This window comes from Mytilus californianus, unplaced genomic scaffold, assembly GCF_021869535.1.
Source record: "Mytilus californianus isolate M0D057914Y unplaced genomic scaffold, xbMytCali1.0.p SCAF_2, whole genome shotgun sequence".
NCBI lineage: Eukaryota > Metazoa > Mollusca > Bivalvia > Mytilida > Mytilidae > Mytilus > Mytilus californianus.
Genome location: NW_026262668.1, coordinates 132,767,173 through 132,911,351, shown reverse-complemented (window position 1 = coordinate 132,911,351; position 144,179 = coordinate 132,767,173). Strand labels below are relative to the sequence as shown.

At 32.5% G+C, this 144,179-nt stretch overlaps 5 protein-coding genes and 2 long non-coding RNA genes across 8 annotated transcripts; 5 read left to right on the top strand and 2 right to left on the bottom strand.

Moving 5' to 3' along the window:
- The first annotated feature begins 29,034 nt into the window (after window positions 1–29,034).
- Window positions 29,035–36,891, top strand: LOC127727818 (monocarboxylate transporter 14-like). Its single transcript, XM_052234933.1, has 4 exons — window positions 29,035–29,250; window positions 32,758–32,901; window positions 33,264–34,190; window positions 36,322–36,891. Exons 1-4 carry the CDS (start codon window positions 29,070–29,072, stop codon window positions 36,489–36,491), a joined length of 1,422 nt encoding a protein of 473 aa, XP_052090893.1. The 5' UTR covers window positions 29,035–29,069; the 3' UTR covers window positions 36,492–36,891.
- Window positions 36,892–56,441: 19,550 nt separating this feature from the next.
- Window positions 56,442–108,190, bottom strand: LOC127731074 (4-trimethylaminobutyraldehyde dehydrogenase-like). 2 transcript variants are annotated; one of them, XM_052239938.1, is made up of 10 exons: window positions 108,129–108,190; window positions 73,685–73,853; window positions 71,923–72,068; window positions 71,541–71,670; window positions 70,895–71,139; window positions 70,394–70,501; window positions 69,632–69,751; window positions 68,860–69,048; window positions 67,619–67,845; window positions 56,442–56,670 (listed from the first exon to the last, which is right to left on the bottom strand). In XM_052239938.1, exons 2-10 carry the CDS (start codon window positions 73,845–73,847, stop codon window positions 56,463–56,465), a joined length of 1,536 nt encoding a protein of 511 aa, XP_052095898.1. In that variant the 5' UTR covers window positions 73,848–73,853; window positions 108,129–108,190; the 3' UTR covers window positions 56,442–56,462. The 2 variants fall into 2 exon arrangements, with proteins under 2 accessions (XP_052095898.1, XP_052095897.1); XM_052239937.1 differs by having other exon boundaries at window positions 108,062–108,171.
- On the top strand, window positions 78,611–81,633 carry LOC127731075 (uncharacterized). The gene is made up of 2 exons (XM_052239939.1): window positions 78,611–78,870; window positions 79,540–81,633. Exons 1-2 carry the CDS (start codon window positions 78,782–78,784, stop codon window positions 80,795–80,797), a joined length of 1,347 nt encoding a protein of 448 aa, XP_052095899.1. The 5' UTR covers window positions 78,611–78,781; the 3' UTR covers window positions 80,798–81,633.
- LOC127731078 (uncharacterized) lies at window positions 84,719–96,225 on the top strand. Its single transcript, XR_007995486.1, has 2 exons — window positions 84,719–85,128; window positions 95,873–96,225. It is a non-coding gene; the product is annotated as an uncharacterized LOC127731078 (long non-coding RNA).
- Window positions 96,460–102,247, bottom strand: LOC127731076 (uncharacterized). Its single transcript, XM_052239940.1, has 3 exons — window positions 100,084–102,247; window positions 98,611–98,893; window positions 96,460–97,941 (listed from the first exon to the last, which is right to left on the bottom strand). Exons 2-3 carry the CDS (start codon window positions 98,697–98,699, stop codon window positions 96,684–96,686), a joined length of 1,347 nt encoding a protein of 448 aa, XP_052095900.1. The 5' UTR covers window positions 98,700–98,893; window positions 100,084–102,247; the 3' UTR covers window positions 96,460–96,683.
- A 225-nt stretch (window positions 108,191–108,415) lies between the features above and the next one.
- Window positions 108,416–142,065, top strand: LOC127731073 (ATP-binding cassette sub-family F member 2-like). Its single transcript, XM_052239936.1, has 14 exons — window positions 108,416–108,519; window positions 110,366–110,535; window positions 111,184–111,390; window positions 113,123–113,311; window positions 116,233–116,500; window positions 119,314–119,416; window positions 120,175–120,270; window positions 120,600–120,719; window positions 124,747–124,836; window positions 125,569–125,679; window positions 136,635–136,697; window positions 136,958–137,086; window positions 137,326–137,529; window positions 140,970–142,065. Exons 2-14 carry the CDS (start codon window positions 110,379–110,381, stop codon window positions 141,096–141,098), a joined length of 1,866 nt encoding a protein of 621 aa, XP_052095896.1. The 5' UTR covers window positions 108,416–108,519; window positions 110,366–110,378; the 3' UTR covers window positions 141,099–142,065.
- LOC127731077 (uncharacterized) lies at window positions 130,623–132,598 on the top strand. The gene is made up of 2 exons (XR_007995484.1): window positions 130,623–131,332; window positions 131,494–132,598. It is a non-coding gene; the product is annotated as an uncharacterized LOC127731077 (long non-coding RNA).
- Window positions 142,066–144,179: the final 2,114 nt, after the last annotated feature.

Here is a 144,179-nt window from a genome sequence, read left to right as displayed (position 1 = left end):
GTATTATGGTATACAAATGGTGTCTGTCCGTCTGTCCGTCTGTCTGTCTGGCGTAAACATGTCGCACCGTAACTTGAGAACGACTTATCCAAATTTCATGAAACTTAACATAGTTGTTTCTAATGATGGTCAAACGATCTGTATACTTTTTGGTGAAAATAAGATTAAAACTTTTTGAGTTACGGGACTTAGTAACTAAAACAGGTGTGTGTATTTTTTTCACATGTCGCGCGGTATCTCAAAAACAATTTATGATTATTGCTTTAAACTTTACACACTTCTCAGTTATATTAATCTTAAGATCTGTATATATTTTGGTGATGATTCAAAATTTTATTTTTGAGATATTGAGTATTTTGTAAAAAAAGGGGGAGGGGTTTTTCACATGTCGCGCCGTATCTCAAAAACGATTTATGATTATTGCTTAAAATTTTATACACTTCTTAGTTATATTAATCTAAAGTTCTGTATACTTTTTGGTTTTGATTCAAAATTTTATTTTAGAGATATGGATTTTTTGGGTTTTTTTTAAAGGGGAGTTTTCACATGTCGCGCCGTATCTCAAAAACGATTTATGATTATTGCTTAAAATTTTACACACTTCTTAGTTATATTAATCTTAAGATCTGTATACTTTTTGGTTTTGATTCAAAATTTTATTTTAGAGATATTGAGTTTTTTTTTTTTTAAAGGGGGGGGGGGGGGGGGGGGCTTTCGCATGTCGCACCGTATGTCAGAAACTTTTTATGATTATTGCATAAAAATTAACACACAAGACGACGGGCGTATCATGCGCTCATGGGGCAGCTGTAGCCGACTATGCGCTGTGTTGAAGGCTGTACGGTTGCCTATGATTGCTTGCATCCACTGCATTTAAACTATGCTGGATAATTTTCTCATTGGTAATCACACCACATCTAACTTTATTTCAATTTCTATGTTGTGTTTTGTATGCTGTAAAATTGTTTATCTTTTGTACGCATACCTACCCCTGAACCCTCTTTTCGGAAGCTCGAGCAAAAGCCCTTGATCCACGATAGAAAAAAGTAGAACTCATATAAGTTAACTCGAATTTCAACTCTTAATCTTCATCTAAATGAGACTCAAAAAAGGGTTTACCTCTAACTTTACGCTAAAAGGTGACTCAAATCTAAAGTTGAAGTCCAATTGTAATTCGGAACTCTATCTTTAAATGTGACTCAAACTCGAAGTTCAACTCGAAATTTGGTATGTGGTTGAGAGTTGTCTCATTGGCAATCATACCACATTTCTTTATTTCTATATAAGTTTTTTTTTAATGCATTTAATATTACCGAATTAAACTGTTTTGACATGATAAATTTGTAAACCTCCATGAATTGTTATAAAACTTGTATAGGAGTTATTCTTCAAGATCAAGATAAAAACATCTACAGAAAAACATGTTTGCCTCCGTTAAGTGTACCGGTTATTGTACAGCCAGTCAATATTTAATTTACGCTTTTACACTGACAGCAGAATTATCCGGCGAGACACAGGTTTAATAAGAATCTTTACCTAATTTATGAATTTACAGCTTCCATTTGAGAACTAAGGAAAAAACGGCAGGACAAAATGGTTTGGGATATGTCCAAATTACTGTTTTTTTAGTACTTGTTTTCTTATTTTTGTCTGTCGTTCCTTTTTTTTCATACCAAATAACTCTGAACAACAACTTGAACTTTAATTTGAACTTTAACTTAATGGATAGCGGTACTCATCCAAAGCGCATTACACAAACGACATATGGAAATCGGTCTAAATATAGAACATATTTTTTCCAAAATGGTCACGTGGTTTTACCTCGTAGTAGTAATGGGATAACCACATCAAAGAATGACATGACCACAACAAATACTTAAACAAACACATCATGTAGTGTAAACATCATTACGTAATGTTAAAGCCATATAAAGAATTGGCAAATCATCATTACGAAATAACAAAACCACATCATGTAATGAAACAACTACATTACGTCAATATGGTTTTGACATAACGTAATGATGTTTTGATATAACTCAATATGGAATAGTCATTACTTAATGATATTTCGACATTACACGATATGGTTTCGTATTGACTTGATATAGTTTTGTCATTACTCAATATGATTTTGTCATTACTCGATGTGGTTTCACCATTATTTAATGTGGTTGTGTCATTAGTCAATGTGGTTTTAACATTACTTGATGTGAATGTGACTTAACGTTATGTAGTTGTTGCATTACATGATGTGGTTTTGTTATTTCGTAATGATGATTTGCCTATTCTTTATATGTTTTAACATTACGTAATGATATTTCAATATGACAGTATTTGGTTTTAACATTACGTAATGATATTTCAAAATTTGACGATTTTAAACTACATGATGTGTTTGTTTCATTATTTGATGGGTCTTGTCATTCTTTGATGTGGTTATCCTATTACTTGATGAGGTAAAACCACGTGACCAATTCGGAAAAAATATGTTCTATTTTTAAACAGATTTCAATATATCATTTGTTTAATGTGCTTTGGATGGGTATCGCTATCCATTGAGTTAAAGTTCAAATTAAAGCTCAAGTGGTTGTTCAGAGTTATTTAGCATGAAAAAGGTAACCGGCAGACAATAATAAGAAAAAAAGTATTAAAAAGTTTACAGTATTTCTTACATAATTGGGATATCCCCAAACCACTTTGTCTTGTTGTTTTTATCCTAATTTCTCAAACGGAAGCAGTATTTTTGTAATAAATTTGTAAAATATTCCACGGAACCCTATGTCTCGCCTGATATTGCTGAAGTGTAAAAGCGTCATGTTGATCGGCTGTACATTTATCTATATATTTATCGGTAAAAACAAAATTAAAAAAAATGTTTTTCTGTAGATGCTTTTTCTTGAAATTGAAAAATAACTCCTATACTCCTATGCAAGTTTTAAAACACTTCATGGAGGTTTACAAATTTATCATGTCAAAACAGTTCAATTCGGTTTTATTTAACTAAAACAAAACTGTATGGTTTTCAACAATAAGCAAAACCCATACCCTATAGTAAGCTATAAAAGGTCCCGAAATGAAAAATGTAAAAAACTAGAAACCTAACGATCTATAGATAGATAGATAGATGGATAGATACTTTATTCTCTAAAAACTAATTACAAGTTTACAGAGAAACATACAATATAAATACAGATTCAAAAGTTGAGGTAAACAAATATAGTATGATATTCTAAAAGTACAAAATTATAATGGCATACGTGTTTAGTAACATGTATAATGAAAGGTTAAACTCAATATAAATAAAAAAAAGAATTGAGATAGAGACGCCGACGCCACTATCGACGACGAAATATAGGTTTGTTGGGTCTCACTGCCGCCACATTGATGTCGCAGGCTCGACACGAATCAAACGACTTGAACTTTAATGTTAACAAATGAAGCGCTTCAAATCAACTCACACTAAAGTTACAGGGAAACGTGGGGAGGGGGCTCGGACTTAGCGACAAAGCATCAATACTATAAAATAAGAATTCTCCGATTTTTTTTTAGCGTAAATGATCATTTGAACTTATACAATTATCAATCTTTTATTTGTAATCAATTGAATTCCCTGATCTACCTCGCACTAATTGAAAAATAAACTTTTTGGAATATCTGTTTCACATGTGACGACGGACATGTTCCAGTGGTCGTAACCATAATACCGTCATCTTTTTCTTGAATGTGAACTACCAAATAAAACCAAATCACTGGGTTTGTACTTTCTCGAATAACACGGCGGGTGCCTTCCTGGAGCATCCGAGATCACCCCGATGGATTTATATTACCCAGTCATACCGATCTATTGAGTCAGCCAAATGAAACTGTTTTGTATGCCACCGCAACTGAAAGTTGGGGGGGGGGGGGGGGGATATTGTTTTACCCCTGTCCGTCCGTCCGTCTGTCCGTCCCATTATGAGTATATAGTTATTCCGCATAACTCCTCCCCTCCTACAGTTTGAATGCTAGGAAGTTTTCGCTCTGCTGGCTGTTTGTACATATATTGAAGGTGTGCATGTGGTCAGGGTTTTTATTTTGATTATCTTTTGCTCTTTTGGGAGATAATTGAACTTTTTTTTGGTCATTTTTGGGGTATAAGCGGTTAAATGAGTTGAGTGCGGGGCATCACTTTGTCCAGTTTACATTTTTTTCTCGTGTTGTGCTGTTACACAAGTGTAACAGTCCGATGTAAGGTTTGGATTTAGCGCTCACATACATGTTAAACTCCGCCACTTGCACTTTCTTTATGTACCTGCCCCAAGTCAGGAGCACGAAGTTCAATTGTTGTCGTTGTATCAATGTGTCATTTTTTTTTGTAGATTGTTTAAATATAAATAAGACCGTTTGTTTTTTCGTTTGAATTTTTTCACATGGTGCATGGTGGCCTTTTATAGCTGACTATATGGTGTGTTGAAGGCTGTACGGTTGCCTATATATGATTTCTTACATCCACTGCATTTAAACTCTGGTGGATAGTTGTCTCATTGTCAATCACATCACATCTAACTTTATTTCAACTTCTATGTTGCGTTTAGTATACTGTAACATTGTTTATCTTTTGTACGCATACCCCGGAGCCCTCTTTTCGGAATCCCGAGCAAAAGTCCTTGTTCCGCGATAGAAAATTTAATTACGAACTCATAAAAGATAGCACGAATTTCAACTCAAAATCTTAAATAATCTAAATGAGACTTAAATTCGAATCTTACTCAAACTCAAAAAGTGACTCAAATTTAATGGTGTAACTAGAACTCTACCTTTAAATGTGACTCAAACTTGAAGTCCAACTCGAAACTCAATGCTAACTAAAACTTTAATTCTAATAATGACTTGAATTCGGAATCGGAGACTAACTCAAAGTTCTACTCAAACAGTAACCTTAACATTAATTTGAACTCTAATTCGATGGATGGCCGCACTCATCCAAGGCACATACAACATGGAAATCTATCTAAAAATTGAACAGGTTTTTTCCGAATTGGTCACGTGATTTTACCTCATCAAGTAATGGGATAACCACATCAAAGAATGACAGGACCACATCAAATAATGAAACAAACACATCATGTAGTGTAAAATCGTCAAATTTTGAAACATCATTACGTAATGTTAAAACCATATAAAGAATAGGCAAATCATCATTACAAAAGAACAAAACCACATCATGTAATGAAACAACTACATAACGTTAAGTCACATTCACATCAAGTAATGTTAAAACCACATTGACTAATGACACAACCACATTAAATAATTGTGAAACCACATCGAGTAATGACAAAATCATATTGAGTAATGACAAAACTATATCAAGTCAATACGAAACCATATCGTGTAATATCGAAATATCATTAAGTAATGACTATTCCATATTGAGTTATATCAAAACATCATTACGTAATGTCAAAACCATATTAAGTAAAGACAAAATATCATCAAGTAATAATAAAACAACATAAAGTAATATCAGAGTTCCACATAAGACAGCTGAGGCGTTTCATAGATATCTAATTCTGAATTATTCAACTATCATGCGTTAATTACTATACCGTCAAACTATCCAAATATAATTACACTGTGTTTTGAAAGACACAAAACTTACACGAGGTTCAATAGCGAAACAATTGTCACACCAGGTGAAAGGTAATTAATATATAGGTTGTTAAATTATGTGTAACAACTATGTACTAACTAAAATAATGAATATGTATCTCAATTGTGTATCAATTAAGGTTTACAGAGACATAATTGTATTGAATGTCGCTAAGTGTTATAAAATTTGAACTTTGTGTTGTGTGTTGAAACTTAAATATAATTATAATTTATATATTATTAACTATGACATTTACAAATACAATTAATCTCTGTAGTCTCAATGTTAACGGAAATAGTTCAAGGGAAAAAAGAAATAGAGTTATGGAATGGGTTACGGCTCAAAAAAGCGTTATAAGTTTTTTACAAGAAACACATTTTGATGAAATTATTGAAAGGGAAATAAATAGTAAAACGGAATATGATACTTATTGTAGTCATGGTACTACGGCTAGTAGGGGTGTAGCTATTTTTATTAAAACATCACTAAGCTACGAACTAATAAATAAATTTATTGATAGTGACGGAAGATTAGAATTTATCAATGTGCAGATAAATAACTCAATTTTTACATTTACTAGTGCATATGCACCTAATTGTAAAGCATCTAGAAATTCTTTTTTTCAAAAAGGTCAGTGATAATTTGAAGGAACATGGTCTAGGAATACCAATACTTTGGGGCGATTTTAATGAGACAATTAAACCAATTGATAGAAAATCTATACGTCCATGTAAATTTACTCAACCCGTACACGGTTTAAAAAACTTGATAAAATCTAACAAACTGATTTTTGTGGGGTCAGATGTTTTACCCCTTGTAGAATTTTGTAAAAATCAAACCGGATGTTATTCGATCTAAAGACCACCAAAGTGTATTTTTAAAATTTAAGCCAGGGGTAGCTGAAAGGGGCAATGGGTATTGGAAAATAAATAATTCAGATTTGCAAGATAAAGATTACCAAGAACTGATTAATAATTTGATAGATAAATATGTTTTCGAAAAGGAAACACTAGATTGTAGATTATTATGGGATGGTTTTAAAATCGCGGTAAGGGAAGTAACCACAAATTATTGTAAAAATAAAGCAAAGTTAACCTAGGGGCGAAGATATTCTTTGGAAAAAGACTTGGAAGAAAAAATTAAATTAATGGACGAGATGACTATAGATGACAATTAAATAGAAAAAGAAATAAATGATATTGAAGGAGAGCTAAATAAGATATATGAAGAAAAAGCGAAAGGAGCTCAAGTGAAATCTAGAGAAAAATGGGTAGAGTTTGGTGAAAAAAAAAAAAATTCTTATTTCCTTGGGTTAGAAAAAAAAGACAAGTAAAAAAATAGATAAGTAAGCTATTGGGAGATAAGGGGGAAATAATTTCGAATCAAGAGAAACTTTTAAACAAAATAAAAGATTATTATGAAAACTTGTATAATAAAAAAATAGATTTAACAGAAAAATATATCAGCGATATAAAATTAGAAAATAAAGTTGATGAAAATGATAAACTAATATGCGATGGGAAAATTACAGTGGAGGAATGCACACATGGTATCTTTAAAATGAAATTAAAAAAATCTCCAGGTCTTGATGGACTTACGGTAGAATTGTATAGATTTTTTTGGAATAAACTTAAATCACTACTGGTAAATGTCTTAAATACAGGATACGATAGAAACAGTCTTTCATATTCACAAAATACCAGTATATTAACTTTGATATTCAAAAAGTGGGACCCTTTACTTTTGGAAAACTATCGTCTAATATCTCTTCTTAATATAGATTTAAAAATTTTGTCATATATGTTCTTGCTCAACGCTTAAAAAAGGTACTTCCAAAAATTATAAATGAGGATCAAACCGGTTATGTTAAAAATAGATTTATTGGGTTTAATCTGAGACAAATCTAAGATGTTATAGACTACTCAGAAAGATACAAAATTGAGGGAGCAAAAAGTTAAATCACAAAAATACTGAACTCCGAGGAAAATTCAAAACGGAAAGTCCCTAATCAAATGGCAAAATCAAAAGCACAAACACATCAAACGAATTGTTTTGTGGATTTTACGAAAGAATTTGATTCGTTAGAATGGGATTTTATGCATGGAACTTTGAAACATTTTAGATTTAATGAATCATTTATTAAGTCGGTTAAAACTATGTAAACAGACGTTCAAACATGTGTCATGAACAATGGGTGGGTATCAGAAAATTTCAAAAATTCACGGGGAATCCGACAAGGCTGTACTTTATCAGCATTATTGTTTGTTTTGGCTGTTGAAATAATGGCCCTAAAGTTGAGAAATAGCAACGAAGTAAAAGAAATCACTATTAAGTTAGATGGGAAAAGTCACAGCATTAAAATTTCACAATTAGCAGACGATACAACATTATTTTGTAAAGATAAAAACGATGTAATATCTGCAATGAATATAATAGAAATTTTTGGCTCGTTTTCAGGTTTATTGGTAAATAGAAATAAAACAGAAGGGTTATGGATCGGGAAATTGAAATCATGTAAAAATAAAATTGCGGGGATTAATTGGGGAGATAAACCTATTAAAGCTTTAGGGGTGTTTTTGGACATGATAATGAGGAATGCAAAAAATCAAATTGGGATTGTAAAATAGAAAAAAATGATAAAAATGTTCAAGACATGGGAAAAAAGGAATCTTTCAATTTTAGGGAAAATACTTATTATTAAAGCATTTATTTACATTCTTGGAAAGTGTTTGCTTAACTCCCTAAAATTATCTTAAAGAACTAGAAACACGAAGCGTTAAATATATTTGGGATGGGAAGCTAGACAAAGTAAAAGAAACCTGATAATACGTCCATATGAAAAAGGGGGCTTACAATGGCGTTCAATACCTATTGATAGGTTTTATGACATTCACAGTTCTGAATGTTCTGTATACCAAATTCATATTTTATTTTCAGACCGAATGAGGATATGTATATTTTCAAGGAACAAAAGTCACGTCATTTCTTAGTTGGATATCGACACGTTTTAGATTTACTTTTGAATTAAGGGAAAACTTATCAACTGATTTTTATAGTTTGTTGAACGAAAGACTTCATCTTTATCACAAAATATCAAAAGGGCTACAATCTTATTCTTAAATTGATCTATTTTAAAAGCCTTAATGCTAGGTAAAACAGATCTCTTCATAATAGTACATTATAGGCTTTTTAGTCAGCACATTTTCGGACCTACAAACTTTAGGAAAACCTTGGCCACAAACTACGATCCGAAATGGTCTGTAACCAAAATGTGACATAGTTAATATTTAATCCATAAACACAGAAATGTCCTGGATCAGGGATGGCAGTAAAAGTAAATTATGTTAAAAAGTGGTATAAATTATGGAAATATTTCACCAAAACTGACGTTACCACATAAACAATGCATAATTAATGAATCATAACTTTGTAATTTATAATGTGAGGTGACAAAAAGTAGTACTTTGTATTAACAGTAATATCTACACTAATTCTATGTGAAATTTGATACTTTTTGACCGATTTAAAAAAAAAAGTTAAAATCTTACGGCCAATTTTAAACCTTCGTAAACCTTCTCCTTTCTAAAATAATCGAATATAGATTTCTACTACAAAATAAATTTTTATCCTTATATTTTTTCATTCCTCGAAATCAAACTCTTTCCACTGAAGAATTTAAAATACTTACCTTCAAACTCGAAATTCACAAAAAGCAAAGAATATGCAATTTTCCCGTTAATTTCGGAGTAAATATAAAAATAAGAAGATATGGTATGATTGCCAATGAGACAACTCTCCACAAGAGACCAAATGACACAGAAATTAACAACTATAGATCACAGTACGGCCTTCAACAATGAGCAAAGCCCATACCGCATAGTCAGCTATAAAAGGCCCTGAAATGACAAATGTAAAACAATTCAAACAAGAAAACTAACGACCTAATTTATGTACAAAATAATGAACGAAAAACAAATATGTTACACATCAACAAACGACAACCACTGAATTACAGGCTCCTGACTTGGGACAGGCACAAACAGAATATGGCAGGGTTAAACTCGGTTGAAGGCGCCTACCCTCCCCTAACCTGAGACAGTAGTATAACAGTACAACATAAGAACAAACTATAAAAATCAGTTGATAAGTTTTCCCTTAATTCAAAAGTAAATCTAAAACGTGTCGATATCCAACTAAGAAATGACGTGACTTTTGTTCCTTGAAAATATACATATCCTCATTCGGTCTGAAAATAAAATATGAATTTGGTATACAGAACATTCAGAACTGTGAATGTCATAAAACCTATCAATAGGTATTGAACGCCATTATAAACATGAACCTGTATACGTAAGACCTCATGGGACGACACCTTACCATATACAGGTAATATACATCATAGATTTTAACGAACGTAATCAATGCATCACTGGTAAATTATTAAGTCAGGGATTTCGTTACCATAAATTACTTAAAACATTTACTAAATTCTTTCATAGATACAAAGATTTGATTAGTAAATTTGGCTGTACCTATAGAAAACTTATTAAAAACGGTATTTCACATCCTAAATTTTACGGTAATATAGTACTAAAAGCGTGTAAACTTATCGAACCTTTAAACAAGCTTATTAGTAAAGGTTATCTTATTAATTTTGTAATAAGATCTTTGAATACTGTTTTCATTGTCACTAACATCGATTTTGTCATCAACAAATTAAAACATAACTAAATTTGTGTTCTTTTCGAATGTTTTTTTTTATGTATATATACATTCACGTTTATTTTCTATTTAGAAATTGTATTATCTACATATAACATCATACATATTTATTATAAGGTTAAATCCTAACTATCCTACTGCCTGTCGTTACTTTTATTTTGGCATTGCACAAGTCATATCTTCTTTGACTGTCCATGGCGTTAAAACACTAAATCCCTGCCTGGGATGTGTTTTAATTGATCTTAGTCTCTGATGCATGATTTTTTATTATTAATTGTTTTTGGCTTTTAACTATCTTTCAGTAACTGCTAGTACTCTCAAATCGTACTTTCGTGTTAATTTGTTCTGTTGACACAATTTGTAATGCATTTCTGTTATTCAATGTTTACTTATTTTAAATTATATCTCGTCTTACCATTTTTAATATGTACCACCTTTGATAAGTATTTAGTATGACGATAAATTTTCACTTCTGTACTCGTACTATGAACAAGAAATTTATTTTGTAAAAATTGTTTCGGTACTCCTAACAACAAAATTATTATATGGAAATTTACCTGTTTGTACGTTATTTTATTTAACGCCATTTAATCCTAGGTTAAAGTTGTCTTTTGACATTGATACATCTTTTTTATTTATATTGTGTCATAGATCAAACTTATTCGTTCAGATTATCTTTACTTGTTTTTGTAAATCTGTCTTTTTGATCGAGTTAAGCCATTTCAATTGATATTTTATTGTGTGTCTTTTTATGTTGTAATGTTACACCCCTTTTTCAGGCTAGGGTGAAGGTTGGCGCCTGTTAAAACGTTTAAACCTGCCGCATTTTTATGCACCTGTCCTAAGTCAGGGGCCTGTTGTTCAGTGGTAGTCGTTTGTTGGTGTGGTTCATAAGTGTTTCTCGTTTCTCGTATTTTATATAAATTAGACCGTTGGTTTTTCCTGTTTGAATTGTTTTACACTAGTCATTTTGGGGCCCTTTATAGCTTGTTTTTCGGTGTGATCCAAGGCTCCGTGTTGAAGGCCGTATTTTGACTTATAATTGTTTACTTTTTAAACATTGTGACTTGGATGGATAATTATCTCATTGGCAAGCATACCACATCTTCTTATTTATATGTAGCTCTGTAATACCCGGAAATGTCAAGGTAAATCACTACCTATACAGAATGTTTCATATCAAAGAAATTCTCAAGACTGTAAAGCATGACCATTCATGATTTAAGAGGGGTCCTGGGTGGGGGAATGGTTTAAATACTGACTAGAATTTTTTTTCTCAACTTAAATCACTAAACTAAAAAAAAATATGTTTAATTACACCCAGGAACAAAATTCGTTATGTAAATTCATAGATACAACTTTTTTCTTCTGTAACTTTCGTTAGAAGTGATATATTTTTTAAATTCCCTTTTGGACCAATGCTTTATTAGTAAAGTTAGAATAAAAAAATGACTCTACAATCAAACAATTTATACCCCCAACCCCACCCCAACCCCACCCCCAAAAAAATAAGAAAGACAAAAAAATAGATGAACGGTAAGTCACATTGAATTCAAATATTTAAATAGTTGATTGTGGTTAACCAGAGATGTATACATGTATATATGGATATAAAAATGACAGGAAAATATTAACTTGTAATAGATTTATGGTGTATACTATGCAACTGCTCGACATTCACATTTTCTCGGGAGTTGAATAACCCCTTCTTATCACAGCGTACATGCATGTATTTAAATGACTCCGTCCATCATTTCAATTAAGAATGACAATTATATATGACATGCTATAGTTGGTAAGACTTTATTTTCTGCCAGATGTGTTTTAATATAATACCAAACATTTGTATTTTTCCCCTATACAATTTTTAAAATTTTCCGTTTACCCGTTCTTTTATGTACAGAAATATGCTAAATGTATGCACTTTAGAATAATGTTTTTCACTTATTACACTCATTTTTGCATATCGGGAATGGTTTATTTCCCCACAAACTAACTAAATAAATTAACAAATTAACTGGGAAACTATAACTGAAAAAAAAAACATCCATCACCCCTGTAGCTGATCAGACGTTAATACACTTACTATCAGGCAATCCGAACCGATATTTCTTTATTTCATCAAATGGATGTTTGGTAATCATGGCAACGTTCATAGTACATTGATATAACCCCGAGTTCAGAATCGTATGTAACAGCAGGTGTGCGATGATTGACCTACATTTACTACACAAATCCTTGATTACAATGAAAAGACAAGATTATATATTAAAAACCCCGTCAAATACCTGTCACCGCAGAGGAACATATTCAGGTGACATCTGTTGTAACTATCATGTCTGCGAGTCAAACCGATACTGATTGATGACCAACTACATGTCATGCTGGTTTTGGGACTTTGTGGTATTAAGATATCACGTGATTATTAGCAACCGAGATGCCGTCAAATTAGCGAACGGTCTGGTATCGGTAGTCAGATAAGAAATCAATTATGCTCATTTATTTACAGAAAGAAACGGTAATATTATTGAATTTACGTTTATTTATACAAAAGGAACACAAGATCAATTGTGAACTTTCCCTTTAATATTAACCTGAAGTTTATTATGGTATATTTTTATTGCTTAGTAATATTTCAATCTTTTGGGTCTATACATGATAACTAGTAATTGGCATTCAATTTAATCCTGTTGCATTCTTTATGTGTCTGTTCTAGGTTTAAATTGGTAATTCAGTATTGTCGGTTAGCTGTAAATCATATATATGTTTTTGTTATCTTATATAAGGTTGTTGCTTTTCTCTGTTGAATTGTTTCTCATAAACATCATATCTGTAAAGTAGTTATATGCTCTTTGTGGAAGGCCATATCAAGATAAATAATTTACTAACATCAAATTGAATGTCATTTTGTCTATGACGGATAATGTCTCCGCAATCATATCACATCTCATTTTTTGCATATGCATATGCAAATGGCCTTCAGCTTTGACTGAGCAACACGCCTATTAATGCTAGGGAAAATCATAAAACCGAGTATTAACCTCACCATAACAATGGATTTTTTACTCAAATAATCTCTCAACAGAAACCAGTTGTCATTATATCAAGTAAAAGAGTATTTCTAACCTGTAATACAATCTAAAGTTGTGACCTTCAACTTTTTCAAACAAAAGATTCTTATGTAAATCACATATTAGCTGTTCAACTGTTGATGTTGACTGGGAAATGTCAATATCAAGGATCAATTACATGTAATGAGGTTTTAGAGTTATTATGAAGGTGACCATTTTAAGTGATAGACTCAGGTTGACCAAACAAAATGTGCTTTAGACTGCACATTGCCTTTTGCCTAATTCTACTTTGATAGACTTTGTATCATCAAAATGTATCAAGCCACTCAGATTTGAGTTTATAGACCAACGCAAGAAGTTGAATAAAACCTATTAAATGACGACATTTGGTCTTGGTTGGAGTTTTCTCATTGGCAATCTTACCACATCTTCTTATTTTTATATTATCAAAGTTGAAATTAAACAGAAGATACCAAAGGGACAATCTAGGTCACTAGTCTGAAAGAAACTGACAAAATCATGACAAAAGCCGAAAAAACAACTAAACAAACAGTAGTCCATAAAACACAAAAAAGATCACTGAAGATCATTGTTTAACAAATTGTATTATTTATTATATCATTCATGTATATATTATACATATGCAGTACATGAAATTCATGACATGAATAATACTTTCATTCTTACAAAATAATATTTATCAAAAACACTGAGCAAGACAAAGGCGGATCATGTACTATTGGTGAGCTGTTTATTTAAATTTTATTTATCACGTTTATGGGTGGAAGCATATTTTTTAGTGTTTTTTTTTTTGCTATAATTTTGAAAGCTTCTAGCAAAAGAAAGATAATAACCAGAAATGAAAATATAATGTAAAAAAGTGGTATCAAGAGTGAGGATGAGAATTGGAATTTTCTGTTTGTGGTTGTACGATTAGAATTAAACTGTATCCATGGTGAATACACAATGTTACAACTACATTCGTAAATTATAGCATGATGTGAAAAGCTTGTGAAATATAAATAGACTAAAAACATGATAATAAAACGGGTGATATTGAGTATACCGCTATGATGAGACATCAACCCAACAACAACAAAAAACATAATCTAGAGGTCAACATATAGCTTTAAAAAAAAGAAATGTCTTTACAAGATGAAAGTCTTGAAAATTTTAAGTACTAAGTGAATGTTTTTTAATAAGATCATGACAAATAAAAAGATGTGGTACTTGTTTGCAAATTAGACAACTTTCCACCAGCGACCAAATGACATAGAAGTTAGCAACTCAACTGGCAAATTTGATGAGTTCAGAATATTTCTTTCCAACATAAAGGCGGCCAGATTATATATTTTCACTCAGACCGGGCCAGAATATTTATTTTCCGCCATCCACAAATTAACACAAAAACTACCCTCCTCCCCCTCGTCCACCTCAGAATCAACTTTTGTGATACAGATCACCTTTTTATAGGATACACATACCACCTTTTTATAGGATACACATACAACTTCAAACAAAAAGAGCAGTCAAAATGAAGATTAGAACAGATATTCTATTAATATGAAAATACCATTACTGTCAAGGGTGGATCCAGGGTCCAAGGAAAGAGGGGTGTTATTATTAAGCAAAAAAATGGAAAAATTTCTGGTGAGCGTAGTGAGTCAAACAATAATTCTAAGCCCCCCCCCCTCCCCACCTCCCCCATAATATCTGCTGACAATACTGTTTCCATCACTGGTTGAAGATGAATATTATCAGAATAATAAACCCATTGCCTGATTTATTTGACCATTTTACAATTTCCAAAACAGGGTAAAATTGTTCGTTCACTATCTACAGGTTGAATAATATATCAATATCAGACCGGCAATAATATATCAATATCAGACCGGAATATCTGTGATTAAATAAATGTGTTGGGTAAAAGTTAGTATGTAGTCAACTGTAAAGACAAAAATCACAAAAAGACATCTTGAGGTCAGCATGTAGAATTCAACAAAAGACCGGAGTCGAAAGAATTAATACAACAAGTTTTAAACCGTGGTGTGAATAAATAAAAGAATATCTGATCTCTTTGTCTGAAACAATGCGAGTGTTCTTGTTTGAAAAAGTTTTACTTCTTTCTAAATCACTGACGAGAGTTATTGTGTCGGTCATATACATTATGTCCATCCATTAATAAATACATTTCTATAGAATATGTATGATAAATTGATTGAGAAAAATCGGTGAAAATATAAATTAATTCGAGTCATAATATTTTTGCCTCACTAATGCCATGTAAAGCGATATTTATAAAGACAATAGAACTTCAAATAGACCACTCGGTACAATTAACAGTAAAAAAAGTCGAGTCAATATTGAACTTAACTAAACTATTCAAAAACAAAATGAAATGAAATAAATTGAATTAAAATAGATTTAAGAATATTTTTGTTTTTCCATAGCTGAAAAGCATGTGTTAAATGTTCATCATAGCTTTGAAAATTAAAGAAAATATATTTGTTTTATATCAAAATAGTTTACGTATAGGTTACACAATACTTGGTGATGCTTTATGAATATTTAAAGCCCAAGGCGTAGCCGAAGGTTTTAAATGTTCATTAAACATGACCAAGTATTGTTTGACCAATTTAGAACATATTCACACCTTCGGGTGATATTACAAAATTATCCTTTCCCATTGTAATATTCAAACCTAAATAAGAATTCACTTTTTATAATTAAGTGCTATGGTTAATAAACGGAATGTATATCATATGTAATGGTCATTTCAATGGATGGAATGAAATAGCACTGAGATAGTTTTGTGAGGTTAAAAGGGATAAATTGTTCAAGAATTGAGTTTTGTCTGTTTCATATAAAATTTAATACTTGTATATCTTAAATTTCTTGATTATAAAAAGCACACAATGTAATATAAATTAGCTTTTTGAAATTTGTATATTTTTTGATAATTATAAAACTCACTCAATAGATATAAAAATTATGATCATTCAACATCAAATGCCATACTTTTTATTGTTGAATGTACATGTATTGTTTTTTTTTTCGAAAAAAAGTTCTTTTGCTTTATATATCAGCAGTCATTGTTTTTTTTTGGAAAACAAAACATTGACTCTAAGGTCTGGTATCAAAATTAGATTACAGATTATTTTACCTACACCTGTGCCCCCATTTCAATTTTTTTGTTTTGTTCCATATACATGAATAAAAATAAATGAATCAATATCTATCCTCCATATATACAAGATGGTGTATAAAAAATAAATAGAATATTAACCCATTTACATAGAACATAAACTACAGAAAGAGGGTCTTCAGAAATACTGTGAAACTGTTTACTCGCGTAGTGGTATTAACCATATGTGGATTCTTAAAAACTCTAAAGAACTTCTGAAAAATTTTAAATCTCGATCTTTCTCTGAAATAAGTTCTATCAAAACTTTTGATTTTTCAACCTTGTATACCACCATTCCCCATGTGAAATTGAAAAATCGTCTAAAAGAAATAATCCACAATGCTCTTCAATATAAAAAATTGTAGCATACGCTTTAAATTTATTACTTTGGGATACCATACGGCATATTTTGTTAATAGTGAACAAAAAGGTAAAACATGCTTTTTATTTTCATGTGAGTCGGAGTTCCTTCAAACACTTGTCAACAACAAGAAGATCAAAGAAGCCAGATCATTTAATTTCACATTCAGATATATTGATGATGTTCTTTCCATTAACAATCTAAACTTTTCTGATTGGGTTCCATTAATATATCCTCCAGAACTAAAAATTAAATAAACAACACACACGGCTTTCTCCGCTTCATTTTTAGACTTATACCTCGAATTTGACATAAGTGGTCATCTCAGTACCAAAATCTATGACAAACGAGACGATTTTAATTTTGAAATTATCAATTTCCCCCCACCTTAGTAGCAATATACCAACTTCACCTGCATATGGGATATACATTTCCCGACTCGTTCGGTATTCAATATAATATAAATTAGCTTTTTGAAATTTGTATATTTTTTGATAATTATAAAACTCACTCAATAGATATAAAAATTATGATCATCTAACATCAAATGCTTACTTTTTATTGTTGAATGTACATGTATTGTTTTTTTAACGAAAAAAAGTTCTTTTGCTTGATATATCAGCAGTCATTGTTTTTTTGGAAAAAAAAAACATTGAATCTAAGGTCTGGTATCAAAATTAGACTAAAGATTATTTTACCTACACCTGTGCCCCCATTTCAATTTTTTTGTTTTGTTCCATATACATGAATAAAAATAAATGAATCAATATCTATCCTCCATATATACAAGATGGTGTATAAAAAATAAATAGAATATTAACCCATTTACATAGAACATAAACTACAGAAAGAGGGTCTTCAGAAATACTGTGAAACTGTTTACTCGCGTAGTGGTATTAACCATATGTGGATTCTTAAAAACTCTAAAGAACTTCTGGAAAATTTTAAATCTCGATCTTTCTTTGAAATAAGTTCTATCAAAACTTTTGATTTTTCAACCCTGTATACCACCATTCCCCATGTGAAATTGAAAAATCGTCTAAAAGAAATAATCCACAATGCTCTTCAATATAAAAATTGTAGCATACGCTTTAAATTTATTACTTTGGGATACCATACGGCATATTTTGTTCATAGTGAACAAAAAGGTAAAACATGCTTTTTATTTTCATATGAGTCGGAGTTCCTTCAGACACTTGTCAACAACAAGAAGATCAAAGAAGCCAGATCATTTAATTTCACATTCAGATATATTGATGATATTCTTTCCATTAACAATCTAAACTTTTCTGATTGGGTTCCATTAATATATCCTCCAGAACTAAAAACTAAATGAACACACGGCTTTCTCCGCTTCATTTTTAGACTTATAGCTCGAATTTGACATAAGTGGTCATCTCAGTACCAAAATCTATGACAAACGAGACGATTTTAATTTTGAAATTATCAATTTCCCTCCACCTTAGTAGCAATATACCAACTTCACCTGCATATGGGATATACATTTCCCGATTTGTTCGGTATTCATTATAATATAAATTAGCTTTTTGAAATTTGTATATTGTTTGATAATTATAAAACTCACTCAATAGATATAAAAATTATGATCATTCAACATCAAATGCTTACTTTTTATTGTTGAATGTACATGTATTGGTTTTTTTTCGAAAAAAAAGTTCTTTTGCTTTATATATCAGCAGTCATTGTTTTTTTGGAAAAAAAACATTGACTCTAAGGTCTGGTATCAAAATTAGATTAAAGATTATTTTACCTTCACCTGTGCCCCCATTTCAATTTTTTTGTTTTGTTCCATATACATGAATAAAAATAAATGAATCAATATCTATCCTCCATATATACAAGATGGTGTATAAAAAATAAATAGAATATTAACCCATTTACATAGAACATAAACTACAGAAAGAGGGTCTTCAGAAATACTGTGAAACTGTTTACTCGCGTAGTGGTATTAACCATATGTGGATTCTTAAAAACTCTAAAGAACTTCTGGAAAATTTTAAATCTCGATCTTTCTCTGAAATAAGTTCTATCAAAACTTTAGATTTTTCAACCCTGTATACCACCATTCCCCATGTGAAATTGAAAAATCGTCTAAAAGAAATAATCCACAATGCTCTTCAATATAAAATTTGAAGCATACGCTTTAAATTTATTACTTTGGGATACCATACGGCATATTTTGTTCATAGTGAACAAAAAGGTAAAACATGCTTTTTATTTTCATATGAGTCGGAGTTCCTTCAGACACTTGTCAACAACAAGAAGATCAAAGAAGCCAGATCATTTAATTTCACATTCAGATATATTGATGATGTTCTTTCCATTCACAATCTAACTTTTCTGATTGGGTTCCATTAATATATCCTCCAGAACTAAAATTTAAATAAACAACACACACGGCTTTCTCCGCTTCATTTTTAGACTTATAGCTCGAATTTGACATAAGTGGTCATTTCAGTTCCAAAATCTATGACAAACGAGACGATTTTAATTTTGAAATTATCAATTTCCCCCCACCTTAGTAGCAATATACCAACTTCACCTGCATATGGGATATACATTTCCCAACTCGTTCGGTATTCAAGAGCTTGCAGCTGCTACTCAGACTTTATAAAACGTCACCAGTGTCTGAGCAGAAAGTTGAAGAACCAGGGTTATGTCAAAGATCGCCTCGTCCTTTTTCTAAAAAAAGTTCATCGGGAGATACCAAGACCTTGTTGATACATATTCTGTATCAACTTCACAAATAATACATTATGGTCTTGAAGAATAGATTCTAGGTACTGACGTTGATTATCATCTTAATAACGTGTTATAGTGTTCTTTTATTTGTCTTTGTAAATTATTACCTTTATTGTTTTGTCCAATTTTGGTAATATCCTTTTGGCGTGGCTCAGTACTTATACATCCCGTCATTGTGTTATTGTGCTATGGTAAATTTTTGTATTCTTTCATTTTTGCTTATGTGCTTTATCTATATGCCTTTTTCTTTTTCTTTGTTGACATATTTGTTTGTTTTTATAGTGATTAAGATTATAACACAATGTTGACTGCTGTACCCCTATTTTTGACATTTTTACCTATTATGTTTGTTTGTTTTGTTCACACATTGTTGTCAATATAATGGAATTTTATGCTACTGTCATACAAGTGAGAGGTTTAGCTAGCTATAAAACCAGGTTTAAACCATTGCCGTGACATCAGCCTATTCATTTACCGTGGATTCTTTTTCTAAAATCAACGCTTCCCAAATCTGTCGCTGAAATAGACTCACCAAATTATATTCAATTTTTTCCTTTGTGTGCCTAATTTTATTAAGTATGAATTGGCTAATTTACAGATGTCTGTTCACTAATGGAATTAATTAAACAAGAGGCTCTCAGGAGCCTGAATCGCTCACCTGTTATTTTTTTTTGCTTTTTACCCATATGTTCTATTTTAACCATAGTGTCTATGTTTCTTGACGTACAAGGAAATAAAATACAAAATTTATACTAGATTCATTTGAGAAGATTTTTAAAGTTAAAAAACATAAAACAACTTGTGTAAAATTGTCCTTAAAGGGCAATAACTCCTTAAGGGGTCAATTGACAATTTTGGTCATAAAAACTTTTTTGTAGATCTTACTTTGCTGAACATTTTTGTTGTTTACAGTTTATCTTTATCTTCAATAATATTCAAGATAATAACCAAAAACTGCAAAATTTCCTTAAAACAACTAAGTGGCAGCAACCCAACAATGGGTTGTTCGGTGTGTCTAAAAATTTCAGGGCTGATAGATCTTGACCTTTTGAACATTTTTACTCCATGTCAGATTTGCTTTAAATGCTTTAGTTTCTGAGATATAAGCCAAAAACTGCATTTCACCCCTATGTTCTATTTTAAGCCATGGCGGCCATGTTTGTTGATGGATCAAAATTTCGGATACAATTCATAAACAAGATTCATTAAGTAACATTTTCAAAGTTAAGAAGTATTAGGCACAACAGTTTCAGAAGAGAAGATTTTTAAATGTTAGCAAACTTGATGAATACATTGCGTGAAATTGTTTTGAAGGGAAATAATTCCTTAAGGGGTCAATTGACAAATTTGGTCATTAACTTTTTCTGTAGATCTTACTTTGCTGAACATTATTGCTGTTTACAGTTTATATCTATCTATAATAATATTCAAGATAGTAACAAAAAACTGCAAAATTTCCTCAAAACTACCAATTTAGTGGCAGCAACCCAACAATGGGTTGTTCGATTTGTCTAAAAATTTCAGCGCTGATAGATCTTGACCAATTGAACAATTTCACCCATGTCAGATTTGCTCTAAAAGCTTTAGTTTTGGAGATATAAGCCAAAAACTGCATTTGACCCCTATGTTCTATTTTTAGCCATGGCGGCCATGTTTGTCAATGGATTAAAACTTCGGATACAATTATAAATTAGATATCCTAAGGAACATTTAGATGAAGTTTGAAGGTATTTGGCCCAGTAGTTTCAGAGGAGAAGATTTTTAAATGCTAGCAAACTTGATGAACAAATTGTGTAAAATTGTCTTTCAAGGGCAGTAACTCCTTAAGGGGTCAATTGACAATTTTGGTCATATTAACTTTTTTGTAAATCTTACTTTGCTGAACATTATTGCTGTTTACAGTTTATATCTATCTATAATAATATTCAAGATAATAACAAAAAACTGCAAAATTTCCTTAAAACTACCAATTTAGTGGCAGCAACCCAACAATGAGTTGTTCGATTCGTCTGAAAATTTTAGGGCTGATAGATCTTGACCTTTTGAACATTTTTACCCCATGTCAGATTTGCTCTAAAAGCTTTAGTTTTTGAGATATAAGCAAAAAACTGCATTTGACCCCTATGTTCTATTTTTAGCCATTGCGGCCATGTTTGTCGATGGATCAAAACTTCGCATACAATTTATAAACTAGATACCCTAAGGAACATTTAGTTAAAGTTTGAAGGTATTTGGCCCAGTAGTTTCAGAGGAGAAGATTTTTGAAATAGTTTACGACGACAGACGACGACAGACGACGACGACAGACGACGGACGACGACGGACGCCAAGTGATGGCATAAGCTCACATGGGGCCCTTCGGGCCCCGGTGAGCTAAAAACTGACCTTTAACTTTTGTAATATGTATATGCCTTAACTGGGAATCGAACCCCTCCTTAAAGTCTGTTATGTGTGTCAACACATCGACGAAACCTCTCGGCTACCAATGGATTGCAATTTAGATAACTATTTTATATATATAAATGAACATATGATACACATCGGTACAACGGACACTTAGGGCTTGTACCTTTATATATACATAATAGACAATCGTATAGTATAAGTTGGTAGCCGCGAGGTTTAGATCAATGATTTATAGAGTCAAGTTAAAAGTAGAGACTTGTCGGTTTAGGTTCGAATCCCTGATTTCTCTTTGTTGTCCCTTTTCTTTAGTTTTTCCGTTTTTCTTATTTTGTATGTTGTTGATGAATATTTTAAATAATAGCGGGGTTTCCCATTTATTTTTGGATTATTATTGGCTAAATCAGTGATTTGAAAAGAAAATGATTACGTTCAATTTGTTCATTTTTTGTTTTATTAATATAGTATGATTTCATCTGTCTTACTACATATCTTTACAAATGTTTATTAGCAAATCCCTATGAGTAAATAGTGGTGTGCCTAGAATTAGGTTTCTTCCTAGAAATTTCGGTAACATACTTATTATATGTACTTATTTTGTAAATTACGGATACTTTTTGAGATGCATAATAATTTAAAGACAGACGTGTAATGTTATATTTGTATTTCTCTAACCAATTAATTGTGAACTTTAATTTATTAATGCATCGTTGAACATGATAATAGGGTTATTTAAACTCACTTACAATACCTTCTAATTAATAAAAGGCTTTAATTGTGAAAAGACATCAACACAATAGTTTAAGTAAGAGATACAATGGATAAGCGTTGATTCATGAAAAACAAACCATTTTCAAGAATCAACGCGTATTCATTGTATCTATAATACTTAATCCACCATTTTCTACATAAAGAAATGCCTGTACCAAGTCAGGAATATGACAGTTGTTTTCCATTCGTTTGATGTGTTTGAGCTTTTGATTTTGCCATTTGATAAGGGACTTTCCGTTTTGAATTTTCCTTGCAGTTCGGTATTTTTGTTATTCTACTTTTCACTATTACATGTATATGTATAGTCATCGCAATGAAAATTTTCTCTTCTTTTCAAAAAAAGTACTAATAGATATTGACACTGATGTATTGACATTGGCAGACTCATTTGACAAGAACCAAATAAACTGTTTGTACTTTGAAATACTGTAAAAGCAGAAATTTTCGTGGAGGATTTAATTTCGTTTATTTCGTGGAAAGAATATATCCACGAAATTAAAACCCCCACGAAAATTTAACCTACATATAATATCACTTCCATTTAATGGAAACCACGAAATTAAATCCAGAAATTTTATATAGAGACAAAACCACGAAATTTTAACCTCACGAAAATTAATGTTTCTACAGTATAAGGGAAGTTTTTACATTAAAAACATGCTTCCTCAAGAATGAAATTTCTTTCCTTTTCATATGCAGTGTATTCCATCAAAAATGAAACTCGTCTTCAACCTGCATATTTTTTACACTGCCCACAAAATCTGTTATTTTTATCTATTCTTTTATATTGACCTTCCTCAAGAGCTAACTGACGAGCACTAATTCTAAATTAAGTTAGTGCAGTAGCTTGTGATGATCACATTTATGGTACCAGTTTAACTGCATTAGTTGGGATAAACTGAATATCACTGGTCTTTGAGATGAAGTAACAACCACATTTAAATAAAATAAAATTGAGAATGGAAATGGGGAATGTGTCAAAGAGACAACAACCCGACCATAGAGCAGACAACAGCCGAAGGCCACCAATGGGTCTTCAATGCAGCGAGAAACTCCCGCACCCGGAGGCGTCCTTCAGCTGGCACCTAAACACATATGTATACTAGTTCAGTGATAATGGACGTCATACTAAACTCCAAATTATACACAAGAAACTAAAATTAAAAATGATACAAGACTAACAAAGGCCAGAGGCTCCTGACTTGGGACAGGCGCAAAAATACGGCGGGGTTAAACATGTTTTTTGAGATCTCAACCCTCCCCCTATACCTCTAGCCAATGTAGAAAAAACAAACGTACAACAGTACGCACAGTAAAACTCAGTTTAAGAGAAGTCCGAGTCCGATGTCAGAATAGGAAACAAAAGAAAATAAACAAAATGACAACAGACTACTAGCAGTTACTGACATGCCAGCTCCAGACCTCAATTAAACTGATTGAAAGATTATGCCTTCATCATATGAATATCAGGCACAATCCCTCCTGTTAGGGGTTTAGTATTATACCGTCATAAAATATATGAGAAGAACACAACCCGTGTCATGCCAACAACTGGTTTTAGAATAAATATGTTTAATTCCGATGCAAAGAACCTATAAGTGAATCAATATTAAAGCCAAAATATGCAATCTTTAATGACCTGACAACAGTATCGTAACTATATCCCTTCTTAATAAGTCTGTTTAAAGGTTTTGTTAGCTTTTGAGGTGAATACTGGCATTTTTGTGCTTTGTAAAGAATATTACCATAAAAGATTGGATGTGAAATACCCGAACGTATAAGATGTCTGCATGTTGATTTATATTTACGAATGATGTCCTTATACCGATGATAAAATTTAGTAAATGTTTTGACTAGTATGATATCGAAAACCTTGGTGTAATAATTTTCAGTAATATATAAATTTCTCTCGCTAAAATCTAATACGTTGTTACATACACGAGCGAATCGTACAAGTTGAGATATATAAACACCATAAGAAGGTGACAAGGGAACGTCACCATCTAAAAATGGATAATTAACGATAGCAAATGAAAAATCATCTCTTTTATCATAAATTTTTGTATTAAGCTTCCCGTTAATGATATAGATATCAAGATCGAGGAAAGGACAGTGGTCATTGTTAGTATTAGCTTTATTTAAAGTAAGTTCAACAAGATAAATTTCTTTAGTATACATCCTGAAGTTGTCATTATTGAGAGCCAATATATCATCCAAATATCTAAAAGTATTGTTAAATTTTTGTATCAGATGTTGTTTCGATGGGTCTTTGCTGATTTTAGTCATAAATTGTAATTCATAACAATACAAAAACAGGTCCGCAATAAGTGGTGCACAGTTAGTCCCCTTTGGAATTCCGATAACTTGACGATATACGTTATCTCCAAAGCGAACAAAAATGTTATCAAGTAAATATTCAAGGGCAGATATAGTATCAAAGCATGTCCAATTGACATAGCTCTTTTGTTTGTTGCTACTAAAAAATGACCTAAAAAAGTTTGAACATATGTATTCGCATTCCGACTTTTTAAATGCCCATTTAATTAGGTGTGTGAATTTTTTCTTAATAAGAATATGAGGCAAAGTGGTATATGGGGTAGAAAAATCAAAACTTTGAACAGATTCAAAATCACCAATTTATGCATGCAATTTATCAAGTACTTCCAACGAGTTTTTGACACTCCAAAAGTAGTTAATTCCACTATTTTCAAATGCCTTATTTGAACAATTTATTATCAGGTTTTTGATTGTACCAAGTGTACTAGTAAGTAGAATAGACAATTTAGTAGTGGAACAATGACTTGAAGACGAAATAAATCTATATTTGTAAGGTGATTTGTGTAGCTTCGGAAGCCAGTACATAGTTGGGACTTTCATTGTATTTAGTTCTGCTTGTAAAGAAGTAGCTAATAGTTTATGTTTGTTACAGATATCGTTTTCTGAAAATGAAGTCAGTTGGAATGTTGGTGAATTTTATTTAAATGTTAGTGAACAACCACATTTAAATATAATGTATATTTCAAAAGTTACCAAAAGACCAAAAAAGTGAAAAAGTATATTTTAACAGAACGCATTTGACTAGCAGGTCGAACAACGGATGTTCTTAAACCCTGCTGACTGCCATGGCTATTGCCAAATAAACGGATCACCAGATGTAACAAATGGATCTTAATTATTAATTTAATACCAAACAGAAAACAATAAACTTGCGGAAAAGATGGTATACCGCAAACATGAGGTGTAAAAATTTGTACACCATATCCAGATTTCGACAATTAATGTCTCTTCAGTGATGTTAGGAATCGAAACGGTATTTGGAAGGCCATATAATTTACCTCAATTTAGGATTGACTCTTGAATTTTGAAGAGTCGAAATAGGATGAACGGATCATATAAACCCGAAGGCAAATATAATACAAGCCCAAACGAAAAAAATATAAACAAGTCTAAATTGAAAACAACGTTCAAACCCTATGATTGCGTTGGATAAAAAGAGACATTAATTGTCGAAAGGAGGGGTTCGATTCCCAGTTAAGGCATATAAAAATTTACACTCATTTCTAATACAAATCTCTTAAGAGTGACTTAAGTTTGAAATTGTATACTGTTCCCATGTCACATATGTGCACCAAATGAGAATTTTAATAGAACCAACAACAGACTAGAATCGCCCCATGCACATTTTACTGAGCAATTTAATTCTAAACATCCATACTTTTTCATTTATGTGGACCATGGACGTAGTAAAGAATATTCAGGCAACAACGTATATAGCAATGAGATCCATGGATAAACCCGGCTTCAATTAAATTCGATGGAAGAAAGAAAAAAAACGACTTTCTTTCGGAGAAATATAGTATGCACATAAGAGGCGAAAACTTCCCTTCATTAGTACATCGGAACCGTGCTTACAAGTTTTGTGCCATAGCAGACTTTTAATTTTACTTCAGTTTATATTGCTTCCATTGTGGTTTTTATTAAAAGTTTTTGTTCAATATATCTATTGTTTATACTATTTACCTGTTTTGTTAATGCAAATGAAATGTTTTATTTTGGCGCAAATGAAATATGGTTTGTGTTGCAAATGAAATGCCAATTGGCGACAAAGCACCGAAATGTCTCTACTTATTTATTGCTATATATATCATTATGGTATATCTAAAAAAAAAACTTACTTAATCCCTGATAAATAGATAATTGATTCAGCCATGCTGGATCTATGTGATCACTCCGGATTTTGAGATAGTGCAGAATTCTAAGTTGAAGACATATCATGAAACTAATTATGTGTTTTTATCACTTGCAGAAACTTTATATAGATATAAGAAGATGTGGTATGAGTGCCAATGAGACAACTCTCTATCCAAGTCAAAATTTATAAAAGTAAACCATTATAGGTCACAGTACGGTCTTCAACACGGAGCCTTGGCTCACACCGAACAGTAAGCTATAAAGGGCCCCCAAAATTACTAGTGTAAAACCATTCAAACGGGAAAACCAACGGTCTAATACACCATTTTAATCATCTACTGCCAACTTTTGATATGTTATTTGCCCTTAAATTAAGAAAATATTGGTCGAACAGCTTCTTTATTTAAGATATACACTTGCATATAGTTCCTCTGTAAATCAAAATTTATAATAAACTACTGTTTATGGATTAATGAGAAAATGTAACATATCAAATTTAATCAGTTGATAAGAATTATGAAAGTATTTTATCTGTATCTTGTGCTTGTGCAAGTTATTGAATAGAATTTGGTACACGATGTGTATTCAATCACTTTTGATCTACACTACATAAAACTATTCTGTAAATTATGTCTCAAAGATGAATGATTTAGGATTAAAAGAATGCATTTTGTGTTGTGCAAAAGACAGACAAAAAAACAAAGTATGTATAAAAAATGCAAGCCGGATCTATTTTACTTGTAAAACTTGTTAATAATTTAGGTTAATTTAAGTTACAATTATTATTAATTTGCTTGAAACATTAAACAAAATTGCATAACACTAACCTGAGCATTTTCTGCAATCAAATATATTTGTTCTCCCCCATTATATTGCTATTTAACAGTGTTAGGTATTTGTACATGTATATTTGAATACAGGAAATTATTTTGTCTCAATAAAGATTGAACACCAAATCAAATTAATAAAATAGTTCTTTAATTTTAAATGCCTCTTTCAAGAAATTATGAAGTCAAACTTCAATAAAAAAAAAAAAAATAGACTACACCTTGCTTTGAGATTTCTATTTCCAATCATGCCAAAATTATTTAATTGGAAAAAAAGTGTCATGTAATTTTTATCAAAAATCGATTAATGATCTTAAGATGAGTTAGAAAAATAGCATACCCCAACCTATGTTCTACATTAGAAATACTCCTAAAAGCAACCATTTACAAGTAAATTTAGAGAGACAAGCTAGTTTTATTAACTGGAAAAAAAATCCAAATATCTTTCTGAATTTAATGCAAGAGAGGTATATCAATTATTTTTTTTTCACCACGATACCTGAGAACATGATTTTAAATTAGGCACACAGTTCTTCCAGTCTTTTCATCAGTGAACACATCTTTATTAATAATGAGATCAGAAAAATGTTGTCCTATCCCTAGCTAAAAAATGACTGAATTACAGTACCGACGCTGCTTTGATTTTTATCTTACCAGATGTCTCCTTCATGACAACAATGTTATTATGATACGCTGTGATTATCAGGATTTTTAATGGTCAGAATTTTTGTATTTTAAGGATAGGTATTTTATGATGAATTTTAATTTCTTGGCATAGATACAGGTTAATACCATGATTAAAGGAAGATTTCGGGTATACATGAGACAGCAATCCAACAGTATAAAAAACCAAACAACATACACAAATCAACAAATAATAAACATAAGAACTATTCAATATGTCAAGCTTTAAAACTACCAATGTATAAAACAGTTTTGAAAATTGAAGCAACATATATAGACAGATATTAAATATAAAACAGGTAAAGACACCCAAAACATTCTATATATAAAACAACATATTTGCTTTAAAGAAGGTTATACTTCAAATGATTAATTTGTTTTTATCTAAATTCATTGCTGTATTTTATTTTCAGACTATGTCCTGTAGTAGACAACATCGAAGTAAACAGACCAGATAATGATTCCCAAATGGTGGTGTCTGATGATTGTATTTTCGGCCTTTATGATTCAAGTGATATCATTTGGTACAGCGGGAGCCATTGGAATGTACAATATAGAATTTATAGATTACTTCAACGTTGGAGCAGCTGAAGTCTCCTTGATTGGTTCCATTAACCTTGGTGTTTTCCTAGGAGCAGGTATAATATAAGGATTTTTAAAATATAAAATTGAAACATATATTCACCTATTTAACATGTTTAAAATTTTATATGAAATTTTAATCAGTTTAATTTTTCAATTTATGATGTAAAAAAGATCATCAGAATGGACCAGTAGAAGACTTCAACACCTTCACACTAAATATTTAACCCATCTATCCAAGGTCAATTTGAGCTTTTGGCATCTTTTGTCTTTAAACTTTTTCAAATATGTTCTCATCTGAAAATAATGAACCATTTGAATTAAAACTTCACCGAAGGATCGCTAGTTAAAGTTCATTAATTTTATTTGAGTCCAATAACCAACATGTTGACCTGGCATATACAAAATAGAATGTAAGTATAAAATGCAAAAAAACCATTATAGGTACAGAAAATCTGCTGTGTGGCAAAAATGTTCATTCTAACCTCCTCTTATATCCTTATAAGACATATATTGCCCATTGAAGGGAGATTTTTCACTTACTTTAGTGTGTTTGACTGTTATCTTAAAAACGAGAAACGAAAGACCCTGTAAACAGCAAAATTGTTCAGCAATACAAGATCTACCAAAATGGTATAAGACTGAAACCATTAATTGTCTATTTACAGGTTTAATTGACTTAAATTACCATTTTTGACCAATTTTAGTGTTTTACCTATTGTCTCAACAATTTGTAATGTAGAAATAGACATATGTGAACAGCTTACTATTAAGTTGTGATCATAATGTTTTGTTTTTTTTTTTGGGGGGGGGGGTCTTGAAAGATTTTTTAGACAAATTTCGTTGATCCTGATTGATGTAGGTGTTTTTAAAAATGGTTAGGATGAGAGATTTCTGCTAATTAGAGCCTTTAGTACACTTATGATTCTACATTTGAGTCTTTTGTCTTTTTGTGAGTTCGTTTATCTTCCTGGATTGAGGGATACTAAAGTTTGTATTTTTGACAGATTCTGTATACAATCCCATTGGAAATAGTTTTGTTTTTTTAACACACCATGAACAATTAGTATCTAATGAATACACAGTATATACATTTTAGTAATTTTGGGAATTTAATTTAATGACATATATACTTGCAGGTCCTTATGCGAGTTTACTGAAATGACATATTTAATTGCAGGTCCTTATATGAGTTTACCTAAATGACATATTTAATTGCCAGTCCTTATGTGAGTTTACTTAAATGAAATATTCAATTGCAGGTCCTAATATGAGTTTACTTAAATGACATATTTAATTGCGGGTCCTTGTATGAGTTTACTTAAATGACATCTTTAATTGCAGGTCCTTATGTGAGTTTACCTAAAGGACATATTTACTAGCAGATCCTTATGTGAATTTACTTAAATGACATATTTACTAGTAGGTCCTTATGTGAATTTACTTAAATGACATATTTACTTGCAGGTCCTTATGTGAGTTTGCTTAAATGACATATTTACTAGCAGGTCCTTATGTGAGTTTCCTTTAATGGCATATATACTAGCAGGTTCTTATGTGAAATTACTTAAATGACATATATACTAGCAGGACCTTATGTGAGTTTACTTAAATGAAATATTTACTAGCAGGTCCTTATCTGAGTTAACTTAAATGACATATTTACTAGAAGGTCCTTATGTGAGTTTACTTAAATGACACATTTAATTGCAGGTCATTATCTGAGTTTACTTAAACGACATATTTACTTGCAGTTCCTTATGTGAGCTTACTTAAATGACATATATACCAGCAGGTCCTTATGTGAGTTTACTTAAATGACATATATACTATCAGGACCTTATGTGAATTTACTTAAATGAAATATTTACTAGCAGGTTCTTATCTGAGTTAACTTAAACGACATATTTACTTGCAGTTCCTTATTTGAGTTTACTTAAATGACATATATACCAGCAGGTCCTTATGTGAGTTTACTTAAATGACATATTTACTTGCAGGTCCATTTGTGAGTTTACTTAAATTACATATTGACTTAAAGGTCCTTATGTGAGTTTACCTAAATGACAAATTTAATTGCAGGTCCTTTTTTGAGATTACTTTAATGACATTTTTACTAGCAGGTCCTTATGTGAGTTTACTTAAATGACAAATATACTTGCAGCTCCTTTATGAGTTTACTTGAATGACATATTAACTAGTAGGTCCTTTTGTGAGTTTACTTAAATGACATATTTACTAGCAGGTCCTTATGTAAGTTAACTAAATGACATATTGACTAGTCGTTCCTTATGTGAGTTTACTTAAATGAAATATTTAATTGCAGGTCCTTATGTGAGTTTACTTAAATGTCATATTGATTAGCAGGTTCTTTATGTGAGTTTACTTAAAAGACATATTGATTAGCAGGTCCTTATGTGAGTTTACCTAAATGACATATTTAATTGCAGGTCCTTATGTGAGTTGACTTAAATGACATATTTAATTGCAAGTCCTTATGTGAGTTTACTTAAATGACATATTTAATTGCAGGTCCTTATGTGAGTTTACTTAAATGACATATTTAATTGCAGGTCCTTTTGTGAGTTTACTTGAATGACATATTTACTAGCAGGTCCTTACGTGAGTTTACTTAAATGACATATTTAATTGCAGGTCCTTATGTGAGTTTACTTAAATGACATATTTAATTGCAGGTCCTTATGTGAGTTTACTTTAATGACATATTCACTTGCAGGTCCTTATGTGAGTTTTCATAAATGACATATTTACTTGCAGGTCCTTATGTGAGTTTACTTAAATGACATCTTTATTTGCAGGTCTTTATGTGAGTTTACTTAAACGACATAATTAATTGTAGGTCCTTATATGAGTTTACATAAATGACATATTTACTAAAAGGTCCTTATTTGAGTTTACTTAAATGACATATTTAATTGCAGGTCCTTTTGTGGGTTTACTTGGATGACATATTAGATTGCAGGTCCTTTTGTGAGTTTACTTAAATGACATATTTACTAGCAGGTTCTTATGTAAGTTTACTTGAATGACATATTTAATTGCAGGTCTTTATGTGAGTTCACTTAAATGACATATTATATTGCATGTCCTAATGTGAGGTTACTTAAATGACATATTTAATTGTAGGTCCTAATATGACTTTACTTAATTGACATATTTAATTGCCGGTCCTAATGTGAGTTTACTTAATTGACATATTTAATTGCAGGTCCTTATGTGTGTTTACTTAAATCACATATTAACTAGCAGGTCCTTTTGTGAGTTTACTTAAATGACATATTTAATTGCATAATGGACCTTATATGTGAGTTTACTTAAATGAAATATTTAATTGCAGGTCCTTATGTGAGTTTACTGATCAGACATATTTGATTGCAGGTCCTTTTGTGAGTTTACTTATATTACATATTTACTTGCAGGTCCTTTTGTGAGTTTACTTAAATGACATATTTACTTGCAAGTCGTTTTGAGGTTTACTGATGAGACAGATTTAAATGCAGGTCCTCATGTTAGTTTACTGATGAGACATATTTTAATTGCAGGTCCTTTGGTGAGTCTAATGATGAGGCATATGAGTTTCAGAAGAGTAGCTGTCATTGGGAGTTTACTCAGTTCTATTAGTTTGCTGTGTGTTCCATTTTTAGATAATATCATCTATTTGTATATAATATATGGAATCTTTACAGGTGAGGGCAATAATACTGTGATCACATTAATATTCACTTCATTTGTGATGTCACTATGATGTCAATAACTTGTCAAAACTGAGCCATTACCAAAAAGATATCACAGGATTGAAGATAATTTGCTGAAAATATATTTTTGATTAAGATGTTACTCATATTTCAATATTAATGACAAGGTCTCAAATAAGCTATTGGCATTTTTTGCAATTTTCCTGTAAATAGATTTATTTGTCAAATAGGGATTATCATTCTTTGAGTAATAATAAAAATTGTAACATGATATGAAAGCAATAAAGAATTTGCTACTGTTGCGATTGCATGGAAAATATTTTGGCTCCTGATATATCCCCGTTTTTTAACAGGTTTAGGATTTGCTATGGTATACCTACCGTCAAGTGTGTTAGCAGGTCTGTATTTCAATGAACATCGGAGTCTTGCTACTGGTATCGCAACAAGTGGATCTGGCATAGGAGCCGTAACATTTCCATTATTAGTACACAGTTTGATCCAATATTATGGCTGGAAGGGGTCAGTTTTCATCCTTGCTGGACTCAGTTTACAATGCATTGTATTTTCTGCTTTGTTATTTCCACTGGCAGAAAAACCAGACAGGAAAGAACTGAAGTCAGTGTTGACAAACAGCAATATACATGACAAACAAACAAATAATCCTGATATTGACCACATGAGGAACAATGGTAAATGTGAGAATTACAATGTTCACACATGTATATCAGAGAATGACAAATCAGTTCAGCAAAATTGCAAAGTCACAAAATTAATGGAAAATTCTGACACTGCAGCTGAAAAAAGTTTAAATCATTGCTATGTTTTACGTGATTTTTCTTTCTTTGTTTTCTTTCTTAATAACATACTTTGGAATATGGGAGTTGGAATTTCTTGGATTCTTGCTCCCGAGTACTTTGTATCAATGGGATTGACCAAAGAAAATGCAGCTACTATTTTAACATTTAATGGAGTTGGTTGTTTCATTGGTTGTATAATTGGTGGAGGACTTGGAAATATACAAAGCCTTAGTAGATTGTCTATGTATATATCATGGAATATTGCAGTGGGAATATTGTTAATGTTCTTGCCGTTTAAAATTTTTCAATCAGTTGAAATTTTGTCATTGATAATGTTTTTAAATGGACTTGGATTTGGAGGAATTTTAGGACTACTAGTCATTTTTACAGTTGATCTGCTAGGTGAAAAGGCTTTGGGTGATGGTTTTGGATATTTGATGTTCAGTAATGGTGTAGGATTTATAATTGGTCCACCGCTTGGAGGTGAGTAAACCTATAGAGCTATTATAAGTCCATGAATTGAGGGTAGTCTATCTACAAGGTTGTTATTTATCCTCCATTCAAGGTTGGTTGCCTATAGAGATTGTTTATGGCCACATATGATGTTGAGTTAATTTACAAAGCATTTCTAGTCCACATTTAAAGATAATTTTACATACAGAGCTTTTGTTAGTTTACATATTGACACCCCTTATTTATTTGTAGTAAAACATAAAATACTACAAGACACAAGAAAGAAAACAAATATGACAGTTGCTTTTAATTTTCCCAAGATTTATTAGATCTTAGATATTTGGAAGCTTTGATTCGATAGATTTATATATGCAATAGGAGGAAATAGTAGCACATACATGTAGATTTCTGAGATATCCCCCCCAAAGTCCAACTTCATTAATGAAAATCACTTCCTTAGAAAAGCACAATAAAAAACATAAAAAAAATGCAAATCTTAAAACACAAAAAAAGTGTAAATATAAAAGAAGATGTGGTATGATTGCCAATAAGACAACTCTCCACAAGATACCAAATGACACAGAAATTAACAACTATAGGTCATCGTACGACCTTCAACAATGAGCAAAGCCCATACCGCATAGTCAGCTATAAAAGGCCCCGAAATGACAAATGTAAAACAATTCAAACGAGAAAACTAACGGCCTAATTTATGTACAAAATAATGAACGAAAAACAAATATGTTACACAGCAACAAACGACAACCACTGAATTACAGGCTCCTGACTTGGGACAGACACATACAAAATGTGGCGGGGGTAAACTCGTTTGAAGGCGCCAACCCTCCCCCTAACCTGGGACAGTGGTGTAACAGTACAAGATAAGAACAAACTATAAAAATCAGTTGAAAAAATCTTAATTCATCAGATGGATACAAATAGAAATACATCTAACAAAAACACGGAGTGGACGTGGACTGGTACTTATACATCCCCACAACAAAAAGACACTAAGTACAGATCTGAGAGTACTCGCAGTTACTGACAGCTAGTTCAAAGCCAATAACAACTAATAAAAAAACATGCATCTAAGACTAGAATATCAATCAGTACACATCCATCATCCAATGGATTTAGTGTAAAGACGTCATAAACAGTCAGAGAAAAACATGACCTTGTGCAATGCCAAGATACAGGTATCGACAGATTGTAGAGCCATGAATGTGCATATGCATATAAAATTAATATTTAGTTTGATTTTAATTTACTGATAACAAAATCAATATTAATACCAATAAAAAAAATATTCAAAGATCTAATTACAGTTTTGAATTGGTAACCTTTAGAATAAGTTTATTTAAAGGATCGATAAGTTTACCCGGATCGTTTCTAAATTTCCGGACTCGGTAAACAACATCTCCGTAAAAATGAGGATGTGCTATCATGTTTGAAATAAGTTTTCTACAGGTACAACCAAACTTCAAAACCAAATATTTATATCTATGGAAGAATTTAGTAAAGGTTTTAGGTAATTTGTGGTAACGAAATCTCTGACTAAATAGTTTACCAGTAATACATATATTTCGTTCATTGAAATCCAAAACGTCACAACAGACACGCATAGCGAACCAGTTGTGATATATAAACACCGTAGACTGTAAAGTTTGAATGTTGTTTATATTTAGTCGAAACATATTTTACAATTAGTTCATACATATACATATGATAGATATAAGAAGATGTGGTATGAGTGCCAATGAGACAACTCTCCATCCAAGTCACAATTTGTGAAAGTAAACCATTATAGGTCAAAGTACGGCCTCCAACACGGAGCCTTTGCTCACACCGAACAGCAAGCTATAAAGGGCCCCAAAAAATCCATTCAAACAGGAAAACAAACGGTCTAATCTATATAAAAAACGAGAAACAAGAAACACTTATGAACCACATCAACAAACGACAACCACTGAACATCAGGTTCCTGACTTAGGACAGGTGCAAACAAATGCAGCGGGTTTAAATGTTTTAATAGGCGCCAACCTTCACCCTAACCTGAAACAATAGTGTAACATCACAACATAGAAAGACACATTATAAAAAATCAAAAAACATATTAACAAAAACAAGTGAACATACACACATATGATGTTTATAATTTCAGGAGCATTTAAAGACTCCCTTGGTACTTATGATCCCACATTTTTCTTTGCTGGTACATTGATTGTTGTTGCTGGATTATTGATGTTCATCATACCAATAAGAGACAAGTTTGTTCTAAGACCAAAGAAAAAAAAATTGACGATAGAAGTAATCTCAATACATAACATATGATAATGATCTGATTTGTCCAGTACCCTACTTAACTTGATATTTATCCAGCTGTTCTGTGAACATTTATTATTATCTATTTAATGTCTTTAATGTCTCGTAAGATGAGGCTAGAATTGATAACATTCATCTATTTCTCATTTAATTATTTGAATTTGTGCATTTATGATTTTAATTATGTCCTTATGATCATTTTTTTTATTTAAAATAGTTGGTATCTTGATCTCCAGGCACAGCTAGTGTTTGTCGTGCCTGCGACATTTATGTCGCAAAAGCGACACACAGCGATCCTAGATTCCGGCTTCGGCGGCGTCAACATTTAGGTTCAGTCTGTGGCTGAAGTTATTTTTAGACATCAATAACTTTGTCATATCTCCATGGAATTTTCGGAAATTTGGACAGAAGTTTGATTATGACCAAAATATAGTATCCAGAAAAAAAATTTGAAAATATTTATTTACATTTTGTCGTTTTTTACTGATAAATGGACTTATAACAGTTTTTGTAAGATTTCTTTTACTGCTTTGCCTATTATTTCCTATTCCGTAATTGTGATCCTTATTCATTGTTACAACCTCCGGTCTTTTTTATTTTTCCTATACCCCTATTTAATTATCATGATTTTACGCAATGGAAAGAAAATTATTAACAACATAACTTCTAGGATATCCACATGCTTAAACAAACGTATTTGTAATGCCTCTACAGCCAGATTGTTTAACAAAAATGCGCGTGGATATCCACAAATTTTCCCGTGCAATGCCAAAAAGTGACTAACCTGTTTTAGATTAACTTCACAAAATACTGTACGGTCAACAGTGAACGGGAGAGCTTTTTCGCTCTCCTTTTCCTGTGACATTACCTGAAAAACTCAAAACCTTATATATGTGGTAACTTGAACCCAACCTAAGTGTGGTATTCAATATGTGGGACAGACGGGACGAGCGTATTACAAAAGAAATCAAGAACACCTTTACCCCTTTCGTAGACCTAAAAAATTCAAAAGTTTGATATATCAACATTTAGATAAGCATAATCACAATCTAAAATTAATTAAATTCCAACCACTTGAAACCGTTCAGAAACAACCAGGAGAATCACACAAGCAATTCGAAAAATCACGTGAAGTTCGCGAATTATTTTGGATAAAAAGACTTCAAACAGCTTATCCTCTCGGTCTTAATGACAAAATATTAGGACAGGGGAACATAACTAAAACTTCAATCGATGTCATTAATATTGTCGATAAACGACTTAGAAATAAAAGGTCTCATGGCAAACGCAAAAACCGTAATCAACGTATTAAACATCGTATAAATTATACACTTGCTGATCTGTTATCTATAATAAAAAATAATGGCAGACATCAAGTATTATGCAAACTGGGTCAGATACCAATAAGTAAATTATATGCTATTTTTCTGGAGTGTGATACAATTTCTTTTTTTTAGCCCAATGTATGTATACACCCGTATTATTACAGCCTTTTGTCATCATAGGCTATTTCCTAGTATCGATAAACCTGAAAATCATAAACGGCATTTTCTTAAATTAAAATATATAAATAGAGGTATTGATTTTATTAACTTATCTAGTATATTCAATGACTCTACCATCCAAAGCCAAATACCTCCCTATTTTGATAATATAGAACCACCTATTATTTCGTATTCTTATAAAAAAACCCAGCAGAAGTTTGATTTTTAATTATACGTCAGTTACATCAGACGTCAATATAGAAAATAATGTTCCTTCCACTTGAGATTGTGAAACATCTAGTTTTAGATATGTTCCCTATGGTCATGTCCTTACAGGAGACCTCAACATCGTCGAAGACCGTGAGGTCATAACTTTTCTGAAGAAAGGATCGAAATATCGTCCTCCATCTAAAATAGATTGGAAACAGTGTCGTCAGATCATTAAAGACGCTCTGTCTGTCTACTGTAAAAATTGGTGTAAACGTGAAAAATCTGATAAAAAATCTCTAGACAGTTATTTGAATAAAATTATGAATACTGTTAATATTCGTATATCTCATTTTGAAAACAATTCTGAAATTAGTAAGGGTCCATGATATTCCCATTTCCAGAATAAAAAATAAATTTCAAGTACTCGCAAAGCGGTTTGTGTTCGTACCGGCAGACAAAGCAGCAAATAATGTAGTGGTGGTGTGACGCATATACTACACGGAAGTTCTCCAAAACGAAATTACAAATTCATCTACATTCAGGTCCGTACGCTCCACAGAGAGTCAAGTTGTTAACAAGCATATCACTGCCACTACCCAGCTTAAGGCCTCTTCCGAACATTTGAAAGTCCCTACTATGTACTGGTTACCTAAATTGCACAAAAAAACATTTAAATTCCGTTTCATCTCCGCATCTAGTAAGTGTTCTACTACTAATTTATCAGTGCTTCTAACTACCTCCCTTACTACTATCAAAGAACTTGTTATTAACTTTTGTAATAAAGCTTATGAAAATAATGGTATTAATTATTTTTGGAGTGTTAAAAATTCTTTAGAGGTTTTAGATAAAATACATGCTTTTGATGGTCCTTTTAATTCTGTTGACAGTTATGATTTTTCTACTCTCTATACTACACTTCCACACAATATTATCAAGAAAAAGTTTTCATATTTAATTAAATGGTCTTTTGAAAAATCTCATTACAAATTTATTTGCTGTAACTCGTTTACAGAAAAAGGAAAGTACGCTAGATACACTTACTGGAAATGTGAAGATATGATTGAAGCTTTAAATTTTCTCCTGGACAACATATATGTACGTTTCGGCGATAGAGTGTATCGACATGCAAGTAGTAGGTATTCCTATGGGCACTAACTGCGCCCCTTTAATAGCAGATTTATTCCTGTATTGCTATGAATCTCAGTTTATGACCAAACTCAGTAAAGACACGTCATTGTTACATGTGGTTGATACATTCAACAATACCTTCCGTTATCTAGATGATATTTTTCGTTAAATAATCCCGAGTTCTCTAAATATACTTCCGAAATTTACCCAATAGAACTTACTTTAACTAAATCTAACATAAACAGCAGTAGTTGTCCTTTTCTGGATTTGGACATTTCAATCTCTAAAGGAAAACTCCATACGAAAATTTACGACAAAAGAGACGATTTTTCATTCCCTATTGTTAATTTTCCTTTTTTAGACGGCGATGTTCCTTTGGCTCCATCATACGGTGTATATATATCCCAACTCGTTCGTTATGCCCGTGTGTGTAGTGATGTCATAGATTTTAACGAACGTAATCAATGCATCACTGGTAAATTATTAAATCAAGGATTTCGTTACCATAAATTACGTAAAACTTTTTCTAAGTTCTTTCATAGATACAAAGATTTGATTAGTAAATTTGGCTGTACTTGTAGAAAACTGATTAAAAACGGTATTTCACATCCTAAATTTTACGGTAATATTGTACTTAAAGCGCGGAAATCACTATGTGATCCGTGTAAACTCATCGAACCTTTAAACAAACTTATTAGTAAAGGTTATCTTACCAATGTTGTAACTAGATCTTTGAATATAGTTTACATTGGCACTAATATCGATTTTGTCATCAGCAAATTAAAACATAACTAAATTTGTATTTTTTTCAAGTGGGATGTATAAAGACACACCCACGTTCGTTTAGATCTATAAAGAGGTTAAACTCCTAACTATCCTACTGTCTGTCGATACATTTATTTTTGGCATTGCACTAGTCATGTCTTCTTTGACTGTCCATGACGTTAAAATACTAAATCCCTGGGATGTGTTTTAGTTGATTTTAGTCTCTGATGCATGATTTTTTATTATTAATTGTTTTGGCTTTTAACTAACTGTCAGTAACTGCGAGTACTCTCAAATCGTACTTTCTTGTTTATTTGACCTGTTGATACTAATTGTATTGCTTTTTATTTATTTAATGTTATTCAGGGTTATATCTGGTCTATATGCCAGCTTTGATAAGTGTTTGGTATAACTATAAATTTTCACTTCGTACTATGAACATCAAAATTATTTATTTTGTAAAAATATTTCCTTTCTCTATTGGTACTGTACACGTATACCTAACAACAAAATTATTTTCATTTACCTGTGTTTAAAGTTATCGCAAATGGCTGATATTTTTGTTCGAGCATATTGTTTTTCTTTAATTGTTTAACATTTCTTACCGATATAATATGTTACTTTTATTATTCTTCCCTTAGTTTATTTATTTTGTATTTACATTGTGTCATAGGTCAAATTTATTTGTTCAGTGTATGTTCAATGGTGTTAATATGTCCTTTGATTGAGTTAAGCTATTTCAGTTGATATTTTATAGTGTGTCTTTCTATGTTGTGATGTTACACTATGGTTTCAGAAAAAGGGTGAAGGTTTGGTACCATTAAAACGTTTAAACCCGCTGCATTTGTTTGCACCTGTCCTAAGTCAGGAATCTGATGTTCAGTAGTTGTCGTTTGTTGATGTGGTTCATAAGTGTTTCTCGTTTCTCTTTTTTTTTATATAGATTAGACCGTTGATTTTCCCGTTTGAATGGTTTTACACTAGTAATTTTTTGGGGCCCTTTATAGCTTACTGTTCGGTGTTAGTCTCGGAATAAACAATGATTATTTCTTATTGTTACTTTTTGCGGGTATTCGTAGCCAGTGCCAATTTGTGAGCCTTCATAGATTGTTATGAAACATGGACAGAAGCTTATCTTCAAGACCATGAAATAGCATCTTAAGAAAAAATTTGAATTTGTTTTAAATTCTGCATTTTACTAATAAATGGAATCATTTTTTAAGTCAACATTACACTTTTACACTAACAGCAACAATCGCAGGCGAGACACAGGGTTCGATGGAACTCCTAACAATATTTTATTCAAAGTTCTATATGTCAAAAGCAGATATAAACTTAAGAAAATAATTTTGATACATATGTTAATGAAATCTTTGATATTATTATAATTTTCTTTGTTTCTCATCTAAATAGTTTAGTCCCACAAGAATTATTGGGCTTCAATCTTGTAAACCTGTAAACAACTTTTTGGAAATGGCCGTTCTCTTATATATGCTTGGGAATAGAAGGAAATTAATACATTTGTTTCAACATGCATACCTTCCTTGTCAAGTTTGGATTAGTTTTGACGAGTTATTGGACTGATAGCTTTGGTGGGTCATTGTTCTAGATCTGGGAGAACTATTAGTGACCTACTGATGTTGACACATTTAAATAAATTTATCTATTAAAGATAATGCTAATCCTTGTAATTGTGACATATCAAGTTTTTTTCCAAACAGTGATTGATTTATTGTGTATTTTTTAAGGCAACATATGGCTGAAAAAGGCAAAGGTAGTGTTGTTTAACATTGCTTGTCCTTGTTTGTAAATTTGGGTATTTTTCGGGGAAGTAGGGGGTTGGTTGGTGGTTTTGTCTGCTGTTCTAACCGATATTTTAAGTTACTCCTGATTGCTTTTTATGTATTATGTAGTTTTCTTTTGTAAGAGTCTCAAGTTTTTTTCCCATTTTGCATGTAATTTTTAGAGAGCTCTAAGAATTACTTTTAAGGACAAATCAATTGATACATTCTAGATAGTAAAGTGGGTATGTCTGTGTGTATGTAAATTTGGTGTAACCCCACCACAGTTTGTTCCTGTACCAAGTCAGGCAGGTGTCTGGGCCATGTGTTGTTCAATGATGTTTGTCTTTGTGTCTATTTCTGTTAGTTCTTTTTGTTTGTATATCTGTTTGTTCTTTTTGTTGATCTTTGTTTGTATATCTGTTTGTTCTTTTTGTTTGTCTTTGTATATCTGTTTGTTCTTTTTGTTTGTCTTTGTTTGTATATCTGTTTGTTCTTTTTGTTTGTCTTTGTTTGTATATCTGTTTGTTCTTTTTATTTGTCTTTGTTTGTATATCTGTTTGTTTTTTTTATTTGTCTTTGTTTGTATATCTGTTTGTTCTTTTTGTTTGTCTTTGTTTATATATGTGTTTGTTCTTTTTGTTTGTCTTTGTTTGTCTTTGTTTGTATATCTGTTTGTTCTTTTTGTTTGTCTCTGTTTGTATATTTGTTAGTTCTTTTTGTTTGTCTTTGTTTGTATATCTGTTTGTTCTTTTTGTTTGTCTTTGTTTATATATCTGTTTGTTCTTTTTGTTTGTCTTTGTTTGTCTTTGTTTGTATATCTGTTTGTTCTTTTTGTTTGTCTTTGTTTGTATATCTGTTTCTTTTTATTTGTCTTTGTTTGTATATCTGTTAGTTCTTTTTGTTTGTATATCTGTTTGTTATTTTTGGTTTGTTATTAGGAAGAGTCCGGTTTTGGTGGCAGGTGTGGACTGTTGTTTTGTCCAGTATTTTTGGGGATTCTTGTTTTCCTTTTTATGTACTTTGACTATCTTTGATTGAGCAGGTGGTCATCAGGTCCTATTTTTTTATACTTATAAGGGCATTTTTAAGGATGTACACCTCTGAGGTGCCAAAAATTTCTAGAATTAAACTTTTTTTCTTAACCTGATTTTTGGGTTTATATGACTGTAAGAAAGTAATTGATGAAGAAAAAAATCATATGGTGGTGGTGCACTTCTTTTTTTTTGCTATGGCCATATGAAAGTACCCCATTTTTAAAGATTTTCCCATTTTTCATCAATTTGTACCCATTTTTGGGCTATTTTCATGAAAAAAATCACAGTTTTTCACAATTAAACTTTTTTTTCATACTTTCACTAAAGATGAAGTGGACCAATCTGAATAAATTTAACTAAAAAACACTTTAGGTTGGTACCGTGTTGATATTAGAAAGTTGTATAAAATTTTGTTGCTTTTTCGTGCCAAATTGACCATGCTGTCAATTTTGTAAATTTGGGAATTTTCACTGAACTAGTACACATTTTTGTTTAGGGGCCAGCTGAAGCCCGCCTCCGGATGCGGGATTTTCTCGCTGTGTTGAAGACTCATTGGTGGCCTTAAATTTTGAAACTGATATCAATCGAAAAACTAACAGTATTATTATCTATTTACTTACATGAAAAAAACCGGGATGCGGTATTCAGTACGTAGGTGAAACCGGACGCTATTTACCTAAACGCACGCAAGAACATCTTTATCGTTTTAAAAGACACCATCGATTTAAAAGTATCATTTATCAACACATTAAGAAGCACAATCATTCTTTTAAGTATTTAACAGTTCAACCTTGTAGTAAATAAGCAACCTGGGGAATCTCATTCAAAATTTGTACGATCACGGAAAATTATTGAATTAAATTGGATTAAAAAATTACAGACAGTCTATCCTCTCGGTCTTCATGATAATATCATGGGATTTGGTAATGTATCAAGAACCGATTCTGTTAACATTTTGGGTATAGTTTCTAAAACTGTTCGTAAAAACCGTTCTCATGGACGTAGAATAAATCGCAATCAGAGGAAATTTCGTACTAACAATACAAATATTTCGGACCTATAATTACTATTTCAAAAAACAACGGCAGACATTATCTGTTAACCAAGCTCTGTTCTTTACCTGTTAATAAATTACATCAAATTTTGGAGGATTGCGACACAATTCCATATTGCAGTCCTTAGTATGAAATCGTCCAAATTATAATTACATATTGTTATTCTAAACTGTTTCCCAAAATTGATCACCCTGAAGACCACAAAAACATTTCATTAAAATCAAATATGCCAATAAAGGTTTAGATTTTGTAAATATTGCCAGTATTATTAATGATAATTCCGTAAAAGAACAAATTCCTGGTTATTTTGATAATACTAAGCTCCCTCTAATTTGATATGTTTATAAAAAAATCTACCCGGAAATATGTGTTTAATTATAGCGAGGTGAGTAAAAGTGTTAATATCAGTGACAATACACCTACGTCATGAAATTACAGTAATTCAAAATACATTTATGTCCCCAGTTCCCATGTTATAACAGGAGACCTTAACATCGTCCAGAACCGAGAGTTGAAATCTTTCCTTAGTAAAGGACCTAAATATCGTCCCCCGTCAATTATTAATTGGAATGAGTGTCGTAACATCATCCACGACTCACTCGGTACTTACTGCACGAAATGGATAAAACGAGAAAAAGCTGACAAAAAAATCCTTGTCATTTTTCTATTGTTAATTATCCATTTTTAGATAGTAAGGTTCCCTTGTCACCATCTTATGGTGATTATATTTCTCAACTTGTTCGATTCGCTAGTGTATGTAACAACTTATTTGATTTTAACGAAAGAAATCTCTGTATTACTGAAAAATTATTACACCAGGGTTTTCGATATCACAAACTAGTCAAAACATTTACTAAATTTTATCATCGGTACAAGGACATCATTCGTAATTATATAAACAACATGCAGACATCTTGTACGTTCAGGTATTTCACATCCAATCTTTTATGGTAATATTCTATACAAAGCACAAAAATGTCGTCATTCACCTCAAAAGCTAACCAAACCTTTAAACAGACTTATTCAGAAAGGATATAGTTACGATACTGTTGTCAGGTCATTAAAGATGGCATATTTTGAAATTAATATTGATTCACTCATAGGGTCTTTGCATCGGAAATAAACACATATATTCTAACACCAGTTGTTGGCATGATACGGGTTATGTTCTTCTCATATATTTTATGATGGTATGATACCAAACCCCTAACGAGAGGGATTGTGCTTGATTTTCATATGATGAAGACATAATCTTTCAATCAGTTTGATTGAGGCTGTAGCTGGCATGTCAGTAACTGTTAGTAGTCCTTTGTTAATTTATGTATCATTGTCATTTTGCTTATTTTCTTCTGTTACCTATTCTGACATCGGACTCGGACTTCTTTTGAACTGAGTTTTACTGTGCGTATTGCTGTGAGTTTGTTTATTCTACATTGGCTAGAGATATAGGGGAGGGTAGAGATCTCACAAAACATGTTTAACCCCGCCACATTTTTGCGCCTGTCCCAAGTCAAGAGCCTCTGGCCTTTGTTAGTCTTGTATGTTTTTTTAATTTTAGTTCATTTATTTGTTTCGGAGTTTAGTGTGACGTCCATTTTCACTGAACTAGTACACAATTTTGTTTAGGGGCCAGCTGAAGCCCGCATCCGGGTGCGGGATTTTCTCGCTGTGTTGAAGACCCATTGGTGGCCTTGGGCTGTTTTCTGCTCTTTGGTCGTGTTGTTGTCTCTTTGACACATTCCCCATTTCCATTCTCAATTTTATCTCTTATTTTTAGATCAAAAAGCATATTATTTCAACTTCTTTTTTATAAATGATTGAACAAATACATATCTAAGAATTTTGAAAAGAAAAAATTGATATGGGATGTACATATTTTTGGTAAAATCATTTCTTTGTACCCCTCATCCATTTATTCAACATTTTGGCTGATGACACTGACCGGATTGGCTATAAAATTTAAAAATTGTATTACTCAAAAACTACTTATTGTAAGTACACAATTTTTTCACAGAGTTTAGTTTGATTATAATATTTTTTAAATTCATTGATATTTTCCACTTGTATCACAGGTTTTGGAAATAATTCCCGAACGAGGTTTCAACGGGATTGAAACATCAGAAGAATACATCATTAAGCAAAATAAACTAGTAATTTGTTTACGAATGAAATTTGTTAGTAAATAATGTAGTTAGTCTATAAACTTTGTCAGTTTAACTTACATTTTACTGCTATTAAAACAATATTGTAGATTTCTTCTTTCTTTTCTTGTGATAGTTGAAGGTAAGAAAATAACATCTTTTTATTATGAGGATGATTGTAAACTTTCAGTTTATGATTGTTTTTATACTGGAACTACACTGAATAGGAGAGTTGTTTCAATGTGGAGTTTGAAAAAGTCGTATCACGTGACTTTTTCTATGCATATGCCTAGTTTTTTACACAGGCAAATAAAGCAAACATAATGGTTTATATAGATATCCACTTAAAAAAGAAAATGTTTGACACATAATCTGGAATGCTCCGTAGGAACGAAGTTTTGTCTCTTCACCTTTTGTGTCCAAATCTTCCGTCTTTGTGGGTCTTTCAGAAATGTAAACAAACCCAATTCTTGACCTGACCTAGTATTACAGTTGTATGCTACACAAAACACCATAGATGTCACGCGAGATTTGAAGAGTGAAGACGTATTTTTGATGGAGGGAGAATATTTTACGAACATTCATATAGTGTGATAGTATAACGTGTAGTAAAACCATTGCTTTGCATATACCATAACCTAGCATTGCCGACTCATACGCTGTGCCTGCTTTGTAGACTAACTCTCATCTAGACTAGCATATACACTTTTTAGATACACAAATTCAGCATATTACAACCATATATAATCCACATATAAACATTTTATCATACTAAGAAAACTTTTTACTCTACGTCTACTGTCAACGGTATCTTGCAATGCACTCCTGTCATATTAGCAGATAGCAAAGGGTTCTGTGCGAAAAATCAAGTCACATCTCCAGTAGATTGACACATCAAATGGTGGTGTAAGGGTGGCTCCAAAGTGCAAGACAGTTACAGCTGGCTTTTCCTCTTAGTTGATGTGTTTCCCTCGGTTTTAGTTTGTAACCCGGATTTGTTTTCTCTCATACCTAGTAGAATTACAAATATTGGAAACATCCACATATATATATGGCTAGGCACTTGCAATCTCACAACTAAACACAGAAAAAGATAACGCTTACCAGCAACGAAGATCAAGCAATTGATTTTTCTGAACTATTAAGTCAATATCCAAACTCGAAGTTAACATTTCTTGAAATACCAGTATATTCCATAAAAGGGCACAATAATTCAACTGACACTGATATCATCCACGAATATAATAACTAAGATAAGGAACTTGAACGTATCTGTACTCAATGGCCATATTAGACAATTGAATAGTCAACTCAACACGGGCCCCCTGACTTCTCTATACATTTAAAAGCATCATCAAAAGGACGTACTCGTTCTCACAGGGAAACAGTTTATCACTATAACTATTCACTATATAGCGACGGCATTCATCCAAAGCGTAATTTCTCAGAGAGTTAAAGCTGACTGCTGGTGGTGAGATTCAGTTTGTATAGTATTTAAGTGCAGTTTGCACTCCAAGCTAACTGTATCTGAATACACATATGCAAAACTAATCGTCATGGCGTTAACTACAAAATCTCCTAATTTAAACACTAACAACAATAATATTGATCGCATTCAAGAATCTGATACTGTCACCAAAAACTATAGCTTGAATATTGAAAAAGCCTTGAAAAAGAAACTTGATGCTACCAAACGTAGAGAAATTTTCTATGAAATGACAGGTGGTCGTCTGACTGCCGAGCTTGATACTTTGTCCTTTGAGCTACTACTATTTGGACTCCTTACAGTGAAATGTCAAATGTTCATACTGATATAAGCAAAGATAGGGGTGGTAACATAGTACAGTACACATTCATGATTAAAGATGACAATAACGTAGGATATACAATCAATCTTTATACAACCAGATGCTCTATGTTAGTAAATGGCAAAAAAACAAACTACTTTATCCAGGAAGACCTTGAAAAGATTCATACAATTATGAGGAAAACAAATCTAAATGGAATAGATATAGACAAAGACAACCTTAACAAACTATTAACAGAAAAACTTGAATATATACTATGTAATATAGAGACCAGTAATGCAAACTCTATCGATCCTTACCCTGCAAAATGTTTGAAATGCAAACGCAATTGTAAGACAAGAGCAGTACAGTGTGCAAATGACTACTGGGTACATTACTCATGCGAAAAATTATCGCCCACAGATATTCAAAACCTACCGAATATTGACTATATATGTAAAACATGCAACAAGAAATCTATGCCTGTACCGTATGCCATAACAGCAGCGGAGGAATTATCAAGAGAAGAAATGATAGACAATGAAAAATGTTTGGCATGTGATGCGACAATGACCAATGACAAACAAGTTTATACAGCATATAACCAGGTCTCTCAGAGCAAGTGTTTCAACAATTCTTACGAACAATGCTACAGCTACTAAGCGATACAAGAACAACGAATTCTAAGTGAGAATTCCACAACAGTTAAAAATAGTGGAAAGACCAACGAAGTAATCGACCACCAAGTAACTATAACTAATATGGAGACAACAGTAACTGAAACCAACACCTGCATTGAGGTAACACAAACTGTGCAAACAGCCAGTAACCATATGAATAACACAGTACATAAAGTTATCCCAGAAAAAGAAACCGAGTCAGTAACACTAACTTTACCAAACAACAAGAAGTAAAACTGAAAAAACGAGAGGAGCAATTGCGTCTAAAAGAAGCTACTATGAACAACCAAGCGAAAGAGAAAACTAGACTTTTCGACATGATACATGAACTTGAAGCCAGAAATATTGAGCTTGAAAAGACAGTCAAATCACTGTATCATAAAATAAATAATGAAGACAATTCCACAAGGAGAAGCAAAGAAGTGCGTGAAAGCTGTAGACTGGACTCAAATACATCACAAAAAAAAGATGAAAAACTGGTTGATTCAATAAAGGAAAAAGTTTCAAGTTATATTCTAAGAAAGGTTGACAGAGAAATAGAACAGCTAATCAGATTGGAAGAGAATAGAAACAACAGTCATACTTATACATACAGTTATGATTACTATAACTATCCTTCCGCAACAACAAACCATAGTCACAACAATGAATACCAAAGTAACTAACAACATAGTTACCATTATCCCTACTATCAGCATGATAATTGGTCGTACTATCATCATTACTATCCTGATTATAGTGACTATCAAGAACCTAGAGATAATTCCAACCTAATAACAGTACAGTTAGAACAGGAAATAGACAAAGTGAATAGAGAAAATTATCAATCACAGCAAGAGAGCGAAAAATACAATAGACACCCCATTGATACAACCAATATCTCGCCATACAGTCACAGTACAAGGACTGTCCATACAAGAACAAACAAGGATGGCACTCGATTTGTTGAGGGACAGCCTATATATTATACAGATCAAAGCTCAACTCAAAAAACAAAACCTACCATTTTTTTTATACCAAAAAAAACTCAAATAGCCTCCACTATGATAACGGGTAACACAGCGATGTAGATAGCAGAGATTACCTTAATATTTTATCTTTTAACTGTAAAAATGTAAATACTTGTGGAATACTTTTTAACGATGTCAATAAAATTGCAGATATTTGTTTACTACAAGAAACATGGTTATTTAGCTGTCAATTGCACATGTTAAATGCATTAAAACAAGATTATACAGGAACGGGACAAGTAGTGGATTTTAAAGATCCGATTCCACCTACACATATGCCAAGAGGCCATGGAGGCGTTGCAATTGACTGAAAGAAACAACTCGATAGTTACATCAAACCACTATCAGATAGAAATGAACATATACAGTGCATCGAAATCAGGGGAGCGGAACCACTTCTCGTTATATCTGTATACCTGCCTTGTAAAGGATCGACAGACAGCATAGAGGAATTTCAGGAGTGTATAGATCTTCTTAATGAAATATACGCTACATATAAAGATACACACAACATACTACTCGGAGGTGATCTAAATGAAAATGCAATACATTTTACCAATAGTAAAAGATCTAAATACCTTCAGGAATTTATGATGGAACATAATCTAGTAAATAAAGATCAGGATCCAACCTTCATACACCCAAATGGTTATGACTCAACATGTATTGACTTCTTTCTGTACAGCAAGAAATACAGCAGTAGTATTATTAAGATCATCAAACTAGAGGATATACCTGGAAACATATAAAAGCATTAAATGAAAAGAAATAAAAATTCCACTTTTGGATATTAAAAATGGCGATAACTCAAAAAATAGAAATACTAAGATCTTGAAAATTGAACTAAACCTTCATTAAGTCCCAGGAAACAACATATTTAAATTTGAAAAAAAAATGTTGAAGCGTTTTCATGTTTAACTTATTGTACAGACACTGTTTGGCAGCCGCCCGTCTGCCCGCCCAGCCGCCCGCCGTACATCACCATTTTAATAACCTATATTTCCTTCGAATATCCGGTTAAAAAGCATATTATAAATGGAAACAGAATGATCGGCCTAGTGATCCCAACAATCAATGGTTACAAAAGAAAAAAGAAACATCAATTATTTTAAGAAAGGAGTGCATGATAACGCTAACGAAACAGCAGTTAGAGAGAAAAAGTGAACTTATTACTGCTAAAAGTAACAATTCGACTTATTCGACGTAAAAGAGGGAAATTAAGAACGTATCTTGATGAGGTAAATGTAAATGGTCAGAAATACAACTCTGATGGTGGAATCCTGAGTGGTTTTAGGGAGCATTTTGCAACTCTTGTTGAACAAAGTTACAATAGTCAAATTGATCAAACATATATTGAACAAGTAGACAACGAGTATGTTGAGATTTTAAATATACGCAAACATGACTTTAAACACAATCCAGTCAGAGAGCATGATCAACAATGCCATCAAAAGCTTAAATCGAAACAAATCCCCAGATGCTTATGGAGTTACGGCTGAAAATCTTATACATGGTGGTGAAGTACTTGCTTCGTACATACAAAAGTTAATTAATAGCTCTTTTGAATATTGTTTTATACCGGACATTATCAAATTTGGAACGTTAACACCAGTCTACAAAAACAAAGGCAACAAGAATGATGCAAAGAAATATAGAGGCATCACAATAACTCAAACCTAATCGAAAATTATAGAAACAGTATTCAAATTTTGTATCAATCCATTTCTGCTTACAAAATCCACTACAAATAGGCTTTACCAAAAATGCATCTCCATTATATTGCTCATTAATTATGGAAGAATTTCAAAGGGAAAATAAAGATCTGAAAAGAGAGACAATCTTCGTTATGCTGGATGCTAAATCAGCCTTTGATGTAGTTAAACATTCAAGCCTTATACGGAAATTATTTCATATGGGACTAACACCGCAAGAAATATTAATGATTGATGATTTGTATAAAAATGCAAAAGCATGTGTCAAATGAGAGAAATGTGTAAAAGAGAATCATACAAATTACAACCTACAAAAAGTGTTGTACTACCTATACAAACCAACAGCAATAACCAAAATGATGTGACACTTCTTATGGATGGAAAGGAAATGCCAACAGTTGATAAAAATACCCATATAGGCATACACAGATCAACCAACAACACACAACTTATAACAGCAGAAGAAAATGTTAAGAAAGCTAGAAGAGCTCTGTATAGTTTAATGGTAAGTGGCCTAAATGGAGAAAATGGACTAGATCCCTCTACTGTTTAAAATCTACATTATGCCTATCTTACTTTATGGGCTCGATATAGTGATGACCAGTACCAAGTCACTAAAAATACTTCAATCTTTTAACTAGAAGACGATTAAACAAATTATATGATTACCAATTACAACTGATGACCCAGCTATATACATTTTATCTGGATTGATACCTTTAAATGCTGAAATAGACATCAAATTTATAATATTACTTGGAAATATCTTATGGTCTGATAAAACTACTGTTGAATGGAAGATAGCTAACCGTCAATTGAAAATGAAATCAAGCAAAAGTAACAGCTGGTTCACAGATGCAAAGAAATTTGCTTTAAATATCAATTAGATGATCCTGTGACTTTCTTGGATACTATACCAAATAAGACAACTTGGAAGAAATGTATGACCAATAATATAAAAACATACTGGCATAAAAAGATCTTAGATGAGAAAGAACAATTCTCTAGTCTATAATATGTATCTCCAATATACAAATTTAGACATTGTCATCCATTAGTATGTATAACAACACCCAATTGTAAGAAAACCAATGTTAGAGAAAATTATTTCAACATCCGGTAGAATTTTTTCTAAAGACTATTCAGTCGATACTATTGAATTGTTTAAGCTCATATGTGATCCGTATAACTACAGCATGAACTATAACAATCAGAATATATTGGACAATATATCCAAAGTACTGGAACCTCAATGCAGGAAGTTGATACATATACTCAATACAACCCGATATAGACTACTGAGCTATAATGATGGAAAACAACAGAAAAGGAGAAGAAAAATATAACATTTATAAGGGTGGGTGTGTCTCAGCATAAGACAAGTCTCAATATTAATATAAATTAAGTCATAATTATAAATTTAAGTGTGGTGGTGGATATCATACTCCAGATTTTGGAGGTGTGCCTTGACTGGCAGCAGAACAGAACATAGCCGGAATATTTACGCTCTAATAATATTTTGATAGTGTAACGAAGGACTCAAATGACACCACAGCTAGAAGGAAATAAAGAGAGATAAACAAGGTTGGTATTTCCCGCGTTTTTCGACACCAATATTTACCCGTCTTTTTGAGTACCAGCGAGGTTTGGAATTCATGTATAAAAATAAATTTCACCATTTTAGACATACTGAATGCTTGCGATTTACACCCTTTTCCTCATAAACATTGTCTACCTTTGCATTTCACCTTTAATCATATTTTAATCGATTTTTAATAATATTCCATGATTTATCCCATAATAGAGGTTTTTAAAAGTCTTTATGTCCTTTATTTCAGGTGAGCATACAAAACAAAACAAATTCAGTTGGCAGTAAAATAAAATAGATGAGGACAAAATGTTCTTTTTTTTTTACTCACTGGGTCCCGAAGGGCCCCATGTGAGCTTATGCCATCACTTGGCGTCCGTCGTCTGTCGTCGTAAACTATTTCAAAAATCTTCTCCTCTGAAACTACTGGGCCAAATACCTTCAAACTTTTTCTAAATGTTCCTTAGGGTATCTAGTTTATAAATTGTATCCGAAGTGTTTTGATCCATCGACAAACATGGCCACCATGGCTAAAAATAGAACATAGGGGTCAAATGCAGTTTTTGGCTTATATCTTAAAAACTAAAGTTTTTAGAGCAAATCTGACTAGGGATAAAATTGTTCAATTGGTCAAGATCTATCAGCCCTGAAATTTTCAGACGAAACGAACAACCCATTGTTGGGTTGCTGCCACTAAATTGGTAGTTTTAAGGAAATTTTGCAGTTTTTTGTTATCTTGAATATTATTATAGATAGATATAAACTGTTAACAGCAATAATGTTCAGCAAAGTAAGATCTACAAAAAAGTTAATAAGACCATAATTGTCAATTGACCCCTTAAGGAGTTATTGCCCTTTAAAGACAATTTTACACAATTTGTTCATCAAGTTTGCTAACATTTAAAAATCTTCTCCTCTAAAATACAGGTGAGCGATTCAGGCTCTTGAGAGCCTCTTGTTTTATTTGAACGAGCCGTTTGCCTTACCAGAATTAATTATTTATTCTCATTTTGTTGAAAAAAATATTAAAGAAAGGGAAGTGAAAAAAAAGATATGTTTGTTTCAGAAGGCAAAGGAATTTTTTTTATTTGTTTCAGAAGGGAAGTGAAACATTTTTTTTTTCCAAAGTGAAAAATAAACGGTAGTTTTTTTTCTACTGATCAATCTTCAGGGGTGCATCATTAACTATTGAAAAAAATATTGTTCCTGTATGTTACTGAAAACAATAGCAATAGTGTTTTTTTTTTATTAAGTTGGAAAATTATGAAGGAAAACTCATCCCCCTCATGCCACACACAAACAAAAGATGAATGGCCGGTGCCTAAAGTTATTTTACAATTTGTATAAAACTTTAGATATCCTATATTGCAAATGTAGGCATTTTTAAATAATTCTATCCACATCAGTAGACTAGGATCATGGTTGCAGCTTTTATTTAAGGCTTTGATGTTGTACAAACTAGTTTTATCAATTTAGAAATGGGAAAGGATTTGTCGTTTGCCATATCAAAAGCTACTGCATAAATCTATTACATGTAAATCGTTTTCCAGTTCCCACATTTTTGTGGAGGGTGCACATTTTCTTTGGCAAGAGGTTTTGGGATTTACTGAGTGTTCTGGGCATAATACATGTATATCACTACTATATCCTAGATGTCTTGTTCATTTATGCATTTGATATGTGAATATTGCCACTTTTTTGTGAATTTTTCACTTGGTTTATGCTTATAAACAACCATTTTTGACACTGGAAAAACACCAATTTTGTGTTAATAAAAAAGACTTAAAATGATATTTGATGCTTCTCTCAGAAGCCAAGCATATAGCAGTAAGGAGTAAGAGCAACGAATGATCAATTTGGAGTCATAATAATGTGTCCTGAGTAGGGTCTTCTTGTGACTGTTACGTTGTAAGCAAGCTTGTTAAATTTAAACAGTGTATTGGACTAGAACAAAGCAGGTAATCTTCATATCTAACTTATATCTAGGCTTATATGTAAGTGATACTTGCTGCTGGATATCGGGCATACAATCGATTAATCCATTGACTGGAAATAGTATAACAACCTTACTCAAGTATTTTTTTTTTTGGCAGACCCTCCCATTAATCAAGCCAAAAAATATAAACAGAAAACAAAAAAAAACTCAGTTTCCATTATTCTTACTCAATTTGAAAATTGATTTTTGACATAAACTCTCCCATTCAACCCAGCATAATAAACTGAAAACAAAACAAATCTCACAGCCTCCAAACGTTATCATACACTATCAGCTCATCTACTTGTATAATTACTGATGTAGTTTTCCATAAATGTATTTTAAGACTGAAACATTCTGCAGGAAAACAAATATTTCAAATGTCTATCCTTTCCCTTTTTCGACAATAGCTTTCAGTGACTTGCAGCTGCCTGTGTGCAGATCACGAGTAGAAATAATTGTGTAGTTTTTTGCATATGAGTAGAAAAATCTTCTATACTTCTATGTTTTGACTCTATATAGTAAGATTTTATTTTTGTAATTTTCAAAAAAGAATTACGATAGGCTTTTTTTTCTTGAGAACTTGACTAAATGTTTGCTTACCTGTAGTACATTTATTTATGTTTAAATGGTTTTTTTTATATTATACTAACCACATGACACGGATCACATTCATTGGAAATTTAATGGATTTAATACTATTAAAAAATGCACTTCTTGGTTTCATTTCCTTTTGTTTTATATGAGATTTTTATTGGAAAGCTTGTGGAAAAATTGAGGCATTACTGGAGGGATGTTAAGTCATAAAGTAAAGAAGTCTCATCAATCATTTCTGCAGTAAAATATATTCTCAATTGACTCATCAATGTGGGGAATATTATATAATTCGTCTGGAAGAGTTGTTGTATGTTATCGAGCTTGAGTTATCTGTCTTCTTCCCAAAACGTTAACAAATGGCGGCCAAAATCTTCGTGAAAGAAAGACAGGCTACATTTACAAGTATTTTTGACAGGAAAACTTAATCGGAAACTATTTTTAAGCTCAATGATTCAGTGGTTCATAGAAATAGCATTTTGAAACAGTCGTTTGCTTAAAACATATTGCTGAATGTAAAAATGTAAGTCAACGCGATATACAGCATGTACAGTGATGCAATGCCAAAAATATTCTTCCTACTCAATGAACCTAAGTTGTTGACACACCTTTAAAAGGGAAACTGCTTACTACTCTTTGAAAAGTATATCGACGCTCAACCTGTGTTATTTATCTACATTTTATCAAAGTTTGACCACATAATTCGCTACAGTTCCTGAGATTTCAATGATCAAAACTACGAGGTCGTTTTTGCTGTAGCACATGTTAAATTAATTCCAGTCATGCAAACAGCTTGTGCAAATATAATTTAGGCCAGGTAATCCTGCGAAAATATAAAATTCAGGAGTGAAAGTGTTAAGGGTAGATTTTTATTTTTCAAATCTGAAAACAAAATTTGATACTAAACATATTTTACTAAACGGCATTTTTATTTTAAAGATATCTGCATCTGATCTGCAAATTTATGTCATGTAATTTTCGTGGTTGATGAGCACAAGTTATTAAGATGTAATCATAATAAAATCTTTTTATTTTAGAAAGGAGCTTCAACGTCTCCCATTTCTACATATACAGATTTGACTTGTGTAAATAAGTCCAAGGCCTCAGGCCCATTTTCCCGTCCTAGTCCTGATTTTTTGTATCCACCAAAGGGAACACCTACAGGATACACATTATAGTTATTGACATATAAAGATCCAGCTTCTAGTTCTGATGCTACTCTGTGGGCTCTCTTTAAATCACTGGAAAATAAAAACTTGAAATGAACAACTAGCCAAGAAATAAGGAAATAATTTAAAATTAGATTCATAAACAAATCAAACCACTACAGGAAACATTTTGTGACTTGTGAAAGATTTTTTCCAGAAGGATCTATATAGATATTTGATAATTGATTTCTACTACTAGAGGTGACAATATATGTACAGTATGTCTTCAGGGCAAAATTTAGCTGGTTTAAAATCTACAAACAAAAGATCTACTACTAAACCTGGGAATATTGTTCAGACATTGCTTGCAGCAAAAGTGGATAAGAATAAACCACCACCTAATAAACAAACTCATTCAGACGTATCTAATGAATCAAACAATAGTTTAGACTTATCTGGTATAATGAACTTTCAAAAGGATATTGATGAAATTAAATTCAAACTTGAAGGTGTGACAAGGAGAGAGGACCTTGATAGAGTAACAAAAGATCTGATAAAAACTAGTGATCTTGAGCAAGTAGTTACTTTAATTGTCAAAAAGCTGTTGAATGAATTTGAAATACTGTAAATTCAGAAATTATTGTGTGCATTTATTATTGCGATTTTTGAAGACTGAACAAAAGTGCGAGATTAATTATTGCGATTTGAGGAAAAGCTTCATGCATATATGTGTCCGATATCAGAATGCGAGTTCTTATTATTGCGATATTTACCCAATTGCATTAATAAAAAACTTGCAATAATTTCTGAATTTACAGTATGATGAAAAAGTTGAAGAAGTTAAAAATGCAGGAAAAATTGGATGCTTTATCTATAGAAAATGAAGACCTAAAGAATAAGATACACGCTATACAGTATTCCAATACAACAATTAGAAGAGACTTAAATGAAACAAGTCTACTTTCAAGACAGGCTGATATAAGCAGCAATTACAACGAGCAGTACTCAAGAAAAAATAACATTAAAATAATAAATTTTCCAAGAATGGATAAACAAGATCTTTGAAAGGACTTTATGGAAACTGTGAAAAAAGAACTTAATGTCCAGTTAGAAGACAGAGATGTGGTTGCAATTCACCGTATACCGTCACAAAAGGCTGGGCCCTATCCAGTTATTGTTAAGCTATTCAGTAGTGATGTTAAGCGTCAAATTATGAGATGTAGGAAAGAATTGACCAAATTAGATTTGTGGATGACGTTACTCAAAGAAACATGAGCTTAATTGAGAGACTTAGAAAAACTGAAGAATTTGAGTCTGTCTGGTATTACAATTGTGGAATTTATGGTAGATTACTTGCAGGACTTCAGCTGAAATTTGGACTATATGACGACATTCATTTCAGAGTACAAAAAGGGAAATAGATGTTATGTAAATAGAACTTAGACCTCATGGACAGTTTTGAGAATTCTATAGTTCATTGTTGATATTTGACTAAATATTTGTGCTTATCTCCCTTTCTTTGTATAAAAAAACAGAGTTATCTCCCTTGTAACTATAGGTCATGTACATTATTTGTTTTCTTTCTACAATACATATTAATATTTTTTTTGTACAGATAATCTAGATTTTTGTTGAACTAGTTTTTTGTTGGTGTCATATAAGGCAAACTGAAAAAACTGACAAATTCCAACTGCAATGTGGCAAAACATATTGAAATATTTATTTTTTTTAACAATATTCTTGTCTGTTAGTTATAATTTTTTCTATGAATTGAATGTCTTTAAAGTATTGAATTACACTGTTGGTCCCTGTATGAAGCTTGGTAATACATGTATGTCGAGAATTTTTATACTGCCATATCTAGATGTTTTGAGCAAATCTTTTTGTATATGTCTTTGTGTCTCATGTGAATGTATAATAAGGATAATCATATGTAAAAATCTAAAAGGAGGGATGTATTTAGTTTTTTAAAATCTGGAAACCATGACATTTACTGTCTACAAGACACTCATTTCACAGTGGATAAAGAAAATAGTATAAGAACGTTATTGGGATATGAATGCTACTTGTCATCCTTTTCTTCAAATTCAAGAGGTGTAGCAATTATGTTTAATAATAATTTTGAGTGGAAAGTACTTAAAGAAAAAAGGTACATTGATGGAAACTACTTAGCTTTGGATTTGGTTGAAGATAAAGTTCATTTTACTCTCATAACTATATATGGCCCAAATACTGACAGTCCATTTTTTATGAGCATATTATGTCAATTGTTGATGATTTTGAAAATGAGTGTTTTATTATCTGTGGAGATTTTAATCTGGTGTTAAATCCAAATTTAGATTATTATAATTATTTACACATAAATAATCCTAATGCTAGAGACAAACTACTAGAATTTGATGGACGATAGATCTCTAGTTGACCCCTTTAGAGAACTTTTCCCTGACCTGTGTAGATACACTTGGAGGAAAAAATCACCTTTCAAACAAGCTAGGCTTGATTTTTTCTTATTCTCTGAAAATATTTTGTCATTTTTGAAAAATTGCTGTGTAGAACCAAGTTACCGCTCGGATCATGCTAGAATTATTCTTGAACTTGAATTGAATCCATTCATTAGGGGGAAAGGTTTATGGAAGTTCAATATTTCTTTGTTGTATGATGCTGACTATGTTAATGCTATCAAGGAAAAAATTTTGGATGTAAAAAAACAGTATGCAACCCTGGTATATAATTTTGACAATATCAATGAAGTGAATAATGAAGATCTTTATTTTACAATTAATAGTCAGCTTTTTTTGGAAACTCTATTAATGGAGGTGAGGGGCAAAACTATCTCATACTCTAGCTTCAAAAAGAAGGAAAGAGAAAAGGGAAAAAACAGTAAAAGAAGACATTAATATTTTAGAAGAAAATGTAAACTCGGGTTCTATACAGCAATTGGAAGACAAAAAAAAAATGAACTAGAAAAGTTGCATGGTAAAATAGTTCTATTCAGAATACAGTGGATAGAAGAGGGAGAAAAACCCACAAGTTATTTTTGTGGACTGGAATCTAGGAATTTTACCAGCAAGATTATTCCAAAGGTTGAAAAAGAAAATGGTGATATTGTAACTAACAAAAAAGAAATACTTAAACAGGTTAAAATATTTTATGAAAATTTGTACAAAAACAGAGATGTTGAATGTTGTAAACTTAAAGATATTGAAAATAGTCTACAAAATGTGAATGTTAAAAAGTTATCTTTAGATGAACAAGATAAACTAGAAGGTGAAAAAAACTAAAAAAATCTAAGATTGATCTATGATATCATGGAATATACTGAAGATAATGATATTCCAGGCCTTTGATAGACTTCGAAAAAGCCTTTGATTCCATTTCATGGGAATTTCTTTTAAATGTATTGAAATTTTTTAATTTTGGTGATTCTATTATAAATTGGGTGAAAGTGCTCTATCAAAACATTAATTCAGCAGTCATTCAGGGAGGGAATCTTTCAGACTTCTTCACTGTTGAACAGGGTTGTAGGCAAGGTGATCCATTATCGCCTTACCTTTTCATTCTTTGTGCAGAAATAATAGAAAAATAAGAAATAACAAGAAAATAAATGGAATCAAAGTTCTTCATGTTGAACACAAACTCTCACAGTCTGCTGACGATACATCACATGTTGAACACAAACTCTCACAGTCTGCTGACGATACATCACATGTTGAACACAAACTCTCACAGTCTGCTGACGATACATCTCATGTTGAACACAAACTCTCACAGTCTGCTGACGATACATCACATGTTGAACACAAACTCTCACAATCTGCTGACGATACATCACATGTTGAACACAAACTCTCACAGTTTGCTGACAATACATCACATGTTGAACACAAACTCTCACAGTCTGCTGACGATACATCACATGTTGGAACACAAACTCTCACAGTTCTACTGACGATACATCACATGTTGAACACAAACTCTCACAGTCTGCTGACGATACATCACATGTTGAACACAAACTCTCACAGTTTGCTGACGATACATCACATGTTGAACACAAACTCTCACAGTTCTACTGACGATACATCACTTGTTGAACACAAACTCTCACAGTTTGCTGACGATACATCACATGTTGAACACAAACTCTCACAGTCTGCTGATGATACATCACATGTTGAACACAAACTCTCACAGTTCTACCGACGATACATCACATGTTGAACACAAACTCTCACAGTCTGCTGACGATACATCACATGTTGAACACAAACTCTCACAGTCTGCTGACGATACATCACATGTTGAACACAAACTCTCACAGTCTGCTGACGATACATCACATGTTGAACACAAACTCTCACAGTCTGCTGACGATACATCACATGTTGAACACAAACTCTCACAGTTCTACTGCCGATACATCACATGTTGAACACAAACTCTCACAGTCTGATGACGATACATCACATGTTGAACACAAACTCTCACAGTTCTACTGACGATACATCACATGTTGAACACAAACTCTCACAGTCTGCTGACGATACATCACATGTTGAACACAAACTCTCACAGTTTGCTGACGATACATCACATGTTGAACACAAACTCTCACAGTTCTACTGACGATACATCACTTGTTGAACACAAACTCTCAGTTTGCTGACGATACATCACATGTTGAACACAAACTCTCACAGTCTGCTGACGATACATCACATGTTGAACACAAACTCTCACAGTCTGCTGACGATACATCACATGTTGAACACAAACTCTCACAGTCTGCTGACGATACATCACATGTTGAACACAAACTCTCACAGTTTGCTGACGATACATCACATGTTGAACACAAACTCTCACAGTCTGCTGACGATACATCACATGTTGAACACAAACTCTCACAGTCTGCTGACGATACATCACATGTTGAACACAAACTCTCACAGTCTGCTGACGATACATCACATGTTGAACACAAACTCTCACAGTTTGCTGATGATACATCACATGTTGAACACAAACTCTCACAGTTTGCTGACAATACATCACATGTTGAACACAAACTCTCACAGTTTGCTGACGATACATCACTACTTTTAGATGGTAGTGAAAAATCTTTAAATGAGGCATTATTGGAACTAGATTGGTTTGCTCAAATTTCTGGTTTGAATATAAATTTTTCCAAAACTCATGTAATTTGGATTGGAAGTAAATAGTACAACACAGAGACACTTTGTACAAATCAAAATCTTACTTGGGGAAGCACATCCTTTTAATTATTGGGTGTTGATTTTGATGTTGATTTAGAGAAACTAGTTAAAATCAATTGTGATGAAAATATTGTAAAAATAAAAAGACTAATCAAACAATGGTCTAGACGTAACATTACTGTTATTGTTACTTATGTTGGGTAATTTTTTATCATTTAATATTGTCACTACCTAATACAAGTGAAGATATTATTAAACAGATAAATATAGATTCTACCACTGCATCGAGTGAGATATGATATTTATCCACTCGAGACAGTTAAATTTTCAAATTTAAAACGCGAGGCTCGCCGAGCGTTTTAAATATTTAAAATTTAACTGTCGAGAGTGGATAAATATCGTATTTCACGAGATTTGGTGGTGGAATCTGTTTCTCTAATGATTTTCAAACAATACGCAGGCAAATTTATTCCTTCTTTTCGAATGATCTGCAAAAAGATGTGTTCTTTCTATGTGACGTCATCAGGCATGGTCGCCTTTTTTCATGCCGTCACAATAGGAAATTCAGAGGAAAGCAAGAAAATTCGACGTCATAATCGGATTTTAACCAATGAAGAACTGAGATCAAACGAACCACACGTTGATTAAATTTTTTTTTATACAATGGGTGCAGAAAGGGATAAATTGACAAAGAATTAGAGAAATGAACTTATGTATATTATTTGGAACTCACCAGTTCATAGAGTGAAAAAAGATGTAATACAAAAAGATTATTGTGATGGAGGCTTCAAAATGATTAATTTAAATGCTTTTATAAATGCTTTGAAATGTACTTGGATCAAAAAATTTGATAAAAATGATTGTAAATGGCGAAATATATTTCTGTCATATGTTGATAAAGATAGATTTTTTAGTTGTGGTAATAGCTATGTAAAGCAACTACAGCAAAGTATTAAGAATAAATTTTGGAAAGATGTACTGGGTGCTTGGCAAATGGTAATTGAAAAAGAAATGAATTTGCACGACTGGGAATATTTTCTTTCCAGTCCAATTTGGATGAAAAATCTATTCCAAATTAACAACAAACCAGTGTTTTTCAAAGACTGGCATAGTAAAGGTATTCTACATGTAAATGATATTGTTGGGGAGGAGTGGTACCTTTCTAAATTTTTATCAGTTTCAGGAGTGTTTTCAGATGGATTTAGACATCATGAAATATAAAAGTCTTTCTAAAAAATTTAATAGGGGAGATTATAAATTAGTATCTCCTTTCATGCCATCAGTTATAAAGACCATTCTCAAAAGCAAAAAGGGATCTAAAGATATGTATTTGGAGCTTAACAAAAACAACACTGTTCCTACAGGAGTAAACAGATGGGAAGCAACATTAGTTTTAGAAAATCAGAACTGGAAAAAAAATTTCAACTACCATTTGCTATAACAAAAAATACTAAGCTACAATGGCTTCAGTATAGAATAAATCATAAAATTCTGGTAACAAATAAGTTTTTAAACAAAATAGGGTTAGTTCAAAACCCATATTGTACTTTTTGTGAGACTGAACTGGAATCAATTGAACATATACTTTGGGACTGTTATTATGTACAACAATTTATTGAGCAAACTGAAATGTGGTTTCTCCAGAATGGTATTAGTATACCTTTTACACAAGATATTTTTTTGTTTGGAAATTTATCACGAATGTACAAAGGTGACCCTCAAAACAATATTTTTCTCTGGATTAAACAATATATATATAATACAAGATATTTTAAAGGAGAATTAAGTTTAACAGCATTGATTGAAAAAATAAAGCATCATTATATTTTGGAGAAGAAGATATCAATTAAAAATAAATGTTTTACCAAGCTTGGCACATTTACCAGGAGGCTTTACAGGATAATTTGATGGATTAGCAACTACAAAACTAACAGACATGAAACTAAATTTTTTTCTTCTTTTTTTTTTTTTTTTTTTTTCTTCTTAAATTTATTTAATTTGTTTTTGTTTTTTTTTGTTTTTTCTTAATCATCTTTTATTATTATTATTTTTTATTTTTTTATTTTTTTTATTATTTAATTCTCTTTACTTTTTTTTTGTCCTTTTTAATAAGATACCTTTATAAAATCCCAACAAAGTGTTATTTTCAAGTTCAAATACTATACATTTTCTGATGAGTTGTATTATATTACATTTATATATATGAACTTGCTATTTGATAGCTGTACTGTTGTATATTATATATGTTGGATAAAAAAATAAAAATAAAAAAAAAAATAAAACCACTAAATAACTTCAAAGAGAATAACTTTTTCTTTATTTAATTGCCAAAATCCTACTTTAAATTTAAAAGTCCCTTGTCCCATAACAGTCTGTGCAGTTTTTATACCCCTGTTTACGGGATGTATTATGGTATACCGTTGTCCATCCGTCCGTCCGTCTGTCGTCAACATGTCGGGCAATAACTCAAAAAAGCTTTAACCATTTTGCATGAAACTTTGGTGAATTGTTTATATCTAATGACGTGAGCTCCCTTTCGATTTTTATAAATTTTAGATTTAAATAAAGAGCTGCGCCATGAGCGCATGATTCGCCCGTCGCTTTTTCAAAGAATAAAGTTCCATAACCCCTCAATGTCATATCAGAAATTTATAAAAAAAAACTAAAAGGAGGTTATTTTAATAGATATAAAACAGTCACCAAAGTTTAATAAAAACTGTTCAAAGCACTTTTGAGTTATTGTCCGCAAACTTGAAAATCCCCCCCTTTTTTATGAATAAAATCCCATAACTCAGAAACGTAAAACCTAAAATTTATAAAAATCGAAAGGGAGCTTACGTCAATAGATATAAACAATTCACCAAAGTTTCACAAAAACTGCTCAAAGCATTTTTGAATTATTGTCCAAAAAATGGAAAATCCCCCTTTTTTAATGAATAAAACCCCATAACTCCTAAACGTCAAATCTAAAATTTATAAAAATCAAAAGGGAGCTCACATCAATAGATATAAACAATTCACTTAAGTTTCTTGCAAATTGGTGAAAGCGTTTTTGAGTTATTGTCTGAAAACAGGAAAATCCCCCTGGTTTATATCTACTAAAATAACCACCCTTAAGTATTTATTAATTTCTGATATGATGCTCATGGCGTAGTTCTTTATTTTTATCTTATTTCTGATATGAATGACAGTAAACTAAACATTTTGAAAGACTTTAAGAGGTTTTTGGTTACATGTCATTTCTACATGAGGACGATCAATTATAAATACCTTCAATATATGATTATTTATTTATTGAGGGACTTTATGAAGAAGATATTTTTTCAATGAAGGTGATTGAAGGATACATATCTTGTTACAGGAGAGTGTCTTCCACATTTTAAGAGGGGGCCTCGGTGGTCAAATTAGTCAAACTACTGTATCACTAGCCTGTCAACACTGAGGTTGTGAGTTCGAATCCGCAGGTGGCAGGTGAGCTCGACTCCAATCTTAATTGACTATGATTGTCAGTTTTCCTACCAAAGGTCGGTGGTTCTCTCCAGCAACTCCAACTTCCTCCACCAATAAAAACAGACCGCCACAAAATAGCACAATAGTGCTGAAAGTGGCGTTTAACCCCAATCAATCAAATTTTAAGAAGGTAAACAGGTTATGTCTTACACAACATGAATCATAGAAGATATAGGAACAACACATTTTTAACTGATGGCTATTTGACATACTGTTGAAAAGTCTAAAAGTAATCTTTCATAAAAATCAAACTAACCAAGCTGAAATGTATTCCTTAACTATAATATACTGACTTCTATTTTCATAGTATCTGTTTTATCAAATTCTACGTGGCTATTTTGCTGTACAGCCAAAATTGCCTTGCCTTGCAAGTATTAGTAAATTACCAGAAAAGTAATAACAAGATACCAAGCGGGCAATAAAAAGTCATATGTTTTGAGGATAGACAATGTCATGACCTAAATAACAGTTTTACTTTGAACTATTGCTCAATATTGATTGTATGCTACAAGAATAGATCAATCAGTTGATTAGCAGTGGATGTGAAAATGCATCACATGGTAAGCATGCTCACATGGAGCTTGATACAAAAGTTCAGGAAGTACTTATTTATAGTTCCTGAAAAAAATGTGATGAAAAATTTCATACATGGCTATTATGTGTCAGAATATAGAAGTATTTACTTTAATAACAGGAAGTTGATGAGCGATGAATACGAAAATGCATCTTACAGTAGAGCATGCTCACAAGAAGCTTATTGACAAACTTCAGGGAGCTCTGATTTATAGTTTCTGAAAACTAGTGGCTCAAAGGAGCCTGTATGGCTCCGCTAGAATTTTTACATAAAATTAATATAATACAATTCTTTTTATTTCTGGCAAAACTGAAAAAAAATGGGTAATAGTCATCAATCAATCGGGGGTAATAACATCTATAAGGATTTGACTGATGATTTCAGCCATTAGACTTATTTGTAGATCTTATATTGCTGATAATATTTTGTAATTTACAGTTTCTATCTGCTATAGTTTCCACAAAAAATGCAAAAATAGTTAAAACTCATCATTCGCTGGCAATAATTCTTATTATGAGTCAACATTCACTGGCAATAATTCTTATTATGAGTCAACTGTGTTTGAGTTATTTGCAGATCTTACTGTATATCGGGGTTTTTTTCGTCGGCTTATTTTCACGATTTCAGGACAAAATGGGCAGGTTAAATTTTCACTGTGTATAATTTTGCTGAATGGAAAAATACATGCGAAAATATAACTGTATTGCATTGTTAAAAATGTAAACAACACAAAATTGATTGACTGACAGATAATGGATCACAAATAAATACAAGTGATACAAAAGCAAATACACAATTTAGAGAACTTTTAAGGAACGTAAATTATGCATTTTGGGGCATTCTTAACATTGAAGGTTTTGATCATTACAGATATACAAATGTCCGTGTAAAAGTGATTTGTTTTTATTCTATTTTTACATTAAATGACAATTGTTTGGGTTATGACACTTATCAATACAATAGGTGGTCACTTATTAACATCTGATTACTGTGTTAAGGTGTGACACGTATGTTAAGCCAATTTAATTATTGTGAAAACAGAGATTTTAATTGAGTATGCTCATTCTTGTAAACTGTCCAACAACACAAAAGACTCCATAATTGACAGTATAATGTATAAAACTTTCAAAATTTTTATAATTCTTAGAATATGCAGGGAAATTTACCCGGGGTCAAATTTTTGTATTTCTTTAGTTACCGCGAACAAAGCGAAAATTAAACACACGCCAAAAATACCCAATATATAAGGTACTTTGCTTTACTGATCATGTTTGCCATTCGCAGTTTCTCTCTATCGACTTTTAGTTTCCACAAAAAAGCATATAAAGGCTAAACATGTCATTTAAGGATAGTAGCTCCTATAAGGAGTCGACAAATGATTTTGGCCATGTTGACATATTTGTAGGTCTTAATTTGCTAATCATTTTTTGCTTCAAACAGTTTCTTGCTATCTACTATAGTTCCTACAAAAACAAAATGGGTTCTAGAGTAATAACTCCCATAAAGAGTCAATGCAGATTTTGTTCTAATTATAATAGCATTCAAGATAATAACAAAAAATGATAAAAAAAAGTCATTAAAGGGCAATAACTCCAATAAAGAGTCGTCTGACAGTTTTGGTTGAAATAAACGGTAGGCAGATCTTGACATTCTGATCATTTCTGCCCTGTCAGATTTTTTTCTATCTTTCATAGTTCATAGTTTTCAAGGTAATAGTGAATACTTGCTTGATTAAACTTACTTTGTGAACACTCCAGCAGCTAATCCAAACTCTGTATCATTGGCCCGACTGATGACTTCTGGCTCTGTGTCAAATCCCAAGACAGACATGACACTGCCGAATATTTCATCCTTAACAACAGTCATGTGATCTTCACAGTTGACTAGAACACAAGGGGACATATAATACCCTCCTGACAGATTGTCTTCTGGAACTACTCTCTCTCCACCACACAAAACACTGGCTCCCTGTAAAATAATATTAATACATAGTAACTGATCTCAACAAAATACCTGCAAACTGCTTAAATAATAGTCAATATACAGTCATTGATTAACACTGCACAGTGAACGCTGACTCCATGTATATAGCAGCTATTCACTATTCTTATTCTAAAATGGTTTAAAAGAGAAACTTTATATCATGATCAAAGCTAGAGTATAAGAGGGTAGGAATGCCCTTTAGCGTCAGGCGTCAAACGGTAATTTTTCAGCTACCGTTAGCGTCAAATTGGTTAAAATTTTATAATGATTCGTCAAAATATCCTTATCGTGATTCGTCAGAGGTCTCAAATAATTATCCGTTACCGTTATATTTGGAAAGAATTTAACGTTATTCGTCAAAATCATTCGATTTTTTTATCGTCATAAACAAAATGTACATTTTATTGTCATGCACCAAAAATTACCGTTAAGGTCATTTGGAAAGATTTTTTACTGTTATTCGTCATGAAGGTTCCCCCATTATGACCCTCGTATAAGACATTCTCATGTAACAGCCTTCTTGATTTTAATACTTCTAAATTCAGCACAGTAAACTATTTTTATAAAGCGGATCAGATTTTTTTTTGTGGGAAACTGAAACATTCCCAGTCCCTAGATGTATCCATAAACCTAGTAATAGGATAGTAGATAACATAGTGATGAAACATGAATGTAAAACTTAACTGAAGTTGCTTGGCGATATCTATGTACATGAATACTAACTGAGTGTATCTATTTGTTGGTTGCTTTTTTTTTATATACTCTACATAAGTTTGGTTGTTTGTTTAACTTAATGTTAAGAAAATCACATGGGGGAAAAAATTGCAAAATTAAATGGTATCGAAAGGTTTGGCTCCAGAAAAAGCAAAGACAACATTAAACTTTGTGACATTAAACCACTTTATATTTTGATGTGAGTTTATATGAGTTGATTACCTCTTGTTTGGCAATAAGTATGTATAAAAAAAACTATTTGAATGTATATATATAGTTTATTACCTCTTTTTTGGCTATATCTACATATGTTAGTACTTTCTCTGCTTGTTCTTCACTGATTGTAGCACCAACTTTTGTATCTTCATGGTTTGGATTTCCTATTTTCATGTTTTTCGTCCTTTCCACAAGTTTTGCTAAAAATGGTCCCATGATGCTGTTTTGTACAAATACTCTTGTTCCATTGGAGCATACCTAATTAATAAAGATATATCAAGTTATAAACTAAGCAGTCCTTGCCAGATTTAGATATTAAACAAAGCACCAATTGTTGGAAAAAATCCTGTCACACTTATCATGGAATTTTAATGTTGTGTCTGTAGTCAGCTAGTAATGACAGGCATATTTTCTGTAGGTCTATTAATGCAACATAATTTTCTTACTGATGCTAGTAAACTGAGTGAAATTGGATGAAATTTCTCCCATTGAAATTGACACTTTATGTTGTTTACGTTTAATAACTTATGCACCCTTTTACCAATGGTTTTCAAGTTATGCTGTTACTGATGACAAAATAGTGGTCAAGTTCGATATTGGCGATTTTTCATTTTTGCCGTTCAGAAGTTATGGTCCTTGATAGATTTGAAAATAGGCATAGAAAGTGGCAGGTCAAAAAGCCAGAAAGTGTCTTTCAAAATACAGAAAACCCTGTTTGCTGTCAATTTGACAGCTCATTTCTGTTTAATTATAGCATCAATAATTGTAATTAGTCTTAACTGAATGCCTTATGTTATCTTGTTTTAAGTCCAGAACATGCTGTATAATGAATCATGTATACCTGACCCTGTGTGAAGAAGTTGGCCATCATAGCACCAGATACTGCATTATCTAAGTTACTGTCATTGAAAATAATGCAGGGAGATTTCCCTCCAAGTTCTAAGCCTACATGTTTAATTCCCTGTGAAAATATAGAACCTTATGTATTAATTTATACTTAAATCAATAAGTAAATCATTAAAGCACAATGATTGATACTGAGAAAGTAACAGTTTGGTAATTAAGCACATGGTCCTTCAAAGGAGAAATAAGTTTTAATTTTGAAATTTATATATATTGCTTTCTATAAATAAATGTTTGTTTTTTTTTTGGTAAATCAAGTATGGCATAAAGCAGTTACGTCATAAATATACAATGCTAACTTTTAATGACAGTTTAAAAACAAATTTCTCTCAAATACACAAAATACTGTTATCTATAAAAAAAAAATTAAAGATATTTGATTTCTGTGGAAAAATAATTTCCATTAGACTTACATATAGCAAGGAAACCAGACCAGTATGCGTTTTCTGTATTTATTTTTTAAAGTATTTAAAAAAGAGCTATCTTATCACATTTGAATTCAGTGTTCTCTCACTTAGTTTTCCTCAATAATTATTTTTATAATTGTGCCTTGTCCATGTATTGTCCTAACAAAATATGAGAGATCTGCACACCTTATACCTTTTATCATAATTTCTTAATAGAATGATATAAACTGCATTTTGTTATTTTCTTGTTATTATACACTTGAGCTAGTTTAGTATGAAAGCATATAATTTACTTTGGCGCATGCTTCCATGACCTTGCTTCCTGTTGGTACACTTCCTGTAAATGTCATCTTGTTGACATCTGGATGGTTACCTAGTAGTTGGCCTGTATCACCCTCACCCTACAAATTATAACAAAAACTCAAATAATGCACATCTTTAGGAACATCAATACAATCTGAAGTCCTTTGGTCCCTATCAATGGTTCTGATAAACCTGAAATGTTGATTTGTAGTTAATTTCTTTCTGTCTGCTTTTTTTTTGTTTATATTTCCTTTTGCTTGGTCTTTGCTTCAGTTTTTACTCTTTTTCTCTGTGTATTTCTTCTAAAATTTCAATTGGTTGAAAATTTTAACAATTTCTAACTTAGACCAGAGGTCTCAAAGAATATTTACAACAACAATAAAATTAATTATAATTGGTTATGTAAACTATAAGAGGTGAACTGTATATATAGATTGCTTAGCAATAACAAGCCAGGTAATTCAAGTTAGGGGTAAAAGGTTAAAATATACCTGTATAACATTATAACACCCATCAGGAAGGCCAGCTTCCTGGTAAATTTCACCCAACATCACAGCTGTGAGGGGGGTCAAAGGTGAGGGTTTAAACACAAAGGTGTTACCACATGCCAAAGCTGGACTAGACTTCCAAGTAGCCATCTGAAATGGGTAGTTCCATGCTCCTATTCCACCAACCACACCTAAAGGCTCTCTGATAGTGTAATTAAAATTCCCATTCGATAATTGTAAAAATTCACCTATTGAATAGAAAACATTTAGCTGATTCACAGCTGAACACAGATCTTCAATATCGAGTTGAAAATAGATTTTTTCATATTAAGTACAATAATTAAAAAAACATCTTTTACATTATTGTTTTGTTTCTATTTGTGATTTGTGTTACTTTGAAGCAGATTATTTTTGCAGGATTAAATTTTGTGATTTCAAATGACAAACTGGTTTACAAGGTTTTATTTTGTCTTTGATTATATGACCTTCTATGAGTATCAAATTTATGTGATGAGAAATTTTTCACTCTTTTATGGTTATTGCAAAATGATAGATGTTTAATACCTGATGTACTAGAAGCAATTTCTTATTGCTAGTCATGTTTATACCTTAAATACTTTCCCCTCATTCCTTGATAGTATTATGATACCTGATATACCAGCAGCCATTCCTCCATAATAGTCTACTGTATCAGCACATCCAGCTATGTCCATCCTTGCTTCATAGATTGGCTTCCCTGTATCTAAAACTTCTGTTCTAGCCAGCTCTTCAGACCTCATCTAAATACACATTTATATCAAAGTTTACTTCCCATTATACAGCTCATGATTATTTTCTTAATACTACATAACAAATATGCTGTCAACTTCACCAGACATAAAAATTAAGTAAGGTTTTTGAAGTTATACATTCTTTCCCTTTAAACTGATATATTTTTTTTTCATTTAAAAAGAACCATTATTGCGAAATATGACATAATATTCCATATCTAAAGTCATTAAAATAGTTCATATAAAATGTATATTAAATACCCTAATAATGTTAGCAGCTTTCTTGAGAACATTTCCTCTTTCAAATCCTGAGAATTTCTTCCATGCTTTAAATTCTCTCCTTGCTGATCTGACTGCCCTGTCCACATCCTCCTCATTAGAAATTGCTACATACCGTAATGACTTGCCTAGGGATACAAATTATCTTTCAATGAAAAACAGTCATATGTATAACATACAAATATTTCATCAGAGCAAATTTTGAGACCTCTTCTTGAGAAATAAAACACTGTTTTATAGCCATGATGTATTACATTTAATTTTGCATAAAAAAAATAGATCATAAATATTTTAATTTTTAGTGGGCTCTAGGGAACTCTTGAAACTTTGCCAGAAACTAAATGCATAGCCTTGATAACCAATTTTTGAATTAAATTAATACATTTTTCATTAAGCATGTTAAATCAATGAGATGAGGCTTTTAAGGGATAAACTTAGCTGTAGTAACAAGGCTTAGTTATTAAAGACATGTAACTTATTATATGAGACACTTGGGAATTACTGGGAAGCTTGCGCAGAACCTCATTACATGCTCTGGTCATTATTTCTTACAATAAATTGAAATACATTGTAATTAAGCATGATGTATGTCTGAGCAAATGCTTTGGAGTGATGTAGAGAAGCTGTAATAACACCCTTTAGTTATTACAGGCATATTTTTTCTGTAATAACATAGGTGTACTATGCATGATTGGCAAACTATAAACTGTTATATCTTTCTATAGTTTAGTGTAAATAAAGACAATAGTAAAATCAATAGAACTTGTATACATTTTAACAAAACTAATGATGTATATTGTCCCTTTGAACCATGTAACATACATATGTTATCACAGTTCTTTGATTTTTTAGTCCACAATAACAAATGTATGTTATTTTTCTCTAATAACCCTATAGAGTTATATCCTTGATTGGTTACAATCCTCAGGAAGACAGCCTACTCAGACACATCATTCTGACTCTTGAGCCACCAGTCTTTACTCTTACTCCTAAATGCTGTGTGTGATGCAGAAGAGAAGAAAATACCAATTTTCAAAATAATAGGCCAAAGCCTGAAAATTGGTCAAAACACTTCATTTATGGACATAACTCCTATAAAGATTGTCAGATTTTTCTGAGAAAATGGAAAGCGCCAGATGACCTAAAAAAAAAATGGGGAATGTGTCCACGGGACACAGATGATGCCCCCACTTGCATATAACGTTATTACAGGACATAACTCAAGAACAGTAAAAGTGACGCTACCTAAATTCGTACTTGATCTGAGTTCTGTGGTTATAACCATTGTGAATAAGATTCATAACATTTGGTTGAGGAAAACTAAAGTTAGAGAACAGAAACTAAATATTCAGCAAGCTTTCCATTTGTAAAGGGGCATAACTCTAGAAAGGTAAAAGTGACGCCACCCAAATTCAAACTTGATCTGTGTTTTGTGGTAATGAGCATTGCATATAAATTTCATAACATTTGGTTGAGGCAAACTGAAGTCAGAGAACAGAAACCAGTTTCGGGATGTACAGACGTACGGTCGTACAAGGGTAAAACTTAATGCCCCTCTGCTACAACGGGTACATAAAAACAAATGCCACTTTCAAGATCTAAAATGTTCATAGGTTATGGGTCCTGTCTCATTGCTGAAGACTGTAAGATGACAGCAGATGTTCACTTTCTTTTACCTCTGGTCCTATTAAATAGTCCATGAGATCTCTTTATTTCTATATCCATAGGTAATACACATATATACCTGTTGCTGGTTCCCTCAGGTCAAATGTCTGAGTACACTTAGGATCTACCCTCTGTCCATCTACATAGTTGAGAGGCTGACTGACTTGTGAAGATGATCCAGTCACTGTACACATACATCTATGTTGACATCGGATCAGTGACCTCCACACAATCACAATCATTGTTATCTGTATGAAGAATGTTAAGATTGATTAGCAACTTTGGTATGTCTCGATGATTGCCTAAGATTAGTAACCATATACAAAAATATAAATTGACCTTTTCACATTACATCTTTGGTGGGAAACATTGCTCGTCTTTTTTACACTACCATAAAATATCATACGAGAAGCTCTATTGATAGTCGACTTTATTATTTACAGAATTTTATTGATAGAATTTCCGATTCTTGTGCTTCAATAAGACAATATCGTCAACAATTCATATCCTCGTATTATGGGTTTTCGTGCAATTTAGAATGCATTGTGACGTCACAATTTCCAATGAAAAAGCATGCATAGTATGAATACAAATTTTGATGGCAACTGCCCCAGCTGTATGATATTTTATATAGTCGCCGTCATGTAAAATTGGCACCGTGTTTTTTGTCGAAATTTTTTTAAATATCAGCCGCGTTCACTCGAGATGACGTTTTTCAATAAGCGGAATAAAAATCCTTTCCAAATATCCACAACTGTCCTACCTTTTATTGTGTTTGCACTGTATAATCCTGACCTTCACATTATCCTAGATTGTTTTCAATGGTGGAATCCGACATTGTTATTACCGGAAGTGTTGCCGTGGAGTTTCACGTTCAGGCAATTTGCATATTTTTCGGGGCCACTCGGATCTTTTCATCATTTATAAGGTAAGTCCAGAGAAATATTCTATAGCAGACGATAGACTACCATAAACAAAGAAGAAACTATAAATATTACTGAATTTATCGAACTATAATTATTCCAAACTTAAAATGCCACCTAAAAACAAAAATGTAGTCAGAAACCTACAGGTAAATACTTTTAAACAAAAGAAATAAAAAGAAATACGAAATTTAAACACAAAACAAATAAAAAAAAAAGCAGACAAATAATCTGGGAACTGTTCATAACACAGGCACTTGCTTCTATCCATGGGAAGCCCGAAGGTCGACTGTCCATGTTAATATTACTGAACCTAAGTGTTTAAATGCATAGTAGAATTGCACAAATGGTGCAGGTTTTTCTCTCTCCAAATCAGTGACAACAGAGTGCTGGACAGTAAGTCCCTGAATCTCTGTTCCTTTACCTATGACTATGTCCATCCCTATCAATCAGAACTTGAAAATTTTAAACCTACCTTATACACATACATTTAGCTGACTCAATGTCAACCAGTCCAGTCTTGAACCCTAATCATTAATGCTGTGCAACATGATTAAATTTAAAGCTGCAAAATCAATTTTTCAAGTATGCAGTAAAAATCAAAATGAGATCAAAGACAAACCCACAACCTCTTGAGAAATCATACTTCACAGATCATTAATATCAATGACACAAAAGCAAATTGTCATGAAATTGGGAATGATACAGAGAATGTGTGAAAGAGACAACAACCCAATCAAAGAGCTAAAACAGCCCAACAGTATAACAGTTACTTTTTCTGGTTACACTAGGGGAGTAACCATGTCACTTCAAAAGTGGTGGGTTGGGGGGAGGGGGGGTATATTTTTTTCGACAATAACAATTTAATTATTTTTATTATTTTTTCTAAATTTAAGGTATCGGGAAATCTGGATTCAAAATTTTTGTTCTGCTTGACAATATTTTTTTCTTCATCAAATTTGGAATCAGAATACTTTTGTAAGAAATAAACATACCCCCCCCCCTCCCTTTTAATTTAAATATTCACATAGTATTTTTGAGAAACAGGCCTTTAATTTTAATATTTCTAGCTTCATTCATGTTCACCTTAAAAATAAAGTCAATAAAATTCAAATTATCATAATTATAGTAATCTGTTATACTATATAAAAATTAACAACTATATGCCACTGTACGGCCTTCAACAATGAGCAAAGCCCATACTGCATAGTCAAATATAAAAGACCCTGAAATGACAATTGTAAGACAAATCAAACCAGAAAACTCCATGCCTAATAAATCTACAAACGAATGAATGAAAAAATACGAATATGTAACACAGCAACAAACAACAACCACTGAATTACAGGCTCCTGACTTTGAATAGGCACATACATACAGAATGTGGCAAGGTTAAACATGTAAGTGGGATCCCACCCTCCCCTGACCTTAGACGGTGGTGTAACAGTACAATATAAGAACAAACTATAAAATCATGAAAAAAAGGCTGAATTCATTAGATGGATACAAATAGAAATACTTCTAACAATAAACTGCTTCGCTGAGCGCAGCTGGATACGCCTGCATAGGTCCAACCCTGAACAGTTGGGGCAAAAATGAACACAATATTCAAGCTTGATACATGTCTGAATTTGAAGTGTATTAAATATTGGACATATTATAGGTTTCTGAATAAATGTAGTCAAAGAACTTGAAATTGGTTATATGAATTGAATTTATATTCAATTAAAGATTTCTTGCTGTTGTGCAATACACTGTAGTGTTGCGCAATACTTAGTAAATCTGTTGTCAGACTATAAACAATTAAAGTTCAATTAATTCTCAGTGTCATATTAGAAATTTATTAAAATGTAAAGGAGCTTACATCAACAATTCACCAAAGTTTCATGAGAATTGCTGACAGCATTTTTGAGTTATTGTCCCAAAACTGGAAAATCCCCCCTTTTTTAATGAATAAAACCCAATAACTCAGAAATGTAAAATGTAAAATGTGAAATTTATAAAATTCTAAACAAAGCTTACATCAATAGATATAAACAATTCACCAAGTTTCCTAAGAACTACTGAAAGCATTTTTGATTATTTGTCTGAAAACTGGAAAATCACTCTTTTTTTATGAATAAAACCCTGCAACTTGGAAACGTAAAATCTTAAAAATATAAAAATCGGAAGGGAGCTCATGTCAATAGATATAAACAATTCACCACAATTTCTTGACTGATGGTAATGAAGGAATAAACAGCTACCATAATAATACAATTAATAATGTACTCACAAAATTACAACAAAAGAAAAATATAAATACATTGTATCACCAAGAAGTGCTTAGAACAAATTAGAAATCTTTCAAATTATTTAAATTTTACTACAAATGCAGTACCTTAAATCAATTTCACAGCTACATTAGAACAAATATTTTGATATACTAGTATACAACAATAATATATAATTATAAATGATAACTGTTGATTAAGAATGCCATACAACATGTCAGTGTCTTGCAATTATAAATAACCTTAAAAATTGGTTTAATCAGCGACAACATTTATACAAAGATCATTACACGATAACAAAAATTCAACTCCAATCTTTATACATAACTACATGTACATAATTTAATCTTTGTGCACTGTCATTTTTACCAAACCCTCTGCATTTTAAAAAATGAAACGTAACAAGAATCTTATATAGAACAATCACATCCCATTCTTACTATGGATTACCTCCCTTTGATCATACACAAAATGTTGTTGTTTTTTTTCAGACAAAAGAATTATTGAGGAAAGTTTACCAATTCTTTGTGGGAGAGAAGGAGAAAAATAAACCATGGGCACTTCAAAATCCCATTAAAAGACTAGTAAAGGCAACAGGTAAAATTAACTTATTTTTTAAAAAAAAATTTCAGTTTTACATAACTGAAAAAAAAAGAAAAATTACTTGCATAAAATCAACAATTATGATTTTAAAGCAGACAAACTTTGTTGGAGACCTCAATTATTGGGGTCTTGTTATTTTTAATAACATATAATTGGGCAAACCAAATGATGTCTATAGATAAAACTTGATGAAAGATATTTTCAACCTCATAAATATCAATTCATAAGGTCAAGGCATCAATAGCAAATTTGCAGGTAAAACAGTTAACTGTAAATACACATCAACAATTAAACATGAAAATGAAGCGAGGGTCAGATGTACCCTTGGACATGAGTTCCATTCCAATCCTTCCACATACACCAAATATAGTAATTTTAGATGAATCACGTGTACATTAGGATAAGTTTCAGATAATGTAATTGGGGCAAATCTAATAAATATTTAAGTGGTGATAAGAAAACTTGAATTCTAATGCAATTTTTATGTAACAATTTTTTTCATTGGCTAAAAGTTACCGTCAAATCCACAGTTGACCAGGCTTAACTAAGGAGGGATCCGCCATTTTGAATTGATTGGATCAACAAATGTTCGATTACTACAATATTATCGAAAATAAAACAAAACCTACAACCAATTCGCCGTTTTAATGTGATTTTATCCGAATTTAAATCGTAGAGGTAACGTAATAACCTTCAGTTTGTCAGTTTTCATTTGAATGACGTCACACTTAGCCATGACGTTTTTGCGCCAAAATCATTCAAGAAGTTTCGCGGATTTTTTGTATGTGAAATTTATACATTTTGTCAAGCTCTAACGTATTATTTCTTTTTGTATTGCATTAGAATCGGAATAACAGTACTGTAGTTGAAGAGTTGCCACCGTCAATTTTGATTTGACGGTTGAAATTTCCGTTTTACTGTCTCCGCTACGCATCACCAGTAAAACTGCATTTGCGATCGTCAAATCGACAATTGACGGTGGCAACTCTTCAACTACAGTACTGTTATTCCTTAAATATATTGTCAAGCTATGCAAGTCGAACAACAATTTTTTATGACTATGCAAACAAGAAGATATATAAATGCCCCCAACCACCTTGAATCCACTCTATACAATTATATACAAGTTTTTTCTATCATTTTTATGTTATATGCTGAAATACATGGACAATTGAAATTTCAGGGATTAAACCAACAACACTGCAACGTTATGTCCATACAGATGCCAGTGATGATGCTGTGCAGGATGTGGTGAAGGCAGTTCATAAGGCTGCTGTCCAGAAAACTGTCAAGAAGAACCAGAAGTTGGATGATTTCGACAAAGGTGTGGTGAGAAGGACCATCTATGATCTGCACAAGAAATCCCAGTCAGTGACCATGCCAAGTCTGCAGCAAGCTCTGAAAAAGAAAGACATCGACGTTTCCATATCAACAGTGTCGAGAACAGTGCGTTTACTGGGGTTTCGGTAATTAATTTCATTCATAATGTTTGGACTTAATCCATTGTTTTGTAGTACATGTATCTTAAATCATCTCTTTTAACATGTTTAATTATCAATTATATATACACACAAGTCTAAATTGAAAACAACGTTCAAACCTATGATTGCGTTGGATAAAAACCTCTATTTTTGTATGTGTGCATGCAAAACAAATTTCTTGGTAGAGGTGTCTAAATACAGCACAAACAACATAAAAATCATTGATTCAAAAATCTGAAACACTTTTATAACTTGAATTAATGAAATATTTACCTGCATTAAATACACATTTCAGTATTGAAGTACATATCTATACATATTGGAAATATTTTTTTGCTCTGTAGTCATCAGCAAAATAGTCTGAAAACAAATAAACCACAATTCAAATTTATAGCTACAAATTATTAAACATATGTGAAAAATAAATCACATGCATCAATCACTATTATAATGTTCCTTTTAAACATAAACCTGCAGAAGTCTCTTTCAAAATGTGGTATCCTCTTAAAGCGACAAATATAGAATGTTATTGACACCCACTTTTAGTTGAGATTTAAAAGTACGTTCTTTGCGCCCCAATTATGTTTCAGTGTAATAACCCTTAAATGTTATGCAATTGTGAATGTATATATTTATATAATTTTTTTTTTTCAGGTTCTACAAGAATGCGTCAAGCCGAAGATTTGTGTCAGAGAGGGAGGACATCGTTCTCATGAGAATGACATATCTTCGTAAGATACGTAAGTTTAGGCAGCAGGGGCGTCATATTGTATATCTAGATGAGACTTGGTTGAACACTAATCATGTGGTAAAGGGTGACTGGCTGGATGTTCCCAGCACGTCCATGTCTGTCTTTGAGCCCCACTGTAAAGGTACCCATCGGAAAGTCCCTTCTGGCAAGGGTACTAGATTGATAATCCTAGATGTTGGCTCCTCTCAACAAGGCCTAATCCCCGGATGTGGTCTTATATTTGAGTCGAAAACCAACAGCTCTGATTATCATGACGAGATGAATAAGGAGCACTTTACAGAGTGGTTCAGAGATACACTTCTCCCTAAACTGCCTCCTCGGTCTGTAATCATAATGGACAATGCTCCGTATCACAGTCACTTAGATCCTGACTCAAGGGTACCAAACACTAACAGCAACAAGTCAGAGATCTCGGCATGGCTGGAGAAGAGCATTGTTCAGTATGATAAGAAAATGAAAAAGGCCGAGCTGCTTGATTTGGTGAAGCAACACAAACCTCTTCCTAGGTATATTATAGACGAACTTGCATCAGCTAATGGCCATGAGATTTTACGAACACCTCCTTACCATTGTGAGCTCAATCCCATCGAAATGGTTTGGTCTTACTTAAAAGGCTATGTAGCTAGACATAATTCTAGCTGCAAGAAAAAAGACATTATCAAGCTTTTTGAGGAGGCCAAGTCCCATATCGATGCGGAGCGCTGGGCTAAATTTGAGACTCATGTGGAAAGGGAGTTTGAGGAAAAGCTCAGGAAACTTGATGGCATCAGAGACGAAGACGTCGATCCAGTGGTGATTGACATGACGGACAATGACAGCCAAGACAGTCAAAGGACAATTCCTTACATGTTTTCAGAGGGGGAGGAGGAGGGGAATGACGTTGAAAATGACAATGACTTTGAGGACAGTGTCTCTGATACCATCAATGATGCTGATGAGATTTTGTGCAATACCTGTGGTAGCACTGAACCACCCATGCCTATTCAAAAGGACAAGTATATATCCTGGTTTCAGTGTGATGCTTGTGATCAGTGGGTACACAACAGGTGTTGCACAAAACCTGCTCTTGCGAAGAATGTCTGTCTTCGGTGCTTCTCCATTTTTAACCACCGGAACCTCAGTGAACCACTGATTTCGCCACTTGAAGAGATGGAACAGTGATGTCTTTCTTTCATGCCAGTAAAATAGTAACATGAACACTCCATAATTTTTACTTATTAAAGATATTTTTAAATGTAGATTTATCAATAAAATTGAGAATGGAAATGGGGAATACTTATAGCAATGTATAAAATTGATTGTTTTATTCAAAGCATGTTAAGAAAAATGATAAACAGAAAAACTCCTATCTTTTCTATAAAAAGTGATTTCCTATATATAATACCTGTAACTTTTTAAAAACTTAAAAAATGTCTTCCATTAAAATTAAAAAATTAAAAACCTGATGGCTAACTGGCTTAGTTGATCTGTGATTAGTAGTTGAGGGTGGGAAAATAGAATATTTTTCATTTGAATTATAAACCAAAAAAATGTTCCTCCCTACACTATGACACTTGCACATTAAAACTTATTTTACTGTCAAAAAGTTACTTCCAATCATTAACATAAGCAAAGATTATCAATTGTTTTTTTTATATTTTTTTTAAAGAAAGTGTAGGTACATGTACATGCAACTATTTTACTGGCAGTTTCAGAACTGATACAGCTTTATACATGGGAACTGTCTACATTTCTTTACAGCTCAGGAGGACTTTCTTAACATACCTTTGTTTAATCTTCGGTTACTGATTCTTTGATAACAGTTTCTGGACAGTTAGTTGAGTGATTGCTATTAACCCATCCTGTATACATTAAATCAACATCTGTGATATAGTTTCAACATCTGTGATATAGTTTCAACATCTGTGATATACCCTACTTTCAACATCTGTGATATACCGTAGTTTCAACATCTGTGATATACTGGTTTCAACATCTGTGATATATAGTTCCAACAACTGTGATATATATTTATTCTGATTGTAAATAGTTCATTTATGTTGAAGATCTCTATTTCTAATTATGTTTATAAAAAGTAATTGAATTTTAATGATTAATGTTGGTTAAGTTTTTAATTATAACTTGTTGTTCATGTTGTTACTCCAATATAAAAAAAAAGGTACATGTACATTGTATCTTAAGTTATTAAATCATAAATTTTGTTTAAATACACTGTTATATTGTTTTATTGAAAATGCTTTTTGATATATACAGCTATAGATTATAAGATATAGCTATTACAATATGTAGATGTTTAACTAGTACATAAGAATTTTGCAAGTTAAAAGAAAAGGAAGGTTGAGATGAGGAGCAGCTTTAACTTTTGATCAATGCATTAAGAGACTTAATCTTAAAATGAAAAAACGTATTAAGGCATTTGGATTAGAAGTGCATCAATTCTGAAAGGTGTCAATGTTCAAAATTTGAGAGAACACCCTTGGAGAAAATTTTCACAATGGAAAACCTATTTCACACTTTCTCTCATTTTTTTATCTGGTATCATAATTTGTAATGTTTAAACATAAAACAGTTGATGTGGTATATATATACATACATGTATATGAATGAAACAGAAACCCAGCATAAAGAATATCAAAGATTGATTGGTGTTTGCTTTACTCTCAAGTCTGCATTAAAAAGTCAACATACAGTCTTTAACAATAGACAAATAGATAGATGGCGTAACAATATGTCGATTACAGGCAACTCTTGCAATCAACATCAAGATGAACACATTCAGTATTCAGTCATCAAACTTGTAAGCTGAGTATGTTTAATACATTTGTAACAGAGAAATTGCCAAAAAAACATGCCAGTACAGCATACCAAATCAACCACCCTATTATATTCTGTGTGTGTATCCCCCAAGTCAAGAGTATCATGGAACTTAGTGAGTTTTTTTGTTGCTGTATAGAATAGAATATTTAGTGACAGTCCTGTACCGATGAAATCGAAAGGGGACTTTAGGTTTGCACTCCGCCTGTCTGTCTGTCCATCTGTCAGTCCGGCAAATCAGTTTTCCACACTTTTTTCTTCATGCTTGAAAATATTGATTTGATATTTGGTATATAGTTTTATCATGGCAAGTTACAGATCAAGTTTGAATTATGTTCTGGTCTGATGATTTTATGCAGAGTTATGGTCCTTGGAATTAGAAAATTTACTTAAATAATCAGCTTTCCTCACTTATCTTTGCCATGCTGGAGTATATTGACTTTATATTTGATATATAGTTTACACCATGACAAGTTATAGATCAAGTTAGCATTTTGTTCCAGTACAATGAATTCTTAACAGGTAGTGGACTATGTATTGGCATAGTTGCCATGCAATACTCTCAGAAATGCTTGTTTTATTTAAAATTCCCAAACTTCAGAGCTCACAAATTACAGGTACATGTATAAGATATGTGTTTTGTGTTTGTTTGTTTGTACATTAATAAGGTCCATAGATTCATTGTTTGCATGTTTTACACTTTGTCTTATCAGGGCCTTTTATACATTTGTAACTGGCAATGTGGTATGGTGACACACAGTTGTGAATGTCTGTCAGAGGGGAACATAGTACATTTATGATAAATCCATAGACTTTTTACAAGTATCACTAGTACTCATAATGACTGAAAACCTGTTTTAAGAGGCTTCAAAATAGCCCTTTTACCTTTCTTGAACATACATTGTAACAACGAACTTGCATAAGGCAGTGACCAAAAAAGCGAGTCATAAAGAAAAAGGTTATATTTCAAGTATTATAATGACCGGTTTAAATTACATCAAAATCAGATGAACTTACAATCATTCAAAACAACAGATATAGTTAATGTGGACTTGGGAATCCTTTAAATGTATGTTCAATGAAAAGAATATTATCCACAAACAAAATGAAAATCAAGTATTAATGGATCAACATGGAAAATAAATAAAAACTAATGTTTACTTGTGAACTCTAAAAGGGTAAGCATTTCCATTTGACATTAAAAGAAATTTCAAGGGAACTTGTCATTTTTTTTAAGAAATTCCAAAACATCCCATTGGAATTAACTGTGGCACCCTAGTCCAGTTTACTTCATGTAGTATTGTTGAAATCATAGTACATATAGCAATGATGTTGTATTGACATGTACAGAAATTGATGTTATAAAGATAACATGAAACCTGAAGAGTCTGTGTTTTTGCTGTTTCTGTATAATCGACTACATTCATGAGCTGAAAGGCTACAATCAATGTCTGTTTTTTTTAAACCAGAAAACATATCAACAGATGTTTGACACAGGTATCATCATTTTTTTTTCTGTGCATATTTCATTTTTTTTTATAGGAATCTCAGATGAAAATCAGTAAAATAGCCATTTCAGGATTATCCAAATTTTCTACCCCTCCCCCTCCCATTCTGACTCGTCACTGCACTTCCCAGACTACCGCTACCCTCCCCTTGACTCCTGCTTACCAACATCTCATTCCCATATTCCCTAGTCCGATGTTGCTTTGGCGTCCGACGGCTGTTTTGTCCGAAAAGCATGTTACCTTGCCCCAGTTACCCCTCAAAATTTTATATGTTAAAGTTCAGTCTTTCTTCAGTTATTGTGATTGGATATGTTGCCGGTTCTTTTAAATTTGTTTTTTTAATACATTACCTTTTTATTTCATTGTTTCTTCGTGTAAACACCATTCTGTCCATTCTCCGGGTCATATTCAGGTAACATATTTATCTTGTCGATTACACAACTCGTGTTATTGTTTACATGTAAAAAGCGCGGGAAACTGTATCACATCAATGACACGGATATTGCCGGAGAGTAACGAATGTTATGTAAATAAAGGATCCTCATAGAAACCATGATGGCGGATTAACAATGTAAATAATCTTGAATAATGTGAAGGTCAGGATTATACAGTGCAAACACAATAAAAGGTAGGACAGTAGTGGATATTTGGAAAGGATTTTTATTCCGCTTATTGAAAAACGTCATCTCGAGTGAACGCGGCTGATATTTAAAAAAATTTCTACAAAAAACACGGTGCCAATTTTACATGACGGCGACTATAGTCGCCGTCATGTAAAATTGGCACCGTGTTTTTTGTAGAAATTTTTTTAAATATCAGCCGCGTTCACTCGAGATGACGTTTTTCAATAAGCGGAATAAAAATCCTTTCCAAATATCCACTACTGTCCTACCTTTTATTGTGTTTGCACTGTATAATCCTGACCTTCACATTATTCAAGATTATTTACATTGTTAATCCGCCATCATGGTTTCTATGAGGATCCTTTATTTACATAACATTCGTTACTCTCCGGCAATGTCCGTGTCATTGATGTGATACAGTTTCCCGCGCTTTTTACATGTAAACAATAACACGAGTTGTGTAATCGACAAGATAAATATGTTACCTGAATATGACCCGGAGAATGGACAGAATGGTGTTTACACGAAGAAACAATGAAATAAAAAGGTAATGTATTAAAAAAACAAATAAAAAAGAACAGGCAACATATCCAATCACAATAACTGAAGAAAGACTGAACTTTAACATATAAAATTTTGAGGGTTGAGGGTAACTGGGGCAAGGTAACATGCTTTTCGGACAAAACAGCCGTCGGACGCCAAAGCAATATCGGACTAGGGAATATGGGAATGAGATGTTGGTAAGCAGGAGTCAAGGGGAGGGTAGCGGTAGTCTGGGAAGTGCAGTGACGAGTCAGAATGGGAGGGGGAGGGGTAGAAAATTTGGATAATCCTGAAATGGCTATTTTACTGATTTTCATCTGAGATTCCTATAAAAAAAAAATGAAATATGCACAGAAAAAAAATGATGATACCTGTGTCAAACATCTGTTGATATGTTTTCTGGTTTAAAAAAAACAGACATTGATTGTAGCCTTTCAGCTCATGAATGTAGTCGATTATACAGTTATACAGAAACAGCAAAAACACAGACTCTTCAGGTTTCATGTTATCTTTATAACATCAATTTCTGTACATGTCAATACAACATCATTGCTATATGTACTATGATTTCAACAATACTACATGAAGTAAACTGGACTAGGGTGCCACAGTTAATTCCAATGGGATGTTTTGGAATTTCTTAAAAAAAATGACAAGTTCCCTTGAAATTTCTTTTAATGTCAAATGGAAATGCTTACCCTTTTAGAGTTCACAAGTAAACATTAGTTTTTATTTATTTTCCATGTTGATCCATTAATAATTGATTTTCATTTTGTTTGTGGATAATATTCTTTTCATTGAACATACATTTAAAGGATTCCCAAGTCCACATTAACTATATCTGTTGTTTTGAATGATTGTAAGTTCATCTGATTTTGATGTAATTTAAACCGGTCATTATAATACTTGAAATATAACCTTTTTCTTTATGACTGGCTTTTTTGGTCACTGCCTTATGCAAGTTCGTTGTTACAATGTATGTTCAAGAAAGGTAAAAGGGCTATTTTGAAGCCTCTTAAAACAGGTTTTCAGTCATTATGAGTACTAGTGATACTTGTAAAAAGTCTATGGATTTATCATAAATGTACTCTGTTCCCCTCTGACAGACATTCACAACTGTGTGTCACCATACCACATTGCCAGTTACAAATGTATAAAAGGCCCTGATAAGACAAAGTGTAAAACATGCGAACTATGAATCTATGGACCTTATTAATGTACAAACAAACAAACACAAAACACATATCTTATACATGTACCTGTAATTTGTGAGCTCTGAAGTTTGGGAATTTTAAATAAAACAAGCATTTCTGAGAGTATTGCATGGCAACTATGCCAATACATAGTCCACTACCTGTTAAGAATTCATTGTACTGGAACAAAATGCTAACTTGATCTATAACTTGTCATGGTGTAAACTATATATCAAATATAAAGTCAATATACTCCAGCATGGCAAAGATAAGTGAGGAAAACTGATTATTTAAGTAAATTTTCTAATTCCAAGGACCATAACTCTGCGTAAAATCATCAGACCAGAACATAATTCAAACTTGATCTGTAACTTGCCATGATAAAACTATATACCAAATATCAAATCAATATTTTCAAGCATGAAGAAAAAAGTGTGGAAAACTGATTTGCCGGACTGACAGATGGACAGACAGACAGGCGGAGTGCAAACCTGAAGTCCCCTTTCGATTTCATCGGTACAGGACTGTCACTAAATATTCTATTCTATACAGCAACAAAAAAACTCACTAAGTTCCATGATACTCTTGACTTGGGGGATACACACACAGAATATAATAGGGTGGTTGATTTGGTATGCTGTACTGGCATGTTTTTTTGGCAATTTCTCTGTTACAAATGTATTAAACATACTCAGCTTACAACTTTGATGACTGAATACTGAATGTGTTCATCTTGATGTTGATTGCAAGAGTTGCCTGTAATTGACATATTGTTACGCCATCTATCTATTTGTCTATTGTTAAAGACTGTATGTTGACTTTTTAATGCAGACTTGAGAGTAAAGCAAACACCAATCAATCTTTGATATTCTTTATGCTGGGTTTCTGTTTCATTCATATACATGTATGTATATATATACCACATCAACTGTTTTATGTTTAAACATTACAAATTATGATACCAGATAAAATAAAATGCTTCGCTGGGCGCAGCTTGATACGACCGCAGAGGTCGAACCCTGAACAGTTGGGGCAAGTATGGACACAACATTCAAGCTTGATACAGCTCTGAATTTGGATTGTGATTAAATATTTGACACAGCATAGGTTTCTGACACAGAAAGAATGTGGTCTAAGAACTTCAATTTTTTTAATTTACCTATTATGGTCCAATGTCCAAAATCAAAATACATGGTTAGATTCAGCATATCAAAGAACCCCATATATTCAATTTTTGTTGAAATCAAACAAAGTTTAATTTTGGACCCCAACTTGGACAAACTTGAAAACTGGTCCCATAATCAAAAATCTAAACACATGTTTAGATTCAGCATATCAAAGTACCCGAAGAATTCAATTTTTGTTAAAATCAAACTAAGTTTAATTTTGGACCCTTTGGACCTTAATGTAGACAAATTTAAAAAACGGGACCCAAAATTAAAAATCTAAAAACACGGTTAGATTTGGCATATCAAAGAACCCCAATTATTCAATTTTTGATGAAATCAAACAAAGTTTAATTTTGGACCCTTTTGACCTCAATATGAACCAATTTGATAGCGGGCCCACAAATAAAAAATCTAAATACATGGTAAGATTCAGCATATCAAAGAACCCCATATATTCAATTTTTGTTGAAATCAAACAAAGTTTAATTTTGGACCCCAATTTGGACCAACTTGAAAACTGGGCCAAAAATCTAAAATCTAAATACATGTTTAGATTCAGCATATCAAAGAACCCCATATATTCAATTTTTGTTGAAATCAAACAAAGTTTAATTTTGGACCCCAACTTGGACCAACTTGAAAACTGGTCCCATAATTAAAAATCTAAACACATGTTTAGATTCAGCATATCAAAGAACCCCAAAAATTCAATTTTTGTTAAAATCAAACTAAGTTTAATTTTGGACCCTTTGGACCTTAATGTAGACCAATTTAAAAAACAGGACCCAAAATTAAAAATCTAAATACACAGTTAGATTTGGCATATCAAAGAACCCCAATAATTCAATTTTTTATGAAATCAAACAAAGTTTAATTTTGGACCCTTTTGACCTCAATATGAACCAATTTGATAGCAGGCCCACAAATAAAAAATCTAAATACATGGTAAGATTCAGCATATCAAAGAACCCCATATATTCAATTTTTGTTGAAATCAAACAAAGTTTAATTTTGGACCCCAATTTGGACCAACTTGAAAACTGGGCCAAAAATCTAAAATCTAAATACATGTTTAGATTTTGCATATCAAATAACCCCATATATTCAATTTTTGTTGAAATCAAACAAAGTTTAATTTTGGACCCCAACTTGGACCAACTTGAAAACTGGGCCCATAATCAAAAATCTAAACACATGTTTAGATTCAGCATATCAAAGAACCCCAAGAATTCAATTTTTGTTAAAATCAAATTAAGTTTAATTTTGGACCCTTTGGACCTTAATGTAGACCAATTTAAAAAACAGGACCCCAAATTAAAAATCTAAATATACGGTTAGATTCGGCATATCAAAGAACCCCAATAATTCAATTTTTGATGAAATCAAACAAAGTTAAATTTTGGACCCTTTGGACCTCAATGTGGACCAATTTAAAAACGGGGCCCAAAATCCAAAAACTTAATACACGGTTAGATTCAGCATATTAAAGAACCCCAAGAATTCAAGAATAAAACCCCATTGAAATTGATCAAGAAATAAGCAATTTATACGAAGTATCTTCTTTTGCACAACACTGTGCAATTGAATATTTCTTGCTATTGCGCAATACTGTACAATTGACAATTTCTTGCTATTGCGCAATATTGTGCTATTGGATATTTCTTGCTATTGCGCAATACTGTGCAATTGAAGATTTCTTGCTATTGCGCAATACTGTGCAATTGAAGATTTCTTGCTATTGTGCAATACTGTGCAATTGAAAATTTCTTGCTATTGCACAATACTTATTATATAATAATTTACACATCCTGTTTGGTGTGTATCTCCTACCATATCATTATTATTTGCTTTTAAATATAAATCAGAAATAATCAACTTAAAATGGAAAATTTTAAAAGAAAAAAAAAAAAAAAAAAAATCTCCCCCCCCAAATTTTTTGAACCCCCTTATGATTCATCACCCCCAAATTCAATCCTAGCCTTCCCTTTGTGGTATGGTACCTTGCAGTACAATTTCAGAGAGATCCATACACTTGAACACAAGTTATTGTCTGGAAACTAGAAAAATGCTTATTTTTGGCCCCTTTTTGGCCCCCAATTCCTAAACGTTTCGGGCAATTACCCCCAAACTCAATTCCAGCTTTCCCTTTGTGATATGGAACCTTGTAGTACAATTTCAGAAATATCCAAACACTTACACACAAGTTATTGTCATGAAACTAGAAAAATGCTTGTTTTTTGCCCCTTTTTTGGCCCCTAATTCCTAAAATATTGAGGCAATTACCCCCAAAATCAATTACAGCCTTCCCTTTGTGATATGGAACCTTGTGGTACAATGTCAGAGAGATCTATACACTTACACACAAGTTATTGTCTGAAAATTACAAAAATGCTTATTTTTGGCCCCTTTTTGGCCCCTAATTCCTTAACTGTTGGTACCATAACCCCCAAAATCAATCCCAACCTTCCTTTCGTGGTATTGAACCTTATGGTGAAATTTCATGGAGATCCATTCACTTAAACTAAAGTTAGAGTGCGAAAACCAATGTGTCTTCGGACGACGCCAGACGACGCCGGACGACGACGACGACGACGACGACAACGACGACGACGACGACGACGACGCCAACGTCATACCAATATACGACCAAAAAATTTTTAATTTTTGCGGTCGTATAAAAATGAGAGAAAGTGTGAAATAGGTTTTCCATTGTGAAAATTTTCTCCAAGGGTGTTCTCTCAAATTTTGAACATTGACACCTTTCAGAATTGATGCACTTCTAATCCAAATGCCTTAATACGTTTTTTCATTTTAAGATTAAGTCTCTTAATGCATTGATCAAAAGTTAAAGCTGCTCCTCATCTCAACCTTCCTTTTCTTTTAACTTGCAAAATTCTTATGTACTAGTTAAACATCTACATATTGTAATTTATACTGCACTCGTTCTATTTGAGCAGTCAAAATGCGTTGACCGTATATTTCTATGTCATATACAGTCACTGACCTGATATCACTTTTCCTCATGAATATTTAAATAGAAATTGCCGAAATTATAATTAATTATTCATACGACCTATTCAACCTGTTCTTGTTTCCAATGTATACAACGACTCAAACTTATTTCTTTTGCAATTTAAAAAAAAAAAACATATTTCACTTTTTAATACTTTTGGTTTGCAAACTATAAATCATTATGTTTTATGCTTATTGTTGATATTTTAGTTCATTCTCAAACAAATTCGTTCACTATCGATTGCGGGTTTCAACATGTAATGTACATTTCATTGTGTTGTATATTTCTCCGCCTGCATGATATGGGGCCTTTTTATAAAAGGGGGAAGTTTCCCAATATTTAAATCAAATAATAACATTAACACATTAAACAACAATTGAAAATGTTTTTTTTAGATTGCAGTATAAAGACAATAATAGTGCATTGACTTGACATATCAACGATATAAGGATTCAGCCCGAAACGGGGAAAAAGCTCGGCAGAGCCTCGCATTTCCCCGTTTCTAAGCCTCATCCCTATATCGTTGATATGTCAAGTCAATGCACTATTATTGTCTATAGCTATATCTTATAATCTATAGCTGTATATATCAAAAAGCATTTTCAATAAAACAATATAACAGTATATTTAAACAAAATTTATGATTTAATAACTTAAGATACAATGTACATGTACTTTTTTTAGCTCACCTGGCCCGAAGGGCCAAGTGAGCTTTTCTCATCACTTGGCGTCCGTCGTCCGGCGTCGTCCGGCGTCGTCCGTCGTCGGCGTTAACTTTTTATACGACCGCAAAAAAATTTTTGTGGTCGTATATTGGTATGACATTGGCGTCGTCGTCGTCCGGCGTCGTCGTCGTCGTCCGGCGTCGTCCGAAGACACATTGGTTTTCGCACTCTAACTTTAGTTTAAGTGAATGGATCTTTATGAAATTTTACCACAAGGTTCAATACCACAAAAGGAAGGTTGGGATTGATTTTGGGGGTTATGGTAATAACAGTAAAGGAATTAGGGGCCAAAAAGGGGCCAAAAATAAGCATTTTTGTAACTTCCAGACATAACTTGTGTGTTAGTGTATGGATCTCTCTGACATTGTACCACAAGGTTCCATATCACTAAAGGAATGCTGGGATTGATTTTGGGGGTAATTGCCTCCAAATTTTAGGAATTAGGGGCCAAAAAAGGGGCAAAAAACAAGCATTTTTCTAGTTTCATGACAATAACTTGTGTGTAAGTGTATGGATCTTTCTGAAATTGTACTACAAGGTTCCATATCACAAAGGGAAAGCTGGGTTTGAGTTTGGGGGTAATTGCCCTAAACGTTTAGGAATTTGGGGCCAAAAAGGGGCCAAAAAACACATTTTTTTCTAGTTTCCAGACAATAACTTGTGTTCAAGTGTATGGATCTCTCTGAAATTGTACTGCAAGGTACCATACCACAAAGGGAAGGCTGGGATTGAGTTTGGGGGTGATGAATCATAATGGGGGTTCAAAAAATTTTTGGGGGGGATTTATTTTTTTTTCCCTTTTTTTCTTTTTTTCCTTTTTTGTTTCTTTTAAAATTTTCCATTTTAAGTTGGTTATTTCTGATTTATATTTAAAATCAAATAATAATGATATGGTAGGAGATACACACCAAACAGGATGTGTAAATTATTATATAATAAGTATTGTGCAATAGCAAGAAATTTTCAATTGCACAGTATTGCACAATAGCAAGAAATCTTCAATTGCACAGTATTGCGCAATAGCAAGAAATCTTCAATTGCACAGTATTGCGCAATAGCAAGAAATATCCAATAGCACAATATTGCGCAATAGCAAGAAATTGTCAATTGTACAGTATTGCGCAATAGCAAGAAATATTTAATAGCACAGGATTGTGCAAAAGAAGATACTTCCTATAAATTGCTTATTTCTTGACCAATTTCAATGGGGTTTTATTCTTGATTTCATGGGGTTCTTTAATATGCTGAATCTAACCGTGTATTTAGTTTTTGGATTTTGGGCCCCGTTTTTAAATTGGTCCACATTGAGGTCCAAAGGGTCCAAAATTAAACTTTGTTTGATTTCATCAAAAATTGAATTATTGGGGTTCTTTGATATGCCGAATCTAACTGTGTATTTAGATTCTTAAATTTTGGTTCCGTTTTCAAATTGGTCTACATTAAGGTCCAAAGGGTCCAAAATTAAACTTAGTTTGATTTTAACAAAAATTGAATTCTTAGGGTTCTTTGATATGCTGAATCTAAACATGTATTTAGATTTTTGATTATGGGCCCAGTTTTCAAGTTGGTCCAAATTGGGGTCTAAAATTAAACTTTGTTTGATTTCAACAAAAATTGAATATATGGGGTTCTTTGATATGCTGAATCTAACCATGTATTTAGATTTTTGATTTTTGGGCCCGGTTATCAACTTTGTCCACATTGAGGTCAAAAGGGTCCAAAATTAAACTTTGTTTGATTTCATCAAAAATTGAATTATTGGGGTTCTTTGATATGCCGAATCTAACCGTGTATTTAGATTCTTAATTTTTGGTTCCGTTTTCAAATTGGTCTACATTAAGGTCCAAAGGGTCCAAAATTAAACTTAGTTTGATTTTAACAAAAATTGAATTCTTAGGGTTCTTTGATATGCTGAATCTAAACATGTATTTAGATTTTTGATTATGGGCCCAGTTTTCAAGTTGGTCCAAATCGGGGTCCAAAATTAAACTTTGTTTGATTTCAACAAAAATTGAATATATGGGGTTCTTTGATATGCTGAATCTAACCATGTATTTAGATTTTTGATTTTTGGGCCCGGTTATCAACTTTGTCCACATTGAGGTCAAAAGGGTCCAAAATTAAACTTTGTTTGATTTCATCAAAAATTGAATTATTGGGGTTCTTTGATATGCCGAATCTAACCGTGTATTTAGATTCTTAATTTTTGGTTCCGTTTTCAAATTGGTCTACATTAAGGTCCAAAGGGTCCAAAATTAAACTTAGTTTGATTTTAACAAAAATTGAATTCTTAGGGTTCTTTGATATGCTGAATCTAACCATGTATTTAGATTTTTGATTTTTGGGCCCCGTTATCAACTTTGTCCACATTGAGGTCAAAAGGGTCTGAAATTAAACTTTGTTTGATTTCATCAAAAATTGAATTCTTGGGGTTCTTTGATATGCTGAATCTAACCATGTATTTAGATTTTGGATATTGGACCATAATAGGTGAATGTCCAATTTAAAATTTTTAAGTTCTTAGACCACATTCAATCTGTGTTAGAAACCTATGCTGTGTCAAATATTTAATCACAATCCAAATCCAAAGCTGTATCAAGCTTGAATGTTGTGTCCATACTTCCCCCAACTGTTCAGGGTTCGACCTCTGCGGTCGTATCAAGCTGCGCCCTGCGGAGCATTTTATTACATTTTGAACTTCTTCTAGAGAACCACTGAATGGAATGAAACCAAACATGGCATGAATGTTCCTTATGAGGTGCTGACCAAGTGTTGTTACTTTGTAGCCGATCCATCATCCAAGATGGCCGCCAGCGGGGGACTTAGTTTAACATAGGACCCTATGGGAAATGCATACAAATGACTTCTTTTAGAGAACCACTGAATGGAATAAAACCAAACATGGCATGAATGTTCCTTATGAGGTGCTCACCAAGTGTTGTTACTTTGTAGCCGATCCATCTTCCAAGATGGCCGCCAGCGGGGGACTTAGTTTAACATAGGACCCTATGGGAAATGCATACAAATGACTTCTTTTAGAGAACCACTGAATGGAATAAAACCAAACATGGCATGAATGTTCCTTATGAGGTGCTGACCATGTGTTGTTACTTTGTAGCCGATCCATCATCCAAGATGGCCGCCATCGGGGAACTTAGTTTAACATAGGACCCTATGGGAAATACATACAAATGTCTTCTTTTAGAGAACCACTGAATGGAATGAAACCAAACATGGCATGAATGTTCCTTATGAGGTGCTGACCAAGTGTTGTTACTTTGTAGCCGATCCATCATCCAAGATGGCCGCCAGCGGAGGACTTAGTTTAACATAGGACCCTATGGGAAATACATAAAAATGTCTTCTTTTAGAGAACCACTGAATGGAATGGAACCAAACATGGCATGAATGTTCCGTATGAGATGCTGACCAAGCGTTGTTACTTTGCAGTCGGTCCATCATCCAAGATGGCCGCCAGCGGGGGACTTAGTTTAACATAGGACCCTATGGGAAATACATACAAATGTCTTCTTTTAGAGAACCACTGAATGGAATGAAACCAAACATATCATGAATGTTCCTTATGAGGTTCTGACCAAGTGTTGTTACTTTGTAGCCGATCCATCATCCAAGATGGCCGCCAGCGGGGGACTTAGTTTAACATAGGACCCTATGGGAAATACATACAAATGTCTTCTTTTAGTGAACCACTGAATGGAATGAAACCAAACATGGCATGAATCTTCCTTATGAGATGCTGACCAAGTGTTGTTACTTTGTAGCCGATCCATCATCCAAGATGGCCCCCAGCGGGGGACTTAGTTTTACATAGGACCCTTTGGGAAATACATAAAAATGTCTTCTTTTAGAGAACCAATAAATGGAATGGAACCAAACATGGCATGAATGTTCCTTATGAGATGTTGACCAAGTGTTGTTACTTTGCAGCCGATCCATCATCCAAGATGGCCGACAGCGGGGGACTTAGTTTAACATAGGACCCTATGGGAAATACATACAATTGTCTTCTTTTAGAGAACCACTGAATGGAATTGAACCAAACATGGCATGAATGTTCCTTATGAGTTGCTGACCAAGTGTTGTTACTTTGCAGTCGATCCATCATCCAAGATGGCCGCTAGGGGGGGGGGGGGGGGGGGGGGCTTAGTTTAACATAGGACCCTATGGGAAATACATACAAATGTCTTCTTTTAGAGTACCACTGAATGGAATGAAACCAAACATGGCATGAATGTTCCTTATGAAGTGCTGACCAAGTGTTGCTACTTTGTTGCCGATTTACTGTTCAAGATGGCCACCAGGATATTTTATTAAATAACGGGACCAATATTAATCAAAATTTGGCCTCAATCATTATTTGGGTATCTGTTATGATTTTTATCTATCTTTACATGATTTCTAAAACCAAAGTAGAGTCAGGTGAGCGACACAGGCTCTTGAGAGCCTCTAGTTTTATATTGGAGTAACAACATGAACAACAAGTTATAATTAAAAACTTAACCAACATTAATCATTAAAATTCAATTACTTTTTATAAACATAATTAGAAATAGAGATCTTCAACATAAATGAACTATTTACAATCAGAATAAATATATATCACAGTTGTTGGAACTATATATCACAGATGTTGAAACCAGTATATCACAGATGTTGAAACTACGGTATATCACAGATGTTGAAAGTAGGGTATATCACAGATGTTGAAACTATATCACAGATGTTGAAACTATATCACAGATGTTGATTTAATGTATACAGGATGGGTTAATAGCAATCACTCAACTAACTGTCCAGAAACTGTTATCAAAGAATCAGTAACCGAAGATTAAACAAAGGTATGTTAAGAAAGTCCTCCTGAGCTGTAAAGAAATGTAGACAGTTCCCATGTATAAAGCTGTATCAGTTCTGAAACTGCCAGTAAAATAGTTGCATGTACATGTACCTACACTTTCTTTAAAAAAAATATAAAAAAAACAATTGATAATCTTTGCTTATGTTAATGATTGGAAGTAACTTTTTGACAGTAAAATAAGTTTTAATGTGCAAGTGTCATAGTGTTGGGAGGAACATTTTTTTGGTTTATAATTCAAATGAAAAATATTCTATTTTCCCACCCTCAACTACTAATCACAGATCAACTAAGCCAGTTAGCCATCATGTTTTTAATTTTTTAATTTTAATGGAAGACATTTTTTAAGTTTTTTAAAAGTTACAGATATTATATATAGGAAATCACTTTTTATAGAAAAGATAGTTTTTCTGTTTATCATTTTTCTTAACATGCTTTGAATAAAACAATCAATTTTATACATTGCTATAAGTATTCCCCATTTCCATTCTCAATTTTATTGATAAATCTACATTTAAAAATATCTTTAATAAGTAAAAATTATGGAGTGTTCATGTTACTATTTTACTGGCATGAAAGAAAGACATCACTGTTCCATCTCTTCAAGTGGCGAAATCAGTGGTTCACTGAGGTTCCGGTGGTTAAAAATGGAGAAGCACCGAAGACAGACATTCTTCGCAAGAGCAGGTTTTGTGCAACACCTGTTGTGTACCCACTGATCACAAGCATCACACTGAAACCAGGATATATACTTGTCCTTTTGAATAGGCTTGGGTGGTTCAGTGCTACCACAGGTATTGCACAAAATCTCATCAGCATCATTGATGGTATCAGAGACACTGTCCTCAAAGTCATTGTCATTTTCAACGTCATTCCCCTCCTCCTCCCCCTCTGAAAACATGTAAGGAATTGTCCTTTGACTGTCTTGGCTGTCATTGTCCGTCATGTCAATCACCACTGGATCGACGTCTTCGTCTCTGATGCCATCAAGTTTCCTGAGCTTTTCCTCAAACTCCCTTTCCACATGAGTCTCAAATTTAGCCCAGCGCTCCGCATCGATATGGGACTTGGCCTCCTCAAAAAGCTTGATAATGTCTTTTTTCTTGCAGCTAGAATTATGTCTAGCTACATAGCCTTTTAAGTAAGACCAAACCATTTCGATGGGATTGAGCTCACAATGGTAAGGAGGTGTTCGTAAAATCTCATGGCCATTAGCTGATGCAAGTTCGTCTATAATATACCTAGGAAGAGGTTTGTGTTGCTTCACCAAATCAAGCAGCTCGGCCTTTTTCATTTTCTTATCATACTGAACAATGCTCTTCTCCAGCCATGCCGAGATCTCTGACTTGTTGCTGTTAGTGTTTGGTACCCTTGAGTCAGGATCTAAGTGACTGTGATACGGAGCATTGTCCATTATGATTACAGACCGAGGAGGCAGTTTAGGGAGAAGTGTATCTCTGAACCACTCTGTAAAGTGCTCCTTATTCATCTCGTCATGATAATCAGAGCTGTTGGTTTTCGACTCAAATATAAGACCACATCCGGGGATTAGGCCTTGTTGAGAGGAGCCAACATCTAGGATTATCAATCTAGTACCCTTGCCAGAAGGGACTTTCCGATGGGTACCTTTACAGTGGGGCTCAAAGACAGACATGGACGTGCTGGGAACATCCAGCCAGTCACCCTTTACCACATGATTAGTGTTCAACCAAGTCTCATCTAGATATACAATATGACGCCCCTGCTGCCTAAACTTACGTATCTTACGAAGATATGTCATTCTCATGAGAACGATGTCCTCCCTCTCCGACACAGATCTTCGGCTTGACGCATTCTTGTAGAACCTGAAAAAAAAAATTTATATAAATATATACATTCACAATTGCATAACATTTAAGGGTTATTACACTGAAACATAATTGGGGCGCAAAGAACGTACTTTTAAATCTCAACTAAAAGTGGGTGTCAATAACATTCTATATTTGTCGCTTTAAGAGGATACCACATTTTGAAAGAGACTTCTGCAGGTTTATGTTTAAAAGGAACATTATAATAGTGATTGATGCATGTGATTTATTTTTCACATATGTTTAATAATTTGTAGCTATAAATTTGAATTGTGGTTTATTTGTTTTCAGACTATTTTGCTGATGACTACAGAGCAAAAAAATATTTCCAATATGTATAGACATGTCCTTCAATACTGAAATGTGTATTTAATGCAGGTAAATATTTCATTAATTCAAGTTATGAAAGTGTTTCAGATTTTTGAATCAATGATTTTTATGTTGTTTGTGCTGTATTTAGACACCTCTACCAAGAAATTTGTTTTGCATGCACACATACAAAAATAGAGGTTTTTATCCAACGCAATCATAGGTTTGAACGTTGTTTTCAATTTAGACTTGTGTGTATATATAATTGATAATTAAACATGTTAAAAGAGATGATTTAAGATACATGTACTACAAAACAATGGATTAAGTCCAAACATTATGAATGAAATTAATTACCGAAACCCCAGTAAACGCACTGTTCTCGACACTGTTGATATGGAAACGTCGATGTCTTTCTTTTTCAGAGCTTGCTGCAGACTTGGCATGGTCACTGACTGGGATTTCTTGTGCAGATCATAGATGGTCCTTCTCACCACACCTTTGTCGAAATCATCCAACTTCTGGTTCTTCTTGACAGTTTTCTGGACAGCAGCCTTATGAACTGCCTTCACCACATCCTGCACAGCATCATCACTGGCATCTGTATGGACATAACGTCGCAGTGTTGTTGGTTTAATCCCTGAAATTTCAATTGTCCATGTATTTCAGCATATAACATAAAAATGATAGAAAAAACTTGTATATAATTGTATAGAGTGGATTCAAGGTGGTTGGGGGCATTTATATATCTGCTTGTTTGCATAGTCATAAAAAATTGTTGTTCGACTTGCATAGCTTGACAATATATTTAAGGAATAACAGTACTGTAGTTGAAGAGTTGCCACCGTCAATTGTCGATTTGACGATCGCAAATGCAGTTTTACTGGTGATGCGTAGCGGAGACAGTAAAACGGAAATTTCAACTGTCAAATCAAAATTGACGGTGGCAACTCTTCAACTACAGTACTGTTATTCCGATTCTAATGCAATACAAAAAGAAATAATACGTTAGAGCTTGACAAAATGTATAAATTTCACATACAAAAAAATCCGCGAAACTTCTTGAATGATTTTGGCGCAAAAACGTCATGGCTAAGTGTGATGTCATTCAAATGAAAACTGACAAACTGAAGGTTATTATGTTACCTCTACGATTTAAATTCGGATAAAATCACATTAAAACGGCGAATTGGTTGTAGGTTTTGTTTTATTTTCGATAATATTGTAGTAATCGAACATTTGTTGATCCAATCAATTCAAAATGGCGGATCCCTCCTTAGTTAAGCCTGGTCAACTGTGGATTTGACGGTAACTTTTAGCCAATGAAAAAAATTGTTACATAAAAATTGCATTAGAATTCAAGTTTTCTTATCACCACTTAAATATTTATTAGATTTGCCCCAATTACATTATCTGAAACTTATCCTAATGTACACGTGATTCATCTAAAATTACTATATTTGGTGTATGTGGAAGGATTGGAATGGAACTCATGTCCAAGGGTACATCTGACCCTCGCTTCATTTTCATGTTTAATTGTTGATGTGTATTTACAGTTAACTGTTTTACCTGCAAATTTGCTATTGATGCCTTGACCTTATGAATTGATATTTATGAGGTTGAAAATATCTTTCATCAAGTTTTATCTATAGACATCATTTGGTTTGCACAATTATATGTTATTAAAAATAACAAGACCCCAATAATTGAGGTCTCCAACAAAGTTTGTCTGCTTTAAAATCATAATTGTTGATTTTATGCAAATAATTTTTCTTTTTTTTTCAGTTATGTAAAACTGAAATTTTTTTTAAAAAAATAAGTTAATTTTACCTGTTGCCTTTACTAGTCTTTTAATGGGATTTTGAAGTGCCCATGGTTTATTTTTCTCCTTCTCTCCCACAAAGAATTGGTAAACTTTCCTCAATAATTCTTTTGTCTGAAAAAAAACAACAACATTTTGTATATGATCAAAGGGAGGTAATCCATAGTAAGAATGGGATGTGATTGTTCTATATAAGATTCTTGTTACGTTTCATTTTTTAAAATGCAGAGGGTTTGGTAAAAATGACAGTGCACAAAGATTAAATTATGTACATGTAGTTATGTATAAAGATTGGAGTTGAATTTTTGTTATCGTGTAATGATCTTTGTATAAATGTTGTCGCTGATTAAACCAATTTTTAAGGTTATTTATAATTGCAAGACACTGACATGTTGTATGGCATTCTTAATCAACAGTTATCATTTATAATTATATATTATTGTTGTATACTAGTATATCAAAATATTTGTTCTAATGTAGCTGTGAAATTGATTTAAGGTACTGCATTTGTAGTAAAATTTAAATAATTTGAAAGATTTCTAATTTGTTCTAAGCACTTCTTGGTGATATTTATATTTTTCTTTTGTTGTAATTTTGTGAGTACATTATTAATTGTATTATTATGGTAGCTGTTTATTCCTTCATTACCATCAGTCATATAAGGCAGTATGGACGAGGTTTACAAATTAAAAGATAATGGAAAAGCATGGTGATTAAGAAAAAGAAAGGAAAATAGAAAACTTTTTTTTTTACTAAAAGATAAAAAAAATAATTATGTGTTAAAATTTAAAGAATATATAACAATGGCATGAAATTAATCATATAAATGAACACCACCCTATTCAGACCCTCATATGTAACTGGTAACCCAAACTATGTAGGAGTGTTGCCTTTCCTGTTAAAGAATTATGAGCAAAAAGTAGTTCTTGTTTTCTATGTCTTTTTATGCCCCGCCATAGTGGAGGGGTCATTAAGTTTTAACCTTGTCCATCTGTATGTTCGTCCCTCCGTACATCCCAAAAAAGTTTTCCGTTCTCTAAATTTAGTTTGCCTTAACCAAATTTTATGAAACTTATCCACAATGCTTATTACCACAAAACACAGATTGAGGTTTAATTTTGCTTTTACTATTCTAGAGTTATGCCCCTTTACAAATGGAAAAACTGCTGAATTTTATGTTTCTGTTCTCTAACTAAAGTTTGCCTCAACCAAATGTTATGAAACTTTGACACAATGCTTATTACCACAAAACTCAGATCAAGAAGAAATTTGGGTAGCGTCACTTTTACAGTTCTTGAATTATAGCCCTTAACTTTATATGCAAGTGGGGGCATCATCTGTGTCCCATAGACACATTCCCTGTTTATTTTTTTCTTATTATAAAATACCCATTTATAGGGAAATGTTCCGGCCTTTACCAGTGCTTAAATTTAAACCGATACTGTATGGATTCTTAACACTGCATAATAATAAAATTAACAGAAATGGATGCTGGTGGGAGACTAGAGCTTGAAACTCACCTCCAACACTCAAACATATTTAACAGGAGAATTAATGTTGTTTTGTTTTGTATTTTTCTTTTGGGGGGTGGGAGGGGGGATATTAAATTCCGCCATACTAAGTCCTTTTTATACGCCCCAAAAAATTTTTGCGGTCGTATATTGGTATGACGTTGGCGTCGTCGTCTGAAGACACATTGGTTTTCGCACTATAACTTTAGTTTTAAGTGAATGGATCTCTATGAAATTTTACAATAAGGTTAAATACCACAAAAGGAAGGTTGGGATTGATTTTGGGGGTTATGGTACCAACAGTTAGGAATAATGGGCCAAAAAGGGGCCAAAATAAGCATTTTCTAGTTTCCAGACAATAACTTGTGGAAAGGTGTATGGATCTCTCTGAAATTATACCACAAGTTTCCATACCACAAAGGGATGGTTAGGATTTGCTTTGGGGGGTTATGGCTCAAACTGTTTAGGAATTAGGGGCAAAAAAGGGGGGAAAACAAGGTTGTCCTGGTTAATGGACAAATACTTTAGTACAAACCATAATTTAAAGCAGTGTAAGGGAGATAAATCAAATACATCATTTGAATTACCTCCCTTACACTGATTTTAAATTATGTATAAAATAATGGTTAATGTACAATTAAGACAATTTAAAACAGTGTGAGGGAGGTAATCCAAATACAACGTTTTGATTATTTCCCTTACACTGCTTTTAAATTATGTTTAAAGAAATGCATATTTATTAAGGAAGACCAGTAAAAATATCTGCAAATGTTGCATCTTTTTTTTTTACCAAAAAATCCATATGAAAGATTTGACACCATATTTTAAATTCTATTATAAAATAGATTAAGTTAGCACTATGGTAAATTTAAATGGGTAATTATGGTTGCAAACTCCATTGGAAATTTAATTTGAATTGAGATTATCACCATATCTTGAGGGAAAGAATTTTTTTGGGGATAAAGGGTGGGGGGGGGGAATAAAAAGAAATTGTGGGGTAAATTTTGTCTTATTTCAGATTTCAGAAGTTAAAAGAATTATTCTTCAAATATTATCTTTTTTTCAAATTTCAAATATTGAAAAATTTCAAGAAGTAATCTTTAATTGCACAGTATGGCGCATTAGATTTGTAAAATCTTTGACAACATGTATTTATTTGTTTATTTGTTATGCCGAATCTGACCGTGTATTTAGATTTTTAATTTTGGGTCCAGTTTTCAAATTGGTCTACATTAAGGTCCAAAGGGTCCAAAATTAAACTTAGTTTGATTTTAACAAAAATTGAATATATGGGGTTCTTTGATATGCTGAATCTAAACATGTATTTAGATTTTGATTTTGGGCCCAGTTTTCAAGTTGGTCCAAATTGGGGTCCAAAATTAAACTTTGTTTGATTTCAACAAAAATTGAATATTTCGGGTTCTTTGATATGCTGAATCTAACCCTGTATTTAGATTTTTTATTTGTGGGCCCCGCTATCAAATTGGTTCATTTTGAGGTCAAAAGAGTCCAAAATTAAACTTTGTTTGATTTCATCAAATATTGAATTATTTGGGTTCTTTGATATGCCAAATCTAACAGTGTATTCAGATTTTTAATTTTGGGTCATGTTTTTTAAATTGGTCTACATGAAGGTCCAAAGGGTCCAAAATTAAACTTAGTTTGATTTTAACAAAAATGGAATTCTTGGGGTTCTTTGATATGCTGAATCTAAACAGGTGTTTAGATTTTTGATTATGGGCCCAGTTTTCAAGTTGGTCCAAGATGGGGTCCAAAATTATACTTTGTTTGATTTCAACAAAAATTGAATAAATGGGGTTCTTTGATATGCTGAATCTAACCATATATTTAGATTTGTTATTTGTGGGCCCCGTTATCAAATTGGTCCACATTGAGGTCAAAAGGGTCCAAAATTAAACTTTTTGTTTGATTTCATCAAAAATTGAATTCTTTGGATTCTTTGATATGCTGAATCTAACCATGTATTTAGATTTTGGATATTGGACCATAATTAGTAAATTAAAATTTTTTAAGTTCTTAGACCACATTCATTCTGTGTCAGAAACCTATGCTCTGTCAAATATTTAATCACAATCCAAATTCAGAGCTGTATCAAGCTTGAATGTTGTGTCCATACTTGCCCCAACTGTTTAGGGTTGGACCTCTGTGGTCGTATCAAGCTGCGCCAAGCGGAGCATTTTATTAATATTTGGGAAAACATTCATGAACTAATAGTTTATGCTTCATTTTCCTTGACCCCTTGGCTCCATCTCTTAAAAAGGGTCAGTCAAATGTGTTTGCATATCATTGATATGTAGCAAAGTATTTTTATTGGTATTAATATTGATTTTGTTATCAGTAAATTAAAATCAAACTAAATATTATGGTTTTACAAATATGTAATTTAATGGATCTACAATTTTGTCGATACCTGTTTCTTGGCATTGCACAGGGTCATGTTTTTATTGGATGTTTGATGTGTACAGTTTGATAATATCGTCTTAGATGCATGACTGTTGTCGAGCCTGCAGCTTTTGTCGCAGAAAGCTCGACACAGGGATAGTGATATGGCGGTGGCACTAACTAATTTCTTTAAAGCTTTATATTTAAGAAGGTAGAATACCTGGATCCTTCATACTTTGTATATAGATGCCTTATGTTATGGAGTTTGAGTATGTCATATGTCCATTGACCTTTACCTCATTTTCATGGTTCGGTGACTACTTGAAAAAAAGTTAAGAAATTTTAGTATTCTTAATTTCTCTCTTATTATGAGTAAAATGATAACTTTGTTTGGTATGTCCATACCTTGCAAGTGTCTCAGACAGTTTTGACGATGACGTCATTTAATAGATCAGTGAACAAGGTTAAGTTTTGGTGGTCAAGTCCATATCTCAGATACTATAAGCACAAGGTCAACTATATTTGGTGTATGGAATGATTGTAAGGTGTACATGTCCAACTGACAGGTGTCATCTGACCTTAACCTCATATTCATGGTTCATTGATCAATGATCAGTTTTCCTGGTTTAGTTTGTTTCTTATATTTGCAATAGGTAGCATATAGACTACATGTATATTTAAAGCATATTTGGTATATGGAATGATTGTAAGGTGAACATGTATTTCAAGTTTGGTTTATCTGACTTTTGACCTCATTTAATTGGATTATGTTATGTTTATGTGATAGTTGTAGTAGAGCTTAATAATTAGAACCATCAACATAATATCAATGTTTAGTAAAGAAGAAGAGACATTTCAATGTGCACTCTTGTATTTATTAGTTGTTATTGGCTTTGAACTAGCTGTCAGTAACTGCTAGTACTCTGAGATCTGTACTTAGTGTCTTTTTGGTTGTTGGGATGTACAAGTACACTGCCATGTTTACTTTATGTTTTTATACGCCCATTTGCGGGACGTCACATATTATGGTATACCGTTGTCCGTCTGTCCATCCGTCGTCAACATGTCGGACATTAACTCAAAAACGCTTTACCCAATTTGCATAAAACTTTGGTGATATGTTTATATCTATTGAAGTGAGCTCCCTTTCAATTTTTATAAATTTTAGATTTTATGTTTCTGAGTTATGGGGTTTTATTCATTAAAAAAAGGGGGATTTTCCAGTTTTCGGACAATATAAACTTAAGAATGCTTTCACCAACTTGCAAGAAATTATGGTGAATTGTTTATATCTATTGACATGAGCTCCCTTCCGATTTTTATATTTTTAAGATTTTACGTTTCCAAGTTGCAGGGTTTTATTCATAAAAAAAAGAGTGATTTTCCAGTTTTCGGACAAATAATCAAAAATGCTTTCAGTAGTTCTTAGGAAACTTGGTGAATTGTTTATATCTATTGGTGTAAGCTTTGTTTAGAATTTTATAAATTTCACATTTTACATTTCTGAGTTATTGGGTTTTATTCATTAAAAAAGGAGGGATTTTCCAGTTTTGGGACAATAACTCAAAAATGCTGTCAGCAATTCTCATGAAACTTTGGTGAATTGTTTATATCTATTGATGAAAGCTCCTTTACATTTTAATAAATTTCTAATATGACATTGAGAATTAATTGAACTTTAATTGTTTATAGTCTGACAACAGATTTACTAAGTATTGCGCAACACTACAGTGTATTGCACAACAGCAAGAAATCTTTAATTGAATATAAATTCAATTCATATAACCAATTTCAAGTCCTTTGACTACATTTATTCAGAAACCTATAATATGTCCAATTTTTAATACACTTCAAATTCAGACATGTATCAAGCTTGAATATTGTGTTCATTTTTGCCCCAACTGTTCAGGGTTGGACCTATGCAGGCATATCCAGCTGCGCTCAGCGAAGCAGTTTATTGTTAGAAGTATTTCTATTTGTACCCATCTAATGAATTCAGCCTTTTTTTCATGATTTTATAGTTTGTTCTTATATTGTACTGTTACACCACCGTCTAAGGTCAGGGGAGGGTGGGATCCCACTTACATGTTTAACCTTGCCACATTCTGTATGTATGTGCCTATTCAAAGTCAGGAGCCTGTAATTCAGTGGTTGTTGTTTGTTGCTGTGTTACATATTCGTATTTTTTCATTCATTCGTTTGTAGATTTATTAGGCATTGAGTTTTCTGGTTTGATTTGTCTTACAATTGTCATTTCAGGGTCTTTTATATTTGACTATGCGGTATGGGCTTTGCTCATTGTTGAAGGCCGTACAGTGGCATATAGTTGTTAATTTTTATATAGTATAACAGATTACTATAATTATGATAATTTGAATTTTATTGACTTTATTTTTAAGGTGAACATGAATGAAGCTAGAAATATTAAAATTAAAGGCCTGTTTCTCAAAAATACTATATGAATATTTAAATTAAAAGGGAGGGGGGGGGGGGGTATGTTTATTTCTTACAAAAGTATTCTGATTCCAAATTTGATGAAGAAAAAAATATTGTCAAGCAGAACAAAAATTTTGAATCCAGATTTATCCATACCTTAAATTTAGAAAAAATAATAAAAATAATTAAATTGTTATTGTCGAAAAAAATATACCCCCCCTCCCCCCAACCCACCACTTTTGAAGTGACATGGTTACTCCCCTAGTGTAACCAGAAAAAGTAACTGTTATACTGTTGGGCTGTTTTTAGCTCTTTGATTGGGTTGTTGTCTCTTTCACACATTCTCTGTATCATTCCCAATTTCATGACAATTTGCTTTTGTGTCATTGATATAAATGATCTGTGAAGTATGATTTCTCAAGAGGTTGTGGGTTTGTCTTTGATCTCATTTTGATTTTTACTGCATACTTGAAAAATTGATTTTGCAGCTTTAAATTTAATCATGTTGCACAGCATTAATGATTAGGGTTCAAGACTGGACTGGTTGACATTGAGTCAGCTAAATGTATGTGTATAAGGTAGGTTTAAAATTTTCAAGTTCTGATTGATAGGGATGGACATAGTCATAGGCATAGGTAAAGGAACAGAGATTCAGGGACTTACTGTCCAGCACTCTGTTGTCACTGATTTGGAGAGAGAAAAACCTGCACCATTTGTGCAATTCTACTATGCATTTAAACACTTATGTTCAGTAATATTAACATGGACAGTCGACCTTCGGGCTTCCCATGGATAGAAGCAAGTGCCTGTGTTATGAACAGTTCCCAGATTATTTGTCTGCTTTTTTTTTTTATTTGTTTTGTGTTTAAATTTCGTATTTCTTTTTATTTCTTTTGTTTAAAAGTATTTACCTGTAGGTTTCTGACTACATTTTTGTTTTTAGGTGGCATTTTTAGTTTGGAATAATTATAGTTCGATAAATTCAGTAATATTTATATTTTCTTCTTTGTTTATGGTAGTCTATCGTCTGCTATAGAATATTTCTCTGGACTTACCTTATAAATGATGAAAAGATCCGAGTGGCCCCGAAAAATATGCAAATTGCCTGAACGTGAAACTCCACGACAACACTTCCGGTAATAACAATGTCGGATTCCACCATTGAAAACAATCTAGGATAATGTGAAGGTCAGGATTATACAGTGCAAACACAATAAAAGGTAGGACAGTTGTGGATATTTGGAAAGGATTTTTATTCCGCTTATTGAAAAACGTCATCTCGAGTGAACGCGGCTGATATTTAAAAAAATTTATACAAAAAACACGGTGCCAATTTTACATGACGGCGACTATAGTAATGACCTCCCCACCCCCAAACTGCACCAACACTAGTCCAAATAATTATGCCGTCTTGCAAGGCTATTTTTATTTTTTTTCTGTGACGCCTTCGTCGTAGGAAGGCGTCACAGAAAAAAATTAAAATAGCCTTTCAAGACGTCATAATTATTTGGACTACACCAACCCCCTCAACTGATAAATAATGACTGCGCTGAAATTTTGCTTTGCATTGGCAAAACATCTCATTAAATCTAATGACAGCTGTTAATCAATAATCAAATGATACTCTTTTAAATACATTTGTGATCTTGTTGTATATTCTGTTGGATATTGAAGAAAATATCTACACAATTCCTTTTTTTTACCTAAACGGGGGTTTGACCAACAGTCCCCGGAAACCATTCAAGGGAAGCAACTTAGTCTGCAGACGATGTTAGGGAAAATATCAAAATTGTAAAAAAATATAAATTAAAAGTTGGTATTTTTTAACTTAATGAAATTATATGAGTCGACATGAAATTTAAAGAGACACAATTATATATAAATCTTCATGTTTATCAATATGTCTTGTTTCTTAATTGTAAAATAAATTTTATTGAAAAGCTAAAACGAAAAAATATTGTTCTTCCATTTATTCAGAAATTTGCAATTTACCGTTGCGACACTTCCGGAACATGTGTTTTCGCGCTTCCGTCACTCCATTGACGCATGAATCCATGAATCGGTAATTTCCCCAGCACTCCTGTCAACAAAGAGGTAAGAGAAACATATGAATGAAACATATACAACGTATAATAATTTATGAAATACATATTTATATGGTTTACGACTAAGATGGAGAGACTTTAAAGCTTTTCTTAGAAGTTATACAATTTGAATCTTTTAACTTTACTGTTTTCAGCATGTGGACCACATTTGAACTCCCATCCATACATTTGAATCAGATACTTTACTCTGCCTCATGATGAAAATAATGATGAGACTCTTTCAAATTCACAGCGACGTTATAGTTGACATTTTTTTAATTGGAAAAAAGGGGGGTGGCAAGGCTTTATTACAAATTCAGTGTTTCAGAATCTTAGTGCCTTCTGGGTAATATTTTCAAAAGCGTACACCAAAACGTTGTGATCGGTTTAAAATGTACTAAATAATAGAAATTAAACCAATGACGTACCGTTATCTTAAAATTATTTGATGTACGAATAATGAGATTACCGATATTCCTTTAGATTCTGAAAAGGCGAATTGGTGATAGATAAAAATAAAACCAATAGACATTATACAATAATACAATGCTATAATTAGTTTATTTTGCTTCAGCGATAAAGACGCTCTTGAGCGGTAGTATTTTCTTAAATACCATGAGAACTTTCAATGAATTATAATTTATTTTGAATGTATAAAATGCCAAAGAACTAACCCTAGTGAGCTTATGCCAAATACATAACCCCTAACAAATATACAACTCCATGTGAACACCATATTCAAATTACCTTATGGTATGCTCTTAGTATTCTAAAAATAAGATGATGTGGTCTTGATCTTGATAGGAATACGGTGATACATCCAAGGATATTAATACACAGCGCGTGCGTCAAGTAATTTACTTAAGTGGGGCCCCCCTTACAATTTCACTAAAGGTTTAAGCTGGTTCTTCTGCTGTCTGAATTTTGATGAAGATATCCGGTGGTAGTTGGTTCCAGTCTTTAATGGTATTTGGAATGAAACTGTATTTTAATGTGTCTGTTTTTGTTTGAAGTCTAAGGAAATGTTGGCTGTGCATGTTCTTGGTTGTCCTTGATGGTTTTTTCAGTTGGTCAGAAGGTAAGTGGTATGATTGCCAATGAGATAACTCTCTACCAGAGACCAAATGACATAGAAGTTAACAACTACAGTATATGTCACTGTACAGCCTTCAACAATGAGCAAAACCCATACCGCATAGTAAGCTATAAAAGGCCCTGAAAAGATCAAATGTAAAACAATCCAAATGAATAAACTAACAGTCTTCACACTTAACCACAAGTCCTACGACCCAGGCTTGTAAAATTCTTCTCTACAAGCCAACAGAATCCAACTAAAATTTTCAAAAAATTGAGCTTCAGGCTTGTGGACTCAAAACTTTATTGTGAAGGCTGAACTAACAACCTGATTTATGTTCAAAACAATAAACAAAAAACAAATATGATACACAGAAACATACAACAACCACTGAATTACAAGCTCCTGTTAATTCACTTAAAATTGAAAATAGGTAAGGTTGACCTTTGATGAATTTTAATATTATTTTTATGTTCCTAGTGGTCAGATAGCTCCTAATGTTTGCTACATATTTGTACACCCCTGGCTTTGAAACGTTCCTTTTGAAGGTATACCCAGGAAACTGAAAGCGCCTCGGATATTTCACACATATAAAGTGTTATTTTCATTTAAGAAAGATTCAGATTGGTTGTACATTTGACAGTTGAATTATTACACTAAAGCATTTTCCAATATTTATGTTGCTGTAGACTTCTACAGAACAGCACTAGTTGATGTAAGTACAGACAGTAATGCCAATATTGTTGTGTATATTTCTACTCAGTCATATATATTTTCATAGTTAAATCATAAAGATGCCTTCTGATGCAAAAAAAAAGAGAGAACAAAAGAAAAAGGATGCTGCAAAAGGCAAAAACAAAAAGAACCCAAAAGAAAATGGTGCAGCTGAATTAAATGGAGATACAGAAGTAAATGGATACACAAATGGAGTAACAGCAAATGGACATGCAGGTATGATTTGTCTGATATAATCCTTTACTGCTTTTAATGATAAATTGTTGTTCCTCCCATGGTCAAAAGAAATTACCATTTTCGTGTAAAACTTTAAGGTGGTACTAAAGACCTAAGACAAATAAAATTTAAAATAGGTACATGTATTCTTTAGAGGTCACCACACCTCAAAAAGATAGGGGAGAAGTGATTCTGGCTGGCATATAAACAGAGAGAAGGCTTGATGTGGTATGGAGACTTCAAGGGAAGTGAATGAGTAAAGGAGCATGTGATTTAAACATTCATGTCGTGTGAATCCTTAAATCAACTAAATAGGTTTTTTTATCAAACTGCAATTTGATAGAGAAGTTGCAGAATCACATTAAAAGGCGTCATAGGGCTTTTAAAATTTCTCCTGGAGGTGTTTTTTAGGGGGGAAAGGGTGAAATTATTGCTTGCTTTGTCTGTTGTGAGCTCTAATGCTGATTAAAAGGGTCACACCAATTTTGAAAATATACATCAATAATTACATGTTTGTAGTTCTCATCAGGTTCAAGATGAATATATGATAAAATGACTGCATCTAGATACATGAAAGTGTATTATTAGATAACTTATTTTTGTTGTGTTGTATGTAAATTTTTCTACTATTTTTATGAAATTTAATAGTTAATGAAATTGAAGAGGAACTGGAAGCCATGACATTATTGGCGAAACACAGAGCTTGTACAGGAGTGTTGGCTTCCCATCCTGACAGTCGTGATGTCCACATACATAACTTGTCCATTACTTTCCACGGTGTGGTATTGCTGGATGATACCAAGCTTGAGTTAAACGTTGGAAGAAGATATGGTCTTATAGGTCTTAATGGTTGTGGTATGTAATAATATATAAAGATATAATATTGAACTTGTGGTCTGGTGTGTCTTAATCTTTTTTGTATTAATAGACTTTCTATTATACTTGAACAAATTTGCATATTTTTCAGGAAAAGTTGTTGCTCAAACTGAAAGAGAGACACTTTAAATTGTACAGACTGTTTTCACATTATGAACTTCCTCTAAAAGGCATAAACTTTCTACACCTTTAAAGCTTTTTTGTATACATGTACAGTGTATTTGAAATTCTCCAAATAGTAGAACATTCAGGAAGTATGTGATGACACAAGTATTCATTGAAGTAAAATTTTGAATTCATGTTATGATTTATATGTACATTTGTATAAAAGACTTGTGTAGTCTGCAAATTCTACCCTTCCAGATCCCTTTGTATTCATTGTAATTAATAATTACTGGTAATTACAATCTGATTAAAATACAGATCCTGTGTCGGAGCTTTGCTTACCAAGATCTGACAACACTACGTTTTACTTTCATTACATCAGCCAATGATATGTCAGTCTTCAAATTTTTGAAGGTGTTTATTAATCTGACAAAACCAGAGGATCCCTAAAGGTCTTTAAAACAGAAAGTAGAACTGGTGGAGCGTTTTCAGATCCTTGTAAGCAAAGCTTGGACACAGGATCTGTATTTTAATCAGATTGCGGTAATTTACAAATTCTGGCTGCTTTCCAATGCAGGTCTAATGTTATTCTTATTCCTGATTATCTCTCCATCCACTTATGTATAACCTCGGTATGGAGTATGTAATAAGTGGTTATTCTAGGATTTATCTTCAATTGTATAACAACATTGTCTTTTAACATGTTTAAGAACATATCCACACAAAATCTAACAAATGCTGTCATAAAATGACCAACATTGTCACTGCACAATATAGGAATATTACAAACCTTCAGACCACTGGGGGTAGGAAACATCAAGATAAAATGATTTACATTGTCACTGCACAATATAGGAATATTACAAACCTTCAGATCACTGGGGGTAGGAAACATCAAGATAAAATGATTTACATTGTCACTGCACAATATAGGAATATTACAAACCTTCAGATCACTGGGGGTAGGAAACATCAAGATAAAATGATTTACATTGTCACTGCACAATATAGGAATATTACAAACCTTCAGATCACTGGGGGTAGGAAACATCAAGATAAAATGATTTACATTGTCACTGCACAATATAGGAATATTACAAACCTTCAGACGACAGGGGTAACATCAAGATAAAATGACCAACATTGTCACTCCACAATATAGGAATATTACAAACCTTCAGACCAAGGGGGGTAACATCAAGATAAAATTACCAACATTGTCAGTGCACAATATAGGAATATAACAAACCTTCAGACCACTTGGGGTACCATCAAGATCAAATAATGTTAGATAATTTGGCAGGAATAATGTATGGACAAAAAGCTCATGCATAACCAGGACAATACCTCCATTTGAATCACTGCCACAAATACATTTAAATTTTGAAAAATGTTAAACCTGTATTAAGAAAAGTAAGTTTAAAATGTTTTATTTTCAACAGTTCTTATTTCATATAAATAAGACATAATCTTCCTACTACAATGAAGGTAATCGGGTAAAAGACCTAATATTTTATTATGTTGCTTATATTCTGTAAAACTAACAAATGACAGTTTTGAAATTACTTCAATTGTGCAGGGTTATAAATAGATTTTATTATTATAGGTAAATCATCCTTACTGTCAGCCATAGAAAATTGTGAAATACCTATACCAGATCATATTGATATCTTTCACCTTCGTAGAGAGATGGCACCTAGTGAAAAAACAGCATTACAAGCTGTTTGTGATGTCGATAAAGAGAGAATACGTCTAGAACACGAGAGCGAAGTTCTAGCAACTAAAGATGATCAAGGTATATATTATATTGTTCTGTCAAGGGTGTAGTACCACTGCATTTTTTGCATCATCATATTTCACCACAGCATTATCAGAACGTACTGCAACACTTGATTTTTATGCCCCCACCGTCACCTGAGGTGGCATTAAGTGTTACCCTTGTCCGTCCGTACGTATGTCACGAAATTGGTTTCCGTTCTATAACATTAGTTTGCATCAACCAATTGTTATGAAACTTATACACAATGCATCATCACATTTCACCACAGCATTATCAGAACGTACTGCAACACTTGATTTATAAACTAATTGTACCGACTGAAGTAGACACTTAAGTGTATAAATCATGTAAAAAATCTTTCGTCAGATGTACTTTGAATTTTAGGCTGAAATTAGCCCTTACCGGACCTTCTCCTTTCCTACACTTACCTGTGGTGGTTGAATACATACGTAGTCTGCTGCCTAATACTAGTGTTTCGTACTAACAGACTGGTAATTTTGTGTTATGAATAGCAAGACACTAGTGTTTTGTACTAACAGACTCGTAATTTTGTGTTATGAATAGCCAGACAAGCAAGAACAAAAAAAGAATTTGTCTAGTAATTTTCCCCCTAGGAAATTCCCTGTGATAAATGAATCTTCTTTAAAAATAGCAACCAATCAGAATGGTATTCAATTGCTTTATAATATCTTATTTGGAAAGGAATTGATTATCTCGACTTATGGAGTATTGGCAATTATGAAATGTGAATACCTTAAACATTGCTGTCTAAAAAATAAATATGTGGTTCTGGTTTTGGCCTAAGAGGATTATGTAAGACTCAGGCCTGTCCTTGTGCTTGTCTAATTAATGAAATGTAAATACCTGGCCTGGGTACTTTAAACATTGCTGCCTATATGTGGTTCTAGTTTTGGCCTAAGAGGATTATGTAAGACTCTGGCCAGTCTTTCTGCTTGTCTAGCTAATGAAATGTAAATACCTGGCCTGGGTACTTTAAACATTGCTGCCTATATATGGTTCTAGTTTTGGCATAAGAGGATTATGTAAGACTCTGGCCAGTCTTTCTGCTTTTCTAGCTAATGAAATGTTAATACCTGGCCTGGTTACTTTAAACATTGCTGCCTATATGTGGTTCTAGTTTTGGCCTAAGAGGATTATGTAAGACTCTGGCCAGTCCTTGTGCTTGTCTAGTTAATGAAATGTAAATACCTGACCTGGGTACTTTAAACATTGCTGCCTATATGTGGTTCTAGTTTTGGCATAGTAGGATTATGTAAGACTCAGGCCAGTCCTTCTGCTTGTCTAGCTAATGAAGTATAAATACCTGGCCTGGGTATTTTTAACATTGCTGCCTATATGTGGTTCTAGTTTTAGCATAAGAGGATTATGTAAGACTCCTGAAGGCCAGTCCTTCTGCTTGTCTAGCTAATGAAATATCAGTATTAAAAGTCTGAGGTGGTAAGGTTTATCAGAAAATTTCAACAACTGACCCTGAACAATTTTTGTCATGTGGTCTGCATGATATGTTTAAATTAAATTTGATCATTTGCGTTCTATGCTCTCAAGCTTTTTATACGACCGCAAAATTGGAATTTTACCATAAGGTTCAATACCACAAAAGAAAGGTTGGGATTGATTTTGGGGGTTATGGTACCAACAGTTAAGGAATTGGGGGCCAAAAATAAGCATTTTTGTAACTTCCAGACATAACTTGTGTGTTAGTGTATGGATCTCTCTGAAATTGTACCACAATGTTCCATATCACAAAGGGAATGCTGGGATTGATTTTGGGGGTAATTGCCTCAAAATTTTAGGAATTAGGGGCAAAAAACAAGCATTTTTCTAGTTTCAGGACAATAACTTGTGTGCAAGTGTATGGATCTTTATGAAATTGTACTACAAGGTTCCATATCACAAAGGGAAAGCTGGGTTTGAGTTTGGGGGTAATTGCCCTAAACATTTAGGAATTTGGGGCAAAAAAGGGGCAAAAAAACAAGCATTTTTCTAGTTTCCAGACAATAACTTGTGTTCAAGTGTATGATCTCTCTGAAATTGTACTGCAAGGTACCATACCTCAAAGGGAAGGCTGGGATTGAGTTTGGGGGTGATGAATCATAAGGGGGTTCAAAAAATTTGGGGGAGGGATTTTTTTTTCTTCCTTTTTTTCCTTTTTTTTTTCTTAAAATTTTCCATTTTAAATTGGTTATTTCTGATTTATATATAAAAGCAAATAATAATGATATGGTTTGAATAGGTAAATTAAAAATTTATAAGTTCTTAGACCACATTCATTCTGTGTCAGAAACCTATGCTGTGTCAAATATTTAATCACAATCCAAATTCAGTGTATATCAAGCTTGAATGTTGTGTCCATACTTGCCCCAACTGTTCAGGGTTCGACCTCTGCGGTCGTATCAAGCAGCGCCCAGCGGAGCATTTTATTTTATTTCTCTCTGTTTTGAAAAATGAATGCAAATTATTCATTACATCAATGCATTTTGTTTTTGATCAACTTTTTTCTTGTATATTAATTACCACATGGATGTTGCAGTTCTTAGAATCTCATGTCAGATTACTGGGTGTCAATTAAGCAATGATGTTTATTTTTAAAATCTCATGTCATATTACGGGATATATATATGATATTTATTTTTAGAATCCCATGACAGATTACTGAATATCAATGAATCGAATGATGTTTATTTATTTTAGAATCTCATGACAGATTACTGGATATCAATGAATCGAATGATGTTTATTTATTTTAGAATCCCATGACAGATTACTGAATATCAATGAATCGAATGATGTTTATTTATTTTAGAATCCCATGACAGATTACTGGATATCAATGAATCGAATGATGTTTATTTATTTTAGAATCTCATGACAGATTACTGGATATCAATGAATCAAATGATGTTTATTTATTTTAGAATCTCATGACAGATTACTGGATATCTATGAGCGATTAGATGATATGGATGCTGACAAAGCTGCAGTGAGTGCAGCTTTCATTCTTCATGGTCTTGGTTTTACTAAAGAAATGCAGCAGAAGAAAGTGAAGGATTTCTCTGGAGGATGGAGAATGAGAATCAGTTTAGCAAGGGCATTGTTTATCAGACCATCACTGTTACTGTTAGATGAACCAACAAATCATTTAGATCTTAATGCTTGTGTATGGTTGGAAAATGAACTGAGCAAGTAAGATTTAATGTTTAATACTAAAGTCAATTTTAAACTGGTTAATAATATGGTAACATAAAAGGATTAATTATGTTATTAAAGAAGTATTGCTAGATTTTATATTTTTCTACTTTTGTTTTAAAACTTCGTGAGAGTGAAGTTTATTTTGAATAATTACATGACAAAAATGTAAGAACAAGAATCTTAAAACAATAATGTTATGAAACAATGCAATCAACTTTCTACCTCAAGAATTGTGTCCTGTATTCTTGTAAATGGAAATTTAACTAGCTATAATATCCAACACTGCAGTGCTATTCCTGAATCCATTACATTTATCAATATTATCAATATATACCCATGGTCTTCACTAAAGACATCATGTGAGTTTGCCTGTTGATGTAACTAAATAAAAAGGTCAATGTGATAAAGAAATATATGAATTATATAAACCTAAAAAAAAAATTTTGGCAGTGTCAGAAAAATGATGACATAAAAGGCCGAGTTAGAGTGCTTGAGTTCTCTGTTAGCAGGTTGAATTCAGCATTATGTTCAAAACTCATGAAGCGTATTTTGTTTCTGATTTCTGACCAATATTTTTTTAAATATTGAACCATCTTAAACATTTTTCCAATCCCATTGTTAACCTCTTTTACATTTGTAACAATCAAGCCAGTCATTGAAACTACAAATGTACTGGAAGTCCAAGCACAAGACATTCTGTCACAAATGATTAAATCATACATGGATACAGTTTCTTTTAACTGCAGTGTATCATTTGATGTATGGAACATCAGTGAACTGAAATTTGTGGTCAGTGTTCCAGCTAGGTCGTTTTCACAGGGCAGTCCGCCCTCCCTTTCCAGAGTGCCGCCCTGTGCCCTTTTTAAGCAGCCCTGCCCTTTTTCGCAAGTCCATGCCTTTGTTGCCGTAATATTTTGATGAAAATACAATTGTTCTACCTGTCTTCATATTTATGACAAGTTTATGACCCTCAGCTAATTAACATTAACAGCACAGGTGTAATAAGTTGTGATTACAGATAGTCTGCTTATAGACATCGGATGGGTCATTAATCCGTTAATTAAACTTCATAATTGACCATTGTAATAATTTTTCTCATTAAATTTCGGTCAGTCAGCATTTCAATTTCAATATTTCTCAAAAGATGACAATTTGCGTTTGATGTATCCGTAGATCGTCTGTTGTTTATATGTCAAAGATTTTTTTTTAAATTGATCTTTTAAACTAGTTTTAATCCAGAAGAAAGTAAAAACAATGCTTGACTGTACCTTTCATTGAATATCTATATCCAAATTAAATTAATTTATAAAGCTGTAATCCATGATCACAAATTGACTGCTTTGTTTACATTTGTTGAAAGCCATGTGCTTTTTTGGAGGGAAAATTCGGAAAAACCCTTTAACAAGAAACAGTTACATTTCATTGTTATTTATAGACAGTAAGATTTTCATTTTGATTAACTGCTAAGATTATTTCATTAAAAATGAATACTTTCTTGGGGTGAAACTGATAATACTTTAATACTCTACATCTAGGGGTGTGTAAAATGGAAAAGTGGGGGGGGGGGATTTTTTATATATTTTTATATATAATATTACAAATATAAGTTTAACAGTCTGAAAAGACATCGTTAAATGGATTTTAACTCTGAAAAACTCAATGTGGTTTATTATAATTCATTTATTATTTCTTTCATAATCAGAAACACTGGGCTACATGTATTAGTCATTTCAAACATATATTATTGCCTTTATAAGAACATTCAAGACTATTAATAAGTATGTACCTGTAGTAAAAATACCCTGGTAGGGCCTTAAAATTTCTACTGGGCCCTTGGAAAAAAGTTTTGGGATCCAGGTTGGCCATGTAAGGTATTGTTCAGAACAGTTCCTGACTGTATTGCAGATCTAGTGTAGTATTTTAACCGACATACGAAATTCCGCTGCGCTCTGCATTGCAACTTAACCATAGACCTACCATGCATCAAAAATGTTCTAGGGAAGACTCAACTAGTAATATATGTCCTTGCATGGTCCCTTTAATAAGTACTGTTACCCAAAATAAGGTTGATTTTCATTAAGCTCAAAAGTGACTAAACCCCCTCAAAACTCCTAGCTGAAACCCCTGCAGTTAACATAAGACAATGTTTGACATGCCCTTTTTGAAATATCAATCATCGTGCTAAAGTGCCCTTTTCATGATTGGCTCCCTGGCCTTTTGAAATCCTAGCTGGAACACTGGTGGTGTACTAGAAAATGTCCAAACAAATAAATTTGGAACTTCTCATTCTTTTAACGTGGAGCTTATAACCCAAATTGAATATCCCTATTCAATTTGTAATTTATATTCAACTTTTGATTTCCAGTTTATGTTTCTTTTCTCAAAATCGAAAGTAGCTTTGTTGATTCCAGAGGAATTTGCAGTTTTAGTTCATTAAAATCATTTTGATTTTTGACTTGCATTCCTTAACTTGTTTCAAAAGCAGTTAGGACATTTCATGTAGCAATAGGTAAACTATATATGGTGAATTGAATGATTGTAAAGTGTACATGTCTGACTGTCAGGTTTCATCTGACCTTGATCTCATTTTCATGGTTCATTAGTCAATGTTAGATTTTTGTTTAGTTATCAAAAGTGTTGTCATCCTGCAAAGTTCTCGAACTATAGAAAATGAATGTAAGTGTTGTATTATTAAAGTCTTTCATAGATAAAACCATGGAGTACCATTTTATGCTAATATTTAAAATTTTGTATAATCATCATATTGGTACACACAGATATATATATGATCTTTATATTTATTCCAGTTACAAAAGAATACTAGTTATGGTGTCACATTCTCAAGATTTCCTGAATGGAGTTTGTACAAACATTATACACATGCAGAATAACAAACTAAGATATTTTGGTGTAAGTTTGTATAAATATATACACATGCAGAATCACAAACTTAGATATTTTGAAATACGTTTACACAAACATTATACACAAGCAGAATCACAACCTTAGAAATTTTGGCGTAGTTTGTACAAACATTATACACATGCTGAATCACAAACTTTGATATTTTGATGTACCTTTGTACAAATATTATACACATGCAAAATCACAACCTTAGATATTTTGGCGTATGTTTGTACAAACATACACATGCTGAATCACAAGCTTCCATGTTCATTTGTACAAACATTATACACATGCTGAATCACAAACTTTGGTGTACGTTTGTACAAACATTATACACATGCTGAATCACAAGCTTCGGTGTACGTTTGTACAAACATTATACACATGCTGAATCACAACCTTAGATATTTTGGCGTATGTTTGTACAAACATTATACACATGCTGAATCACAAGCTTCAGTGTACGTTTGTACAAACATTATACACATGCTGAATCACAAACTTCGATATTTTGGCATACGTTTGTACAAACATTATACACATGCTGAATCCCAAACTTTGATATTTTGGCGTACGTTTGTACAAACATTATACACATACTGAATCACAATCTTAGATATTTTGGTGTATTTTTGTACAAATAATATACACATGCAGAATGAGAAGTAGCAGAAGATACAACTATTTAAAAAAAAATATTTCTATGTGATTACTATTTAGATGATATGACTTTTGACCTTGAAATGTTTGTTTGCTTTCAGGGTAACTATGACACCTTTATGCAAACAAGGATGGAATTAGAAGAAAATCAAATGAAAAAATATAAATGGGAACAGGATCAAATATCACATATGAAGGTAAAGTATGGAGCTGTTTTATCATGTAGAAGTAAACAGGCAAAGATATCAACTCAGAACTCCTAAATGGAATTCTCATGGCAGCATGTATACTTTAAGTGCAGAATTTCATCCCTGTTGGCACTGGTTGACAATAATTGCATTATAACAATCTTTGTCTTGTTTAATTCCAAAGTTATTGTCTGTCATACTATAATTTAGTATTTAGATATTAGCAATTAACTTTGTACGGTTAATTTAAGATTATTGTTGATGCAGATCATTTATAGCTATATGAACTAGCAAGTCTAGACATCTTCAGGAAGTAGAATGAATTATTTCTTTTTTAGAACTATATTGCAAGATTTGGACATGGTAGTGCAAAGTTAGCCAGACAAGCCCAGAGTAAAGAGAAAACCCTGAAGAAAATGGTGGATAGTGGACTGACAGAGAAAGTTACTCAAGATAAAGTAAGACAACATTGGCTAGTGTAACCGCTATGTCTTTATCATTCTTTAGCTTAAGTTGCCTCAGCGGTCTTATGGTAGCCTGCTCATTTGTATGTGGGGGTAGTAGGTTTTATCTATGGCCTGGTCACACCAAATACTTGGAAATTAGTATTTGCTGTTTTCTTGGCGTAATAGCAAAATCTGCTTGACTTGGAGTCGGAATAATGTGTCAATTTAGGGTACCATGTCTTCAGCAGACTGTTACCTTGTGAACTAGTGTGTTAAAAAGCTGGCTTAGCATGTGGGTCTGTTAAAAAGCAGTTTCATTTTCATATCTCATTAACATGTTTTCATCCTGATATGCATGTAATATTTGCCACTGGGCATTTAACACCATTCCATCATCATTTTAAATTTAAGGTGGTACCAAACACCTTGACTAAAATTAATTTGGCTCATTTAATTTTCATAAAATTTTGACAAAATATTTACTTTTGACCCTTTGACAAAAATATAAAAATTTCAAAAAACTTGAACCACACACTTTATCGGAAAAATTTCATTGGATATATAGCAGTTTGACAAACACTAATTTTGATCATTGAGAAGCTTAATATTTCCTTAACAATAGAACGTGATTAAAACGTTCAGCTGATTTTTACAGAGCTATATCCCTGTAGTGTTATGTACCACCTTAAGATGCTACTATAGTTTATATCTTTCAAAGAATAACTTTTGAAGCTGAATTAAAAATCAACTAGTAAAATCTGAATTTCATATTGATGAAGATGAATACTCATCTGTTCATTACTGTTTATACGACCGCAAAAAAATTTTGAGGTCGTATATTGGTATGGCGTTGTCGTCGTCGTCGTCCGAATACACAATGGTTTTCGCACTCTAACTTTAGTTTAAGTGAATGGATCTCTATGAAATTTTACCATAAGGTTCAATACCACAATAGGAAGGTGGGGATTGATTTTGGGGGTTATGGTACCAACAGTTAAGGAATTAGGGGCCAAAAAGGGGCCGAAAATAAGCATTTTTGTAACTTCCAGACATAACTTGTGTGTTAGCATATGGATCTCTTTGACATTGTACCACAAGATTCCATATCACAAAGGGTCAATGCTGGGATTGATTTTGGGGTTAATTGCCTCAAAATTTTAGGAATAAGGGGCAAAAAGGGGGCAAAAAACAAGCATTTTTCTAGTTTCATGACAATAACTTGTGTGTAAGTGTATGGATCTTTCTGAAATTTTACTACAAGGTTTCATTTCATAAAGGGAAAGCTGGAATTGAGTGTTGTGGTAATTGCCCAAAACGTTTAGTAATGAGGGGTCTAAAAAGGGGTTTAAAATAAGCATTTTTTAGTTTCTAGACAATAACTTGTGTTCAAGTGTATGGATCTCTCTAAAATTGTATTACAAGGTACCATACCACAAAGGCAAGGCTGTTATTGAGCTTGGTTTGGGGGGAAAGGGGGGTGGGGGTGATGAATCATAAGGGGGGCGGGGGTCAAAAAAGGGGTAATTTTTTTTTTTCCTTTTTTTTTTGTTTAAAATTTACATTTTAAGTTAGTTATTTTTTATCACGAAGAGAAAGTAGGAATTGAGTTTTGGGGTTAATTGCTCAAACATTTATGAATAAGGGGCCAAATATTGGTCAAAAATAAGGATTTTTTTAGTTTGCAACAAAAACTTGTGTTCAAGTGTATGGATCTCTGTGAAATTGTATTGCAATGTACCATACCACAAATTGAAGGTTGTGATTGAGGTGGGGAATGATGAATCAAAAGGGGGTTGAAAAAATGTGTGGGAGGTAGGATTTTTTTTTTTCCTTTTTTTTTCTTTAAAATTTTCCATTTAAAGATGGTTGTTTCAGATTTATATATGAAAGAAAATAATAATGATACAGTTATATATCATGAGGAATTGAAATTTAAAATTATGTATATTGGAAATTTAAGTTACATTGGAAAGTAATAATTGGCTTGGGGGGGGAGGGGGGTGGTTATGGCTCTAATGTTTAAGGAATAAGGGGAAAAAAGGTTAAAAAACAAGGGTTTCCATTTTAATAGACAAATAATTGAGTAAAGAACATTATTTAAAAGCAGTGTAAGGTTGGTAATTCAAACTCATTTAAATATCTCATCTACACTGCTTTTAAATTATGTAAATTGGAAATTTGCCAATAACTTTATTGTTAATAAATGCATTGGAAATTTGCCAACAATTTTAGTGTAATAAACTTCATTGGAAATTTGCCAATATAAAATTTTGCTGATGAAGGTTTTTTGTTTACCTTTAGCCTTGACTATGAAGTCATTTTCTATTTTTATAGCCTTATGATGTAGTTGAATTATTTAATACTTTTATGATGTGTTTAAATGGGGTTTTATCATGTTTATGGTTGCAAATTTATTGTTTTAGTATAATAAACTCCATTTAAAATTTGCCAATAAAAAAAATTTTTGTTTATTTTTAGCTATGATTATGATGTCATTTTCTATTTTACTTTTATGGTTGCAAAGAAATTTTTATTTTTAGATATTACTGTTAAATGATGCTGATTAAGGTTTTTGCTATGTTTAGCCATGACTATGATGTCATTTTCTATTTTAATATCTGTTATGATGTATTTAAATGGGCTTTTATGGTTACAAAGGAATTTTATTTTTAGATATTACTATAAAATGTTGCTGATGCTGATTAAGGATTTTGTTTATTTTTAGCCATGACTATGATGTCATTTTCTATTTTAATACCTTTATGATGTAATTTCCATTTTTAGATATTACTGTTAAATGATGCTGATTAAGGGTTTTTAGCTATGTTTAGCCATGACTATGATGTCATTTTCTATTTTAATATCTTTATGATGTATTTAAATGAGCTTTTATGGTTACAAAGGAATTTTATTTTTAGATATTACTTTAAATGTTGCTGATTAAGGATTTTTGTTTATTTTTAGCCATGACTATGATGTCACTTTCTATTTTAATACCTTTATGATGTATTTAAATGGGCTCCCTTTTATTTAGATTTTTGATTATTTATACATGTTACCAAATTGGTCCACATTGAACAAAAACGGTCCAAATTTCAACTTTATTACATTACATCAAACATTGAATTCTACATATTCTTTGATATATTGAAATTAACAAACAATTTAGTTTATGGATATTCCACCATAATAGGTAAATTAAATTTTTTCCAGTTTTTACACCACATTCATCCTGTGTCAGAAACCTATGCTGTGTCAAATATTTAATGACAATCCAAAGTCATAGCTGTATCAAGCTTGAATTTTGTGTCCATACTTGCCCCAACTGTTCAGGGTTCGACCTCTGCGGTCGTATCAAGCTGCGCCCCAGCGAAGCATTTTATTTTAATTTTATTTTAGTAATTTCCTTAAGACGATTAAGTTATAATGATGTGATTTTTTGCTGGTTTAATCAAATCTGGCTTAAAGTATGGCAAATGGTATGCTGGCAGCAAAAGAGGGTTACTCTTTTGTATAATCAACTATAGTTTTGAACATAGAGCTTCATACTTACTATTTTGTTTTCTTTACATTTAAGATGTATACTTCGGTTTGTATTTTTATTTGGAGAAATTTTTATGAATATCAAATCCAGTGCTTTTGTACCCTTGATTTACAGCTGAATATCTGCCCCATTCTCAATGCAAAAAAGGCTGGGGTTTTTTCCAAAGCAGATTCAATCAGAATTGTCAATTATAATCTTCTTAAACTATTATTAAAGCTGTAGTAAATTTCATTAAAAATGTTGTTTGCATTTCCATTGTTTTGATTTAAACTATTTATGCATTGGTGTTGAACATACCAAAATTTGGACCATGTATCTCAACTGGTCCTTGAATGGCTTCTGGTTCATTGTGAGCAAAGGAAAGATAGATGCCATTTTTCAGATCCAAGCCATAATAAACAGGTCCACATGATAGTAAATACCTATGACATATGAGACATTCATTGTTGATGAGTTTGTTTGTAGTATGATGTAAACAGAGTAATTTTTTTTCAGGTATTATGCTTTTCATTTCCTCCATGTGGTAAAATACCTCCTCCAGTGATAATGATACAACATGTCAGCTTCAAGTATGAAGATGATAAGGTAAATTAATTTGTTAAAACGCCTTAAATGTTAAAAAAGATAATTTTTTGCATGATTCACAATTCCTATTTGATCCTGCTATTTTGTTTTCAGAAAATCCTGTTGCAGCCTATTAATGTCAAATATTTAGTAGGTTCCTACATGCTACAATAAAGCAGTTCTCCCACAGAATAAATTAAAACTTTACATGCATGCTAGCCATTATACAAAGATGTAAATATTTTAGCCAAGGTAGACCTCAGATGCTAAGTGCCCTAAAATTCATTTGACACACTTTTAAAAAGTCTCTCAATCCAACCTATATGTTATGCTTCTTGACTTGCATTAAGTTTTACTTCTTAAGAGTTCAGATCTCAGTCTCTGGCCTACTAGCATGTATACTTATAAGTAGGAATGCATCTAGGGAGTACATGAGCCTTTCCCAAAAACAAAAGATCACTCACCATTATTTTATGCTTGATTGTATTTATCTAAGGCCTTACACAAACATCCTATTTTGTTGACTAGTTACATGAATCATAGCTCCTGTATCTCACATGTCACAGATCGAAGTATTTTGTTGTCAGCAATAAGAAATTAACCTTTATATATTAAATATATTTCATCAGTTATTAATGATTCAGCTAGTTTAAAAACTTACCAGTCAACTTGATATAAAAAGAAAACTGCCTGTAGAATTGTTTAAATTAATGGCAAACTAATTTGCAATATTTACACCTGAATTTTTTGCAGCCTCATATATATAAGGACCTGGATTTTGGCTTTGATTTAGATACCAGAGTAGCATTAGTAGGACCAAATGGTGCTGGCAAGTCTACACTTCTGAAACTTGTTGTTGGAGAGGTAAGGACTGTTTTAATTTTTGTCTTGCCTGCGACGAAAGACGCAGTATGCGAGACATCCGTATTACTATCCGGTGGCGGCGTAAACTGTTTGTATAAAGCTTTATATTTCAGAAGGTAGAAGACCTGGATTTTTCGTACCTTGTACATGCAGATACCTTATGTTACGAAGTTTCCGTCTGTCATATGACCATTGTCCTTGACCTCATTTTCATGGTTCAGCTACTGCTTGAAAAAAAATTACTGGTTTTTATACGACCGCAAAAAAATTTTGTGGTCGTATATTGGTATGACGTTGGCGTCGTCGTCGTCGTCCGAATACATATTGGTTTTCGCACTCTAACTTTAGTTTAAGTGAATGGATCTTTTTGAAATTTGACCATAAGGTTAAATACCACAAAAGGAAGGTTGGGATTGATTTTGGGGGTTATGGTACCAACAGTTAAGGAATTAGGGGCCAAAAAGGGGCCAAAAATGAGCATTTTCTAGTTTCCAGACAATAACTGTGGAACGGTGTATGGATCTCTCTGAAATTATACTACAAGTTTCCATACCACAAAGGGATGGTTAGGATTTGCTTTGGGGGGTTATGGCTCAAACCGCTTAGGAATTAGGGGCAAAAAAGGGGGAAAAACAAGGTTGTCCTGGTTAATGGACAAATACTTAAGTACAAAACATAATTTAAAGCAGTGTAAGGGAGATAAATCAAATACATCATTGAAATTATCTCCCTTACACTGGTTTTAAATTATGTATAAAGTAATGGTTAATGAACAATAAAGATAATCTAAAACAGTGTAAGGGAGGTAATCCAAATACAACGTTTTGGTTACTTCCCTTACACTGCTTTTAAATTATGTTTAAAGAAATGCATATTTATAAAGGAAGACCAGTAAAAATATCTGCAAATGTTTTCATCTTTTTTTTTTTACAAAAAAATCCATATGAAAGATTTGACACTATATTTTTATTAATTCTATTATAAAATAGATTAAGTTAGCACTATGGTAAATTTAAATGGGTAATTATGGTTGCCAACTCCATTGGAAATTTGAATTGAGATTATGACCATATCTTGAGGGAAAGAATTTTTTTGGGGGAAAAAGGGGGGGGGGATAAAAAGAAATTGTGGGGGGCCAATTTTTTCTCATTTCAGATTTCAGAAATTAAAAAGAATTATTCTTCAAATATTATTTGTTTTTCAAATTTCAAATATTGAAAAATTTCAAGAAGTAATCTTTAATTGCACAGTATGGCGCATTAGATTTGTAAAATCTTTGATCACATTTATTTATTTGTTATGCCGAATCTAACAGTGTATTTAGATTTTTAATTTTGGGTCCAGTTTTCAAATTGGTCTACATTAATGTCCAAAGGGTCCAAAATTAAACTTTGTTTGATTTTAGCAAAAATTGAATATATGAGGTTCTTTGATATGCTGAATCTAAACATGTATTTAGATTTTTGATTTTTGGCCCAGTTTTCAAGTTGGTCCAAATTGGGGTCCAAAATTAAACTTTGTTTGATTTCAACAAAAATTGAATATATGGGGTTCTTTGATATGCTGAATCTAACCATGTATTTAGATTTTTTATTTGTGGACCCCGTTATCTAATTGGTTCATATTGAGGTCAAAAGGGTCCAAAATTTAACTTTGTTTGATTTCATCTAAAATTGAATTTTTGGGGTTCTTTGATATTCCAAATCTAACCGTGTATTTAGGTTTTTAATTTTGGGTCCTGTTTTATAAATTGGTCTACATAGAGGTCCAAAGGGTCCAAAATTAAACTTAGTTTGATTTTGACAAAAATTGAATTCTTGGGGTTCTTTGATTTGCTGAATCTAAACATGTGTTTAGATTTTTGATTATGGGCCCAGTTTTCAAGTTGGTCCAAGATAGGGTCCAGTATTTAAACTTTGTTTGATTTGAACAAAAATTGAATATATGGGGTTCTTTGATATGCTGAATCTAAACATGTATTTAGATTTTTGATTATGGGCCCAGTTTTCAAGTTGGTCCAAATTGGGGTCCAAAATTAAACTTTGTTTGATTTCAACAAAAATTGAATATATGAGGTTCTTTGATATGCTGAATCTAACCATGTATTTAGATTTTTTATTTGTAGGCCCCGCTATCAAATTGGTTCATATTGAGGTCAAAAGGGTCCAAAATTAAACTTTGTTTGATTTCATCGAAAATTGAATTTTTGGGGTTCTTTGATATGCCAAATCTAACCGTATTTTTAATTTGGGTCCCGTTTTTGTCGAGCCTGCGACTTTTGTCGCAGAAAGCTCGACATAGGGATAGCGATCCGGTGGCGGCGTTAGCTAACTTCTTAAAAGCTTTATATTTTAGAAGATGGAAGACCTGGATGCTTCATACTTTGTATATGGATGCCTCATGTTACGAAGTTTCCGTCAGTCACATGTCCAATGTCCTTGACCTCATTTTCATGGTTCAGTGACTACTTGAAAAAAAAGTTCAGATTTTTTGTAATGTTAAATTCTCTCTTATTATAAGTAATAGGATAACTATATTTGGTATGTGCGTACCTTGCAAGGTCCTCATGCCCGTCAGACAGTTTTCACTTGACCTCGACCTCATTTCATGGATCAGTGACCAAGGTTAAGTTTTCGTGGTCAAGTCCATATCTCAGATACTATAAGCAATAGGTCTAGTATATTCGGTGTATGGAAGGACTGTAAGGTGTACATGTCCAACTGGCAGGTGTCATCTGACCTTGACCTCATTTTCATGGTTCAGTGGTTATAGTTAAGTTTTTGTGTTTTGGTCTGTTTTTCTTATACTGTATGCAATAGGTCTACTATATTTGGTGTATGGAATGATTGTAAGGTGTACATGTCTAGCTGGCAGGTGTCATCTGACCTTGACCTCATTTTCATGGTTCAGTGGTCAAAGTTAAGTTTTTGAGTGTTGGTCTTTTTTTCTAATACTGCATGCAATAGGTCAGCTATATTTGGTGTATGGAATGATTGTAAGGTGTACATGTCTAGCTGGCAGGTGTCATCTTACCTTGACCTCATTTTCATGGTTCAGTGGTCAAAGTTAAGTTTTTGAGTTTTGGTCTTTTTTTCTAATACTATATGCAATAGTTCAACTATATTTGGTGTATGGAAATATTTTATGATCTATATGTCAGTCACGCAGGTTTTATTTGACCTTGACCTCATTTTCAAGGTTCATTGCTCAGTGTTAAGTTTTTATACGACCGAAAAAAAATTTTGAGGTCGTATATTGGTATGACGGCGTCGTCGTCGTCCGAATACACAATGGTTTTCGCACTCTAACTTTAGTTTAAGTGAATGGATCTCTATGAAATTTTACCATAAGGTTCAATACCACAATAGGAAGGTGGGGATTGATTTTGGGGGTTATGGTACCAACAGTTAAGGAATTAGGGGCCAAAAAGGGGCCGAAAATAAGCATTTTTGTAACTTCCAGACATAACTTGTGTGTTAGCATATGGATCTCTTTGACATTGTACCACAAGATTCCATATCACAAAGGGTCAATGCTGGGATTGATTTTGGGGTTAATTGCCTCAAAATTTTAGGAATAAGGGGCCATAAGGGGACAAAAAACAAGCATTTTTCTAGTTTCATGACAATAACTTGTGTGTAAGTGTATGGATCTTTCTGAAATTTTACTACAAGGTTCCATTTCACAAAGGGAAAGCTGGAATTGAGTGTTGTGGTAATTGCCCAAAACGTTTAGTAATAAGGGGCCTAAAAAGGGGTTTAAAATAAGCATTTTTTAGTTTCTAGACAATAACTTGTGTTCAAGTGTATGGATCTCTCTAAAATTGTATTACAAGGTACCATACCACAAAGGCAAGGCTGTTATTGAGCTTGGTTTGGGGGGAAAGGGGGGTGGGGGGTGATGAATAATAAGGGGGCGGGGGTCAAAAAAGGGGTAATTTTTTTTTTTCCTTTTTTTTTTGTTTAAAATTTACATTTTAAGTTAGTTATTTTTTATCACGAAGAGAAAGTAGGAATTGAGTTTTGGGGTTAATTGCTCAAACATTTATGAATAAGGGGCCAAATATTGGTCAAAAATAAGGATTTTTTAGTTTGCAACAAAAACTTGTGTTCAAGTGTATGGATCTCTGTGAAATTGTATTGCAATGTACCATACCACAAATTGAAGGTTGTGATTGAGGTGGGGGATGATGAATCAAAAGGGGGTTGAAAAAATGTGTGGGAGGTAGGATTTTTTTTTTTCCTTTTTTTTTCTTTAAAATTTTCCATTTAAAGATGGTTGTTTCAGATTTATATATGAAAGAAAATAATAATGATACGGTTATATATCATGAGGAATTGAAATTTAAAATTATGTATATTGGAAATTTAAGTTACATTGGAAAGTAATAATTGGCTTTGGGGGGGGGGGGGGTTATGGCTCTAATGTTTAAGGAATAAGGGGAAAAAAGGTTAAAAAACAAGGGTTTCCATTTTAATAGACAAATAATTGAGTAAAGAACATTATTTAAAAGCAGTGTAAGGTTGGTAATTCAAACTCATTTAAATATCTCATCTACACTGCTTTTAAATTATGTAAATTGGAAATTTGCCAATAACTTTATTGTTAATAAATGCATTGGAAATTTGCCAACAATTTTAGTGTAATAAACTTCATTGGAAATTTGCCAATATAAAATTTTGCTGATGAAGGATTTTTGTTTACCTTTAGCCTTGACTATGAAGTCATTTTCTATTTTTATAGCCTTATGATGTAGTTGAATTATTTAATACTTTTATGATGTGTTTAAATGGGGTTTTATCATGTTTATGGTTGCAAATTTCTTGTTTTAGTATAATAAACTCCATTTAAAATTTGCCAATAAAAAAAATTTTTGTTTATTTTTAGCTATGATTATGATGTCATTTTCTATTTTACTTTTATGGTTGCAAAGAAATTTTTATTTTTAGATATTACTATAAAATGTTGCTGATGCTGATTAAGGATTTTGTTTATTTTTAGCCATGACTATGATGTCATTTTCTATTTTAATACCTTTATGATGTAATTTCCATTTTTAGATATTACTGTTAAATGATGCTGATTAAGGGTTTTTTGCTATGTTTAGCCATGACTATGATGTCATTTTCTATTTTAATATCTTTATGATGTATTTAAATGGGCTTTTATGGTTACAAAGGAATTTTATTTTTATACGACCGCAAAAAAATTTTTGTGGTCGTATATTGGTATGACGTTGGCGTCGTCGTCGTCGTCGTCGTCCGAATACACATTAGTTTTCGCACTCTAACTTTAGTTTAAGTGAATGGATCTCATTGAAATTTTACCATAAGGTTCAATACCACAAAAGGAAGGTGGGGATTGATTTTGGGGGTTATGGTACTAACAGTTAAGGAATTAGGGGCCAAAAGGGGCCAAAAATAAGCATTTTTGTAACTTCCAGACATAACTTGTGTGTAAGTGTATGGATCTCTCTGATATTGTACCACAAGGTTCCATATCACAAAGGGAATGCTGGGATTGATTTTGGGGGTAATTGTCTCCAAATTTTAGGAATTAGGGGCCAAAAAGGGGCAAAAAACAAGCATTTTTCTAGTTTCATGACAATAACTTGTTTGTAAGTGTATGGATCTTTATGAAATTGTACTACAAGGTTCCATATCACAAAGGGAATACTGGGATTGATTTTTGGGGTAATTTCCTCCAAATATTAGGAATTAGGGGCCAAAAAGGGGCAAAAAACAAGCATTTTTCTAGTTTCATGACAATAACTTGTTTGTATGTGTATGGATCTTTATGAAATTGTACTACAAGGTTCCATATCACAAAGGGAAGGCTGGGATTGATTTTGGGGGTTTTCCCTCAAAATTTTAGTAATTAGGGGCCATAAAAGGGCAAAAAAAACATGCATTTTTCTAGTTTCAGGACAATAACTTGTGTGTAAGTGTATGGATCTTTATGAAATTGTACTGCAAGGTTCCATATCACAAAGAGAAAGCTGGAATTGAGTTTGGGGGTAATTGCCCTAAACGTTTAGGGATTTGGGGCCAAAAAACAAGCATTTTTCTAATTTCCAGACAATAACTTGTGTTCAAGTGTATGAATCTCTCTGAAATTGTACTGCAAGGTACCATACCACAAAGGGAAAGCTGGGATTGAGTTTGGGGGCGATGAATCATAAGGGGGTTCAAAAAATTGGGGGGGGGGGGATTTTTTTTTTCCTTTTTTTTCTTTAACATTTTCCATTTTAAATTGGTTATTTCTGATTATATATAAAAGCAAATAATAATGATATGGTTTGAATAGGCATACATGTGAACCTCCCGACGGGAGTACAATAATCCCGTTTTCAGGGGTCTCCTCCCCCCCTCTCGTTGAAAAAATCCCGTGTATGAAATTTTTCATGAATGAAAAATTTCTGCCCAACATAACATCTCAGGCATCTGGTGTAACTGACATTACCTGAAGTTATATTTTACCTGTAAATCAATTAACATGCATAATTATATGGCTTCACTTGTCAGCTTGGGTGTCAAACATACTGGTAAGCAACGATTTTTACCTCAGGCTAACTGCCGTTGTGTAACAAAAACTGTGTATTTATTGGGTTACTTCCCTTGATTTATCCTGTTTTAAGTTACTTTCCTTTTAATAATGAAAATTTTTAAAAGAATATAAATAAAATATAAATTGAACAAATAATCATAAAAGGATGGTTATTAAATGATTTTAAATGTCTTAGGACAAATAAAAAAATAATAATTTGAAAATTATTTGAGGATTCTATACTTCCTTTTAAGGCTTAAATTGAAATTTATATAATAACTATGACCCTATCTTTACAGATAGAATGAATTTCTGAGTTTGCAAATAAAAACTATTTGCAAGAGAAAAAAAAAAAAAATAAAAACTATTTGCAGACAGCTAAACAAATGTTCTGGTTGCAATGATTGTTTTATAGAATATGAAGTAAAAAATTTAAAGAACATGCTGGAAAAAAACAATGTTAGATTGAACATGTAGAATATAAAGATGGAGAAACTTTATAAGTACAAGGGTACTATAAACATAATAAATTGGTTGGAAAGTTGAAGAAAACACACTTTAAAAGACCATTTTTACAGCACACGGTTACATTTACAACAAAATTAATGTCGATTAAAAACCTCCTGATCTGAGTCCTAATCTCCTGACCAAAATTTCCCAATCTCCTGATCTGAGTTTCACAGTCCATCACATGTATGAATAGGTAAATTGAAAATTTTTAAGTTCTTAGACCACTTTCATTCTGTGTCAGAAACCTATGCTGTGTCAAATATTTAATTACAATCCAAATTCAGTGCTGTATCAAGCTTGAATGTTGTGTCCATACTTGCCCCAACTGTTCAGGGTTCGACCTCTGGGGTCGTATCAAGCTGCGCCCCAGCGGAGCATTTTATTAGATATTACTTTAAATGTTGCTAATTAAGGATTTTTGTTTATTTTTAGCCATGACTATGATGTCACTTTCTATTTTAATACCTTTATGATGTATTTAAATGGGCTCCCATGTATTTAGATTTTTGATTATTTATACATGTTACCAAATTGGTCCACATTGAACAAAAACGGTCCAAATTTCAACTTTATTACATTACATCAAACATTGAATTCTACATATTCTTTGATATATTGAAATTAACAAACAATTTAGTTTATGGATATTCCACCATAATAGGTAAATTAAATTTTTTCCAGTTCTTACACCACATTCATCCTGTGTCAGAAACCTATGCTGTGTCAAATATTTAATGACAACCAAAGTCATAGCTGTATCAAGCTTGAATTTTGTGTCCATACTTGCCCCAACTGTTCAGGGTTCGACCTCTGCGGTCGTATCAAGCTGCGCCCCAGCGAAGCATTTTATTGTGTTTTCGTCTGTTATTAAACTATAAGCAATAGGTCAACTATATTTGTTGTATGGAAGAATTGTTAGCTGTACATGCCTGCCTAGCATGGTTCATCTGACCTTGACCTCATTTTCATGGTTCATTGGTCAATGTTTAGTTTACTTGGTTAATGTTAAGTTTATGTGACAGTTGTAATAAAGCTTTATATTTAGGACTATCAACATAATATCAATGATTAGTAAAGAAGGCGATACATTTCAGCGTGTGCACTCTTGTTTAAATTGGTCTTCATTGAGGTCCAAAGGGTCCAAAATTAAACTTAGTTTGATTTTAACAAAAATTGAATTCTTGGGGTTCTTTGATATGCTGAATCTAAACATGTGTTTAGATTTTTGATTATGGGCCCAGTTTTCAAGTTGGTCCAAGTTGGGGTCCAAAATTAAACTTTTTTTGATTTCAACAAAAATTGAATATATGGGGTTCTTTGATATGCTGAATCTAACCATGAATTTAGATTTTTTATTTGTGGGCCCCGCTATCAAATTGCTTCATATTGAGGTCAAAAGGGTCCAAAATTAAACTTTGTTTGATTTCATCAAAAATTGAATTATTGGGGTTCTTTGATATTCCAAATCTAACCGTGTATTTAGATTTTTAATTTTAAGTCCCGTTTTTTAAATTGGTCTACATTAAGGTCCAAACGGTCCAAAATTAAACTGCTGAATCTAACCATGTATTTTGATTTTGGACATTGGACCATAATAGGTAAATTAAAAAAATTCAAGTTCTTAGACCACATTCTTTCTGTGTCAGAAACCTATGCTGTGTCAAATATTTAATAACAATCCAAATTCATAGCTGTATCAAGCTTGAATGTTGTGTCCATACTTGCCCCAACTGTTCAGGGTTCGACCTCTGCGGTCGTATCAAGCTGCGCCCAGCGAAGCATTTTATTGTGTTTTGGACTGTTTTTCAATAACCATAAGCAATGGGTCAACTATATTTGGTGTATGGAATAATTGTAAGGTGTACAAGTCTTTGTGACAGTTTTTATCTGACCTTGACCTCATTGTCATGGATCTTTAAAAATATTAAGTTTATGTGATACTTGTAGTAAAACCTTTATCTCAGACCTTCAACATAAACTCAATGGTCAGTAAAACAGGCGAGACATTTCAGCGTGTGCACTCTTGTTTTATTAGGTACAGGGGTTTTTTTTTCACCATAAAAAGAAAATAACTTCAATATAAAGGCAATATCAAGATTACCAAAAAAGAAATATCTAGAAACATCAAGATCCCCAAAAACAGACATACATGTTGAAACATCAAGATCACCGAAAACAGATATACATGTGGAAACATGAAGATCACCAAAAATAGATATCTAGAAACATCAAGATCACCAAAAACAGATATACATGTAGAAACAAGATCACCAAAAATAGATATCTAGAAACATCAAGATCACCAAAAATAGATATCTAGAAACATCAAGATCACCAAAAATAGATATCTAGAAATATCAAAATCACCAAAAATAAATACTGTGGATTCATTTTTATTCGTGGTATACCAATTTTCGTGGGTTTCGTGGGTCACAGCGAACCACGAATTTAAGAATTCAACGAAGAATAATCCTGAGAAATGTGTATGGAGTCGGATGTTTATTTCCGGTTATGTTATGCAGTTCTAGTATAGTGTTGACTAGCGATTAACATTGTAACATAACACGAGTTTTTATTGAAAGTATTTTGGTTAAATCAATAATAAATATATCGAATATCAGTGATAATTTACTTTTTAAAATTGATTAAAACTGTTCATGGAAAATAACTGCAAGTTGTTAATTATCGTGTCATAGTTTGGTTTACTGGTGATTAAAAAATCAATAGGATTAAGTACGAGGATATTGCCCGTAGGTAATATTGTTTATGACATGAACATTTATTTTCACACCTTTTACTTATATGACTGTTTATTAGGTCTGATTAGGGAAATGAGCTTTCAATCATAGAGTTTTGAATGCCTTATAAAATTCCGACAAGAATTTATAAATTGTAAAACAAACAAATAATTATTTGTCTCTGTCCATTATTGTAATAGAAGTTTTCAATGAACACTTTAATCTAGAATGACCAAGCGAGGATTTTGACAATTCAAAACTTTTTCAATGAATTCCTTCTTTTTTCTTTGTTTTATTATTGATCAAACCAAGGAGGTTATATGATCTCCTAAATCAAAAAGAAATCCACGAATTACGTATCTGATTGTTTTTTTTTGTAATCAGCAATCCACGAATTTACGTATACCACGAAACGTCTTTTTTTCTCTATCCACGAAAATTGATACCCACGAAAATAAATGAATCCACAGTATCCAGAAACGTCATGATTACAGAAAATAATTCAGAATAATTGAATACTGTGAGGCATACTTCATCCTATCACTTGACATGCATGAAAAGTATATGTTATCTATTTCTTTCATAGTATCTTTATGCAGCAAGCTTATCAGCAGGAAAAACACACTTATTCCACACTGTGTCCAAAGTGAAAATTTTTTTTTTCGATTGCTGCAGTGAAAAATTTGAAGTTAATGTGAGAAGTGAAATGTCATATTGCATGATTGACAAAGAAGATGTTCATTAATTTTAGAAAAAATTAATGAAGTTTCCTGATAATTTACCAGAATTTGATTTTCTGTGTGACATCACTAGCCATGGTCACCTTTTATACACCATCATAACAGTAAAACTAGACAACAAAAAATGTTGACAAGTTGACATCATAACTGAATTAGGACTAGCATGACTAGTGAAGAGCTAAAAACAAACAAACCACTCATATATAATTTAAAATATTTACTCTTGTTGATAAAGGTATAAATGGGCAAAGAAATAAAAGAATCCAAACTTATTGAATGAAGACATTCACTTAATTCCTGTTAGTTTCTTTCTTATTAAATTTCAGTGTAAAGGGAGCCAGTCAAAGATGTAAACTGGTCAAATTAATGCATGTATATATTGCTGAAATTAAATATTAACTGGATTTGTTATTTATTTTAGTTGGTACCCACAGAAGGAATAATCAGGAGAAATTCTCATTTGAAGATAGGCAGATATCATCAGGTAAATATGTAATATTGCAGTCGATAAGTAAATTTACCAGTACTGTTATATTTATTTTTATGCTTAAAGTGTTAAAACAATGGTTTCATATAATTTTAATGTTCCACTTCTTTAAAGAAAGCAGATAATTAGGGTTTGATAAAAGTGCTTTGAGGAATGGAAAGCAGGCAAAAGTGAAAACAACACAACATATTAACTTTGCTGATGCATTCAAGAGTAAATCTCAGTATTTCATGTGAATTAACTATTTTATGTTCTAGCACTTAGCAGAGGCATTAGATCTAGAGCAGTCTGCTTTAGAATGGATGACAAGGTGCTTCCCAGATGTCAAAGAGAAAGAAGAGATGAGACGTATTATTGGACGGTTTGGATTAACAGGTCCACAACAGGTATACAATATTGTATGAAAGAAATGTTCACCACTTAACTATGCTTGTAAAAAAATAATGATGAAATTTGCTGTTCCTCTTTGGAAAAATGGTAAAGATCAAGGAGTAAGTTTGTTTTCTGGATCTAATTTGAAAAGTTTTCATTCAGCTACTTAATTTTTAAGGCAAATGATTATATTTTTTGTTTTAATTGAAGTCTCTGTTGCATAAAAATTTTAACATCTTGTTTTTTTTTCCAGATTTGTCCAATTAAAAATTTATCTGATGGACAGCGGTGTCGTGTCATATTTGCTTGGTTGGCATGGCAAAACCCACATATACTGTTACTGGACGAACCTACAAATCATTTAGACCTGGAGACAATAGATGCATTAGCTGATGCTATCAATGATTTTGAAGGAGGATTAATTCTTGTCAGTCACGACTTCAGACTTATATCTCAGGTAACTTAAAAAGTCAATCATAACTTCAGACTTATATCTTGGGGAACTTCAAAAGTCAGTCTAGACATCAGACTTATGTATCAGGTAACTTAAAAAGTCAGTCAGTCACAACTTCAGACTTAAATCTCTGGGACCCTACAAAGTTGGTCACTACTTCAAACTTATATCTCAGGTAACTTATAAAGTCACGATTTCAGACTTGTATCTCAGGTAACTTAAAAAGTCAGTCATGATGTTAGACTTATAAAAATTTTTACTTGTAACTTATATCAAGGATTTAAGAAACAAGTCACAATTTCAATTTCTCAGTACTTCAAATAGTAAATTGCAATCTCAGACTAATATTGGAAGTTTTTTTGAAAGGCTGTCAGAAAATTATCTTAGGAAATTAAGAGTTCAGTAATGACTTCATACTTATACAACAAATAGTTAAAAAGGTCAGTCAGGACTTCGGACATACATCTCGGGTAATTTACGTCGGTACTGATGAGACCAAATCTCATGTAAGGAGTTGAGATGTTTCTCGCATCACACTGAAGCGCTTACACTTGTCTGTTTTTGTAATGAAATGTATATCAGCAATGTCTCGGAAGAGTTTGAAAATCAATGCCAATCAACTGTTTTTAAAGGAGTGCCCCTTGGAATTATCTGTGCGTCCGGTCTTGAAAGCGTTCTCACACGTTTCTTTATGAAATTTATATCTAAGGTTTAAATCAGCAATTCTTCTTGTATTTTTTATGTAAAAAAAAAAAAGTCAAAATTACCTCAAAAATTATATTGGACTTATTGCCCTTAAAAAGATAAAATAAGAAAATCGGCGGGGGACATTGGAATGCTGTTCTTTTTTTTCTTCTGTAAATTGACAGATCCAAATAAGTGAAGTTTCTGTTTGAATAAGAAAAAGAAAATCAGAACTTTTTAAAGTAGTTTCATTTTTTATACGACCGCAAAAAAAATTTGTGGTCGTATATTGGTATGACGTTGGCGTCGTCGTCCGAAGACACATTGGTTTTCGCACTGTAACTTTAGTTAAAGTGAATGGATCTCAATGAAATTTTACCTTAAGGTTCAATACCACGAAAGGAAGGTGGGGATTGATTTTGGGGGTTATGGTACCAACAGTTAAGGAATTAGGGGCCAAAAAGGGGCCAAAAATAAGCATTTTTGTAACTTCCAGACATAACTTGTGTGTTAGTGTATGGATCTCTCTGACATTGTACCACAAGGTTCCATATCACAAAGGGAATGCTGGGATTGATTTTGGGGGTAATTGCCTCCAAATTTTAGGAATTAGGGACCAAAAAGGGGAAAAAAACAAGCATTTTTCTAGTTTCATGACAATAACTTGTGTGTAAGTGTATGGATCTCTCTGACATTGTACCATAAGGTTCCATATCACAAAGGGAATGATGGGATTGATTTTGGGGGTAATTTCCTCCAAATTTTAGGAATTAGGGGCCATAAAGGGGCAAAAAACAAGCATTTTTCTAGTTTCCTGACAATAACGTGTGTAAGTGTATGGATCTTTATGAAATTGTACTACAAGGTTCCATATCAAAGAGGGAAAGCTGGAATTGATTTTGGGGGTAATTGCCCACAACGTTTAGGAATAAGGGGCCAAAAAGGGACCAAAAATAAGCATTTTTCTAGTTTCCAGACAATAACTTGTGTTCAAGTGTATGGATCTCTCTGAAATTGTACTGCAAGGTACCAAACCACAAAGGGAAGGCTGGGATTGATTTTGGGGGTAATTCCCTAGAAATTTGAGGAATTAGGGGCCATAAAGGGGCAAAAAAACAAGCATTTTTCTAGTTTCAGGACAATAACTTGTGTGTAGGTGTATGGATCTTTATGAAATTGTACTGCAAGGTTCCATATCACAAAGGGAAAGCTGGGTTTGAGTTTGGGGGTAATTGCCCTAAATGTTTAGGAATTTGGGGCCAAAAAACAAGCATTTTTCTTGTTTCCAGACAATAACTTGTGTTCAAGTGTATGGATCTCTCTGAAATTGTACAGTTCATACATGTGAACCGCCCGAGGGGAGTACAATAATCCCGTTTTCAGGGGTCTCCTCCCGACCTCCCATTGAAGACAAACAAATCCTGTGTATGAAATATTTCATGAATGAAAAATTTCAGCCCAACATATCTGGTGTAACTGACATTACTGAAGTTATATTTTACCTGTAAATCAATTAACATGCATAGTTATATGGCCTCACTTGTCACCTTGGGTGTCAAACATACTGGTAATAAACGATTTTTACCTCAGGCTAACTGCCGTTGTGCAATAAAACTTTATTTATTTAAAATGAATGTTGGGTTACTTCCCTTGATTTATCCTGTTTTAAGTTACTTTCCCTTAAATAATGTAAATTTTTAAAAGAATATAAATAAAATATAAATTGAACAAATAATCATAAAAGGATGGTAATTAAATGATTTTAAATGTTTTAGGACAAATAAAAAAATAATAATTTGAAAATTATTTGAGGGTTCTATACTTCCTTTCAAGGCTTAAATTGAAATTTATATAATTACTATGACCCATGGTTACAGTTTGAATGTGTTACTTATCATGCATTAAAAATCTACTTGCATAAAGATAAAAATAAAAGATCTATTGCAGATAGATAAGCAAATGTTCTGATTGCAATGAATAATTGTAAAAAAGATATGACCTAAAAAATTTAAAGAACATACTGAAAAAGAAGAATGTTAGATTGAACAAGTTGAAAGTTTAAAAAGATAGAGAAAATTTATAAGTACAAAGGTACTATAAACATAATACATTCGGATGGAAAGTTGAAGAAAACACACTTTAACAGACAATTTCTACAGCACACGGTTACATTTACGACAGAATTTATGTCACTTAAAAACATCCTGATCTGAGTCCTAATCTCCAAAACTCCTGATCTTAGTTTCACAGTCCATCACATGTATGTGTACTGTAAGGTACCATAGCATACCACAAAGGGAAGGCTGGGATTGAGTTTGGGGGTGATGAATCATAAGGGGGTTAAAAAAAAAATTGGGGGGGGGGGATTTTTTTTCCCTTTTTTTCTTTAAAATTTTCCATTTTAAATTGGTTATTTCTGATTTATATATAAAAGCAAATAATAATGATATGGTTTGAATAGATAAATTAAAAATTTTTAAGTTCTTAGACCACATTTATTCTGTGTCAGAAACCTATGCTGTGTCAAATATTTAATTACAATCCAAATTCAGTGCTGTATCAAGCTTGAATGTTGTGTCCATACTTGCCCCAACGGTTCAGGGTTCGACCTCTGCGGTCGTATCAAGCTGCGCCCCAGCGGAGCATTTTATTGTTGATTTGTTTGGAATTGACTTAATCCAAATTATTTGTAGGACATGAAAATCGTATAAATCTAAGATGTAGAATAACTTTTATTTATATTGTAATGTTAATTTCAGGTAGTGGAAGAGATCTGGATTTGTGAGAAACAAACTGTTACTAAATGGGAAGGAGATATCTTTAGTTACAAAGAAGCATTGACTAAAAAGGTCAAGAAAGAAAATGCAAAAATGTTAAAAAATATATGAGTATGAAATTTAGGGAAAAAATTTTGTGATATTTATTTATAAACAATTTTTACTGCAATTTAAAACCTGATGGTAATGTGTTTTCATCAGCAGGGCTTGTACATCATCATAATTTGTGGATTTATTTGGCGAACTGTTCTTATAAAATAGAGGAATCTCTTTGTGATATTTGTTTGGTGACACAGTTTGAAACAGTAATCAATGCTACTGTATATTAATATACATAATAGGGAATATTATATGAAATTGGTGTCTGATGACTTGCAGCAACATCACTACTACAATGATCATACTAGATTGTTTGAATAGATTGACTGCATCAATAAGTAAGACCTACAAAAGGCTACATTTGTAATTGTACCAAATATTTTCTTTATAGCTGAAAATTGCTGAAAAATTATTTTTATGTGTTTTAGCATGAAAAAAGCTCCATGATATTAAATGTTGTCAATGCAGTAATTGGCATGATGTTTTTAGTAGACTTCAAAAGACAGAATTACACAATCAGTAAAATTTGACAAAGTTCATTCCATAGCCTGACAGATTTCTTGGTTTTAAAAAAGAAAAGGGGTGGGGATATCAGTGCAAAATGTAATTTATAATGTATTAAAAATTTATTGCAAATGGTCAATATGGTCTAAAACATGATATTCTGTTGTATTTTTGATTTCAGTGTATGAGAATGTCTTCTTTCATTGATGCGTTCAAACTTCATGCTTGGTTTCATGCCAATCATATAAATTATTTCAGTAAAATGTTGTCACTTTAAATTTTTTATAGAATTGTATTAAATTACGAACAAAGGACATTTTTCCTTTACTTGTATTTTATTTATTGTAATGTTGGAATTTGTTTGATAGGTGACAGATTTTATTGGTTTCAGTAATGTTTTTATTTTCTTGATTTCTGTTACGTATTTTACTTTTGATTTCAGCAATGAGATTTCATAAAATATTTCAATACTTGTTCACAATTTTATTATTTTATAGGCCATCTCCACTACAATATCATAGATGATAATTAAAGGTATCAAATGTAAAAAAAAATTTTAACAAATTAAAAAAATCCGTATTTCTAAAGGATACAATGGTTCAAATGTTCACACAGAGTTATAATTTGATTTTAAATTATTTGGATTTTTTTTGGATAAAAAAATGTGAAGAATGTCTTATTGTATTACTATTTAAAAGAACAAATCAAATTATACAATATACAGTTGGACTTTTCATATGAACTTATGTAATGTTATTTCGGAATTAAACATTGAATTTTTATAACTTGAATGTTATTTGGCCCTTAACTGTACTTGCCAGTAAGAACCAAAATATAAATGTTATTTTAGTATAAATCATAGCTTACCTGATCTCAAAATTAATTGCAGTAGTTCTTGCTTCTTATATCCATATCAACCAGTTATAAGAATGGAAAGATGTGTAGAGAATGAGACAATATCCCAGATACATGAGTTAAAACATACCTTTGAAGTTCCCAACAATGGAAGTGCTAAAGAAAGGCCTCAATAGTAAGATACCAAAATTTAGAATGGAGGATTTATTTCTGGCACCAAAAAGACACAGTTTAATATGCAGGATTAATCGGGAAAAAATCCCTACACACAATTGACAAGTCAAACCAAAAGAAAAGAAATATTGCTTTTATTTTTGTATACATAAAATGTGTTTCATCTCAAATTCCTATTGAAGCCTTCAACACAGAACAAAAACTTGCACCTCACTGCAAGCTCAAGCATGTCCTTTTAGCAAACGTTATAGCAGAAGTCTTTAGAAGATGTTGATCCTGCTACATCTGTGCATTGAAGAACATCACTTTATCTTGAATTCAATGTATTAATATATCATGACTAAAATATGCAAAGAAATCTAACAAATACATTGAATTAATCTGTTAACAATGTTTACATTCATTCTTGTTCATGGGTTCAAACAACAAATGGGGATGTTTATGAATTAGCTGAACAACTGATGGCAAGTTTACTGAGGTCTTAACCTGAATGGTGAATCTTGAAGTCTAAATTCAGATTACATTGGTTGTGAAATTACTGGTATGGAGTAAAACATATTAGTGAAAGTATCTTGATAAACTGTGCGACAGCACAATAATCAATATAAGAACAAACTAACAAAATCATTGGAAAAGGCTTGACTCATTGCATCAGTACTAAGTATAAAATGACATATGACACAAAAGTACATATCTAAGAGTACTTGCAGTTACTGAAAGCTAATTCAAAAGTCCAACTCTGTTTTGTAAGATTTTTATCACTACAGCAAATATGTCACACTCCGTGATGAACTTGCATTCATATGTAGGTAATTTCTCAAAAAGGTGGAGATATGTCTATAACAGTTCTATCTACAAAATTCTTGTATTGTCCAATGCAGTTCAGTTGTAATATACAGTTTAAATTTTGTGGCTTATAGTTTTAAGAGGGGACATCCTTAAAGATATATACTAAATTATTGTAAATAACATAAAAGCAGATGAAGCAAGCATTGACTCCTCCAAACTGTCCAGATAATTAAAAAAGGATGTGCTCAGCTACTTTCAAAGAGATTTTAACAGTTTAGAAACCATTTTTCCCTTTGTAGAAGATACAGAGGACAATCAAATATGGCTAGACATCACCGTGTCCTAATGATAAAAAAAGATGAATAGACGTGCTTTGGTCCACAATACCTAGAACATTTTAACTAAGATCTCTTGTTCAATTACATTACACCTAATGAGACCTTCTAGTTCTGTCAATTTATAAGTCAGAGACAGAAAACCAAAGACAGAGCAAATTAAACTTCACCCAAAACTAAGGATGAGCTCTCTTGTTCTTGAAAGGTAAACAGTTCTATTGGCAGTCTTGTGTTGTGCATGACTAGTAAAAATCCAATGAAAGGTCACATATGGTGGTGAGTAAAAAGGACAGTATTATGGCTATGACAAAACAAACATTTCCATTTCTGTAAGGCTTACCAAGATTACTGAAGATTTATTGGTTGCTTAATGTCAAGTGGCAAATATTTCATGCATGTTCAGTACAAGAACAAATTGACAATACCATAGGGTTGG

Excerpts from the sequence above, each read along its gene's own strand:
- LOC127731073 (XM_052239936.1), top strand. The coding sequence starts at position 110,379 with ATGCCTTCTGATGCAAAAAAAAAGAGAGAACAAAAGAAAAAGGATGCT. Across the intron at positions 125,680-136,634 it reads TGAAACTTGTTGTTGGAGAG|TTGGTACCCACAGAAGGAAT; the intron begins GTAAGGACTGTT and ends TATTTATTTTAG. Across the intron at positions 136,698-136,957 it reads AGATAGGCAGATATCATCAG|CACTTAGCAGAGGCATTAGA; the intron begins GTAAATATGTAA and ends TTTATGTTCTAG.
- LOC127731076 (XM_052239940.1), bottom strand. The coding sequence starts at position 98,699 with ATGCCAAGTCTGCAGCAAGCTCTGAAAAAGAAAGACATCGACGTTTCC. Across the intron at positions 97,942-98,610 it reads GTGCGTTTACTGGGGTTTCG|GTTCTACAAGAATGCGTCAA; the intron begins GTAATTAATTTC and ends TTTTTTTTTCAG.
- LOC127727818 (XM_052234933.1), top strand. The coding sequence starts at position 29,070 with ATGATTCCCAAATGGTGGTGTCTGATGATTGTATTTTCGGCCTTTATG. Across the intron at positions 29,251-32,757 it reads TGGTGTTTTCCTAGGAGCAG|GTCCTTTGGTGAGTCTAATG; the intron begins GTATAATATAAG and ends TTTTAATTGCAG. Across the intron at positions 34,191-36,321 it reads AATTGGTCCACCGCTTGGAG|GAGCATTTAAAGACTCCCTT; the intron begins GTGAGTAAACCT and ends TTATAATTTCAG.
- LOC127731074 (XM_052239938.1), bottom strand. The coding sequence starts at position 73,847 with ATGATTGTGATTGTGTGGAGGTCACTGATCCGATGTCAACATAGATGT. Across the intron at positions 69,049-69,631 it reads ACTTCTTCACACAGGGTCAG|GTATGCTCCAATGGAACAAG; the intron begins GTATACATGATT and ends TTTATTAATTAG. Across the intron at positions 67,846-68,859 it reads TAGATATAGCCAAAAAAGAG|GGAGCCAGTGTTTTGTGTGG; the intron begins GTAATAAACTAT and ends ATTATTTTACAG.
- LOC127731075 (XM_052239939.1), top strand. The coding sequence starts at position 78,782 with ATGCCAAGTCTGCAGCAAGCTCTGAAAAAGAAAGACATCGACGTTTCC. Across the intron at positions 78,871-79,539 it reads GTGCGTTTACTGGGGTTTCG|GTTCTACAAGAATGCGTCAA; the intron begins GTAATTAATTTC and ends TTTTTTTTTCAG.